We start from the raw sequence: 121,896 nt of genomic DNA on the forward strand, positions 1-121,896 counted from the left end.
AACATAAACGTAGCTGAATGTACGGTATTAAAAGTTGCATTGTTCATGGATGTTTTTTGCAATATGTTTTCTTAATTTCTACAACATCATAGTTTTTTTGGGCTGTCACATCGCAGTTCTGTCTATTTAGGGCAAGAAGTGTCCCTTTCATCTCCCGACCCAGCCAGGTAATGCAACCCCCAATAGCACGACGGGCCAACGTCTCCCCAGAAATGTGGATATCGCCTTTTGGGAAAACATGACTGAACGTACTCTCATAAGATCACGCCAAGTTCTCGTTAGCCCGCGACAAGACGCTTCCCCAGCCTGTGCACCGTGGTCAGGTGATGACTAATTATAGCTTTGTTTGTCTTCTACGGCCTTCTCTCGACGCGATATATCACTCTTTAATTGCGCTTTTAAACTTGCTAGAAAATCCTTGAAAACAGAAGCTGGGATATTTTGGAACAGGAAGAGAAAGAAAGAAATATGTTTGAATCTAAAATAGCTAAATCTACCAGGAATCATCGGAGCATTCATTGCAGGAAAAAAACAGCCAGCGTCTTTGTTGTGAGTTTTATGACAGTAAGAAATAAGGACAAAACGCATTTAGAGGGAAATAATTGCTCTCAGGGCTCATCATGCGTTGCCATGACAATGTATGTTTCAAACGGGCCAGCATTGAGGCGATAAAATTACACACGCAATAAATTTGTTCCTGGGCTGAGATGAGATTATTATCATGCTGAAAAGAGTATTTCTTAAATATTTAATTCACTTAGATAGAAATAAACATGTAAATTATAGACAGGAAACCATTATAGTAATATGCCTTGGTATTAATGACACGGGGAGGTGAAGTGGATGGGGTGGGGAGATTGGCAAAAAAACATACTCACGAGATGTTTCATATTAATGACATTATTACATGTTTATTTTCTGACGGATGAACACAACTTGTTAACACATAACGAGACACTGAGATATGACAGATACATGTCGCAAGCTCCGCCATTATTGAGAGCGACCAAACCTATCTTTTGTAACATAAAGTTGAATTGCTTCCCAATACACATATAAACAGCATGGACATCTATCAAAACTCTATTTACAATGACATCTAAAGTAATGATACGCCAAAGATAATGGCTACAGATATGTGACATTGGACTGGAGTTTGTCACGGCGGTTTATAGTAATTCTTTTCGAATATGACTCTGAAATATTACACGAAATTATAGAATAAAATCTACAAAGCCTAAAATCCTATATACAATTGTTTCGAGCGTTTTCCTGATACGCGGATTGTAAGAAGCATTTCAGTCTAAATCATACTGTATTATATAAGTATTGAAAATGTCAAATTTAAATATCGTTGAAGTTAATTTTGTTAAACAGATGCGTGCGGGTGAATTTCCGGATGTTGATAAAAACAGTTAAAAACCAACAGGAAGAATAAAAACATTCATATGATATAATCACCGAAATACGGAAGTTTGACCAAGTCAAAATTAAATACTAACAAAACAGTTTAAAACATTTTGTTTGGATTTGCAATAGTTAGCTTTCCATACTAACTCGTACAAAAGACTAAAAAACCACAAACAATAGCGTTTTTACCTTCAATGACATATATGTGCTTTCATGAGAAAATATCTTTAGAAAACTATTCCTTGAAATATATGCATGGGTTATCATGAGAAAATATCTTTAACAAAATATCATTTGAAATATACAGTCAATCATGTTTGAGACGCAAACAGGTACAGTACAGTCTGCATGAATAATACACCACAATTTGTATAAATATTTTGTTGCATGTCAGTTTATGGTTTTTACAAGAGTGACATTTAATGTCATACAAACGATTATGCATTAACGTTATAAATCAAACTTGCGTTCACTCAAACAATAAGGTTAACATGCTGAATAAAAAGTACTGACTTATTTTCGAAAGACGTTTTATAAATTCTAAAACTGAACTTTCTAACGAAATATGTTGTTAAAAAAAACAAGGAAACGAACAAAGGAAAAAAATGTGCGAGACCGTACAGACAAGATATTGCCCTTTCTAAATCGCAATTTAATTATTTTTTTTGGACAAATAAAGAAATGTAAAAATCTATATATTGCTTTCATGAAAACCCTATTCTTTTTACTATTTTGTTAAGAGTAATATTTTCTTCGAGTCATGACCCACATTAGACCTGTAACACAAAGTTTCCGATGTCGTTCTAACCCCGGGACTCTCAATGTCAACCCACGTAGCTAGCAGAGGAGACGGGATCGATAGCTGTGGATCAATCGCCATGTTAGGTTTGGTAAATAGGAGCGCCATTATGGTCCGTGCCCGTTACCACGACTATTGCATCTGTCGGGTTTCAGCAAAGGAAGTTGAACTGATCCTGGCGAAATAATGAAAAACATTCGCAGACATTCTTTCTCCCACTGCCGACTTCCTTAAATATGCACGACTTGTGCAAAATGCACGAGAATTTCCAAGAAACCAACAACAAAACTCAAAGGAATTTAATGCAATGTAGCAGAACATTTACCATTTATTACCTTCAAAATCCTGTGAATGCACGTAGTAAATCCACTAATCCATTTATCATAAGAATAGACGCCGCGCCATTAGTGAGAAGGGCCTGCATCGCTTGACCTAGTTTCAATCGTCGCTAGTTTCACATGTTCAACGAAACACCATATCCTCTTCGTAAACACCCGCGAGCGCCGCCATTTTATCTGGCGAAAACCACTCTCCAAATCAATGGATTGGTGTAGAGTTAGGCGATCCCTCTCAGGGGCCTGGGACCAACAATAATATCTTGATCCACTCTATCTCTTGTCTATCTGCCGCCATGTGCTAGCTTCTTTACATATCAATGCAAACGTGATCCTGTTACGGAGAATAAACATTCGCCATCGACCGCCATACTTCGTCATTCGGGGGCGGGGCCACATGACTGACAGCCTTGTAATTGACTACTTCACCAGAACAGACTCGACACTTTCAACATTCCTCGCTGTTCCGCTGTTCGCTCTCCCTCCCACGGAATGCAGCGCATCAACTGCAGCGTATGCAACACCGCAATGCATTATCCAGCTTGCATTTTGCAACCTTCGGCTTTTATTTACCTGTTACAAGCACCAAGGTCGCCCATTCTGAGAATTGAGTTCACGCGAGGAAGGGGTGTACGTTTTGTTTATATGGCGTCCTTGAACTTGGGATATTTAAAGAAGCAGTACTTGAGATCCTGAAGCAAACATTGCTAGCGTGTACGAACGATGTGTTGGGCGCTGTAGGATGAAACGTCTCGGGACAGGCTGTTCAGCTCTTGAATCAAACCTACAGATATGGAAATTACAGGAAGAATATGTGTAGATTTAATTGTTGATTTTAAATTCCGAGGAACCAAGTTAAAAGGAGCCATATTTCCAGTTTTAAGTATTGTCTGTGTGTATTTCAAACAATCAAAATAGCTTTAAATAACTGAGAAAAATCTTTCTACGTTTAAGATATTCATGACATTTCATTTGTTAACAAGTTCCCACGTTAGAATGACAAATTAGCCTCAACATAATTCATACCCAGGACATTATTCTTTTTTGTTTACGTTAATACCAGGCAGGAAAATGACGTCTCGTGTAATTTTAAGTCAGTTTTCAGCGGTGTAATTAATTCCTCAATGTTTGTCTACTGATTACCTCTTACTGAATGATTGATAAAATCTGACACGTGAGGCGCCAAACTTGAGGGGAGTTTATCCCCATTAATCCCAAACATGACCTCGTGGCGTCAAGGTCATCCACATACGGGCACCTGCTCTGATAACTTGACACGGGCTGTTTATCAATTTGATGACGTCACACAGCTTCCTGGCACATTTATTACAAATTATAAATTGCTGAAAATGGCCTTTATAAATTATCTCCACATCCCTCTATATGTGTTTATTTTCTCGTAGCTTGAATGATTCTGTTGCAATCAGTAAAATTCATTACACCTCTGCAGGAATTGCTTCATTTAATTTGGAGAGGCGATGTTCTTGTGACGGTTGAAATAACTTTATGATATATCATCGTGATTTAGAGGGCCCTTGCATCCGGGTACTTTGTAAATCAGCTGGTATGACACTCGCGATGGGCAAATTCATATAGCACGTGCGTATCATAAAATCGCTGCAGGTTCAACGTTTATGACTGTTGCCAAATAAATTTTGTGTAAAGTGAATCGAAAACTATCAGCTAATCAATGCCAAGCTGTCATATTTTACATATTTCATTAAAACACAGCACTTTGAACAGGAAGAACTACAGGGGTGCAGCATGTATCAGTGTATTCCTGTTTGTGTCTATTCCAGTCGAGTCTATAATGATTTACAAGGCTGGATATTGCAATCAGGATATACGAGACGGCATTGATTATATTCTCCAGTTTATGAACACCGGATGAAAGCAGCATCACAGATTGTAACTTCATTTTGAAATCTTATATCTCGTTTGACGTTTTCTCGTTGAAAAAGAATATAAATTACTTTTCCTTATTAGCATAATGCTCTTTCCGATATTGTCTACGTTCAAAAGCAATCAGTAATTTGAATGCATTGTCGAAAGTCATCGTGTTGTCATGCTGAATAGTATATTTAAGAGCTATACTATCAACGTACTAGTTAATTATATATTGGCGACAAACGCATATGATACTTGCACTGATGTTCCATGTTAGAACGAGTAGGGAGATGTGACATCTGTGGTTGGAAACTGAGTAATGCTTTCTCAGTCTCCTTTACTCACTCACCGTCAATGGTCGAACAAACCAATAATGCTTAACTTCCAAATTTGCATATTGTATTCATTGCAGTCGTACCCTGGTATCCTCTTTAGCCAACACCGGGTTTCATTATAGTAAAGTAGGTTCATTGTATCAATGATATTGTGTTCGCTTTTGTGCGGAACTAAATATTCAATTCATTGCAATAAATGTTCATTTAATTAAAGCAGAATATTAATTTTAGTAGGTATGTGTTTCGTCAATGAAAATGCATCATTTTAATGAAATGAGCTTAACGTGGGGTTAGTTTAATTCTGTGCGTGCGTGCGTGTGTACCCTTTTTTGTCCTCTTGATGTCAATCACTAGGCAAGGTACCAACCAGTACAATCATTTAACGTTCTTCAATACGACATGGCCGGAGAAGGAGTCTGACCCTCCGCTCTCCCTCTCCCTACAGATTGCATAAAAATGTGAGTGGTTTTTTTTTAGTTTTACGCCGCACTCAGCAATATTCCAGCTATATGGCGGCGGTCTGTAAATAATCGAGTACGGACCAGACAATCCAGTGATCAACAGCATGATTATCTATCTACGCAATTGGGAACCAATGGCATGTGTGAACCAAGCCAGCGAGCCTGAACCCCCGCATAAAAATGTGCTCGGTGGGATAAATATATTCTGTTAGGTATTTCTAAACATATTTTTTATGAAAATACATGATATATGAAAATATTTTGTTCAATGATATAAATACGTTCCGCGAAGTACGATACTTGTATTCTGAATATCCATTCTTCGGTTTGAGAAAAACAATATTCTGATCTTTACAAAATATATATACTCGGCATATTTAGTTTATTGTAATAACATTTGGATCCAGACCACAGTAAGCAGAATCTGTTATTCAGCACCATTTGTTAACTCAGAGAAGCAGATCCCGTTCACACAAAGCTTCCCATTAAATATTTCCATTCGCTAGAATTGAGTGTTTATATTCTTGGTGAATAAAGACTCATTCCTTTTTACGTCAACGTCATACTGACCGAAACAGCAATTCCTCGACGCCATTAAGAACAGGTTATGTATTTATGTAACTCTCTACACTCGATCCTTGGAAAAAAAATAAGACGGATTGATTAATTCACGAGCGTTATAAAGTATATATCATGGCAATAGCATTCGGGTTTTTTTTCCTTTTATCTGATTTGATCTCACTTTGCGCGGAATATAAGCCGAAAATTTACAGCCTGTTTAAAATAAGACCGGTATTTCTTTTTGTAGACGGCATCTTAAATCATAGCCGTATCATGCAGATTTTTGTTCCGAGGCTAGAAACAACCAAGTTTCTCATTTTGGAATGTGACGGTAGCCCTAGTGCCAAACAGTTTAATATTTGATATTTTTTTATCTGAGGTCTATCAAACTACAAAAGAGAGCAAGTTCGAAAATATAGATATTAGCACTCTTGGAAGGCTTGTATTGTTAGCATAATCATTAAATAGTATACATGTCCCACGTAAAGTAACTATAAAACGATTTTGACTTACAAAATAAGAAGTTGTATGATATTTATGAAACAGCAAGTTCTAATTAAATATGCCTCTATTCCGGTATATGTAAAACCAAGCTGAAATGTAAGATTGATTATGTAACATATATACACGAATCTAAACCATGATATTTTATAACTATATTTACGACTTATCTGATATCTGTAAAACACAGCTGCAATGTAACATCGATTGTCTGGACAATGACTGAACATGAACTTGAAGTGTATATTTGTTTAGTCATCTGTCGACCGTTACATCACAACTGAAGCTTTGTCCGTCACCACTGCAGCAACTCACAAGTCGTTGTATATGAACTACATCACTGGTCTCCGAAAAAACAAGTATTAAATGAAACGAACTGCTATAATGACAATGTACTGAAAATAAGTCATGGTTACAAAAAACGAATAGCGTATCATGCATAATTGATATTTCACAGTATGCATTCACCGTATGTTTCAAAGCTATTGATCATAAAGGAAAGATGTTTATCATGTTGCCACGACTATTTATCAAAATGCGATAGAAGTGAAATATAAATGCAATGTATTATATAATGCGGGTAAAATTGTCAACAGAGAAGCAAAATGATGAAAAATACATTTCACAGCTATTTTGTCCTTCTACATCAAACATATTATGTTTCTTAGGATAGCCAAGACTGGGTATTCATTTGCACTAATGTTACACTTTCTAGACGTGGTATCGTGGCAGATTGTGAAAATTTACTTCTATATGAACACCAGCGTCAAAAACGATCCGAAAGATAGCGCCCAAATCGTGGTCCATAATCATAAGAAATTTCTTTAATAAGCAGAGTTCATTGTACGATTTCATGTGTATTGTTTTCGCCAACACCTGGTGTCATCGCTGATTTTCAGTGATCCATTGATATAAGTTTCACAGATATTATTCCCTTTACACCAAACGGAATTTGTTTCTGAGAATAGTCAAGATTGGCTATTCTTTTGCACTGGCGCTCAATTTTTAATGTTGTTATGAATCGACGTAAAAGAGCACTATCAAGCACTATCAAGCACTATCAAGCTCTATCACTGTGATTTACCGTTGAGGGTTTAGTTAATTGTTCTTTTAAGAGAATGACATAAATATGTATTGAGTATTCATTATAACTAAGGGGCGAAAGAAATTATACCTCGAAGCTGATTATATCATATGTTCGAGTTTCAATCCAAAATATCTTCAGTTTGCGAAAATATGTCCAAAAAAATAAATGTACTTGTGTTTAGTCATTGCTCAAAGAACACTACCTGGTTTTATTTTTTAGATGTAATTTGAATTGAAAACTTTAATCATTTAAAACATTGTCATAATACACAACTGCTCACGGGCATTTCATCATTGAAAAACACTAGATTCACCGGGGATTATTCGGCACAAATTTACATTTCAAACGTAATAGTGATAATCTGGTATCAAATTCATTTTTTGAGCTTAGTTTTATTTTGAAACAATATACATGTACTTCTAAACAAAATTACCGCGATACAGATTACTTTTTACAAAGTGTTGGAGGAATGACTAGGAGGTAAATATACGTGATTAAACTTAACAGCATTTTTAAAAATTTTCGATTACATCGGTATTGCTTCTTATGACCTTCAGTTCAGATATTAGCCATTGCACAAACATGCTATTGGAGCCCAAATGAGACCGAATTGTATAGTGTCCTACGCAATTGTACTCCAAGTTATTAACTTTTACCCCTTTAATAAAATATTCATCTATACTTACAATCTGTGAAATGTTGTACAAATATTAATTTATGAAATCTATTGGTCGAATGATTGAATAAATCATAGGAAATATAGAAGAAATTCAATAAATTCTAAATGTTTCAATTTGATGTCCACATTTCACCTTTACTGTATACTACTGTAGAGATTTAAAACGTCATCGCTGTAGACTCACCAGTCTCGATATCCGCCAGTACCGGTTTTATACCATTAGACGATACCACTGTGTTAACAAAGTTACATGCATATGCATCCATGCATAATCAATATATATATATAGAAACACAGATTTCAAAACCTAATATTAATTTAATATTTTGGAACTGAACTGTCTTCCAAAGAAAGTATACATTTGAAAATTGAATTTGTCCTAAAAGGTGAAAACGTTATCCAAATGTAACCATGGTAAACAGTCCCCGCAAATTCAGGAACAAAACACAACTACATACCAACATCAATACACCAGCATGTAATAAACATTTATTGTGTGTTTCATGTTTAGAGACCATCAAACATTGGTGTATACTCTATTTTGTCCAACAGTTTAATCCCCTAAATATTAGTATTGTAAAATGGGAACTTCTTTTTTTGTATAATTTTCATTTATAGGCTATTATACCATTGTCGACAGCATTATAAATGTTCTTGTCATACGGAATAACCCTTTTATTATCTGTATGAGATTGTTGAACATTTCGTTTTAATCCCTAAACATACATCAATATCTAAACGTCAGTCATGTAGTGGGTCTCTATTGTTTGTGTTGAATGACACGGGGGAGGACTTGAACCTACGTACTAAGCACGCATTATAGCTACCAAATCTAAGGCCGTTGTGACAGTGGACCACCAACAATGTGAGTAACCCTAGCCCCACATTGCCACACACGCATCTACCCCTCCCCCGCCCCCTTTCTACCCAGGGTAATGTTTTAAGACATATTAATAAAGAAGAGGTAGAAAATGGACCGCGAATATAATATAATAATAGTATTATCTGTAGTCCGACTGATATTTTACGCTTTAAAGGATACACACGAATATTGTCGCCGTATTTGCTTTACCTTTACTCTTTGGGAAAAGACAGATATTGAATTTATGGGGTCGTGCATTTATGGGGTCAGCGGTTCCAGAGACTGGGTTTTTGGTATCTCGCGAAGACTTGTAGCGTAAGTGTATTCGATGCCTATGCGTTTTACGACCAGCTTTGTGTAGATATATATAATAATTTATTTTTATGCTTAACCAGGTATAAAATTATTATGTTTACACAGGTACGTGCATTGTGATTTAATTACATGTATATGAATTTATGTATGTGAAATTATTTTAGTGTTACTTGCACTTAAGTATTTTTTAATATCCACATTTTATTTTACTTCTAGCGTCTGAATTTACATAGAATTTATTTACATCATATGGAAATACAGCGACGACTATAACCAAAGGGGTTTGGATGTCTATCGGTTAGAAGCGCGAGGTCAACGGAACTTTGTACACCGTATATGAAAACATACCTAAGCAGGAATTTTGGTACATTTTATTACGCTTCAAACAGTTTAATTCAACCTTTCATCCTGATGTGAAGGACCGACCTACTGTACCTGTTTTACGATGAGACACCTGATAAGGTGTATCTTGTTAGTGTAGGCATGTATTCATTTAAAAGTCTTAAAATGTTCCTTCTTTATCATTTTAGTATATTTCCCATTTGCTTTGCACCCACTTAACATGGATAGTAACAGTTTGTTGTCATTCTGATGCCCTAAGTATTACATCGCATTCAAGTAATTAATTAGCAAAGTTTCCGTGTATCTTTAAACGTACTTTCCTCTTTGGTAACCTTTTATTGTTTTCTGTTCCCCCTAGGCACATTCGGCGTATGTTATCACACGCTGGGAGAGTTTTTGGGAAGGTTATGCCTGCATGGTGGACTGTATATGTTCCGTTCTATTCGTGGACAAACCTGTGAAAATTATATTGTCATGCTAAGACATTTTAAACGTTAGCGCACCTGGCAATTGTCAGACGCATGCAGAATTAACGCCAACACGTGGTTGTCTAGTTATTTACATTTATATATGTCAAACGTGATAAGCACACGTTTTAGAGAGAAATAGAGACTCTAAGAGGTAGAGTGTGTGTGTGTGTGTGTGTGTGTGAGAGAGAGAGAGAGAGTTAATTTCAATGCTCTAAGAGGGAGTGTGTGTGTGTGTATATGTGTGTGTGTGAGAGAGAGAGAGAGAGAGAGAGCGAGAGAGAGAGAGAGAGAGAGAGAAAGAGTTAATTTCAATGCTCTAAGAGGGAGTGTGTGTGTGTGTGTGTGAGAGAGAGAGTGAGAGAGTTAATTTCAATGCTCTAAGAGGGAGTGTGTGTGTGTGTGTATATGTGTGTGTGAGAGCGAGAGAGAGAGAGAGAGAGAGAGAGAGAGAGAGAGAGAGAGAGAGAGAGAGAGTTTTTATATAAATAATAAAGTTCATATTTGTAGTGCGCCTATATCCAAAATTTGCTCAAAGGCGCATGTCACACGCTCGTTTGGACAGGAGGGTCTTCAGTTCACTTTAAAATATGTCACATTCATTGATTTGCTGGATATTTGGCGGGAGTATACAAACACATGTAATCATTCAGATACACACGTCTCACATAAACATGAACATACACATATTTTACAACAATTTGACGTTGTATTTTTAGATATGTATACATTTCACATACATCCGCATGCCAATGTTGGAGATATTTACACATGTTTTATCGCATTTCATTTCAGAAATCGACGTGGTAATGTCACGATAGATACAGATAACTGCGTGGTTGTTTTTTCAATGTTTACACGTTTCATATAAAATCACGTCCTAAAGTCTTATGTATGGGCATTTTTACATAACGTTTCGTGGTACTTTTGCAGATGTTTACCCACGTTTTACACAAACACAATATTAAAGACATTAACACGTTTATCAGTAAGCACATGTGCTTTAATCAGAGGAAGGGAATTGGTTACTTGACTAACACTGACTATATCAGTAAGCACATGTGGTTTAATCGGAGGAAGGGAATTGGCTACTTGACTAACACTGACTATATCAGTAAGCACATGTGGTTTAATCAGAGGAAGGGAATTGGCTACTTGACTAACACTGACTATATCAGTAAGCACATGTGGTTTAATCGGAGGAAGGGAATTGGCTACTTGACTAACGCTGACTATATCAGTAAGCACATGTGGTTTAATCGGAGGAAGGGAATTGGCTACTTGACTAACACTGACTATATCAGTAAGCACATGTGGTTTAATCGGGAGGAAGACAGAGTGTATTCAGTATAGATTAGTAAATCTACATACATAAACACTACCTTTTGACAAATCCGCTGTGTAAGATAAAAAGTAATTAATCAATCAGCGTGTTATCGGTTAATCCTTTGATCCATGTTTATAATGTTGAATATTTACTCAGACACAAGAAATGCCAAATGGGAACCTTTGTCGGGTAATCTAAGTGTGTTACCACTAATTATACCTGTTATAAATTCATTAACTGACCATCAAGTGAATGATGACAAATAACATGTGTAGGTTTATACCACCTAACACGGGTTACAACGAGGGAGTATTAATTGCTGTATTGCGTGAAAACTTATGGGCCGACACTGTTTGAGAATACAAACAGATTTTTACATGACATGATTAAATATCGAGGTAAAACAACACAGAAATGGGATCAATTTGGATCAGTCATTATACAAATAGGGCCTAACGACACCAATCGATTTTGACAGAATCGTCTATGAAAACAAGTTGTAACTCGGAAACTAGGCAAAGCAGGAGACAAAATTAAATGCCAGTAGATTGTGAGAACATATAGCTTTCATTTTCCACAACAATTGTCACGATTTCAGGTTTATACAAGCCTGTAAACACGATAATTTACCCCCTAAAATGTAGATGAATTCTGCATCGGCCCTCAAAGCTATTCCTCATATGACGTCACAGAGGCGCGCCGCTCTGATTGGTTGAAATTTCGTTCGCGGGTGAGAATTGTGCACTGTTGTCAAAAGGTCGATTTAAGTCAATTAAAGGTCAGAAATGAGTAGTTTTAATGACGGGGTTTCATTTATAACGATGCCAGTTAATGATTTATGTATTTGTACCCCTAGGGTTTATGCTGACCTTTAAGTATTTTTAATATCCACATTTTATTTTACTTCTAGCGTCTGAATTTACATAGAATTTATTTACATCATATGGAAATACAGCGACGACTATAACCAAAGGGGTTTGGATGTCTATCGGTTAGAAGCGCGAGGTCAACGGAACTTTGTACACCGTATATGAAAACATACCTAAGCAGGAATTTTGGTACATTTTATTACGCTTCAAACAGTTTAATTCAACCTTTCATCCTGGTGTGAAGGAACGACCTACTGTACCTGTTTTACGATGAGACACCTGATAAGGTGTATCTTGTTAGTGTAGGCATGTATTCATTTAAAAGTCTTAAAATGTTCCTTCTTTATCATTTTAGTATATTTCCCATTTGCTTTGCACCCACTTAACATGGATAGTAACAGTTTGTTGTCATTCTGATGCCCTAAGTATTACATCGCATTCAAGTAATTAATTAGCAAAGTTTCCGTGTATCTTTAAACGTACTTTCCTCTTTGGTAACCTTTTATTGTTTTCTGTTCCCCCTAGGCACATTCGGCGTATGTTATCACACGCTGGGAGAGTTTTTGGGAAGGTTATGCCTGCATGGTGGACTGTATATGTTCCGTTCTATTCGTGGACAAACCTGTGAAAATTATATTGTCATGCTAAGACATTTTAAACGTTAGCGCACCTGGCAATTGTCAGACGCATGCAGAATTAACGCCAACACGTGGTTGTCTAGTTATTTACATTTATATATGTCAAACGTGATAAGCACACGTTTTAGAGAGAAATAGAGACTCTAAGAGGGAGTGTGTGTGTGTGTGTGTGTGTGTGTGTGTGTGTGTGTGTGTGTGAGAGAGAGAGAGTTAATTTCAATGCTCTAAGAGGGAGTGTGTGTGTGTATATGTGTGTGTGTGTGTGAGAGAGCGAGAGAGCGAGAGAGAGAGAGAGAGAGAGAGAGAGAAAGAGTTAATTTCAATGCTCTAAGAGGGTGTGTGTGTGTGTGTGTGTGTGAGAGAGAGAGAGAGTTAATTTCAATGCTCTAAGAGGGTGTGTGTGTGTGTATATGTGTGTGTGTGTGAGAGCGAGAGAGAGAGAGAGAGAGAGAGAGAGAGAGAGAGAGAGAGAGAGAGAGAGAGAAATAAATAATAAAGTTCATATTTGTAGTGCGCCTATATCCAAAATTTGCTCAAAGGCGCATGTCACAGGCTCGTTTGGACAGGAGGGTCTTCAGTTCACTTTAAAATATGTCACATTCATTGATTTGCTGGATATTTGGCTGGAGTATATACAAACACATGTAATCATTCAGATACACACGTCTCACATAAACATGAACATACTGTACACATATTTTACAACAATTTGACGTTGTATTTTTAGATATGTATACATTTCACATACATCCGCATGCCAATGTTGGAGATATTTACACATGTTTTATCGCATTTCATTTCAGAAATCGACGTGGTAATGTCACGATAGATACAGATAACTGCGTGGTTGTTTTTTCAATGTTTACACGTTTCATATAAAATCACGTCCTAAAGTCTTATGTATGGGCATTTTTACATAACGTTTCGTGGTACTTTTGCAGATGTTTACCCACGTTTTACACAAACACAATATTAAAGACATTAACACGTTTATCAGTAAGCACATGTGCTTTAATCAGAGGAAGGGAATTGGCTACTTGACTAACACTGACTATATCAGTAAGCACATGTGGTTTAATCGGAGGAAGGGAATTGGCTACTTGACTAACACTGACTATATCAGTAAGCAGATGTGGTTTAATCAGAGGAAGGGAATTGGCTACTTGACTAACACTGACTATATCAGTAAGCACATGTGGTTTAATCGGAGGAAGGGAATTGGCTACTTGACTAACGCTGACTATATCAGTAAGCACATGTGACTAACACTGACTATATTAATCGGAGGAAGGGAATTGGCTACTTGACTAACACTGACTATATCAGTAAGCACATGTGGTTTAATCAGAGGAAGGGAATTAGCTACTTGACTAACACTGAACTATATCAGTAAGCACATGTGATTTAATCGGAGGAAGGGAATTGGCTACTTGACTAACACTGACTATATCAGTAAGCACATGTGGTTTAATCAGGAGGGAATTGGCTACTTGACTAACACTGAACTACATCTTTAAGCACATGTGATTTAATCAGGGGAAGGGAATTGGCTACTTGACTAACACTGAACTATATCAGTAAGCACACGTGGTTTATTCAGAGGAAAGGAATTAGCTACTTGACTAACACTGAACTATATCTTTAAGCACATGTGATTTAATCAGAGGAAGGGAATTGGCTACTTGACTAACACTGAACTATATCTTTAAGCACATGTGATTTAATCAGGGGAAGGAAGGGAATTGACTAACTTGACTAATCACTGAACTATATCAGTAAGCACATGTGGTTTAATCAGAGGAAGGGAATTGGCTACTTGACTAACACTGAACTATATCAGTAAGCACATGTGGTTTAATCAGAGGAAGGGAATTGGCTACTTGACTAACACTGACTATATCAGTAAGCACATGTGGTTTAATCGGAAGAAGGGAATTGGCTACTTGACTAACACTGAACTATATCTTTAAGCACATTTGCAATCATTTGATTTAATCAGAGGGTTTAATCAGAGGAAGGGAATTAGCTACTTGACTAACACTGAACTATATCAGTAAGCACATGTGGTTTAATCAGAGGAAGGGAATTAGCTACTTGACTAACACTGAACTATATCAGTAAGCACATGTGGTTTAATCAGAGGAAGAGAATTGGCTACTTGACTAATATTGAACTTTATCAGTTCAGTAATAGTCAAGTAGCCAATTCCATTTCCCTCTCTCTGATTAAACCACATGTGCATAAAGTAAAAGAAACCTGTTAAACACGATCCACATCTGTGTCATATTTAGATTTATGCCTAAAGTTTCAGAATGAAAAAACAAACTCTCGAGAAGATTTTGTGGCAAGATGGATGACTTCAACGTTTCAATTGTCAACGTTACTTTGATGTAGAGAAACACCCTAGTATCTCCATCCATTCATGTCTACATATCACAACTTTTGAAGTATAATCGAGCATATTCTTTCTGCGAATATTTGAAAGAGCGTCATATCACTCCTGCTCAACGCCAAGTTAAGCTTTCAACAGGTCTCACAGTAGACATATTGAGGACTTTCCAAAGTTGTCGCATCAGTGATAAAGCTTTGTGTGGTGCAATTCCCCAGTTACTTCTCGTGTCTTTTCAAGCGAAAAAGTGACTTGCCCTTGCATGTGTTTCTGACGGAATCTATCGGTTGGCAGGGTGTCCTCAGCTTTTTGCTGACATCTTGTACCATCCCTGTTTGAAAGCAATTCATGAACACATACTTGTGATGTAAGCGGAGTCGTACAATGGACTTTGATTTAAGCATAGATTTATTACGAATATGGAACGCTAATAATTATAATCCAAAGTGGTAAGTTTCATGTATTTACACGTTTTAAAAAAATGGCGTGATAACTCTTCGCTATTACTCACGTTTTACGTAAACGTAGGCGGTAATTGCCATATATTTACACGTTTCATATAAAGTCAAATTATGCCTTTCAGATATTTACACTATGTATTTAAACAATTTATGGTAATTGCTGTGTGAGTATCAATATCACTATAGAGTCTTATCGGTGATTTGCATACGTTTTAATTTTTATTCTAGCATCAGTTACATACAAGTACATTGATTAAAAGCACCTGTTTCCACCCGGCTACAAATATATTACCGAAACACGTGGTAATTGGAATGGCTGCCCACATACATCACTTAAAAACACGTGATTATGTAAATTTACGACATGGAAGAATATATCCACATAAATTATGATTGTTCCCGTCAGATATAATAAAGATATACAAAAAAGTAACACTCGTTGTATATATTACGACAAAATTGTTTTATTGATAATAATTTTATAAATTTTCAACTATATCTTCCCGTGTCCGCCACATGACAAGGGGATTGTAAAGATTCAGCGGAGGACGGTGATTTACATAAATATGCAAATATATACCATTTATGCACGTGGGTACACATATGTAATAATACTATGTTGTGTAATTCAGCTTTATCACCATAAATGTCTGCATTTATGAACTCATTTGCACATTTGTAAAGAATGTTGATACATAAACTTACGATAAAATGTTTAGATATTCAAGGCACACCCGAGAATAGCAGAAATTGAATCATATACAGATATGATCTCTTAAATTGCTATCGTTGTGTCAAAGTCAGTGTACATTCACAGTATGACTGACGAGAAAGTCATCATATCAATTGTTTCACATATCAACATATAGAAAAATCTGTGGTACGCCGTCGTATTATTAACATGTTAGATATACTCATGCCAATAATGGTTGTCAACCGGCTCCCCCCAACCCCCTCCCCACCTCACCGCCCCCCCCTCTCCAATTAATAAAATTGAAGGGGGTGACAACCATTATTGGCATGAGTATATAAGAAAATTACTGACTAATCTGTAAATTGAATTAATTCTAACTATTAAAGTTAACCGTTAGACCCTTCTATAGATACTGTTATAATGAAACAGGAATATAGTTTATTTCCAAGACTTGACATATGATTGCATAATCTGAAGGAATTTCACTTTGATTACAAATCGAAAATTTCAAAATGTGAGTAAGGGAATTGAAATGTGTATTTAACATACGTATAAGAGCATGAGGCCACCAAGGCTACACAAACTCACTGGCCCCGAAATGTATTATTGTTTTAGGCAATGTAAGATTCTACATTACGAATATTACATTTATGTACGAGTATATCCTGACTGAGAGCTGATACCTTTAGGGCTGCGAGGCTATACTAAAAGCACTGCAGAGCACCGCAAAGACAAATGTAGTAAGCGAGTCTTACACATGTAGCCTGAAACCGGAGCGCTGCCTTTCTTTATTTTTTCCCTCAAATTGGTATTTAACATTCAGTCGAAAATAGAAATAATTTTGCAATATTTTCCTTGGATACATATATTTCTTGGTATTTGCATGGATTTAATTCATTACGTTTATAATGCAAGTGTCTATTTCGTTCCGTGAATAAAGATATTTTTTGATCTGTTTATATTGACTTATTAAAAAAAGAAATATACAGACATACATTAACAGAGAAGGCCATGCAGAAATTATTTTAATCTAAAAATGTACAAATAACTGGGACACGCCTATCAATGATTTTCTTCAGAGGAACATGATACGGGTGGATGACGTAACAAAAACTAGTGTTTTGATCACACATAACTGACCTTTCTCGTTGCCAATATCACATTGTAAGTTACGTATATTTGGTCTGATGTTTAATAATTTCGTTTGGGTTGTGCCCATTTGTTAAAGCAAAATGATTAGGTGGTCCTTTAATCAACACTAACGGTGTCTGTAAAAGAGTCATTAGTATATTTAGTATAGTTGTACCGTTATGTATAGAAATAGGTGGTAGTTAACCATATACCACATTTTATACACCCGATCCTCATTTCATTTTTCTCTGCGTTTTCAACAAACGTCGAACATGTTGTTTGAAGTATGAACAAATAATGTGTATATTGTATAATCGATTCGAAAATTATGACAATTACGTTCACCTGAATTTTGGTTTTATAAACGCTGAAAACCTTTTCCCCGAATAGACCAGTGAGATCCGAGTTAGAACTGGTGTCCATGATCCAGGTATGTGGTAAGAGTCAAATAACGGGATCGTGCGGTCAGGCTCGTTGACCTGGTGGATGCATTTTCTGAATAGATGATGTCAATATCTGGATAGTGAGTGAGTTTAGTTTTTCGCCGCACTCAGCAATATTCCAGCTATATGGTGGCGGTCTGTAAATAATCAAGTCTGGACCAGACAATCCAGTGATCAACAGCATGAGCATCGATCTACGCAAGTCGTCTCTTACGAAAAGCAAGGGTTACTGAAGGTCAAGATCCCGGATCTTCACGGGTAACATCTGGATAGCCTGATCCACAATGTATTTACAAACCGCCATCCTAGAGGAATATTACTGAGTGCGGCGCAAAACACACCACAAACACAAAATAGAAAAATGAAACCTGCGTTTCCCAGACTGAACTCTTGAACGCATCGAGAACTTTTCACAGCAGTCACGGGACCGAGAATCCCTGTTGAGTTGAATCGCTAAACATATCTTCCACAGAAACTAATGCATCGGTTTATATTTTTATTTTGAATGTGACGCTTGTTCCCTTAACGCGTCACCCAGGAAACAGCACATCAACAAACAACGCATGTAGTGTTTTTCGACACGCATGGCAACAATGCCTGCTGGCCTGTCTGGGAAATCCATACATTAAAACAGTCCCTTTTTACAGCTTGTAACTAAACCGTTAACTAGCAACATAGCGACATGAGCAACAAACAAACAAACATGGATAGATAAACGGACGTTCCTATATGGTGACAGTACCAACGAAACAGACACGATTAAAACACGTGAAAAATGGCTTCTTTAAGTGTCATTTAGAAGCTGGTATACTGAAGAGGAAGACTTTTTATGGATAGACAACTTCTTTATTGGAAAAATAAGTTATCACTGGATACATTTGTAAAAATATCTCTACTGCACACATTCCCAGCTTAATGAAGATTCCAATATGTGTAATGCCAAATGTGAATTTCTGTTTTGCGGTGTACAAGTGTTGTTGCATCATGTACCTTGTATATTTGTATCTACTGATTTTGAATGAATAAAATTTTTAAAAGCCCAAAAAAACTTCTTTATTGGAACAGATGCGACGTTTCGGTGTAGATCCTAACACCGTTATCAAGCAAAGGATCCATACCTAATCGCATCAATTGAAATAAAGACTATCCATAAAAACGTGTTCCTCTTCATTCATACCAGCTTCTAAATGACACTTTAAAAAGTCACTTTTCACGTGTATAAACGTGTCTGCTGCAATAAAAAGTTGTCTATCCATAGAAAATGTTCCTCTTCACATGAAAAATGGATTATTTATTCAGAATACAACCTAAATTTAAAATGTAAAAAGGCAGAAATTTCCAAAACAATTTTCAGATATGAACGTTTTAATACTCAGTATATGTTAATTGTAAACGAGGGTTTTATTCCCAAATGAATATATATATTTTTTTGCTCGAATTGTCATAGTGTTGAAACCCCTGTGTTAAGGGCTTCCTCGTTCAAGCTCCACTCTCCCAAGCTTGAGATCAGCTCGACAACACGAATTACAACCAATGGCTGTTGAAGTTTGTAATTTACTGTGAGATTTTAGATTTGACATTTCCGATCCTGTAATCTAATAGAATCACTTCCCATCGTCTGTGAACGTGTAAACGTCGTAATAGAGAAAGACGCCTCATCTCGCACAATGCGCAGTTGTTTACGAATTAAAGAAAGTTTGGACATTATCACGCTCTCCGTAGTGCAATATTTATTTCGAGTATTTTGAAAAAAAGTAATTTTGGACTGCTTTCAAATTTATGATTGAATTAACGTGAAATGCAAAGGTTTATGTTTCCGATTGCTTTCGTGCAGTGGGGTCGTTTTACTCGTCATCATTGGGCGATGAAATTTCGTCCGTAACGTCATAAGATCTTCAATTCGGTTTTCTAAATATAATATCAAATTTATTTATTTCATAGGTAATTGTTATCTTTGTAGATATTTGTCACGGTGTTCTTTGCAAACGAAGAGGAGAATATCTTAGTATATTTACATGGTGAAATACATTTAAAATAAATCACACGAGGATAATAATTTAATTGGACGTTCTATACGTTTATCCCTGTTACGTCTTTATCGAATATTAAATGTACAGGGAATGTAACCACTTAATTAAACAAGAGACAAATCCATGTTGACCCAAACTGGAAATATCGATTGTACACAGCGCTGAAGGACAAGACTCCCAGACAAAACAAAGTTGAAAGTGAGTGAGTGGGAGTTAGGTTTAATTCTTTATGCAACATCCTTGAAATATCACCAGACACGAGGTTCCACAGATTGTAATCATGTAGGGAATCGAACCCAGGCCTTGGAGCTAACCACTAGGCTTCTCCGCCAACAGACAGCGTCAATACCTGCAGGTAACCCCTCAGCAAGCCTTGACAAAATAACCATCATCGATAGGCAGCTTCAGGGCGTCAATATTCTATTGCAATGAATTTCTTTTATTTGCTGTTGCGAGGATAATGGTTTGCAGTATTTAAGTGTGTTTGATTTTACGCCGCTCTTGGCAATATCCCAGCTATAGCACGGCAGGGGACACCAGAAATGGGCTTCACACATTGTACCCATGTGGGGAATCGAACCCGGGTTTGCGGTGTGACGTATTAAAGAATGATACCTGTCCGGTTGAATGTAAAATATTGTTTTTAGCTTCTGTCGCACAGGGGAATGCCTTGGTGGCCTGCATTTTCATTCCGACATCAGTTATGATATTAACATGATGCCAATGGATCATGTTGTATGGAAAGGGGTAAATTGATAACGCGTGCTATTTTAATGTTATCCATCACCTTGAGGGTACATCTCCTGTCAAAAAGAGATATAATAGACAGTATAATTAATTACAGCTATTGTCCATTGAGAAGAGGCCTTTTCGACCATCCCAGACAGCTGTGCAACTGACAACATCATGGAAAAACTGCCACGCTCGTCAACTTAGGGCGCTCAATAACGCCATCTTGAAATAACCGTAAATCTACCGCTTGGCAACACTTAACGTCGCCGAATGGCACTTGCTGTAATTTATTCCCACTTTTCTATTGGAGTACTGAGGTTGTCACGAATTGTGTTCCCACCCGTTCTCCGTACTTCACGTGTAGAAGACAGTGGTACAGATTTCTTATGAGAATGCCGCTCTTTTGAAGCACCAGCCTCGTTCTGGAAACAGCCTCGATGCGACTTGAGACTGGTACTATGACCCTTTGACGATGCTTTATGATGCGAGGACGATGGCAGCTTTATGTTATTTCACTCTGAAGCCACAAATGAACGTTAATGTCAACTGTAAGTATCTTCAGAGGTCCACGGATTCACTGTTACACGAACACAGACATTAAAGATCGCTCAAGTACAAGTTATATCCCGCCGTAGGCGAAACATTGCTTTGTAAATCAGAGCAATGACCAACCAAGCTGAGGCTGAAGACAAATTAGACCTGTAATGACAAAAACTCACAGAGGGTTGAAAAAAGGAAAGACGTTATACTTTGTGTTAGCATGCACTTGAGTGAATGATTAGGGTTCAACGGCGCTTCGAACAGAATACTCATTATATATATGAGAGTGAGTTTAGTTTTACGCGGCAATTAGCAATATTCCAGCTATATGGCGGCGGTCTGTAAATAATCGAGTCTGGACCAGACAATCCAGTGATCAATAGCATGAGCATCGAACTACACAATTGGGAACCGATGACATGTGATCACTTCAAACAGACACACTGTGATATATATATATATATATATATATATATATATATCATATATATATATATATATATATATATCACAGTGTGTCTGTTTGAAGTGGGAGTAAATCCCGAAGTGATGCACCTCATAGAAGGTTAAAAACAAAAAGACACTACACATTGCTTTAGTATGCACTTGATTGAGTGATTAGGGTTCAACGCCGCTTCGAACGGAATGCCGTTTATGTTTTATATATATCAAAGTGTGTCTGTTTAAGGTGGGAGTAAATCCCGAAGTCATCCATGCACGTCTCAGGTGGTTACCATTTCAAGTTGAAACCCAGAACCACGCAATGCATCTGATAAACCTAGGAACATGATCGGGGCGAACCGGGTTTCGAGCCCACAATTATAGGTTTCTGGTGTGCCAAAGGGAGGTACATCTGTAAAAGCGATCTAGTGAATCGAGTTTAGCTACAGCGGAACATTAATAGATAGCTACAGTTTACGGCGGGACATCAATATATCATGTACAATCCAGAACAGGATGCTAATACAAAGGTAAAAAGTTGTCGAGGTTTCACTCTCTCTCTCTCTCTCTCTCTCTCTCTCTCTCTCTCTCTCTCTCTCTCTCTCTCTCTCTCTCTCTCTCTCTCTCTCTCTCTCTCTCTCTCTCTCTCTCTCTTCATGTACATCTATATCGGAAATTTTAATATGTAGGAATGGAATAACGCATCGCAATCGGAAAGCCTGATTATCTGTCTCTCGCGAATTTATGTTAACAGGCCTCTTCGTTCATTAGATCAACTAAATCGGGTCAGATGAACCTCACAACTTGAATTCTGTAGGCATATTTAACCCATTACGGTTTTACGCCGCTTTTAGCAATATTCCAGCAACATCACGGCGGGGGACACCAGAAATGGGCTTCACAAATTGTACCCATGTGGGGATTCGAACCCGGGTCTTCGGCGTGACGAGCCAACGCTTTAACCACTGGGCTTCCCCACCGCCCTACACACACATCAACGTTAAAGATAAACCGTCATCTCAAACCACGAAGATCTGTGTAAGTATGGTTTGTAGGTCTGTGTTTGTTCATTTCTACTGGGTTCCCCCCCCCCTCCTGCTTTAGGGGGCTTTATTTGTCTTTTTTTCTTGCTTGTTTTTTGTTTGTTTTTATGCATTTTTATTGATTTGTGTGCGCGCGTGTGTGTAGTTTTTAAATCTGTGTTTCTCTTAAAAGAAGGATTGTTAATGTTTAAAGTTTGATGTGAATTTTGATTGACAGCTAATACACTGATATTAAATTGAAAACTCTTGTACACAAGTATGAGTGTTTGTAGTGACGGAGTTTAATGTGTTTACTTATTTCATATTACACGAAAATACATCACACATTATTGCTCATGTCGCTCTACGGCTGTCAACGGTTTTGTCCCAAGCTGTAAAAAGGATAGTTTCAATGTATAGATTTCCCAGACAGACCCACACTCACTGGTGCCATGCGTGTGGGAAAACACTAAACATGATGTTTGTTGATGTGATGTTTCCTGGGGGACACGTTCAGGGCAAGTCGTCACATTTGAAATAAAAATTAAAACCAATATACCAGTTTCTGTTGTATAAATGTAGTGCTTCACTTCAACGGGGATTCTTTTGTTTAATAGTTTTTGGTTGTTGCACTGAATATTCCACCTAAATGACCACTATTTGTCAAAAATGATTAGTGCTGGTATTGGCATACAACCTGCGATACGATACATCACGATACTAAAATTTTAGTCACGGCGATATATTGCCAAAGTATTGTGCACAGAAGCTGCGATATAAGAGTGGCGATACGATACGTATCACGATACTAAAATAATTAATTCTAACACCAACTGTTAAACACCTTAAGATCAAAACAAAACCATTTAAAGTATTTCGTCAAATTCCGCCAGCGTGTTTTAATGGTCATTCGTAAACGAGATAATTAAGGTTATACACGGACTTTGTGAATGTTAACAACATGCGAGCGCTATGTCTGACACAGTTCTTGACGCAAGAATTTCCGAGAAAACGTCAACTTATGAAGGGAAAATAAGTATGCAAATATTTTGATCATCAAACAAAAGTAAATCTGTTTTCTTGACAGATATCGCGATTCGTCAATATTCAAACTTAACCATCGATGTATCGTCGCCCATTTGAAGTATCGTATTGGGATATACGACAATGTAAAACGTCGTATCGATTCACTGTATCGGCGGCCCATGGATCGATGCATCGATGCGTATCGATGAATCGTCACACCACTAATAATGATCTGATAATCCAGTGACTAACATCATAAGGACCGATCTAATCTACTGGGGTACGATGAGAGTCTGATCACCCGATCCCGATAGTTGCCTCTTATGACAAGAATGGGTTGCTGAAGATCAATTCAGCCGGATGTCCATGGGTCTAAACACGGATTCTACTGCCAGAGTTGCTGTGGAAAGCTCGGTGGGTTCTTCAGTCTGAATAATGCTAGTTGCAGACATGTAGTAGTTATATCATTCTGTTACCTATGGATTTTTAAATTACAGAGCTGATAGTGCAAATATCATTCCGTGCGTACCGTTTACGTCATCCAGACGTCATTAAAGACGTCATTCGGATCTTAGTGTGGCTTAAAAGTTACACGGAAAACGACATCATGGCTGAGGATTGTTGACGTTATTCGACAACTGCGATATTCTGAGACGGCGGTCGTCGTAATCAGTACACTTTTAAGGGGGATTAAAGGATTAAGAAATATTGGGCATTAAAACATTATCACAGTCTCATATTCACAAGTAACTCGTGTAAGAATGCATTTCATACCCCGACTTTCGCTTGGGAAATACAAGAATTCTGACACTCGTTTCGTAAAATCGGTAAGACCGATTTCTTCCAATAATGAAGTTAGTTTATCCAAAGCATTTGGACTCTGAAATCGTAATCTTTGTGTAGACGATGTCTATTCAAGGCAGCGTGAAAGATGGTGCCAAAAAACTCGATTATGTCAGAAGAAAATTCGTTGAATCAAGAAAAGTAAATTTGACAAAATGTTGTTTATTGCAGATTATGAAACATAGTTACATATGTATCAGTTAGATCTCAGTTTTATTAAATAAATTTATATATCATTGCTGGAAGCAAGTTTTGTTAATTCTATAAGTGGTTGTGTTAGTTGAAATTTGTAAACTATTAACAACATATATAGGTGAGCTACAACACCGTTGAATGGATTTCGTACCTTTCAGTCAGCGCTATAAATTCGAGGAGACATTAAGCTTGAATTACCTGTACCCTCGGATAATTAATCAGTAGACAACTACATGTATATTACTTTTCAATCGTATTTATTGCTTAACGCTGCACTGAGCAAAATTCCAGCTATACGATGGCAGTCAGCAAATCCCCCAAACAGGACCAAACAGTCTTCTAGATGCTAGATACTCGTTAGATGAAGGGGCAAACGAAGAAATCAAGTGTCTTCTGGAGCAGCTTATCCTAGAAAATCCCAGCTTCTCACCCCAGATTATCCAACACAATCCTAGGTAGGCAAGGCGTTTGGAAATGACGTTATCTCTCACTGTTGAAACACATCGCCTTGAGGGCTGCGTTCTCACAATACCATCTCGCATGTGTTATCAACAACACATGATTGGCATGGAGATTGATAAGCTGATTGACTTGCAATAACGCTGAAGAAATGCCCCGACAATACGCGTGCCTGTCTCCCTACGGTATTCCCCAGGGTCCTCCCCGTGTGATGGATGAAGTCGCTGTCGTTGCTGACACCGCAGGGGGGCCGAATGGCCGACTTATATACAATTAGTAATTGATTAAGCACTTGGACTGGTCGGTCATTAGAATTAAGATATTAATTAATTTCCATCACCTTTTCACGTCAAATCTCCGCCTTATCAATTCCGTTTTCCTTCATTCATTTTGTTTTCTAAGCGGTAGTGTTATATTTGCTTTAATATTTTCATGCTATTTAATGGTTACATCTCTAGGACGGGAATGGCAAAGGATTGCCAAGGCATCTTGGCGAAGTGATTTGATTTGTTGAGTTGCGTCCCTTGGGCGCACCAGGAAGCTGCATCAACACTGTTAAACTCACAGTAATTTTGTTTTTGGACAAAGGGCCTAATAATTTCATCCCCTCACGCAAATAGACGTAATGAATAAGGTTTTTAACAATTACTTAAAAGTAAATCTAAAATTTTAAATATCAGATCCAAATATGTAATTTTTTTCGTAATCTGGCAACAAGAACCTGATACACTATGCATGATCAAACACTAGTTTTCGATAAATCAACCACCCGTGGTATGTTTGACTGAAGGAATTCATTGACTGACGTCACGGTTGTTGCACACAGGATATGTTATCTGACGGTGTGAAAACTGACAACCATTAGTGCCGGCTACAAACACAACCTGTTAAAGCTGTAATATATTGATTGCACGTGTTTTACATGCCGGAATGTTCGATCGAACGTAGGGGCGGTGGGGTAGCCTAGTGGTTAAAGCGTTCGCTCGTCACGCCGAATAACCGTTTTTGATTCCCCACATGGGTACGTATACAATGTGTGAAGCCCATTTCTGGTGTCCCCCGCCGTGATATTGCTTGAATATTGCTAAACAAGCGGCGTAAAACTAAACTCACTCAATTGATCGTACGTATCACACCCTACAACAGATACTGTCCTGAAAAAGTGGGACTTGTTGTTACCCTGACTGCACACAGCATTAAGGGATAAAACAAGGACCGGTCGGATCCGACCAGTGTATCTCAGACACCATTGTATCTCTGCTGTCTGAACACAAGTGAGTGAGTATGGTTTTGCGCCGCTTTGAGCAATATTCCAGCAATATCACGGCGGGGGACACCAGAAATGGGCTTCACATATTGTACCCATGTGGGGAATCGAACCCGGGTCTTCAGCGTGACGATCGAACGCTTTAACCATTAGGTTACCCCAGCCCCTCGCTTGAACAATCACTGACTCTTGTCCGAAATAATACAAGCAGATGCACGTACGCACGCATGCACACATATACACGCACACACACACGAGCATACTTGTCGCTATATATGTTCAATAACCATGAATGCCAAACTTCATTTTCCCACGTCCTAATATGGTGTACAAAATTTCGTGTACGAATTTATCGACAAAATTTAGGTATGACGACTGTTTGGTACCAAGTGTCTGGTTGCTATAGCAACAGAATAGGTTTGTACCGAGCGCTTGTTAACACTATGTTGTAACATTTTGATGCTATAGTATATGCACTCGGTTTCTCGGTGGGGTGAGTAATGTTCATTACTCACTGACTTCTACCACCAACAGTACTTGTATTTGCTAACCATTGATTACACTGCCAAGATTGTATGGTTTTAAGTGGGGAAACCTTTTTTAACGTAATGGCCACCTTTATGTTGTTTGTCTTGATGTAAGAGTGACGTTATTTATTGATAGTTCATGCCGTGTGGCTTTAAACAGGCTCCTTAACACTGCATTCAATTTCGATAATGCATGTTTTATATTGGCGATTAGAAAAGATCGGCAAGCGAAAAACGCATTAATAAACATTCTTGATAAACAAACTTCCAAACGACACAAAACAATCACTGGCGTTAACGCGTATTTATAGCGGTGCTTTTTTCGTTCCCATGGAAACCAAGATAAACATCCAACGAAAAAACTAGACGACGCAGCGACACAGAAAAATACTTGCTTCGGGGTATATCGACATCGCCGAGTGCGCTTCATGCAGCCTGGATTCAGAGATGCTGCGTCTTCCGATTGTTTGCTGCAGCAGCAGGGGTCTTCAAAACCTGATATAGTTTGAACAATCCGAATCAGATAGCCAGTGTCTGTATTCCGATGTAATAGCCCCGCATTGTGAAAAGCTCCCGTCCCGGAAACATTTGCCCAGGGGGCAGAGCTGGGTAGGACGAGGGAGGGGGCTTGGAATGAGCGGGCTGCTACAAAGAAGATTGAAATTGTTGCCCGTTGGGCGCTTGGCATGACAATGGTATGTGATGTGGCGTGCCGCGCTCTCTGCATCACTCCAGTGACAAGCATTATCTTATCAAGAGGACTATTTTACTGTATGTTCTGTGAGTTGAAAAACGATCAGCAAAAACTGAAGAAATATTTCAAATAATAAGAAAATTATTCACGGGATAAAATCGAAACTATTTATTGCAAATCTCAATGGTTATGTAATCGTAATGCACAGAAAAACTATAGGAACACTTCTTTGAGAGGCATTTAGAATCTGGAGAAGGAAGGATAACAACATATGGATGCACAACCTGCACCGAAACATCGCTCTCCCTGTAATAGTTGTTCGTCCATACACTGTTATCCTTTGTTAATGAAGACAAATAAAAACATTAAACCCAAAATAACCTACATCTTATTACCTTCTAGAAACCGCTACTTTACGTATGGTATCTACAATTAATAGGGTTTGGGGAAACAAATGGATGTGGATTGAAATACAGAGTTAGCTTAACTGAAACAAACTTGTCCACTGTGATGCAGAACATCTCATAACTGCCCCTCCCCCATCCGGAATTCCCCACCCCCTGGGTATTCCCTGGTGTGTTTTGACAGTGTATGGATGAAAGAGGGGTGTGCACCTGCCTCCCGCCTCGGTGGATAGCGCATGGCTCGCACACAACGATGTCGTGGAAAGGTCAAGTTTAATGGAAGTGGACAAAATCATTGTTGACCACGCGTGCAGGACAATGGTCACTGACGAGAATAGATTAACGCCCCACGAGACTCGTGGAGCGGATTAGTTTGTAATTGCTGTAAATAACACGTTATTACAGGGGGCAGGCAGATTTGGCCTTAAATCCCCCAAACTTGAGTTGATGCCTTCGAGGCTTGACATGCAGACACATCAGCGTGAAACTAGGATCACATGAAGTGGAAATATAAGGGTTACTTGATCCCCTTGCTTTTAGTAGGAGACTGAGCAGGGTGGGGCGGGCACGTGTATGGTGGGGGTGGGGGATATAGGAAGCTGTGATGTGAATGAATTGTGAGTGAGTATGGTTTTACGCCGCTTTTAGCAATATCACGGAGGGGAACACCAGAAATAGGCTTCACACACTGTACCCATGTGCGAAATCGAACCCGGGCCCTCAGCGTGACGAGCGAACGCTTTAACCACTAGGCTACCACACCGCCCCCAGTGAAATGTATATAGTTTATGGGATGGAGTGCAATTGAAGGGATGGGGCGTAGATGGAGGTGGGTGTAGTTTAAGGGTTGGGGTGTAGATGGAGGTGGGTGTAGTTAAAGGGACAAGGTGTACTTGAAAAGATGGGGTGTAGTTAAAGGGATGGGGTGTAGTCGGAGGTGGGGCGTAGTTAGCTGGGGAGGTGTAGTTGAAGCAATGGGTAGTTTAGGATGGGGCGTGTTGGAGGTGGGTGTAGTTAAGGAAGGTGGGGGAATGGGGTGTAGTTTGTGGTGTTGAAAGGATGGATGGGGTTGGAGGCGGGTTAGTTAGGTATTGGAGTGTAGTTGCGGGAATGGGGTGTAGTTAAAGGTGAGGTGTAGTTAGCTGTGGGGGCAGGTGAAGTTGAAGGAATGGGGTGTAGTTTGAGGGATGGGGTGTGGTTAAAGGATGGAGGTGTAGTTGGAGGCAGGTAGTAGTTAGCTATTGGAGGGTAGTTGCAGGAATGGGGTGTAGTTAACGGGACGAGGTGTAGTTAGCTGTGGGGTGTAGTTGAAGGAATGGGGTGTAGTTGGAGGTGGAGCGTAGTTAACTGTGAGGTGTAGTTGGAGGTGCGGTGTTGTTATAGCTGTGGGGGAGTACTTTAAAGGAAGGGGTGTACACGTCGATAAACGAGAGTAACATAAAGCTGGTGAATCTTTCATGCCACAATATCGATTAAAAGACTCGAACAATGCTTGTTAACCAAATTCTCACTGTGTAGATAGACTTCAAAGCATGTGCTTGAGAAAAGTCTATTTGAAGTGCGGGCGGTCACAAATCAACATATTTATCCATGGACAAAATCGGACAAGTACAGCAAGATAAACTGACGATTATCACTCCGAACACTGACATGTCAGATAACATACACCATATGAAACCTGCGGGTTAGCTCAGCGGGTAAAAGCATTCACATACCTATATCGCGGTTCGATTTTCATACAGCACTATGTGTAATGCTAGTCCAGGGGCGGCGGGGTAGCCTAGTGGTTAAAGCGTCCGCTCGTCACGCCGAACATCCGGGTTCGATTCCCCACATGGGTACAATGTGTGAAGCCCGTTTCTGGTGTCCCCCGCCGTGATGATGCTGGAATATTGCGGCGTAAAACCATCCTCACTCACTCACTAGTCGACATACAGTTGGAATATTGCTAAGGACAGTGTGAAACAACACGCATTGAATCTCTCACGTTTCAATGAGCGTAAGAATGAACGAATATGAATATCATCCTCGTGGTAGTTCGAGATAAAGGGCGTTCCACCAAGTGGGATCTCTTGAACCTCGACTTAACAATATATCAAGTTTGAAACGTTCGAGACAAGGCGGTTTCACTGCATACTACATATAACATGGATACCGACAGTATAGTTTAGCGAAGGGGATGGAGCGTCCACTCAGACGGCGGAAGGTTGGTGATAAGATTCTGCGGTCGCATCATACCAGTTGACGTGAGAAGGTTGTAAACCTGTCCAAAGCTAACCCGTTAAAACCAGTATGTATAAAAGATAACACAACTTGTTCTTGTGGGAATGTTTGAAAAATTCTTATCATTACCTATTTGAGTGTCAATTATATACTGTACAGAGAACTGCCATGATGTTTAATTTACGCAGTGTTACCAATGTGAATATAAACTGTGAGTTACTATTACATGGCAATGCAGATCTGACGGTCCGCATAAATTAAAACATATTTAAAATTGTTCAAACATATATTTGTCAATCAAAGAGAGTCTTTTAATTACTTCAATTGTTCCACTGTTTCCCATCTTTCTATTCTTTTCTGTCCATCTTGTATAAAAATCAAAGAGAGTCTTATAGTGCCAAGTCGCCTCTGAGTTGTATACTCCCCAGGGAGTTGAGATTGATAATACGATGTGACGTTGAGATTGACATCCAATGATCGAGGGAACAACTACCAGCGCCTTGAGCATGCACTAGTTGCCTGGATATGTGCGCTATATAACTATCCAATAATAATAATAATAATAATATAAAGAATGTTAATAATATTTTTGTCAATACTGCTGATAGGGTGTTTTAAGTTGTATAACGTGTACCCAATCCTTCTCTCATGAATAAACCATGTTTAAAACAAAACGAACCAGCATTAGTTCGGACAAGTACAAAGATACACGCACGCACGCACGCACACACGCACGCACAAAATCAAATGAACGGGATTATGAATATACCAATGTTGAGCACTAATGTTGAGCGTTACCTCACCTCGTCAATCCGGACACCCCGATACTGGACAGTGCTGCTGGATACACGTACATGTTTTCTGAAATATACTGGACAAAATAAGTTAGGAATATTGATATTTTTATTATTGATATTTTATCAGAGTGTCAATGATTAAATAGATCATTATTCATAATTTCAAAATTTATTTATATCCCTAACTATTTTGTCCAGTATAATAAAAATATTCAGTGAACATGATGAGTTGATACAGACAGCTTTAATCTGGTCCGGAATAACGATTTTTCAATGTATAAATATATCCCTTTTAAATTCTAATTAGAAACAGAGGACGCCTGTGTTGCAATTAATGGTATCCCCTAAAATTAATTTTAAAAATCGGATCCATAGATATCTTCTTTCATTATATCCAGCAAGCACTAAATGCCCCTACACAAGCTATTAGGTGAGACGCTGTGGTATTTAATCGAGCTGAATATGAACCGATGGCGTTTATTAAACGGTCCTATTTCGATGTAAATCATTTCTAACGATGTTCTTAATGATTACATGATTGACAGGTGTCAGAGTACTATGTAGATATCACGTCAAATGTTCATCACATCAGAACATGCACCAGTGTGTTTGTAAAGTCGACAAACACTTTATTGAAATCAGTCAGTTTTAAAATGATATTTTCATTATGCCCTTTGAGAATTCAGTGCCCAAATAAACTTTGTAAAATGACGCGGCGTATATGAGGCTCGGCCATAGCACATTACAATCAGCCTCATTCCTTTCTATTGTAAAATCAATAAAACATCCGATCTATTTTTTTCTTAGGTGTAATTTGAACAAAAACAACAATAGACCTTAGACCATCCCAATACAATGCAATAACGATATAATTCCGTATGCATGGTTCGTCTATCTGTGCCGTTCGTGATTCTTTACATGTGCCAAGGGAAATTATCACCATTTTGGCCGCATCAATTAAGACATACTTATTAATTATACAGCAGTCTCTATTACTGTTAATTGTCTTTGTATGCTACATTATTCATGGCTTTTTGTGGCGCTGTGTTTGTTTAGGCTGAGCTCTCATTGTCCGAGAGGCGACGGAGTGTCATCGTATGCAGTGGCCACGTTTCATGCCGTCGAGCACGCCGTATCTGACAGGCAATGTAATTAGTTTCTATACATATAATGCATGGAGGCTTGGTGAAATTATACTTTAAAATTCGGTTTCAAAACAACACATACTATACCCATTAGGGCGTTTAAAGCCCTGTGGCACGGTTTGTTGTGGTTACCATGGCAACGATAGCCTGAGGTTAACATGTGAATAGGTTTTGCTATCATTGAAAAAAGATGTTCAGAAAAAACGCATCAATACTTCGAAAGGTTATTGAAAAGGAATTCAAATGATTTAACTCAAGTGAATGTCTTTAGAAACGATTATTTCTATGTTGGACACATTTCAATTTATCAGAATCAGAACTTCTGTGGTGTCATTGTTTCCTACATCACCGAGTGAGTGAGTGAGTGAGTGAGTGAGTGAATGAGTGAGTAAACGAACGTCACTTGGAACATTATGTGACGGCATTTCTGCTTAATGCTGATGAAAATCCTAAACTGACACAATTCGATGATGTTTACACACGAATAAGGAAATGGTGATGAGAGAAGAGATATCTGAGAGTGCAATCTTAAACCACTATCTCCTGGTGCAGTAAAGGGACATAACACCTTAGAAAGAAATTGAGGTACGATACGTCGCTGGACCGCCGGCTGAGAGCTACAATGACGTAGATTTAGGAGAGGCATTTGTTTTATGGATTGAGTGAGTGAGTAAGTAAGTGAGTGAGGTTTTTCCGCAGGTTTTAGCAATATTCCAGCAATATCACGACGTGGAACAACAGAAATGGACTTCCCACATTGTACCCATGTCGGGAATCGAAACCGGGGTTCAAGTGTGACGAGCGGACGCCTTAACCATTAGGCTATCCTACCGCCCCTTGTTTTTCTGGACGAAACTAGTTAAAATACATACCGTCGAAAAGAAGTCACTGGTGAACTGTTAAGAACGATACACTATTAGGGTCAGAGTTATCGAATACCATTGTTTTAAAACATAACCTACTTTCATTATTAAAATATCACCACTGGCGTCTTTGTTGATAATCAAAATGGCGATCTTCATGTCCGAAATTATTACATGAATAGCTCATCAATTACATGAGAAATGAATATTGGATTCATGAAAAATAATTTAACATTAAACAATGATTTTTATTAATGCCAATCTAAAGGGGATGGGTCTTATCTCGCGGACAAATATGTCAGTTATTTTTAATGAATTCAGGTCTTTGGCGTAGACCACAAGGTAGGTGTTGGACAGACTAAGGGTGACATTTAATCAGTTGACCACTGTTGACCTTTCGACCACTGGTCTTCCTGGTCTCATTAACGATAAGATGACACTGTCTACTTGGGAGAAAATTCATAATTTAACTCGAAGTAGAGAACACCGTCTCAAAGATGTCACCATCACGGGCACTTGTCTCAAGCATATCACGTATTTTTTATTTATATAAAATGGTCATCATCTAAAGTGTTTCAAAACAGTATATAATTAACCATCACATGTATCTCTTCTTTGTCATCATTTTCTTTCAAATATCGAAAAACTGACTGACTGACTGAGTTTAGTTTTACGCCGCTTTTAGCAATATTCCAGCAATATCACGGCGGGGGACACCGGAAATGGGCTTCACACATTGTGCCCAAATATTGAAAAAAAATCTATTAAAAACAGAACTAGTATGTATTAGTATATGTTGTATAGATGTACTGTATAACCTTTTATTTTAATACACTTTATTATTTTTTCATATGGGGCCCTTTTGACTGGGGATCTTTTGACTTTTCGATACGGCCGTTATGACTTTTTGATGCGGCCCTTTTGAATAGGGGCTTGCAGCCCTTTTCACTTTTGCGTTTTGGGGCCCTTTGTCAAGCGGCCCTTTTCACCTCTTTCCGATTAATAGATGACAACGCTTTGGTCTTACTCTTCTTCGTATTTGTATTTGTTTTCAAATAGCATCTGTATATGGGCACACAAACATATTACACAAATATTACTATGTCAAAATATCTTAACCAATACTCACAGTTCAAGCACCACCTTTACCTGGAACCGTACATCACAGAACTCACAGTTATGATCTCATACGTGCTCTCTGCAAATTTAGGATTGCCCACAACGATTTTAAAGTTAACATCTTTTGTCATAAGGATGTGCCTACTGAAGACATCTACTGTACATTCTGCAATTCTCAAAAATTGAAGATGAAAAACATATATTCTGTTTCTGTAAACAGTACCGACACTTTCATGAAAGATATCTCATCCAACTTAGAATCTCACTGCATAAAGTTTTAGGCTCCAAACATCCACGTGTTATATACATTACTTCTTTATTCATACACCAAATATTCTTTTTCAGATATAAAGCTAGTTAATATCAATGATCACTGTCCATCTATACCTTATATTATGTAACTGTATTGTGGGTCATTAAACCGACATTACAAAATAAAATCTTTCTGTCATTTTGCTCGTCACGATATGGCTGAAATATTGCCAATGTGACGTTAAATTTTAACTCACTCACTCACTCAGTCATTTCGGTTATGTTATAAAACTCACCTTGACAGTACCTGTAACTGTTCATGACGCAAACTGACTGACTCACTCATTCAACTGTTTGAGTCGGCGACTATCTTCAGAAACATACACTGCTCTTGCACTACTCTGTCAGCTGATATCATTGGTATCTTAGATATCAGTGAAAATGTATAAGTGAAATTTCGAGCTATATTTAAAATGAAGGGATGGTACCATGTGCTTTCCCAAGTGTACTTAAACTGTCAGGCGAAAGAAACTATACACCATGTTTGATGGTGGTTGAAAACCACTTGAAATTATTATTCGATGTTTATGTTTTTGATACAGACAGCATAACCTCACATCATTACGGAGACCGTTGTCACCATGGTTACGTTTTGGTAACATTTGAATTTTATTATTCAAATTTAAATTTCAAATGTATAGTTTCTATTGCCAGGCAGTTTGTGTGATATTGTAGGACAGTGCGAAAGGAATATAATTTCAGCATTACAATATCGATAGTAATTACAGATCGATAGTAAAACATTATGTAAAAATTAAACAGTTATTGGGAAAGTTCAGTTTGAACAGTTTCGATTATATCCCGGAACAGGATTCCATTTTGGTTTGTTTGTTTGTTTGTTTTTGTCTTTAACGGACACCCAACAATATTGCAGCTATATGAGTGAGTGAGTGAGTCTGGTTTTACGCCGATGGTAGCAATAGTACAGCAATAACACGGCGGGGACCACCAGAAATGGTCTTCATACATTGTACCCATGTGGGAAATAGAACTTCGGCGTTACAGGCTACGCTTTAACCACTACACAGAAAATCCAGGGATTGACATAACAAACATTTAGGGTACGATGACAGGGTCAGCGAGGTCAGCAAGCCCGACCACCCGATCCCCTTACTTGCCTTTTATGACAAACATGGGCTGAGAAATATGGAAAATAGACAATCAGACAAATGCATGCTGAAAACTCAGTGATAATACCCCAAATTCTCTGAAAGGGCACACATACCAATAATTATAGCAGCTCGTAAACTCAAAACTGATCTGGTTTACCTGGGATAAAGACCCGGAGACTTGACACACCAAGATTCAGACGATGCAACTCAAAGACGGTATTCTTTGACCATTGTCTAAGACAGCCACTGAACATCAGAGACTATACTGCTGGTCACATTACGCTCATAAACTTTAGTTATTCTCGTGTGTCAGTAATTGGCTGTCTCGTATTTTCGTCATTATATTACAGCAGAGACCGTATACCGATCGCCTCTGATTACAACGAGGATTTTAATTCACTGAACTTCATCCCGCCACACTATTTTTCTACGTTCCTTCTATGTTTATCAAGATTTTATGAGAAATTCCACCATAATTGCCCATACAGTACACAAATTAAACTTTGTTTAAGATCGTTAAGCAAATCAAGAAACAAGTTGATGAAATGAGATTATCGTTATGTGAATCCCAGCTCCATCTCGGCGATTTAATGAAAGCTATGCACAGCGTGCAACGTGAATATAGATCTATTTGAAGTCTAGGACTTCGAAATATCGTTTATATACTTCGTAATGAGCTTGTACCCTTTAGCAAATATATCGACAGTTTCGAAAAATAACTTGAAAAATGTCCATGTGATCAAAGATCGCCGCGATAGTTGAGGCAATTGAGAAAACGGTGTAGGGGAGATAACTGCGTCATGTTTCTGATCAATATTGCCAGTCGGCTCTCAACTGAGTTTCTTCTCATAGTCATGTATAGTAAAGTTACATTTGTTCAGATGGAGTAGGTATATTTTCACTTCTCAACTTTAGCATATCTTTCGTGAAGACGCTGTAACCAAGGAGGAAAATGTTTTTGAAAATTTATTGACTTGATAAAAACATGACTGCATGTACTCGTTGAACATTGTACTTCAAGTCGTATGTCAGTTATGTCATTTTCGGATTCTGAAATTAAAAAATTATCATTGTTATTTTAGATATATTGGGAATCATAACTTTAGAAGAATTTAAATGATATCTCGTTGATTGCAAAAGTCTTACGTTGTATATTTTCAATGCGCTGCGTCTTACACGATATATACATTTGGTAGATTAGATGGAGGTAGACTATGCATTCCATGTTTTCACAAATTCATTCTTCCTGCTTGTCATGAATCAGAGCTTGTTCATTTCATAACTGTTTGCTCTTAGCCTTTTGAAAATATTTCTTGTTTCTGTACAAACAGCCATTCAGCTGCCGCTCCACGTACATGTATGCATAGCCTGGACCTAAAACAGCAATGAAATCACAAAATATCCCTTGCCTCCCAAACTCCATTTCCGTGTAAAGGATGCTAAACACACCAGCAACAATTCTGCACCAACTGACATCTACTTGGAATAATATTTGGACACTTTCAACCTGGATGCCAATGTATAACAGGGATTAAATGCTGTTAGCCAGGGTGAGGCTTAATTAGCTTTTGTTTTAAACTTTTAAAAAGCACGATGATGATCCCATCATTGCTGACAGATTCTCAGCCATATTACGTCATATTGGTCTATTAATCTTACAAACTTTTTAAAGATTCGAAGTAAAAGACGTGTCTAGATAATCTGACACGAGGTTGTCATGGTTACTGTAGACTTCTGCTTACTAAACTATCAGTAATGGCAGCCAGCATCTACAAGTACGAGAGACAGATAAGTTTAAAATTCTAGAAAATTCTGTTCATGGCAAAGTTTAAAATTCTAGAAAATTCTGTTCATGGCAAATTACACCAGCTGAGGTTTAAAATATCAGAGACGGTGTCGTGTATCAGACACCAACCCCTGAAGTGAGTAAATTGGGTTTCATTATTACTTTGTACAGTTATACAACTTACACAGGAGTGTCAGCTTACTGTAAGCCGACATTTACTACTTCGGCCAAACCAACAACCATGAGAATGGTGCCAGCATGTCAAGGATCAAAAGTAGTACGAATCGGGGATTTGAAGCTATGTCTTATCCTGTCGCGAAAAGGGGAGGTAAGTCTGGATGTCGAATTGTTTTGTCCTAGATAAATGGATCTTGTCATCGATGGGCTAAAAATTGTATCGAATTCGGCTGTCTATTACTTCATTGCATCATCCTGATCTGTCATAACAACAGGGGCTCACCATTTTATATACTACTCAAAAGAATTAGAGAACATCCGATTCTTTCATATAACCATTGTTGAACACCAAACCTCACCCACTCGTTAAATCACAGAAACTGTGTATGCCTTTGACAATACATCACGTGTTAACAGTGCAGATTGTTTCTAAATACCTAACTCATGTACAACTACACACACATACACTCACAGACACATGTATATACACACACACGCACATCCGGATCTGATGATGGTTCTGTGTGACTTGTTTGTTGCTTAACACCGCACTCAGCAATATTCCAGCTATATGGCGCCGAACATCGTGTCTGGACCAGACAATCCTGTGATCAATAGCATGAGCATCGATCTACTGTAAATAATCGAGTCTGGACCAGACAGTCCAGTAATCAACAGGATGAACATCGATTTACGCAAATGGGATTCGATTACATGTGTCAGCCAAGTCAGCGAGCCTGACCACCCGATCCCGTTAGTCGCCTGTTACGACAAGCATGGGTTACTGAAGACCGATTCTAACACGGATTTTCACGGGTCCCTTCTGTTAATGGTTCTGTATAACTGATTGTCAAAGATGTGTATTTTTGATTGTACGAAGTCACTATTCGTGTTGCGTGTCCGGGTAGGCTTGCACTTCAAGGTATGTCGTGTGTCATTACAACCTTGGTAGGTCGTGAGAGTGGGTCACAGGCAGGTAGAATCTTTCTAACTGTTGTTTGTGTGGTTTTATTGGTGGATTGAGTGTGTGTGTAGATGTGTGTGCGTGCGTCAGTCACCATTAAGATGACTGTGTGTGTGCCACTCTGTGTGTGGCCAAACTTTGTGTGCGCACGTGTGTCTGTGTAAGTTTACGTACGAGAGAGAGAGCGAGTGAATGTGTGTGTCAGAGAATCTATGCGTGAGAGTGTGTGTGCTTGTGTGTATGTATGTGTGTGCCTGTTTGTGTCCGTGTGTGTATATTTGCTAGTGTACGTGTGTCTGTGTGTACGTATGTGTGTGTGCCTGTTTTTGTGCGTGCATGTGTCTATATTTGCTGGTGTACGTTGGTACTTGTGTGTCTGTGTGTATGTATGTGTCTGCCTGTTTGTGTGCGTGCATGTGTGTAGATTTGCTATTGTATTGTTTGTACGTATGTGTCTGTGTGTATGTTTGTGTGCGTGCATGTGTGTAGATTTATGTGAGTGCATGTGTGTGATATTTATGAAATAACATTCCATTCAATTCACTCTCGGTCCCCAGTGGGTTAACACCAAATAACGCCATATTCAAACAGATCTTATACTGGTCTCCTCTGTGTAGGTACCAAATCAATTCACTAACACTTCCAAAAATTAACACGTCCTGCCAGGTCAGACCTCCTACCAACACATGACAGAAATAGAATGCACGCACTCTTCAAGAAACATGCCAAGAATTATCGGAATTATTCCTCAGCAATTACCAAAATAAATGCCACTTCTACGACCAGGCAAAACTATCATCGCGTGAGGGAAACTACCCGCTTTTCGTCTCTCAACAATGGAGTCAAATACATAAATACAGGCACGCCAATTACCAACACTGTAGAGAATCAGTTTTGCTTTGCAGGGCAGGCATTAATATTTCTATTTACATTGCAACAAAGCTTAGCTGCGCATTGTACAACACTCTCTTTTGTACATGTGTCCAATGCCAAACTCTTATCGCCAATTTCAATGCTATATCGCCCGTTGCTACTTCAATGCAATATCGCCTGTCGCTAGGTTCGGGTATCCGCCGTCCTTACGACTCAAGCAGTAGCGGTATGTCTACTCTATAACAATCTTTACATGGTTGTATTGAGCTATTTGTTGTTGGGCTCTGTGTTAGGTTTGATGTGTGTGAGATTTGCAGGCGCGTAATGGCAGCGTGACACCAATGCCGACATTAGACTAAATTAGAAAGGTAACTGTGGTTGAGCTCGGTGCTTCTAAAACAACTGTCGGCGTCACGGAAAGGTAAGAAAAGATTTTCAAAATTAAGAAGAATTATTTTGAGTCACATGAATATTAATTACACCCAGACATGATTATGTGGATTGTGTTTTGACGACATAATGTCAACATGCAACGTGATTGCTATACGGTTCGTAGTTGCCACTGGGTACCAATTTGAATTCATGGCTGTAGTTGGTAAACTCGCTATAATGGTTAGGTCAGCGATGTGTTAATATCAGGCGTGTCTACAAACACAGGAAACTGTATGTTTTTGTTAAAGCTGTTCCCCCAAAATATCAGACAGCTGGAATGTAAACATCGTTTCCACACAAAACTAGGATAATATGAGACGATCAAGCACCGGGGTGGGAGATGGGACTGACGTTCAACCTTTTCATCCTTTTTGTGTATCTCCGTGTATTTCTTGGTTACATGGTCTGTTAGTGTGCTAGTTCTACAAATAACATATGCCGTATTTCTATCTTTTGGAGTTAATATTAGGTAGTCATATGCTACAATAATATATAGTAAGATTAATAATACACGCGACAACACCCTAATCATATAAATATAATTCAATAATATCACACACATGCAACGGTTAATGTTCTCTTGAAATAAAACATAGTGAGCATAGACACACGAGTATATTTATATTGTACAGACCATCTTACATGCTGTGTGTCATTAAAGCAAAGCTCAAGATTGTTTAGAAATAAGATTGTTTAGAAATAAGGCAAGGGTGGAGTATACGCCCAAGGCGCCGCAATCTACGTAGAATTACCCCCCTTAGTTGTGTAAGAATCCGTGGCTTGGAATCCAAGACAGGACTGGTTGTTATGTTTGGTTTGTCAGCACTAAGCCCAAACCTGGGTTTTCACCCAGATCCAGATGACACCTCGCTATACCATTGAAATATTGTTTAAAACAACATTAAGCCAAATTAAGTAACTAGACAGATGCAGACTACATGTATTATGTACAACTCAAAAGAAGATAAGCAAGATTTATGGTTGTCAACTTCTCTATTGTGAATAACACGACGTTTCGGAGAGTATGCTTCCTCCTTTCTCGGGTGATGGAGTAGCAAGCATACTCTCCGAAACGTCGTGTTATTCACAATAAAGAAGTTGACTTCCATAAATCTTGCTTTTCTTATGCATTCCAGTTCTAAATGCCCTTCAAAGATTTACTCAAAATAAGTTATATAATACCTGAACTTTCCATATGAATAGTTAATCTGTCTTGGTAAACATACGATGTTCTTAAAAGTATTTTCAGTATTATACCTTGATATTAATGTGATGTATCATCGACTGATCACCAGTGTGTCGAGTCTACAGCCAATTACAATACCCTGGAATATCCTCCACCATTGCGAAGGATCCGACGCTAAAAATAGCTGTCCAATCAAATAACAATAATAAGCGATAAAAAGTCTGTGCTAAATTATTGATACGAGAAAAAGAACCGGTGAAGTCACTTCCGAGAGCGGATGAGTCAAGGGCATTTAACGTAATGGAATGGAAGTATCGCAATCTGGATAAATGATGATGTCTGCAGACAGACAGCTCGGGGTCTGTGAGGTCAAATTCTCCGTTAATCATATTTACATATAGGATTCAACCTGTGACTAGAAGAATTCCTTAGCAACACCTGACAGTGTGTCGGTGTAAACCTCATAGTTGAAGAGCTCTCCTGCCACGCAAATACGCTTAGAAAAGGCCATATAACTGGCATAAATCTCCATTGCCCAATACACAGTACTCACGTGTCATTTCTCCCAATTGTCACGTCTTTACATATTATATAGCCCTCTCACGTGTAGGTCTATACACAATGCCATCCGCAGGGGTGACTCAAGCGCTGAAGCTGCTGACACGCCCAGTTCCCGATACTAATAAACCTTGATAGGAAGGTTCCCCTCAGAGTCTCCGTGGCCTTTTACTTCCCGTGTACGAAGAAAGAACAATGACTTGGACTATTTGCACTCGCTAGCTGATCCCGACCCCAGGGGAGAGTCTGGAGCTAAATAGATTCCCAGTACAAACCACTGTAGGTGGACCTACGTGGATGGTGGTTACAGTGTGCGATGTGTTCGTCATCCTTGTCTGATGGTATGGATGGTTTTCCATCTTCTGGTCTGTCTGGCTGAGAATCCATTATGTACAGGACGTTACGGTGTTACTCGAACATTGAAACCGCAGTCTAGAATCCTATTCGCTGACTTTGTTGGTATCGAGCTATCTCCACAAACATCCCCAACTTTCAATTTTCATACACTCGAAATGTGTTTACGCTTTCAGTACTAAATGGCAGACATGTATTAACACAACAGTCTCTAACCCACACACCTCCACCACCCCAAACACTTAACCCCAACCCTATCCAACCCCATACTTCAAGGCCTACAACGCCATTCCTTTATGTTAGAGTTCCATCTATTGTTGCAGAGTTTCGTCCCTTAGGCGTAACAGGAACTTATGTTCCTTGTTGCAAAACCCTGTTTGCCCTATTATGTTTGTGGGTTTGTGAACGTTTAAGACCTGCCTCGCTTTGGGTTTTCCTCCCATATCAAGCCGATATGCCGTTTTATACCAAGAATACTGTTTACAGTGGCTTTTCACCAAACTCACTCGCTCAACTATTGCTTTTGTGTGAAATAATGGTTCGTGTATGTGTAAGACAGAACCCAGTCTTTCCACTGAGCCCTGCTGTCAAAAGGACAATCGAACAATTCCCCCTTACCCCACAACTGTCCCCCCACACCCCACTGGTCACCTGGCGAATGTGTCCCCTTGTAGGACTGCCAGTTGTCGACAGGCCCTAAATCAGTCTGTCTCTCCAACTGTTGTCGACTCAACCTGCCCTATTGCCTGTAAGTCCGCGGCGAGAAATTCGTGGCTTTGTCGTGGCAAGTCATCGATTGATTGATCACTTTCTGATGAGATCAAAGTGATTGCCAATTGAACGGCTAGGGCTTGGGTGCTCAGCAGGTGATTACGGCATTTCACGGACAAAGGTGACTTTCGCCCCAACACACCAATTTAGTCCTCTTCCAGTCGATGGAATAAATGTCTTTTGGTCCTAGCATGAAGGTGTCTGATCTCACAGAGTCTTGGGATACAGGCGATATCGCCACTTCGGTAGCTTCGTGGCTGCATCTGTAACCTTGACGTCACATCTGCTACATTAGACCGTTGCTATGGTTACCGGTAGGTGCCATCGTCTGGCCAGTGGTCAGTAAACATCGTTTGATAAACTGGTTATGAATTACGGCTACGTGACTCAATAACGCGTTCATATACTGGCAGACGTATTTGCATGTCGAGGTGTTTTCGGAACGTTGAAGAACCTTTCCAAACAACCGTCGTCGTTCCGTAAAGTTCCCGTAGTTAAGAAATAATTGAAAGACTGGATTTGTGTTTTTGTATGTCGAGTTTTCTAAATTGCTGATACTTCCAGTATGAATGTATGGTTCCGATTTGTCATGTCCCATCAAGGCACATACAGATTGACACGGCCACAACTTACTATCTAAGCTTCATTTAACACTAGACACTAATATGACTTTGTTAAAAGCTAGTACTCCCATTTGTCGTCTGCTCGTAAGATTTATTTTACTTTTCATTTGCCATGAACTCTTATACTTACCGAAGCTTACACTGCAGACGTGATGTCGCGTGCTGACCACGTCTCCAATCACTACTGATGCTATATTTGACTGATCACCATGGAAACTAGACATGAAGAAGACTGGAACAAGCCGCCGGAACCGGAAGTCCGCCGGGCAAAGACTGCCATGGAAGATGAGCTGCTCATCAAACTCGGAGTAAAACGTGAAAATGTAAGTGAAGCTGAATTATCATCGGACGAACAGATATGTCTTCCTTTATTTAAAACGCTTGACCAAGACAGAAGGTCTTTGAAGAAGTTGACGAGTAGATTGAATATTTGATATTTATTCAAATAAATATATTGAATCAATATTGACAAATAGACAAGAGTACCAGTCCTTAACTCAAAGCCATAGGGACAATACAAATCATCGAATTATCCGTTATCCTAGCAATACGACGAAGGGGAAGACTATACATGAATTACATATGTTGAGCCGATGGTTAGAATCGAAATCGGGCTTGGGGCGTGATGAGTGAACCTTTAACCACTAGGCTACCCATACAGTTAATGAAATACGAAATCCTGAGATGTATATATCATGTGTTTACCACACAAGCCCTGCCAGGCACCCCTCAAGCTTTAATCTATATGGGGAAATTACGTGCTTAGTCTGAGGTAAAACCTATTTACAAATCCACTATGTTTCCTAATGCTACAGGGAAATTTTGAAGTGTCATCACTGCGTGCCACGCAAAGTAAGATCATTTACACAGGTTATATACAACCGCCAGACCAAGAGGAATATTTATTGACAATATATCATCTTTATTTGAACATATATTGCAATCAAAGGACTTCTGTTCGATTTACCTGTGTAGGACGTTGTTATTTATATCGTAAACTGTTTTGTAAATATAAAATGAAGTACGGTGTAATGCGATGGTAAAGAGGATGATATATGCTTTCGTCTTGTTTCGTGAGCATCATGCCTGGCGCAGGGCTGTGGGGTAGCCTAGTGGTTAAAGCGTTCGCTCGTCACAGCAAAGACCCGGGTTCGTTTCTCCACATGGGTACAATGTGTGAAGCACATGCGTGTCCCCGTAGTGATATTGCTGAGATATTACCAAAAGCGGCGTAAAATCATACTCGCTCACTCATGTTCTACGCAAAAGCGTACTATATATATAACCTGTGTTCACATCTATACCACCATGTCTTAATTCAATTTCATTTTTGGCAAACAGAGCATCATTTCGAAAACAGAGCATCTGTTTTGTTTGCTAAAAAATGCTTCATTAAGTAGGGAAATAATATTGTCTTCAAACCATTGGTTAAGAATTTGTTGGTTGGTAGGTTGGTTGCTTGTGTGAATGTTTGGTTGTTTGGGTTGTCATTGGAAGTTTGTTGTATAGTTCGTTTGTTTGTTGGGTGGGTTGTTCGGTTGGATGAGCATCGATCTGCGACAATTGGGAACCGATGACAAGTGATTGTATGAAAGTGAGCACTGTAACTTGAATTGTTCAGCAGGGTGATGGTTGAATACCTATGTATGCTTCTTTAATACACCATGATACACTGGAATGGGACAGTGTGGTTTTAGTAATTTGTGTTCAAACAAGCAATAGAACCAATTAACGATATCACAATCAAGTCGTGTGTAAATATGTATGCAAAATATACACGCACGTGCACACCAGCGCCCGACGTACCAAGAGAATGATACAAGTGACTGAAATATGATTGAATGCATATTAATTACTACTAATTTGGCTTTAAACTAGGCCAAAGTCAGTGTTTTGATGTTGCATTGACTGAGGCGTCTGTATGTGTGAAGGTAAAAAGTGCAAAAGGCATGGGTCCAACTTTATTGGACGGGCTACCCACAGACGCCTATTCACGGGAGCGATCCCACTACTGCGCGACACGGGGACTTTTGCCTGCTGCATTTCTGCCCTGGGCCGATGCGTCCCTCCTTAGACAACCTGGTGACATCAGACTCCTCCGATGACCCCATATTGATGCCAGGCTTAGTGCGGACACCCGATCGACATAGTACGCCTGAAGACAGAACCCCGCCCTCAAATCGTCCCCAAACCAGGCCTCCAAGTAGCTAGATTACAGGAGCGCGCCGCAACTCCCAGCCGATAGACACATCGCATTTGGCTGTATTTGACTTTCTGTCAAAGTCTTGGCGCTTTATTCAAACTACATATAGCATTCATGGAGCATTACCGAACCAAACATAGATGTTGTGTTTTCTGTTGCGCAACGTATCATCATTTAGTCAGCATTTACATCCATATTGTGTACATTTCACGTCGACGTGTTCAGGAAGTAAGCCTCCATATCAAGACCTAATTATCCAGTTCAATATTAACGTTGTATCGAGTCTGTGTAAGGTGCCATATTTGAAATGTTTATACATCTACAGTACTGAACTTAGAACTGGACATAAACTATCTGCTCTGCCACAAATACACAAACACGAGTGTACGTTGAACGCGTAACAGCGAACTCTTTATTGATAAGATGTCATTTTACGTTCGCCATCACATACAAGGGAAGCAAGTCATCTTTAGCTATTTTCTTGAGGTGTTGTGAGGCAATCAGTGCGTCGCCGGTTGCGATTGTGAGAGATCTTATCGGTTCACCTCAGTGGATGCAGACGGTAGTGATTGCATGAGTGAGTGAATGGTGAGTGCGTGAGTTTAGTTTTACGCCGTACTCAGCAATATTCCAGCTACATGGAGGCGGTCAGTAAATAATCGAGTCTGGACCAGACAATCCAGTGATCAACAGCATGAGCATCGATCTGCGACAATTGGGAACCGATGACAAGTGATTGTATGAAAGTGAGCACTGTAACTTGAATTGTTCAGCAGGGTGATGGTTGAATACCTATGTATGCTTCTTTAATACACCATGATACACTGGAATGGGACAGTGTGGTTTTTAGTAATTTGTGTTCAAACAAGCAATAGAACCAATTAACGATATCACAATCAAGTCGTGTGTAAATATGTATGCAAAATATACACGCACGTGCACACCAGCGCCCGACGTACCAAGAGAATGATACAAGTGACTGAAATATGATTGAATGCATATTAATTACTACTAATTTGGCTTAAACTAGGCAAAGTCAGTGTTTTGATGTTGCATTGACTGAGGCGTCTGTATGTGTGAAGGTAAAAAGTGCAAAAGGCATGGGTCCAACTTTATTGGACGGGCTACCCACAGACGCCTATTCACGGGAGCGATCCCACTACTGCGCGACACGGGGACTTTTGCCTGCTGCATTTCTGCCCTGGGCCGATGCGTCCTCCTTAGACAACCTGGTGACATCAGACTCCTCCGATGACCCCATATTGATGCCAGGCTTAGTGCGGACACCCGATCGACATAGTACGCCTGAAGACAGAACCCCGCCCTCAAATCGTCCCCAAACCAGGCCTCCAAGTAGCTAGATTACAGGAGCGCGCCGCAACTCCCAGCCGATAGACACATCGCATTTGGCTGTATTTGACTTTCTGTCAAAGTCTTGGCGCTTTATTCAAACTACATATAGCATTCATGGAGCATTACCGAACCAAACATAGATGTTGTGTTTTCTGTTGCGCAACGTATCATCATTTAGTCAGCATTTACATCCATATTGTGTACATTTCACGTCGACGTGTTCAGGAAGTAAGCCTCCATATCAAGACCTAATTATCCAGTTCAATATTAACGTTGTATCGAGTCTGTGTAAGGTGCCATATTTGAAATGTTTATACATCTACAGTACTGAACTTAGAACTGGACATAAACTATCTGCTCTGCCACAAATACACAAACACGAGTGTACGTTGAACGCGTAACAGCGAACTCTTTATTGATAAGATGTCATTTTACGTTCGCCATCACATACAAGGGAAGCAAGTCATCTTTAGCTATTTTCTTGAGGTGTTGTGAGGCAATCAGTGCGTCGCCGGTTGCGATTGTGAGAGATCTTATCGGTTCACCTCAGTGGATGCAGACGGTAGTGATTGCATGAGTGAGTGAATGGTGAGTGCGTGAGTTTAGTTTTACGCCGTACTCAGCAATATTCCAGCTACATGGAGGCGGTCAGTAAATAATCGAGTCTGGACCAGACAATCCAGTGATCAACAGCATGAGCATCGATCTGCGACAATTGGGAACCGATGACAAGTGATTGTATGAAAGTGAGCACTGTAACTTGAATTGTTCAGCAGGGTGATGGTTGAATACCTATGTATGCTTCTTTAATACACCATGATACACTGGAATGGGACAGTGTGGTTTTAGTAATTTGTGTTCAAACAAGCAATAGAACCAATTAACGATATCACAATCAAGTCGTGTGTAAATATGTATGCAAAATATACACGCACGTGCACACCAGCGCCCGACGTACCAAGAGAATGATACAAGTGACTGAAATATGATTGAATGCATATTAATTACTACTAATTTGGCTTAAACTAGGCAAAAGTCAGTGTTTTGATGTTGCATTGACTGAGGCGTCTGTATGTGTGAAGGTAAAAAGTGCAAAAGGCATGGGTCCAACTTTATTGGACGGGCTACCCACAGACGCCTATTCACGGGAGCGATCCCACTACTGCGCGACACGGGGACTTTTGCCTGCTGCATTTCTGCCCTGGGCCGATGCGTCCCTCCTTAGACAACCTGGTGACATCAGACTCCTCCGATGACCCCATATTGATGCCAGGCTTAGTGCGGACACCCGATCGACATAGTACGCCTGAAGACAGAACCCCGCCCTCAAATCGTCCCCAAACCAGGCCTCCAAGTAGCTAGATTACAGGAGCGCGCCGCAACTCCCAGCCGATAGACACATCGCATTTGGCTGTATTTCACTTTCTGTCAAAGTCTTGGCGCTTTATTCAAACTACATATAGCATTCATGGAGCATTACCGAACCAAACATAGATGTTGTGTTTTCTGTTGCGCAACGTATCATCATTTAGTCAGCATTTACATCCATATTGTGTACATTTCACGTCGACGTGTTCAGGAAGTAAGCCTCCATATCAAGACCTAATTATCCAGTTCAATATTAACGTTGTATCGAGTCTGTGTAAGGTGCCATATTTGAAATGTTTATACATCTACAGTACTGAACTTAGAACTGGACATAAACTATCTGCTCTGCCACAAATACACAAACACGAGTGTACGTTGAACGCGTAACAGCGAACTATTATTGATAAGATGTCATTTTACGTTCGCCATCACATACAAGGGAAGCAAGTCATCTTTAGCTATTTTCTTGAGGTGTTGTGAGGCAATCAGTGCGTCGCCGGTTGCGATTGTGAGAGATCTTATCGGTTCACCTCAGTGGATGCAGACGGTAGTGATTGCATGAGTGAGTGAATGGTGAGTGCGTGAGTTTAGTTTTACGCCGTACTCAGCAATATTCCAGCTACATGGAGGCGGTCAGTAAATAATCGAGTCTGGACCAGACAATCCAGTGATCAACAGCATGAGCATCGATCTGCGACAATTGGGAACCGATGACAAGTGATTGTATGAAAGTGAGCACTGTAACTTGAATTGTTCAGCAGGGTGATGGTTGAATACCTATGTATGCTTCTTTAATACACCATGATACACTGGAATGGGACAGTGTGGTTTTAGTAATTTGTGTTCAAACAAGCAATAGAACCAATTAACGATATCACAATCAAGTCGTGTGTAAATATGTATGCAAAAATATACACGCACGTGCACACCAGCGCCCGACGTACCAAGAGAATGATACAAGTGACTGAAATATGATTGAATGCATATTAATTACTACTAATTTGGCTTAAACTAGGCAAAAGTCAGTGTTTTGATGTTGCATTGACTGAGGCGTCTGTATGTGTGAAGGTAAAAAAGTGCAAAAGGCATGGGTCCAACTTTATTGGACGGGCTACCCACAGACGCCTATTCACGGGAGCGATCCCACTACTGCGCGACACGGGGACTTTTGCCTGCTGCATTTCTGCCCTGGGCCGATGCGTCCCTCCTTAGACAACCTGGTGACATCAGACTCCTCCGATGACCCCATATTGATGCCAGGCTTAGTGCGGACACCCGATCGACATAGTACGCCTGAAGACAGAACCCCGCCCTCAAATCGTCCCCAAACCAGGCCTCCAAGTAGCTAGATTACAGGAGCGCGCCGCAACTCCCAGCCGATAGACACATCGCATTTGGCTGTATTTCACTTTCTGTCAAAGTCTTGGCGCTTTATTCAAACTACATATAGCATTCATGGAGCATTACCGAACCAAACATAGATGTTGTGTTTTCTGTTGCGCAACGTATCATCATTTAGTCAGCATTTACATCCATATTGTGTACATTTCACGTCGACGTGTTCAGGAAGTAAGCCTCCATATCAAGACCTAATTATCCAGTTCAATATTAACGTTGTATCGAGTCTGTGTAAGGTGCCATATTTGAAATGTTTATACATCTACAGTACTGAACTTAGAACTGGACATAAACTATCTGCTCTGCCACAAATACACAAACACGAGTGTACGTTGAACGCGTAACAGCGAACTCTTTATTGATAAGATGTCATTTTACGTTCGCCATCACATACAAGGAAGCAAGTCATCTTTAGCTATTTTCTTGAGGTGTTGTGAGGCAATCAGTGCGTCGCCGGTTGCGATTGTGAGAGATCTTATCGGTTCACCTCAGTGGATGCAGACGGTAGTGATTGCATGAGTGAGTGAGTGAATGGTGAGTGCGTGAGTTTAGTTTTACGCCGTACTCAGCAATATTCCAGCTACATGGAGGCGGTCAGTAAATAATCGAGTCTGGACCAGACAATCCAGTGATCAACAGCATGAGCATCGATCTGCGACAATTGGGAACCGATGACAAGTGATTGTATGAAAGTGAGCACTGTAACTTGAATTGTTCAGCAGGGTGATGGTTGAATACCTATGTATGCTTCTTTAATACACCATGATACACTGGAATGGGACAGTGTGGTTTTTAGTAATTTGTGTTCAAACAAGCAATAGAACCAATTAACGATATCACAATCAAGTCGTGTGTAAATATGTATGCAAAAATATACACGCACGTGCACACCAGCGCCCGACGTACCAAGAGAATGATACAAGTGACTGAAATAGGATTGAATGCATATTAATTACTACTAATTTGGCTTAAACTAGGCAAAAGTCAGTGTTTTGATGTTGCATTGACTGAGGCGTCTGTATGTGTGAAGGTAAAAAAGTGCAAAAAAGGCATGGGTCCAACTTTATTGGACGGGCTACCCACAGACGCCTATTCACGGGAGCGATCCCACTACTGCGCGACACGGGGACTTTTGCCTGCTGCATTTCTGCCCTGGGCCGATGCGTCCCTCCTTAGACAACCTGGTGACATCAGACTCCTCCGATGACCCCATATTGATGCCAGGCTTAGTGCGAACACCCGATCGACATAGTACGCCTGAAGACAGAACCCCCGCCCTCAAATCGTCCCCAAACCAGGCCTCCAAGTAGCTAGATTACAGGAGCGCGCCGCAACTCCCAGCCGATAGACACATCGCATTTGGCTGTATTCGACTTTCTGTCAAAGTCTTGGCGCTTTATTCAAACTACATATAGCATTCATGGAGCATTACCGAACCAAACATAGATGTTGTGTTTTCTGTTGCGCAACGTATCATCATTTAGTCAGCATTTACATCCATATTGTGTACATTTCACGTCGACGTGTTCAGGAAGTAAGCCTCCATATCAAGACCTAATTATCCAGTTCAATATTAACGTTGTATCGAGTCTGTGTAAGGTGCCATTTTTGAAATGTTTATGCATCCACACGAACACGTATACATGTATATATGTTGCAGTCAATCTGTCAAACCAGTCATTTGACCAAAAGACTAAACGTTTCAGTCATTTGGTCAAATGACTAAAAAATTAGAGTTCCAGTTAGACTGATTGCCTGAACAGTTTTAGTCAATCCATCAAATGCAAGGTATTTGTTTTGAATGTTGTCTCAAAAAAGGGGTTCTGTCAATTTTTTCAAATACATTGGCTAAACAGCTAGTTAGTGCTCCAGGTTCGTAGTTGTTACATTCGTTTATATTACCTTTCTTATTAATTGGTATCACTGAAGCTATTTTCCAAATTATCTTCCATAATGACTGACCTGTCCGAACTTTCAAACCTTAGATTACGTTGTCGTTTAACGTCCTCATAATCTGGTGTTGACACTTCGTAACGTATACGTTTGCCTGCAGGTGTTTTCTTCATACGGACAATTTTCAGCTGATAGTTTTTCAAATATCAACTTAGACAGAATTAGGGCGATTCGGGTATGGGTGATTCAATCGCTGAGATGTTCACACAGAAGACAATGTGGCCATTCCCATTCCAGCAGTGAACTGTCGTCATGGTGATGCGGGGAACATTCTGGGTGTGATCGATTTGTGCCCAGAGAAACTCTTAACTTTATCAGAAGTCAACACTGAAACTTCAGTATCCCTTTGTTCTGCTTTTGGAACCGCGTCTTTATCAGGAGGCCAGGGTTTCGTAAAGTGTAACTGTGCTGGTAGCAAGAGATGTGGGACCAAGAAATGCAAATGCTTCAAGAACAATTGTCTGTGCAATAGAACGGTGTCATTCAAGTCTCACTTGTCAAAACAAGTAATGCAAAACTCTATGTTGAAACTGGATAAAAAAGTGTTCACTTCATGTTTTTTTTGTTTTATTTTTTAAACTTAAATGATGTAGTCATTTGGTCAAATGACTGGTCGAAAACTTTAGTCATTTAGTCAAATGACTGAGAATTTTAGTCTTTTGACCAAATGACTGATCGTTACAGTCATTTGACCAAATGACTGGTTTGACAGATTGACTGTAACATATACACAGGAAGCCTTAGGCGATGTCCGCCGCTTAAACTGGTGGTGTTCATTGCGTGATAACGTTCCCCAGCCGCGACTCGGGTAAATGCACTCACTGCAACTGAAACACAGAATGGTCCTCGTGAGTTCACTGGACACTAACACGCATCCAACTCTACAAACACTCCTTAGCCCACTAAATAACACCCAAACTTTCAAAGCCTATAAAGGAATACTTATATTTAAAACTGGCATTCTATGTTGCATATAATCCCACATAACATACTAGTAAAACCCAAACAAAAACCCACCTGAAATACAAGAAATACAACAAAAATGCCAACCCGACCACCCCCTCCTTCCTTTTCTCCTACCAGTTCAAATTCAAAATTAAATATGCAACCCTAACTCCTTCAGGTAGCCCTATCTCTCGGTTAAAATCACCCGTCTTTTGATCAAACACTATAAAAAACTTATAAATGGCCTGGCGGGCTGCTGTGCCTAAGACGCATCATGTCGGAAAGCGTACGTAAAATCTCAGAATCATCACCATCAACTAACTCGGACTGGGTTCATTGGGTAGGGTAGTTCGCGCTATGTTGGACGGCAGGGGGTGGGGTTGTAGGGAAGGCTATGGTTTTGTGTGGGTATAGCTATTTCTTCCGACTCAGAATAGTGTCTAGTGACATTATTTTAATTAATATAAGGTAAAGAGTTTCGGAAATCAGCGTCCTACACCATCAACACCTTAATACTGGCTGTCGTGAATAAGCTGTTTCTTCATTGTCGGATACTGGTGATGTTTGTGGCAATGGTGTGGTGATAATGATGGTGATGTATTAGATATACCCACACTTTCCGAGGTGTGTCGCTCAATACTCCTACTGTTTGAGTCGTGTGGCCTCCGAGGCGCTAGCCGAGGAGACCACACGACTCAAACAGTAGGGGTATTGAGCGACACACCGAGGAAGTGTGGGTATATCTGACTTATACCTCACTTCTGGTCGAGATACGAGTTTACTATAACACTTTATATTCTAAGAATGACAAAAAATGTATTTGTTTTCCATCTGTTTCATTTATTTTTAGCCCACTGGTTAAGACCCTCAAATGTCCCGCGTCTATAGTCTGTTTGCAGTGAAAACGTACCGATCAATTTCACTTTAAACAAAAAAGTAATCAAATAAAGTGAAATTAAGATTGCGAATCTCATAATTTGACCTTGCCAAATGAACATTTCAGAATTATATTCAACTAAGAATAAAATTTGTTTAACAAATGATCATAGTTTCAAATCAATATTATTGGTTTGTATTACAATTTTAAGGGGGTAAGCGCAGTAGTTGGAACAGTGAAACAAATGTCCGTGCGGTACGTAATGAGCGTTAACTTCGACCAAACCTACATGTTCTCGGTGTTTCATTTAATGCGCATACACCCTTGTAATACAAACCAATAACAGCGCTTTGAAACTATGATCGTTTGTTAAACAACTTTTATCCTAAGCTGAATATAATTCTGAGATTTAAATGTTCAATAGGCAAGGTAAAAGTATGGGGATTTGCATTCTTAGTTTCACTTTATTTGATTTACTTTTCTTAAGTGATATTCATCGGTACGTTTTCAATGCAAACAGACTATAAGCAGTCGATTGCACGTGCATGCACGGGCTTGCACGATTTCACACGATTTTAAAAACTAGTTCGGGCGCGAGAATGATTTCAAGTAGCCCCAAATATGCGCAATATTACTGATAATTGACATTTGTATGGGCAGACCAATGCGCATGCGTTCTCTGACTCGCATGTGGCATAGAAAACATTTGGAAGATCACACGTTCGTCGGCCATGGATGCTGAAGAGTGGACAGAGGATTTTCTTTCTCAAATTGACAGTTCGTTAGCGTCACATTTCGACCTGGATGATAAGGAAGATTTTGAAACAATCGAAATCTCAATGTCAGTCCATTGAAATAAAATTATATTTCGCCGTTTGTTGTGTCTTTATTGCTTCGGTATACCCTAGTGAAAAAGTGTAGGTGTATCGGTCAATACACCTACACTTTTAACAAAGGAAACCATGGCAACGAGACCGGAAGTGGGGTATAAGATTGTGATAAATGGTGATGTTTGTGGCAATGGTGTGGTGATGATGATGATTTTGGTAATGGTGTGGTGATGATGATGGTGATGAAGATGTTGATGACTGTTGTAATTGTGGTGGGAATGATCATGGGGAAAATTACATTTAACTGGATTGTTCGGTTTGAACTTGTGTTCTTAATTTTTGTTCAAGTGTTTCGCAATGTTTTGGATCTGAATGAATATTTACTCATTTGTGACCAGTGATCTCCGATAGGTCCTGACCAGGTCAAGTTGTGGTCTAAAATCTCAGGGTTTTTTATGAGAGTGGAGAAACTAGTTCAAACTAGTAACCACTGTGTTGATGTCAAATTGTTCTTTTCCTTCTTTCACTTGTGCCAAATATTCTGTACATTTATATTTTGTCATGATTAAAAGTTTTTATTAAAACTTAATCAAGGATAGTGATTTTGTTGTGTTTTTGCTTTATAAATCAAGCATTAACCTGATTATAAGTAGTTTTTTGTAAAAAAAACCTTCTTGCAATATATTGCAATACATATATGCTTTATATATTGCAATATGAAAATTCTCTGCAATACCCACCCCTAATATGTACCATACACATTTACGCTGTATCATGTACCATACACATTTCCACAGTATCATGTACCATACTTCCTCTGTATCATGTACAATACATACTTCCACTTTATCATGTACCATGCATACTCCCATTGTATCATTATCATACCCGCTCCACTGTATCATGTACAATACATACTTCCACTGTATCATGTACCATGCATACTCCCATTGTATCATTATCATACCCGCTCCACTGTATCATGTACCATACCCGCTCTACTGTATCATGTACCATACCCGCTCTACTGTATCATGTACCATACCCGCTCCACTGTATCATGTACCATACCCACTCCACTGTATCATGTACCATACCCACTCCACTGTATCATGTACCATACCCGCTCCACTGTATCATGTACCATACCCACTCCACTGTATCATGTACCATACCCGCTCCACTGTATCATGTACCATACCCGCTCCACTGTATCATGTACCATACCCGCTCCACTGTATCATGTACCATACCCGATCCACTGTATCATGTACCATACCCACTCCACTGTATCATGTACCATACATATTTCCAACTGATTGATCATTGTACCTGTCTGTGTCAGTCGTGATTCATAACAAAGTCCAGGACCTATTTACGGACCACTGTTATATCGCTTGCCGAGTGATTCGTTAAACACAGCACAATGACGGGAACAATCTTGCCATTTCCGACTTGTGTACACATGTTCCAACAATGAAGGACAACACCTATATGGATAAGAAACACACAGAGATTAGTCTTTATGCCAACAAGCTGTTTTATTGCACAAAATAAGTTGATGATTTTACAATGAATGCATTAAACTGTCTCAGTTATTATAAAACATACAAAACACAGTTGATAATTTAGTATCATTTATGTAAATGCTGATAACTTAATGCCAATTATCTCAATCAATGTTCTCCATTAGTACAAGTACAACATCCTCATCTCAGCTGCTTCAATCAATACAACAGCCTGATACAACACACACCCTGTCACACAAAGCAGGGGAGAGCACATCAAGATCCCCGTTAGCCTTCTGTAGTCCAACACTGCCGTCAGCCAATCACACAAGTCAACTCCAACAATTCTTCAAAAGAATATCCTTATCAAGTCAACTTGTATATACACTTGTGAAAAACGTCCACCACCACTTTCTGTACTAGTGTCAAAGCCTAACAATTATACCCTAAGTAGAAGGCACTTTCATCTAAGTAGATGAAGTTTACATCTACGTGGAAAATACTACAGTAGATGAAGTTTACATCCACGTGGAAGATACTTACGTAGATGAAGTTTACATCTACCAGGAAGATACTTACATCTGAGTAGATGAAGCTTACATCCACGTGGAAAATACTTACGTAGATGAAGTTTACATCTACGTGGAAGATACTTACGTAGATGAAGTTTATATCCACGTGGAAGATGCTTACGTAGATGAAGTTTACATCCACGTGGAAGATACTTACATCTGAGTAGATGAAGCTTACATCCACGTGGAAAATACTTACGTAGATGAAGTTTACATCTACGTGGAAGATACTTCGTAGATGAAGTTTATATCCACGTGGAAGATACTTACGTAGATGAAGTTTACATCCACGTGGAAGATACTTACATCGAAGTAGAGGAAGCTTACATCTACGTGGAAAATACTTACGTAGATGAAGTTTCTATCTACGTGGAAAATACTTACGTAGATGAAGTTAACATCCACGTGGAAGATACTTACATCAGAGTAGATGAAGCTTACATCTATGTGGATGATACTTACATCTCAGTAGAGGAAGCTTACATCTACGTGGAAAATACTTACGTAGATGAAGTTTACTAGTATATCTACGTGGAAGATACTTACGTAGATGAAGTTCACATCCACATGGAAGATACTTACATCTAAGTAGATGACACTTTCATGTAAGTAGATGATACTTTCTTCTACGTAGATGATAAATTTATTTTGACTGTTGTACTGAAACGCTTCCATAGTATACAATGTATAACCATATGAAATAGGCAGTTTTTTAATGAAATGTATTAATTTATTGACAAAATACAATTGCTTTCGTTTCCACTGTAGCAGACACATACTGAATACAGACACAAAATGGAAAATTATGAAAATGTATGCATGTGATATCTATGCAAATATACTGGTGGTGTGTAACATTTTTCCATCAGTATATTCGTCACATACCAAATTATACTACTCAAAACAGATAAGGACCACCCGATTTTGCCATATTACTATAGTTAATCCATCATGGCATGTGGTCCTAACTACTTTTTGAGAGGTATACCTATGTACTGTACCAGGTGTTGTCAGTTTAATACTGAATAGTCTCTACAGTTCGGGGTCAAACATAATTCGTGTAATTCTACTGTATCCAGCCTATTAACATAGGACATCTACCCATGAACTGGTAGCTTCACGCTGGTTAAAAGGGTAGAGCATGTGTAACTTCCATCCAATATTTGAAGCAAACTTAACATACATATGCAAGCTTTCTGATTGTGTATTCCATGTGTAAAACATTACAACACTGAAATTCATTGGATATGTTTTCAACAACAAAAATATGACATAACATTTGCAAGTCACTTTTTTGGATCATTTCATGGTTATTTATGATCACAAAATGCACTGATTTCCCTGCACTGTTTTGCACAGTTTACCCTGTTATTGAACATGCTATAAGGATTCGAAGATAGTAGTTGTAGCAATCTTCTACACTGTCAGGTGTTTCAGTGTGCTTACAAGCTAACATATACACACATCTAGATAGCATATGTTTAAGTATATACACACAATGATGAGTTGGTTTAATGAAAGTCCATGCACTGACATACGGTCTCTGGTTCCATGCGGTTTGCGACTGTATTTCACTCATAGTCAAATAGGGTGCCCTTGGTGGTGTGGCCTAATGCAATACACTGTTTGGTTTTATGCAGCTTTTAGCAATATTCTATCAATATCACAGCAGGGGACACCAAAAATGGACATCACACATTGTAGCCATTGGGAATTATGAGAATCAAACCCAGGTCTTCAGTGTGATGAGCAAATGCTTTAAAGACTAGGATGGATACCCCACCGCCACCACTTACTGTTGATGCTTCTGTTGCACCATCAAGCCAATAGCACTCTCCGAATATTCATATTATTATTATTATTTATTATAGGATATTTATACAACGCACATGTCCACGCACTGGTGCATGCTCAAGGCGCTGGTATTTTTTCCCTCGATCATTGGATGTCAATCTCAACGGCACATCGCATTATCAATCTGAACTCCCTGGGGAGTATACAACTCTTGCAGCCACTAGGCGCACCGAGTTGACCGAGTTATTGTGGCTTTCTCATCCTAATGAGGTATTATGGAGCAATACAGGCCCAATTCCACAAAGGCATTATAAAGACGTCACTTTTGAACTGACTGACAATACCACACTATGAACCTGAGACATCTTATCACACTTTCAGCAGAAAGAGGATATCAAACAACCAACATAGATTTGGTCTTCCTAAGAGGTCAGGGCAGTAGGGTAGCCTAATGGTTAAAGCCTTCACTTGTCACACAATAGGTCCAGGTTTGATTCCCCACATGAGTACAATGTGTGAAGCCCATTTCTAGTGTCCCCTGCAGCATCATTGCTAGAATGTTGCTAAAAGCAGAGTAAAACACAACCACGCAACTCCTGTCCTCACTACCACCAGTTGGTAACACCTAGTACCCATTTTTGTCTATTACACCACCACAGGGGCCAGATTACCTACCTAACTCACCTCAGTGAACACTTGAGACATGCATGAAGCTTATGAAGCAGAGTCCATAACAAGGTATATAAAAACTGGTACCATGTCTACAAACACATACAACATTATGTCTAACATTCATTTTGTGGCCTTGATCTGAGCATCTTGCATCTAAGGGTCTCCTTTCATCAACTTCCATTTCACAACACAAAATTAATTATGGTGGAAATTAAGTAGTAAATGACAACAGGTTTTGTTTCTAATCTGAAACACTTACAACTGGCAACACAAACATATCTAATGGGTTTGATACAGCATGTGTAACACTACATGTTGTAGAATCAATAATAAACTTGATTCTTGTGAAGAGGGAGCTGTCTCTAGAGAGTTGGTGAGGCCTGCAACAGACAAGAATCATGCTATAGTGAGTGAGTGAGTCAATCAGGGTTTAATGCTGCATTTCACAGGTTTTCAGTCATATTAATATTGATAATGGTCTGTTCAGTGAAAGTCGAGAGTGAAAGAGGTTTTACACATCTGAAGCTTTAATGAACCACAAGCTGGCTTAAAGTAAGCCTTGGACTCTGATAACCCCAGCAGGTCATGCTAACTAAAGGGGCAAAACTCACACCAACATTGTGACTGACTGACTGACTGACTGACTGAGTTTGGTTTTATGCCGCTTTAAGCAATATTCCAGCAACATCACGGCGGGGGACACCAGAAATGGGCTTCAGACATTGTGCCCGTGTGGGGAGTCGAACCCGGGTCTTCGGCGTGATGAGCCAACGCTTTAACCATTAGGCTGCCCCCAACATTGTGAAAAAGTAAGTGATTACTATAAGAGTATTCCAGATACTGCCTAAATATCTAAACTGTATTTTAAAATGAATTTGCAGGACTAAGCTTGAAATCAGAAAAAAAAAAAGTAATTAAAAATGCTTCACACACCCAACAGAAATCACTGACAGTAAACATACAGAAGGGAAATTAGGGCTATGGTTGCTTTGTATATAGAACCATGCTTCTTTTCTCAGATCACTGATATTGTGGTTGCATGTTATGCACCAAGGGTTTATATATAAATTTCAAATGTTATAGTGAACTCACCAGCTCTTTACGCACTATTGTCACATGAGTGTTGATTGTCTGGTGCAGCGTGGCAAAGTACTTGAGGCGGGTAAGCCCTTCCGAGCCCAACTCCTTGTTCAGATAGCCCACACACACCTGGTACTTGGTCTTCACAAGGTTCAGTTTCCTTAACCGCTTCTTGCCCAAAGAGCCAGTAAAGGTTGTCAATAGCTTCTTCCGGTCATCATGAAGCTTATGAATGTCATTTTTTCAAACTCTGCACTAAGTCTGTCTGATTCTTGATGGCTGCTTCTAACTTTTCCTTCACAAGCTTCTCAATGTCCAGCTTCATGGACAGGAGGCGAGCATAGGGCTTCTTGGAAATGGCAGATAACAGAATCAAGAAGCATCCTTCTTCCGAGTGGTACTTTCTCTTCTCACTCTGGAGCAGAATGTCATCTGGAACCTTTTGATGTGCTCGGCCAATGAAGCTCAACTTCTGGAATCCTTCCATCAAGTCACTGGCCACCTGCTGTAGGGCATCTTTTTGTCTACTCAGAGTCTGACTGCTGCCATGACCTTGGCCAGAGGGTACACTATCCACCTCCATAGGCATGTCACTGGAGAAATCTATACAGTTGTCAGCAGGACAACCTGATGGACCTTTGTTTCCAAACAGAGTCTTTATGTCTTTCCACTGTGTCCCTTCATACTGGTTGTTGAACCACTGACCTTGAGTTGGCTGAATGTGACTCAGATTGTTTGTTTTCACCAATCCCTGAACATCACCCGGCATCTGCTGATGGCACTGCATTACAGACAAACCGTTTGACCTTGATTCCACACTATTTGTCATGAGGTTGACAGTATTTTGGGCAATCTGTAAATTCAATTCAAGTGACATGATACCATTCTGGAGAAAATTCGGAGGATTTTTCAAGGGCGGATTCACACAATTCTGCAATCCTGACGATTGACTAGGAGCAGAGTCTTGTCTGGTCATTTGTAGTGCCTCGGAACATTTCTTGATGCACTCTTGAACCACCTGCAGCTCCATAAGGATCTGTTCCTTGGTGAAGTCTTCCAGCTTCCTCTCCAGAGATACCTCTGTGATCGAGTCATCAGGACACAGGCGGAAATTGCCACAGGCTTTCTTCTCCAACTTCTTCTCATAATGGGCTGCAACAACTTTAGCTTTCTGAACCATTCTTCTTCTTTTATGCTTCGTTTGTTCAGCTAAAACAGTGCTCAGTGGCCATGGAATTCTGTCCTTTACCTTGCTTGGATCCAAAACGCCAAGTTTAAACTTCAAGTATGTTTCAATGGTGAGGGGAACGATCCTAACAGACCCATCATCTCGGCTGTTCTCTGACACCAGCTTGTGACTGAGCTCATCCAGGTCTTCAATACTGTCTCCTGAGATGCTTGAAGAGTCATCTGGAGTGTCAGTTGTCTCAAGCTTCTCTTGATCACATCGGTACAATTCAAATGACAGTTCATCATTGTAATCAACAGTGTCCCTTGATTTCCTCACAAAATCAGAACCACGTCTGTGATCAGAATACCTGGTACTCTTGCTCAGGAGCAAAGTTGACCAATCTGTAGCACCCGTGTTGATAACCTGTCTTTGTCTTCCAGAAGATGACGTCTTTGGTTTCATGTCCTGTTTTATATCATATGTTTCCTGAACATTCAAACTGGTCTCCTTTCGGTTTTCTTTTGAATCTGCTTTTTCCTGCAATTCAACTTTTCTTACATCTTCCTTATCAATGTGAATAATGACTGGTTCCATCTTTGGACCATTTCTGCTTGTGGTGCAGACCTTTCTACTGTCTCGTTCACTAGAAGAGTTTGCCTCATGCAAAGACTTTATGTTATGTCTTACATCGCCAGAGGATCTCACATCACTTGTGGAAGTGATATCCCATGAGGATCTCCTATCACTTGAAGATCTTCCATTACTTGAGGATCTTGCATCACTTGAACATCTTGTATCACTTGAGGATCTTACATCACTGGAATATCTTGTATCACTTGAGGATCTTACATCAGAGGAATATCTACCATCACTTGAGGATCTTACATCACTGGAATATCTTGTATCACTTGAGGATCTTACATCACTGGAATATCTTCCATCACTTGAGGATCTTACATCACTTGAACATCTTGTATCACTTGAGGATCTTACATCACTGGAATATCTTCCATCACTTGAGGATCTTACATCACTTGAACATCTTGTATCACTTGAGGATCTTACATCACTGGAATATCTTCCATCACTTGAGGATCTTACATCACTTGAACATCTTGTATCACTTGAGGATCTTACATCACTGGAATATCTTCCATCACTTGAGGATCTTACATCAGAGGAATATCTACCATCACTTGAGGATCTAACATCAGATGAGGATCTCCTATCACTTGAATATCTACCATTACTTGAGAGTCTTACTTCCCGTGAGGATCTGCTATCACTTGAATACCTCCGATCACTTGAAGTTCTTCCATCATTTGAAGATCTCCGATCACTGGAGTATCTCCCATCACTTGAGGATCTGAATTCCCGTGAAGATCTTCCATCACTTGAAGTTCTTCCATCATTTGAGGATCTCCTATCACTTGAATACCTCCTATCACTTGAATATCTCACATCATTTGATGATTTTACATTGCTTGAAGATCTTATAGTACTTGATGATCTCACATCATTTGAGGATCTTACATCACTTGAGGATCTCACATTATTTGAGGATCTTATATCACTTGAGGATTTCACATCACTTGAGGACCTCGTATCACTTGAGGATTTCACATCATCTGAGGATCTGACTTCACTTGAAGATCTCACATCACTAGAGGATCTGACATCACTTGAAGATCTCACCTCACTCGAAGATCTCACTTCGCTTGAAGGTCTCAATTCGCTTGAAGATCTTACTTCGCTTGAAGATCTCACCTGGTTTGAAGATCTTACTTCGTTTGAAGATCTCACCTCGTTTGAGGATGTTACATCTTGTGATGACACTCCATCCGGTGAAGACTTCATATCAGTAGATGGTTTGACATCAGTTGAGGATAATACACCCTGGGAGGATCCTGTATCATGAGCATTCAATTCCTTTCTTCGCATTTCTTGATTCTCTTCACTGTCACTTGCACTGTAAGATAGGTCCTCGAGTGCATTGAGGATCTTTTCTCTTTCCTTGGATAAAATATCCAATGGCTGTCCCAATAATTTATCCTTTGGTTTGGGTCCTGGTGATGGGCTGAGAGAGTTTCTGTTAGAGTTCGGTTCAGGTGAGTTGTATAGAGTTTTCTCTGATTCAAGTCTTGTGATGACCGACCGAATAACAACTTTCCTGTTTGGGGAATGTGAAGTTTTTATGTCATTGCCAGCATGCACAGCCTCCCCAGCATGTGCATCCCGGCTAGATTCGCCTAAAAAAGGACCCTGTCTTATTGGTGATGATGTAGAACTTGAAGGGTTGGAAGTTGAACCGTTACTCCCTCCTTTATCGAAAGCAAGATTCCATGACTTAGAGCTGTCTGAAGGCTTACTAAACATAGACTGAGATTCTGGTGTATGTTCCTTGGTGCTTTGCTTCTCTGGGGAAGGCTGATGAGATTCTGGTGTTGACTCTCTTGGCAAAGATGATTCTCTTGGTTTCGGAGCAAACATGTCAGCAAACCAGTCCGCTGGGTCACTAGACTTCCGTGGCTCTGCTGAGGGGGGCATACCAGAAGTGGGAACATGCACCAACATTGACATTGGGCGCACTGGAAGAGGAGGAGGAGGTTGGTTTGGGTTGAAGAGAGGTCTCTGAATAGGAACACCACTGGGAACGTAGGGTCGTTGTCCATGTTGGGCAGTTGGCGGTCCAGGATGAGGCAATGGCATTCTCTCCTGATGTTGCCCAAGGACAGGAATACTAGAAGCAACTTGAGGTGGAGGGAGGGCTGTCATACCTCTAGGTCGGCACACCTGTGAGAACCCATAGTTTGGTAGTCTTAATATTGGTTGCTGTGTATTCTCATGGCGTGGAGGGGGAGGAGGATAGGCTATGTTGACACGCTGCATTCCATGTACTTGTTGTGGCTGTGTCATAGGTGGTTGAGGTCTAACAACAGACTGTGGGGGTCTCAGTGGAGGAGGACCAGCAGTTGTTTGTATTGTCTGAGGTGGCATAACACGTGGTCGCTGCTGCGGTACCATATGAGGCTGAGGTGGTCCTGCAGGTTGCAGCACATGATGTGGCATCGGCTGATGTAAACGTGGTGGCTGCTGATGAAACCTCAATGGAACAGAAGGATGAGAAAGGTTAGGATTATGAGGTGGCCGCATGATAGGTGCCTGTACAGGATGAGGAGGAAACCGCAAGTGTTGCTGCTGTGTTGGCACAGGGTGTCCTGGTGGCATTGTGCCTTGAGGAGGTATCGTATTTACTGGAGGGAGTCTGGTACTGACTGGCTGGAGAAATCCTGGAGCTGAAACTGGGGGTGGTGGTTGAGGTGGTTGGACAGGAGGAACTGAAGGCCTAACCTGTGAGGAAACAGGCAGAACCAAAGGTTGACCAGACAAAGCAGCAGAGAAGGTAGGAATCCACATTGACTGTACAGTACTTTGGCCAAGACTTGTAGTTAGAGTTTCTGTCTTTGGTGGTGCAGATTCAACTGGCACCCACGCAGACACTGGGGGTGTGCTGCATCCTCTACTCTTACCTAGAACAGGAATAGATTGACCACTGGGCTTCTTGACAACGCTGTTTTGTTCATCAGCGACACTGCTGCTTTTAGAGGTCGTCAAATCAGATTGCAATGAGTCTTTGTTGTCAAAACTGGTGGAACTGCTTCTGCTGGCAGGAATGGAGGATGCAGGCTTCTTCACACCCATCTTGTACTGAACTGTAGGAATGATTCTTGTTGTCGGTCCAGACACCATTGTCGTAGACGCCGGTGGAGATGATGGAGTCACAGCTGGTGATATAACTGAATGATGTGGTACGGGCAACAAGACTGCTGATGAAGTAGTTCTGGTATCAGCGACCTTCACCTCAGATTGGACACTGGTGGTCTTTGCTTCAGATTTCTTCTTCTTTCCCCCAACACATAAGGTAATTGACAGTTTTCGTTTCATGATATCTTTAATTGGACTAAATGTGTTGTGAGTTCCATTGATGTCGAGATCTTCCTCTGTAGATTTAGACTTGACATCTCTTTTTTCCTTCTCCTGTACTCTCTCACTCAGAGAGCTTGCTTCCTTCTTGGTGGAAATCTTCTTGAGTTTCAGATGCAGAGGTTTGTCACCTTCAATGGAGTTATATCCTCTTTTCTCATCTACTTTCTGGGTCAGCTTCTCATTTGTCTCTTCTTCCTTCTTCACTTCCTCCTTCATTTCCTCTGTCTTCACTTCCTCCTTCTTTGCTTCCATCTTTTCAGCTTTTGTTGGAAGCTCCTCAAGATGCTCTGGTTCTTCTTCTTCTTGGGCTATGAGATCAAGTCCAACCACTGTATTTGTTTTGTAATAGTGAGAACTTTTCACTGTGTCTTCCATTTTTAAAGCTGGTTTCACATCTGTCAGAAACTCGAAAGCGTACAAATCTGGTTCTGCTTTTATTTCTGCTTTCATCTTAGAGCTATCATGCTCCTCCTTGTGTGATTCACATTCCTTTGTGATGCTGTCCTGACCAAGATCCAGATGTCGTACATAGGGCTGAATAGAGCTGGCAACAACTTTACACTTCGGACACTCTCCCCGCATTGGAACTGAATACCTGAAAAGACAAAGCAAACTACTATCAGCCTGTAAAAATAATGCATCACAGAAGTGGTGAAGTAGCCATATGTTTGATCTAACATCATAACATCAGAGGAACAGATCTGAAGAGAGATTTCTTATCCAAGGTTAACATTGTACAGGGCTACAGATAAGGGGTGTACAGGCGTAATGTATGCCTCAAAATCAATTAAGTACGACACAATATAAGATTTCAAGCGTATCGTGTACGCACATAAATACCTTCGTACGTCTAACATTTAATTTCCGTGCGTATCGTGCAAATGGAAATCTATTTCGGATAAATACTTGTTGTCAAGAGTTTCTTTGCGAAACAGGATTTGATACATAAGGAAACCCCGACAGTAGGAATCCCTTGCGTTGCCATGCAACGATATGCGTCACTATTTTTCGATTGGCTAAAAACTACACTGTTCCTATTTATATCCAGTCGGACCTGACATTTCGCGCATCACACAGTCGCTTCAGTTATTTCTCACGCGTCTTCAAATACAAATACATGGTTGGAAATAGTGATCGATGAATCGTCCAGACAAACCACATCAACTCGCTCACACAAAAACATGTCAGTACTCCTTCAAAATTCTCAGTACATCTCCACTTGCAATATGATGTGTAAGTACACTCACACCCCCAAAAGTTATCTGGAGCCCTGATTGTAAGTCCTAGTTGATGTAAACATACCACAAAAGCTGCTACAGTAGAACAATGTGAGTATGATGGGCACAATCAAATGGAATGTACTCTCCTGCAGCATAGATGTACGTAGGTATGAATATCAATTCCATGTATAAAATTCCTTGTGTACTCTGTGGCACAAAACTGGGATTTGAAAATAACTGAAGCAGCTGACATATTCATACAATTAGGCTCTCACTTGCTCAGTTTATTTGTTAGCAGTTTAACCCACTCAGACCCCACTTAGCATTATTCCAGTTATATGACAGCAGCTCCCTAAGTGAAGGTTTGTACTCCAATGAACTCACACAAAGTGAAAGACAATTCAAAACATGAAAAACATAAGGCAACAACATATTTGGGGGAATTTTCACAATCAATTTTTTTTAAATCCCAGAGGACAGCCGGAATAACAGCTGGTGAGTTCATTACCCTGCACTGATGACTATTTACCTGTATATAGTCGGTCAGCTCCACTTTCGGCTGTAAACTTTGAATACTGCTGACATCTTCCGACCGACACACACCAACTTGTGCCAACTCCACATTAGGTGATGCAGCTCTAGACGCCAGCGACGTCACACTCATCGACACACTCTCTGTCCCATAACTGTAGCTGTCATCATCAGAATTTGGCAGTGTCTCAACAAAGGTATGAGGCTGATCGAAACTAAAGTCCCCATAATCAATATCATCATTGTCATATTCAATACTGAAGTTTTCAGATGGACATGGAGACCATGGTTTCTGATCATCCTCTAAATCAATCTTCTTTCTAACAGGAAGCTTCTTTTTTCCGCTTTCTTCTCTTCTTGTAACCGGCTAAATCTTTGTCCACTTTCTTCTTTTTAACCTTCTTGCCCGCATCAGGTTTACTCCCCTGAACTACTTTCTTGTTCTTGAGATCCTCTTTCTCAATCACTTCAGTCCACGACCGAGCCTGGACTACAGGTGCCGCCTCCTCAGGCTTCGGATTGGTGGCTGGAGGCTTCAGTGATGGCGGAATATTAGCAGCAGTGTTGTCCACCTCGGTGATGTCACGGAGCTTGGGTTTCTGGAAACACAATATTTTGTTGAAAACTTCATAAATGAAAGCAAAGATAAACTATACATAAACATGGGTCAGCAAGTTGGTTTATACTGTATGGAACAGCTAATCAATGACTGTATTCTCCGTAATAAGCTCCAGCTCCAATATGCACCATCTAACTGTTACACCAGTCTATGGTTAATATTAATACAGGGTACATTGAGGCTGGAAACACTTGAAGATAGGCACGATGGAGAAAGACAACAGTGACACAGGTCAAGGCAGATCCTATCAACTAAGGAACAATTCTGACTGGTGAGTTGCAGTTGCAGTGGTGTAGATATACCTTGTGAAAAGGCAAAAGTGGGGGGTGATATGATTTAACTTTCTGTTGGAGCCTGGGATATTAATATCACACACAATTCGCCATACAGCTTAGTTATTAAATGACCAGAATATAATAACACTTTTTTTTAGATAAAGAATCCTTGTTTACAGTGAAATATACTGATAAACTTAAGTGTCCTGAATAATGAAATTATCAAAAACTCAAAATACAAACTTTGATTTGCTCTCGCTCTGTTGAAGTTTGCCTTTCTTTCTCTGTGAACAGTGACCGCTTGATAGGCTTGTCATCAGCACTGTCTTTCTTTTCCTCCGTGAGGATGTTTGAAACTACTGTGTCCATCTTGTCTGGTGGGGAGGGCTTTACTGGAGTCATCTCCACATCACTGCTAACTTCACCACCTTCTATCCGTGGGGCCATCCACACCCCTTCACACAAGTCCTCACATTCATGGTTATCACCTCGTGGTTCGTACCTCCGCTTGTCACTCACATCTGTATCAGAACTCACATAATCATCTGCCACTCTCAACTGATCAACACTTGCTGTAGAGGATTTCCTTCTCGGTGCTGAATCGTCACGGTGATGATCCAGCGAGTCTCTTCTCCCGTAGTCTGATCTCGGAGATCTACGTGGGGAGTGGTATCGGGAACTCCTATAGTCAACATCACCATACCTACTGGCATCTTCATGTCTGGGGCTATCACGTCTCGGCCTGTGATCATATGATCTCCTATCATATCTGGATTCGTGTGATCTACGGTCATCATCATACCTGTACCTCGTGTCTCGTCTCCTGTCGTCCCTCCTCCTGTAGTCCACATCCTCATCATGACCCTTCCAGAAGTCATCAAACTGAGAACCCCCATACTGCCGTGAAGACTCAGTCCCACTGTATCTCGAGTCCTTCCATTTATAATCGTCGTAGTCTGAATCTCTGTAATTTCGGTCCCTTTGGCTGCTCTGCCATGACGACCATCTTGAACTGTGCTGTCTGGCATCTGTATCAGCATCCCCGAAGTCCAGATGTTCTCTAGCAGACGGCACATTATGCCTGAATCCTTGCTGTCCAGAGTCACCAGTATGGTACCCTTGAAATGGAGAGGAACTTATTTCTCTGTATCTCTCAGGAGGAGCTTGTTGAAGCTCGGTTTGAGGTTGTACTGCTGGTCCCTTCTGAACAAGTTTAGATATTAAGTCCTTGACATCGCCAAAAGACTGAAGTTTAGTCACAAGATCCTTGACATAGTCTTGACTCATATCCTTTGGTGTGGCTTGCTGTGGTTCATTCTGCAGCTCCGATTGAGTTAAAGGCTGTTTCTGAGGTGTTGCCGGACTTAATGTTGACGGGGACAATCCAGGCAGAACAGACGATAAACAAACACTAGATTTAGGACTGGACTGAATTCCTGGGTGCGCAGGGCTATCTGTAACAATAGAAGCAGGAAAAGATGGACTATCTGCCACTCTTGGACTGCTCTGTGTGCTCACTGACAGTGGATGAGCATTGGATTTCTGTGGACTATTCTGTGATTCTTGAATTACTGGACTCTTTGGCAGTTCTCTAGCAAAGGGATTACTCAAAGAAGAGGCAGACCCAGGGCTTCTCTGAGCTTGTGAACTCACAGGACTTTGCGTAAGTTTGGAAAAATCAAGTTGAATAATCTTCTTGACAGCTGCATATGGGTCTATATAGTCAGCACTCCCTTTTGGGGAATAAGGAAGAGATGTATCTTTGGTAGCTGACTCAACTTCAGATGTGGGGGACTCAGGAAAATATTCTGAATCTTTGACATCATCACTTGGTGTATTTTGATCAGTTGATAGAGCTGATGGAGGCATGTAGATTTGGTTTGAGGAAGAGACATCACCAGAGAGATCATGAGACTTTTGGAGATGGAGTGGGCTGGATATCAGAGGTACAGAGGTGGATGTAACTAGGGTTGGTGACACTGTAGGATCAGATGTTAGGGAGGGTAGTAATGATGAGGCTGACACTGAAAATGGTGATGGCATCTGAGCTGGAGCTGGTTCAGAAGCTGAGAAAACTGGTGTAGGTGGAGGGGGTACTGGGGCTGGAACAGGGGCAGGGACAGGAGTGGGGATTGGAGATGAAACTGGAGCTGAGACAGGGATTTGCTCAGGCTCTGTGAGTTGACTAGGGGTAGAGACACAAGCTGTTGCAGCTGGAATTGATAAGCCAGCCTTGGAAAAGCGACTTGGAGGATAGATTCCAGCTTGAGTGGATGAGGTCACCACTGTTGGACCTTCCATGGCACTGGTCACAGGAACAGCAGAAACTGAGGTCAGGTCGCGAACAACTTCCACTGCCGTTACTGGAACTGAAGGAACTGGGACTGGTGTGATTGTTGGTGGGGAGGAAATGGATATCGTTGACTTTGCTACATTTTGCTTGTCAGATTGTTTGAAACGTGTGGAATAATCCGCAAAGCTTATCTTTTTCTTCTTTTCTTTGGCTTCAGCTTTCTTCTGGTCCATTTGTTCCTGGACTTGTTTGACAACACTGTTTTGAGCCTGATCCTCACTCGTAATGGCCATTTCATCCTGACCAGTTGTTCCCCAGAGCTGTTCCACTGTTTTTTATCATTGACTTCATTTGAGGACTGATTGTCTTCTGCTCTGATGGGAACTGACTGAACATGGCATCACCATGCTGACCTGAGGGTATTTCAATGCTTCTGTGACGAGGATCATTTAAATTGATCCTTGGATCAGAGTGAGCAAGGCGGGGATCACTTGAAATTAAACGAGGATCCACAGGCATTATCCGTGGATCTGCTGGTGTTAACCTTGGGTCACTAGGAGGAACTCGAGGATCAGCTAGCCTTGGATCACTTGTAGCCTCAGCCACATCAGATGTGTTCCTCCTCCTGGCTATACGTGGGTCCTCTCGCACAGACTGGATCTTGTACCCTGCATTGCCTACTGGCACAGGGGGAGATGACAAAGGACCAAACCCTGAGTCTTGTCGTCCATAGGTAGCCACCGAGTCATAGCTGCTTCTTCTGGGAACCACGTTCAAGTCACCGCGGGACTTCCACTTGTGGCCAGATGCACCCTGGGAGGACTTCCAGTACTCACTTCCTGTTGATTTCGTGCCATATGAACTCCGGCCAGGCTGTCCATAGGCAGCACCTGAAGTCTCCTTCCTCTCATACTGCAGCAATGCATACGGCAGACAGTGACGAGGCCTGGTAGATGGCAGAGCTTCATCCGTGTATTCATACAGGTAAATCTGCAAATATAAACAGATTTCTCCTTTAACTAAACGTAGTGGTGGGAGGAAACATTGTTACATTGAATTATTCATTGCAGCACGTCCCAGAGTGAAATTATGTTTCATATTCCCTCAACCTATGACTGACTGACTGTTTTACACCGGTTTTAGCAATATTCCAGCAACATCATAGTGGGGGACACCAGAAATGGGCTTCACACATTGTTCCCATGTGGGGATTCGAACCCGGGTCTTCGGCGTGACGAGCCAACGCTTTAACCATTAGGCTACACCACCGCCCTCTCAACCTATGAACAGTGACCAACCTGGTTCACATATTTTCACTGTTGATAGTGGATGAATAGATTTACGCCAACGACAACAATATTCCAGCTATAACCCTGTGGACAAAGCAAAGAACAGACTTCACACATTGTGAGTGTTTGAAGAATTGAACAAAGGTCTCCAGTACAACATGCCAAGCTTCAAAACATTACCGAAAAGCAAACCTGTGTTTTACTGGGGAGTCTTTCCATTCAAAGTTTTAATCAAAGCAGGCCCATAGGAAACACAGTAACAACAAATTTTAAGATGTTTCGCAAGGAGAATTTTGCTCATCCCATCAAACCATTAGCCAACCGGGCGGTGGGGTAGCCTAGTGGTTAAAGCGTTGGCTCGTCACGCAGAAGACCCGGGTTCGAATCCCCACATGGGTACAATGTGTGAAGCCCATTTCTGGTGTCCCCCGCCATGATGTTGCTGGAATATTGCAAAAGCCGGCGTAAAACCTAACTCAGTCAGTCAGGCATTAGCCAACCTCTACATACATACTAGAACTGCTATGAATACACTATGAAGATGGTACAGTGGGGTAGATTAGTGGGTAAAGCGTGCACTCATCACTTAAAACAGTGATTGTATGCAACAAATGCTTGAAGAATCCGGGGCTACCTGTGACCTCTGTAGCTGGACTGTGTGAGTGGAGTGGGACTGAGCAGCACTGACTGACACGTGACAGTCATAGTTGGGGGTGGGTTCCACTAGAAGCTCCGATGAGGTTGTGATCTGTTGTGCCTTGCATCGACCGGGAGTCACCTGCAAGGAAGACAACTTGTGATTAAAGAAGAAATTTGGGCCTTTTCTGAAGGTTCAATGACACCATATCAGAATCAGTTGTTGAACAAGCAGCTTTTGTTGAGCCTTCAGTGCTTATTGAATCATATGACAGCTGTGATTGGATGATTTTGTATAATATTTCAGTGATTTTAAAATGTATATCCATCCAGTAATTAAATCTGATCATGTTTTTCAGTACTAAGTTCTGTCTTTTTTAACATAATGCTTCTTTTTTTTATCACTTTATTTCTTTTTAATCTGGGTACAGCATGTCATGCACATTTAACAAGTCAGCATTTTTGTTGCTTTATATAAGAGTCAAATTACAAAGTCATTATCTATGTAAATAGATTGTGGCAAGACGACCAAAATGTAACAAAAGTGTCGTAGTTGCAGTGAGAGTATGCATTAAATTTGTGTAAGTGGTAATTGTAATTCAATTTTGGTTTCAGACTAGCTGAGAGAAGGTACAATGTTTGCTAACTTTCTAGAATATATGTACTCTTTACTTAATATGAAAATAAAATTCAGTACATCATTTCTTCTCTCTTTGAATCCGAGAATAATGGTTTCTGCGTTATATTTCACATAATGCTTTATACTGAATGTCACCACAGATATTTTCCAGCAAGAGACATTTTGTGCAGAAATGGAGTTGCTATGTTTAGCTTCCTGTACTTGGAAAACCTAATGGTTAACCTAGTCATTTTTGTTTGTTTCTTGCTGCTTTTTTGCTGGCAGTTGAAGGCTCAGCTTCTTTCCCAAAGAATATAACATTACTATTGAAATTATCAGGAAAATATTTGGTTTGGGTAACCTCTGTAACACTGTTTTGAATGAATGTCTCTAAATCTTAATTCAAACCATGAGATCACAAAACTTGTCATATTTCTTTACCCAGTATACCAGTAATCAGAAGAAATACTGCAAACAGTGTATTGTGACACACCTGTAACACCGTGCAGTCCTAACAGACTATTAGTTCAGCCTTATAAACAATGGAACCATGACTTTGACAGACATTTTGAAGATGGACGAACAGGAAGAAACTTTTATGGCCAACAAATTCTTTGCCTGTGTTACTATATGTATATATGTTAATATGTTTACACAAGAAGGTTTTAAGATAACAGTAAGACAATGATGCATTGTTTTAAACAATAGTCATAACAATGACAACAAGACGTCAAAGTCATCAATATTCCCCACAATGGCAAAATACTCTTCATGAATATGTCTACTAGTTATGGCTATGTCAAATATTTTGGTGTGTATATGGCAAAGTGGAAGGAGAGTATTGACAGGTTTTTTAAGTTCTGCTCCAGAAAGGAGCACTACCACCAAATTCAGTTGAAGCCAAACTTGTTGGCATGGAAACACAAAAAAGATTTTATTCAGAAATCCAAAACTACCAAAAGGCACCATTTCACCACCAGACCTATCTATGTGAGAAGTTTGGTAACCAAATATCGAACGGTTTAAAAGTTCTGCTCCGGAAAAGAGCACCAACACCAATTTCAGTCAAAGTCAAACTTGTTGCCATGGAAACACAAAAAATATAATAATCAGAAATCCAAAACTACCAAAAGGCACCAGTTCATCACCAGACCTATCTATGTGCCAAGTTTGGTGAAGAAATATTGAACGGTTTAAAAGTTCTGCTCCAGAAAAGACAAATGTGCACACATGCACACACATGCACGCACTTACACACGCACGCACGCACGCACGGAGTGCATTTTATTACTATAATAATAAGTCCAAATAGGTAATTAGTCCAAATCAGGCAACATCCCTTTCTATCTCATTGCATTGACAGGGAATGAAGTATGTCACACGAGCTGATCCAACCAAACTATACTCAAGGGTGCACTATACACCAGAAAATACAGTACAGTGGAAGCTGTCAAATCCAGCAGCTGTCCAATCCGGCAAGTTGTCAACACCGGCATCAAATCTCAGTCCGGTCTGTGGTTAGTACATTTATCACCATTTAAAAGCTCTGCAATTAGGCATCTGTCAATTCCGTACAGTAATCAGTGCTGTCTAATCCGGCATGTGACGAGGAGTCGGCCAGATGTGTATTGTCACAAATTAACCCTGCATTGAAATAACAAGGGATTATGAGTGTGTGGCAGCCATCACACGTATATGTCTGATTTTTATTAAATGTGTTGATTTATCATGTTTATGTTATAAAGTAAAAAAAGTGAATATGAGCTCAGTTCTAGTCGTAGGTAACCATGTTAGCTCTACAATCCAGCACGCTGTCTAAACCGGATTATTTTTTCAGTCCCGACTAGTGCCGTTTTAGACAGTTTCCACTGTACGATAGTGTCCTATGAGGCCAGACCAATTTTATTTCTTGTTTTACGGATCCGTCGGTCATATTTTTAAGAATAAGAAGAAAAAAAATATATTAATTTTCCCTGCTCAAAAAATAAGATCCTCATGTTTCTATTGGCCAAAAATTTAACTTTGATTGTTTTTTGCCCCATAAAAACTTCATCAATTGCCAAAAATAAAATACCCTTAGTATTTAAAAGGAAAATTATTTTGACTAGTGATTTTTATTTTTTTCCCTCCTGCCTTTAGGTTTGCTGAGGACAAAAATCCATAAAACAAGAAATAACATTGGTCTGGCTTACCCGGGGATAGTAATGTACGTAGCGTCGTGAGCAGGCAATGTGCCTGAATATGAGCGCCATATAAGGAGACTATTCACTGTAGTTCTGTAGGAAGTGAAAAGGAGACAGGCATGTTGGACCGGTACCAAGAAGTTAGCAGTAATACTGCAGCAAGGAAGTCTATACAATTACACAAAGAAGATTTTCCCTGTCGCCAGATTATTCACACACTCTTCCTCCTTCCCTTTAAACAGCCAGTTACAACCTTTCACGAGCCTAGTCAGCTTACCACTTTATGTTAAAAATTAAATTCTTCTGCCACATGCAATTATTGATAACAGTTCATGTAGCCTTCAGCCTCTCTGCGCTTACTGTGGACAACCCTCAGATCCCAATCAGGACAGCATTATTAAATCTCCAAAATGCATGTCCCACGAAGATCCGGGTTAGAATTGATCTTCAGTAACCCATGCTTGTCGTAAGAGGCGACTAACGGGATTGGGTGGTCAGGCTCGCTGACTTGTTCATCGTATCCCAATTGTGGAGATTGATGATCATTTTGTTGATCACTGGATTGTCTGGTCCAGACTCAATTATTTACAGACTGCCGCCATATAGCTGAAATATTGCTGAGTGTGGTGAGGTGAGGTGAAATTGGGTTTAACGTCGTACTTAAGAGTATTTCGCTCATATGACAACGTGCATGCGTGTGTATGCGTATGTGCGGCTGCTTGTACTAGCCTAGACTTAAGCTGGTTTTATAGTGCTAGCTCACTGAGATACCACGCCGCAGTGAAGCATGAATACCCCACTCAGACACATTATACTGACTCCGAGCCAACCAGTCCTTGTTGTACCCATTAATGCCGGGCGCCAGGCAGGGACCAACAAGTACCATATTTTAACATATTTTGGTATGACGAGGTCTGGGATCGGACCCGCAACCTTCTGCTCTCCGTGCGGACGCTCTAATCACTACACCACGGAGGCGGTGCTGAGTGTGGCGTAAAACTAACTTCACTCACTCACTCTTAAATGCATAATAATTTCTTTCTGTATATGAGGTCTTTTTTGCATTGGTGAGAGCATGTGCAGTGAATTTCTTTTGGGATAATTAACAGTTTGAAAAGAATACAACAGTAATCAAATTCCTGACATCATGTTTCTGATTATAGCAATACAGTTTTCTTATTAGACAAGTGCCTGTGTTTTGTTTACATAAAGATATTAAATTGACCCCCACCAGGGCAAGTTTTACACAATACACAGCCCTGCAGTGTCTCAAGGTTGACAGGCCTTCCATTCCTCCCCATGGACGATTTTGTCAGTTGTTTGACCTCTCACTCAGCAATATATACCCTTGAAGGTCCGAGCTAAAATATTGATCTTCAGTAACCCATGCTTGTCGTATGAGGCGACTAATGGGATCGGGTGGTCAAGCTCGCTGACCTGGTTGACACATGTCATCGGTCCCCAATTGCGCAGATGGTGCTCATGCTGTTGATCACTAGATTGTCTGGCCCAGACTTGATATTTACAGACTGCCACTATATAGCTGGAATATTGCTGAGTGCGGCGTAAAACTAAACTCACTCACTCAGCAATAGATATTACACTCAGCAATATTCCAGCCATATGGCAGCCCATGGAAGAAATGGTGGTTAACTACATATTTGAAGCTATATGGCGGCCCATGGAAGAAATGGTGGTTAACTACATATTTGAAGCTATATGGCGGCCCATGGAAGAAATGGTGGTTAACTACATATTTGAAGCTATATGGCGGCCCATGGAAGAAATGGTGGTTAACTACATATTTGAAGCTATGGCCACGGAAAATGGTGGGCCCATGGAAGAAATGGTGGTTAACTACATATTTGAAGCTATATGGCTGCCCATGGAAGAAATGGTGGTTAACTACATATTTGAAGCTATACTATGGAAGAAATGGTGGTTAACTACATTTGAAGCTATATATGGCCCATGGAAGAAATGGTGGTTAACTACATATTTGAAGCTATATAGGCTGACCCATGGCGCCCATGGAAGAAATGGTGGTTAACTACATATTTGAAGCTATATGGTTAACTACATATTTGAAGCTATATAATGGCATATTTGAAGCTAATGGAAGAAATGGTGGTTAACTACGCCCATGGAAGAAATGGTGGTTAACTACATATTTGAAGCTATACATATTTGAAGCTATATGGCGGCCCATGGAAGAAATGGTGGTTAACTACATATTTGAAGCTATATGGAAGAAATGGTGGCCCATGGAAGAAATGGTGGTTAACTACATATTTGAAGCTATATGGTGGCCCATGGAAGAAATGGTGGTTAACTACATATTTGAAGCTATATGGCTGGCCCATGGAAGAAATGGTGGTTAACTACATATTTGAAGCTATATGGCCCATGGAAGAAATGGTGGTTAACTACATATTTGAAGCTATATATGGCCCATGGAAGAAATGGTGGTTAACTACATATTTGAAGCTATATGCCCATGGAAGAAATGGTGGTTAACTACATATTTGAAGCTATATGGCGCCCATGGAAGAAATGGTGGTTAACTACATATTTGAAGCTATATGGTGCCCATGGAAGAAATGGTGGTTAACTACATATTTGAAGCTATATATGCCCATGGAAGAAATGGTGGTTAACTACATATTTGAAGCTATATGCATGGTGGCCCATGGAAGAAATGGTGGTTAACTACATATTTGAAGCTATATACGGCCCATGGAAGAAATGGTGGTTAACTACATATTTGAAGCTATATGGCGGCCCATGGAAGAAATGGTGGTTAACTACATATTTGAAGCTATATGGCGGCCCATGGAAGAAATGGTGGTTAACTACATATTTGAAGCTATATGGCGGCCCATGGAAGAAATGGTGGTTAACTACATATTTGAAGCTATATGGCGGCCCATGGAAGAAATGGTGGTTAACTACATATTTGAAGCTATATGGCGGCCCATGGAAGAAATGGTGGTTAACTACATATTTGAAGCTATACGGCGGCCCATGGAAGAAATGGTGGTTAACTACATATTTGAAGCTATATGGCCCATGGAAGAAATGGTGGTTAACTACATATTTGAAGCTATATGGCCCATGGAAGAAATGGTGGTTAACTACATATTTGAAGCTATATGGCGGCCCATGGAAGAAATGGTGGTTAACTACATATTTGAAGCTATATGGCGGCCCATGGAAGAAATGGTGGTTAACTACATATTTGAAGCTATATGGCGGCCCATGGAAGAAATGGTGGTTAACTACATATTTGAAGCTATATGGCTGCCCATGGAAGAAATGGTGGTTAACTACATATTTTAAGCTATATGGCGGCCCATGGAAGAAATGGTGGTTAACTACATATTTGAACAAAGCTTACTTCTGATGAGTGATGACCATCACAAGTGGGGAGGAAAAGTTTGTATTTTTACATTCGGTTTCCCATTGCAAGGAGTCCAGTCATTCAAATTAAGGGCAACAAAAACACTGATTTCCTACTGTAATACCTGCACCTTCCCTGTCAACACCCAATACCTTCATGAATAGTGAGAAAGTGGCAAACTCGGTTTCAAACTTATTTTACTTCTTGACAAAAAACAGTTTACTTTTGGATTATTGAGGATGTTGGAAAATATCATGTTACCTTGAATACACAAACACATGCTAGCTTTTCCTCCCTGAGTTCTGCAAGCTTCAGCTGGACATCAGGATGTTTACATACATACACTCCACTTGTATTGTCACCTGCAAAGAGATTACAACATAGGATTACAACACAGTATCTACCTCATGTATAATTCTCCACCAATTAAATTTATCTCCCTTTTTGGTTAACAAAAAATACAAGACATTGGGGAAAGATGGGAGACTTTGTTATATGCAAGCTATAACAACAGCTAATGTACAATGTGAGCTTTCTCACGTGATTTGAAGCAAACACTGCCTCACAATTATGAATTTAAATAATTGGTGGGGGTGGGGGCATTTGTTGGTGTGACTAGCCCAGTCGACATTCCTTCTCCTGATGACTGAGGACAGAATCAGCCAAACAGAAACAAACGCCATTCACATGAAGCAGAGTTTCCACCAATCAGAATCCTCAACCTGATGTATCTGCCCAACATAAGTACCCCTGCACAACACAACTCTAATACTACCTTGTCTCACGTTAGGAACATTTGACAGATGCTCCACAGCTCATATCCTAATATCACAGCTTACTAATACCAGGAAGCGCCTGCCTGTCTGAGAAGACCCTAGAGAGATCTTGAAGAGATACAGAACAAGAGCCCACAGGTGATGGTAGTCTTCCACATTACATGTTCTTGTTCATTAAGTGAGTAAGTTTGGTTCTTATCATGTCGCTATTGGCAATAATTTCAACAATTATCTGTCCACAATATTGTCAGAAAAGGGTACCCATATTGTGAATCAAACCAAGACCTTTAACATAACAAGCAAACACTTGAACAACTTAACTACCTCATCACACCTTGTTTATCAACTTTATATTACTTTTAGACAAGATTCAATTTTTGCAATATTCCAGTAAATTCCCAACAGGAAGCACCTATGATGGGTTCCCATGTACAAGTAAATACTTTCACAATAAGGCTACCATGGCACCCATGTGAACAGTCTGGGCCCTTCAGCTAACTTTCAGGCCAGGCCCTTTTAAAGGCCTAGCCAATAATTAGACCTTTATTCTTTCGCAACAAAGGTGAGATGGTTGGGAGAAATTACTGCATGGCCCGAATGAGATGAATTGAGACTATATATTTCAAAAACGTTTTATTTAAAGGTCACATAAACCCTAGGGGTACAAATACATAAATCACTAACTGGCATCGTTATAAATGAAACCCCGTCATTAAAACTACTCATTTCGACCTTTAATTGACTTAAATCGACCTTTTTGACAACAGTGCACAATTCTTACCCGCGAACGAAATTTCAACCGCGTCTCTGTGACGTCATATGAGGAATAGCTTTGAGGGCCGATGCAGAATTCATCTACATTTTAGGGGTAAATTATCTTGTTTACAGGCTTGTATAAACCTGAAATCGTGACAATTGTTGTGGAAAATGAAAGCTATATGTTCTCACAATCTACTGTCATTTACTTTTGTCTCCTGCTTTGCCTAGTTTCCAAGTTACAACTTGTTTTCATAGACGATTCTGTCAAAATCGATCGGTGTCGTTAGGCCCTATTTGTATAATGACTGATCCAAATTGATCCCATTTCTGTGTTTTTTTACCTCGATATTTAATCATGTCATGTAAAAATCTGTTTGTATTCTCAAAACAGTGTCGGCCCATAAGTTTTCACATGCAATACAGCAATTAATACTCCTTTGTTGTAACCCGTGTTAGGTGGTATAAACCTACATATGTTATTTGTCATCATTCACTTGATGGTCAGTTAATGAATTTATAACAGGTATAATTAGTGGTAACACACTTAGATTACCCGACAAAGGTTCCCATTTGGCATTTCTTGTGTCTGGGGTAAATATTCAACATTATTAACATCGATCAAAGGATTAACCGATAACAAGCTGATTGATTAATTACTTTTATCTTATACAGCGGAATTGTCAAAAGGTAGTGTTTATGTATGTAGATTTACTAATCTATACTGAATACACTCTGTTGTGTCGGTGTCTGCGTAAAAACAACGTCCTTCTTTCAAAGGATTAATCGGCAATACATTGATTGATTGCCCATTATTGGCTAACTAATTTACTGTTTTTAAAGAAAGGCGGACATTATGCAATTGGTTGCCAGGTGTGCTATCTTGGGTGACCAATGAGACTATACACCAATACCTGAAAAGATTTATCACTTTTTGGTATATTAAACTGTTAAAAGACACATCATTTGGAACAGTTTTGTGGATATTGATGGATACATTCCTCGAACAAGGTAATGGCCTGATATTGTTCTTATAACTTTGATCTGTTTTAATTTTAATATTTGCATGTTGTTTTATTCATTTTTGTCGTAGCATTCAACAGAATCATTGTTTTCGCCGTGAAGTGTAATGAGACAGACAACTCTAGGGTGTGTGTGTTAATGCGAATTATGATTCACATTGGCAAACTATAAAATGTCTAGATATTACAGTTCTGTTATAAATTCACTATAAGTATCAGCAGATCGTCTGCTTTTATTTAGTTTCAAAATGCATACAAGTATGATAATAAACTGATTAGGATTATAAGACCAAATATAAAAGACGCACATTGACTAGTATCTACATACTGGTGAGTGGACATTAACCATGTGAATGTAGCAAGAAATGTATCGCGCAGTATTGTGACTTCGACCCCCACCTCGCTTCCGTGGAAGAAATCGTCATGTTATAAGTTGTGTCATGCAAAATCCGTTTGGTTATGATTCCAATACATATTTAACTACGAGTAGAAAGTAGTTTTGATTTTCTAACTTGATGAAAACAAACTATAATCTCATTAATTCTAAAAGACTTTACGATTTTCAAAATGGTGGGCCCTGTCTGGAACATCCGCCAGTCTGAGGATAAATGCTATTTAGGTTTGTTTTCACCGAGTTACAAAATCAAAACTACTTTCTACTGGTGGTAAAATATGTATTTGATTGATGGCCAATAGGATTTTGCATGACATAGCGATATAACATAACAATTTCTCTCGTGGCAGCAAGGTGGGTGTCAATATAATACCACTTACAATATTATTGTTACTTCGACCACAAGCTCACTTCGAGGAAGAAATCGTTATGTTACAAGTTGTGTCATGGAAAATCTTTATGGTCATCAATCATATACATATTTTACTACAACTAGTAAGTAGTTTTGATTCTTTAACTTCCGTGAAGCGATCTGAACACAAGTAAGATATCGTTTCAGGCTTCCACATCGCTTCGCCGCACTCACAAACATAACCCATTTAGCACAAACTGCGGGGTCCTGTGGAAATCTGTGCATGGTGACACCATCGCCCGACCCTAGGAGCACTTGCGGCGACAAAGCAACGATTCGGCATGTCGTCGTTGATGTCGAGAAATCATCAAAATGATGAGCGTGCTACACACTTTCTATACAACTAACTGAAAATCGTTCCTCATATGACGTCACTGCAGTGCTCTGGCGACAGAGTTACGTAACCTGTCTGTGGTTTCGTTGGCGGGCGAGAGGGAAGCAGGTGACTTTTTGGCCACTTTTAATCGCTCGGTATTAATTAACCACAAGTTTTTAAAGAATAAATTTGGTGTTCCGCATAAGACTAACTACAAATCTTTCATATGTAATGGTTAAAAGAGTAACAAAAAACAAAGTTTAGTGGTTCTTTAATAGAATCTGACTCTGAAATGTATTCTATTGCCATGTAGAATGTGTTTTTGACACAATCTGGGATATTCTCTTTTGCCACACTTCATCATTATTGGAGATTTTAGGTGAAAGACACTGAACATACGATTGTAAAATTGATTTCAAGGGTCAAGCTAGGACCTTGGTTTATCTACAGTCATATACGGTACGTCCTAGCTGCCTACAAACCATTAAATCCAGGAAGATCATTTACCAATTGATGGATTTACTGGTGAAACTATTGTACTGAATTATGCTGTAATATATGGCAACATAGATACATCACTATTGTACAATAAAGAAGTTGATCATCCATAAAGACTTGTCATTCCTAACACAGATATCTGTTTGGGGATATGTATACATGGTGTTTCACATTGACACAGATTCTATAGCTGATTCTATTTTCTACCTACCAAGACATATATTACACAGCATGCAGGGTGAAATCACAATAGCATCCACAACTGAACATTTTCTGAACATTTCCATTTTAGAGTGAGTGAGTGAGTTTGGTTTTACGCCACTCTTAGCAATAATCCAGCAATATCACGGTGGGGAACACCAGAAATGGGCTTCATATATTGTACCCATGTGGGGAATCGAACCCGGGTCTTTGGCATGACGAACGAACACTTTAACCACTAGGCTACCCTGCCGTCCCTTGTATTTTTGAATGTCATTGGGCATTATGTGTTCCACAGAGACAATAAACTCAAGGCAGGTACTCAGTCTACAGGTCAGGTCAAGGCATCATATTACTAGAGGTTTATTATGCTGTTTATGGGGCTGTAGGGTAGACTTAAGGGTAACGCGTTTGCTCATCATGCCGAGGATCCGGGGTTCAATTCCCCATGTGAGTACTACAATGTGTGAAGCCCATTTCTGGTGTTCCGTGATACTGCTGGAATATTGCTAAAAGCGATTTAAAGCTAAGGCCAGACCAATTTTATTTCTTGTTTTATGGATTTTTGTCCTCAGAAAACTTACAGCAGGAGAGAAAAAAATTAAAAATAAAAATCACTAGTCAAAATAATTTTCCTTTTAAATAGTAACAGTATTTTATTTTTGGCAATTTATGAAGTGTTTATGGGGCAAAAAACAATCAAAAATTATTTTTTTTGTAAGTTTACATTTTTGGCCAATAAAAACATGAGAATTTTAGTTTTTGAGCGGGGAAAATTAATTTATATTTTTTTTCTTAATTCTTGAAAAAGTACAACCGGTGGATCCGTAACACAATAAATAAAATTGGTCTGGCCTAAACTCACTCATGCTGTTTACTTTGCGATCCAAACTTGATATCCTCATAGTGAAAGGTTATCTTTCCTGTCCCCTTCTTATCACATGCAGCAATAAGTTACACTCAGACTATACATCTCAGGTGTTATGTTTCCAAATTTTCCCCACATGGGCACAATGTGTGAAGCCCATTTCTGGTGTCCCCCGCCGTTATGTTGCTGGAATATTGCTAAAAGCGGCGTAAAACCAAACTCAGTCAGTCAGTCAGTCGGTCCAAATTTTCATTTTTCTTTTCATAAACATCATCCCAAGTCAACAGTAATGGATAGTAAATGAATGTTTAATTCAGACAGAAACTTTTTCATGTTTACTTTATCCTTCAAGTGTGTCAACTAGTAACCACAGCAAGCACAATGAGAAAATATCTAGTCCATCACAACACTCTCATACTTAAATATTGAAACACATGCGACCAGATGTATGTCTTCAATATATTCACAAGACTGCAGTCAACTCTTCAAACGTTACAATGAGTTGCATGTTGTTGTTAAGTCTGACCAACCCATCCATTAACTTAAACCAGAAATCACGTTCATGAGATGTGCTCTGATTTTAATCATGTAAGACTATTGTTCGTTATGAAATATCAACACAGTATTTTGTGAGCGACAGGTCTACCTCTTCCATGGACCGCCTCCGTGGTGTAGTGGTTAGAGCGTCCGCCCGGAGAGCGGAAGGTCGCGGGTTCGATCCCCGACCGCGTCATACCAAAAGACGTTAAAATATGGTACTTGTTGGTCCCTGCCTGGCGTTCGGCATTAATGGGTACAACAAGGACTGGTTGGCTCGGAGTCAGTATAATGTGTCTGAGTGTTGTATTCATGTTTCACTGCGGCATGGTATCTCAGTGGGCTAGCACTATAAAACCAGCTTAAGTCTGGGCTAGTACAAGCAGCCGCACATACACACGCATGCACGTCGTCATATGAGCGAAATATTCTCCAGCATGACGTTAAACCCAATTTCACCTCACCTCACCTCACCTATTCCATACCAAGGGAGATGACTGACAGCACTGGGGGTGATAGTGAAGGATGGCTGAAAAAACTTTGCTGTTGTTCTAAGTTCATGAGATTTGCTCTGATTTTAAAATTGCAAGACTATTGTTTGTTATGAAATATCAACATAGTATTTTATGCCTGACAGATCTACCCAGTCCCTATACCAAGGAAGATGGCTGACAGCAGTGAGGGTGATAGTGAGGGGTGGCTGAAAAAACTTTGCTGTTGTTCTGTCAGTTTTGAGATTGATGTACCCATCCCAGCTTCTGATGACAAGTCCAAGAACATAAAACCTTCAGCAGAAGACAATGATGAAAGCGATGATGGGCCGAAGCTGTCAGTTAGTCTGAACTTAGGAGACTAATTACTTACTGAAACATTCCAACAATCTGGCTGGTGTCAGGAATAATTCAGGACATAATCAGTGAACACGGGACACCACAGAATCATTGATTTTGTAGATATATCAGAAATATATCATTACAATGATTGTTATACATTATTGTAAAATAAAATTAATCAAATACATGTTTGATACTTGCTCTTTGTCCAGGTCACAATTTTACAGGAGTGAGTGAGTTTAGTTTTACGTTTCTTTTAGCAATATTCCAGCAATATCATGGAGGGGGGCACCAGAAATGGGCTTAACACATTGTAACCATGTGGGGAATTGAACCCGGGTCCTCAGCATGAAGAGCAAATGCTTTAACCACTAAGCTACCCTACCCCTCAATTTTACAAGGGCAGACATTTAATGAAACATATTTCTGCATAAATTGTGTGTTTGAATCTGGTGTCCATGTGTCTCTGATGATGCAGGTATGTTTTCTATGTATGTTCAACCAAATATGAAACAGGCTTCACATATTGTGCCCATGTGGGGAATCGAACCCAGGTCTTCGTCATGACGAGCAAACACATTAACCTCTAGGCTACCCACTGCCCCTGTATTGAAGGAAAAGAATCTGAACCCTTTCTTCACTTTCAGTACAAAATATGAAACAGGCTTCACATAGTGTGCCCATGTGGGGAATCGAACCCAGGTCTTCGTCATGACGAGCAAACACATCAACCACTAGGCTACCCACTGCCCCTGCTTTGAAGGATAAGAATCAGACTGACTGACTGAGTTTAGGCTACCCCACCGCCCCGATAAGAATCAGAACCTTTTCTTCACTTACAGTATAGATTCTAAATCCCACAAACATAAATTGAAGTTTATAAATGGAATACAATTCCATGTAACACATTTAGAAAATGTACACTGCAACACTTCTGCAACATTTTGAAAACCAATATTCAAACTGACATTGAAATCAGAGTATTTAGGAATTAGGTCATCAGTCAATACAATGTCATTGTTTGGGCTCATAGTGTCGAATCTCACATGATCTGAGCAGACGGACACGTCATGTCTGACACTTGAAAACATGTTTCTGTGTTTTCCTTTAGTGCCCGTCATGTGAGAATGAATTGGCAAACAAAACATGTCTTACGTTACACAATGCCCCACATTCACTGATGTTATCAATGCAACTGGGTGTTGCGCAAGAATTTATTCACAGTGTCAGCTCACTGATCCACAGGTATTCAACACCCTCATGTTTAATAAAGGCGGGCATTGCAGAGTCTGTGGGATTTACACAGGTGAATAACATAATCCACAGATTGTGCAATACAGGAGGCTTGTTTCATAAATGAGGTCTTCGAGAGTTGCCTCCCTTCATTGCTGACTAGATGGCAGGAGTGTATAAATGTAAACAACTATAGACAACACGACTTGTTGCTGTGACTTGTGGCCGGGTCTGGTCACCATGATATCCTGACATTAGGATCACTAAATGGTAGTGTTGACACAACACAAATCTAAGCAGCAGGGTACAGCACTGGTCGAAGGCTGACCTCTACAGGTACGTGAACCCATTGTTCCAGGCCAGTGGTTTCTGTTCTTAGTGGGACACAAGGCCAGTGAACAATGCAATCTTGGGGCTTTGGAATGTGCTGGGATGTGCCTTGGGCTATGTTGTTTGGGGGCCTTTCGACGTTTAAAAGTGTGGGTGTCTGGAGGTGGGTGGGTGTGTCTGGGGGGTGTGTCTGTGTCTCTCTGAGTGAGTGAGTGAGTGAGTGTCTATGCCATTGTATGTCATTGTCTCTATGGGTAATTGTCTCTGTCCCTCCCTGTATGTGTTAATGAATGTGAGGTGAGGTGAGGTGAAATTGGGTTGTACGTCGTGCTGGAGAATATTTCGCTCATATGACGACGTGCATGCGTGTGTATGTGTATGTGCGGCTGCTTGTACTAGCCCAGACTGAAGCTATTTTTATAGTGCTAGCTCACTGAGATACCATGCCGCAGTGAAACATGAATACCCCACTCAGACACATTATACTGACTCCAAGCCAACCAGTCCTTGTTGTACCCATTAATGCCGAGCGCCAGGCAGGGACCAACAAGTACCATATTTTAACGTCTTTTGGTATGACGCGGTCGGGGATCGAACCCGCGACCTTCCGCTCTCCGGGCGGACTCTCTAACCACTACACCACGGAAGCGGTCTAATGAATGTGTGTGTGTGTGTGTGAGAGAGAGAGAGAGTGAGTGAGGTGGTGTCTGCGTTTACTTGTATTTTGGTGTGTGTGTGTGACACACACACACACAGATAGAGAGAGAGAGTCCTTGAGTAGAGATCTGTTCCCAGGGAAAGAAACAAGACCACAGGACCAGTGAGTGGACAATAATAGTGGTCCTGTCTGTACTTTACTGTTCCAAATTAACATTTGTAGATTTACTTAACTATCAATACAAACTTCAGTGGCCACCAGGACCACTGCAAACTTAATATTTAGTGGTCCTGATGAAGTTTTACTAGCCAGGGACCACAGGACCAGTGTAAATTTTGCACACTGGTCTCAGAGATCAAGCGCCAGTGAAAAAAAATTAGTTCAAATGTTGAAACTATCACATTTTTTAGATTAATCAACTCCTTCTCCGCTGCTATTTTCTCTAACATGTTTGTAATATACATGAGAAGACAAGACTGTCATGTAATGTTTAGGTTTTAGTACCATGCACTAATAATGACTGCTTACAGAGTGGTCTAGAGCTAGCTCAGGGGTACTTGGAGCAGGGCACTTAAACAGGAAATATGCTACCTTTTCCTTCATGACTAAATGTGAATGTTTTCGCTTTCACTAAATATTTCCATCAATAGTAAATTTACTATTTATAAAAACACAATATCTTCGATCAGTTGATTATTTTTAATATTTCAATATATTTATTCATTTCTAATGTATACAGAAACAGTTGTCAGGTAGTAGTATTAGCATTCCGCACATCACAGGAACTGCACAGACATTATGTTGTAATACAGAGACCACTTACATCCTGTTGACACAAACATCACAAATACACACCCTTGTTCCCCAAGTGGACTGGAATCACTAAGAAGATGGTTAGACTAACAACTAGTCTCTCAAATGAACATAATTTACAGAAAAAAGCTCATAGTAAAAAACAAGCATTGTCACTAAGGTGACATTATCCCCCGCCGCAAATTATCAAATCAAACTTATAAAGTAATGAAAGTTTAAGTTAAATGTCACCAAAAACATGACCAGTCAATCTCTCTTGATATCTTGCTCTTTAGTGTTCAAACACACACATATTTTCAAGACTGACTTTGACCTTGACATGAATGTCATAGTGTATAAAATAAGCAAAAATAGTACAAAAGAAATTGCTTTTTGAAAAACATTTAAGGGAAGTCTTGAAAGTCTTTGAAGAAAATCCAGTGAACCGTTTTTGAAATATCTTGCTGACAATTCAGGTTAACATGCTGAAATCTTCAAAGTGTCTCTGTGACCTTGAAAATTAAGTAAAGGTCACTTAATCGAAAATCGACTGGGCCCTGTGCCTTCCCTGGATGAAGCTTGGTGTCAAATATGAAGAAACTCCAGTGAATGGTTCTTGAGGTATCTTGCTGACAAGCATAACCTGCAGGTTAATATGCTGAAATCTTCAAAGTGTCTCTGTGAAAATTAAGTGAAGGTCACCAAAATTGACTGGGCCCTCCGCCTTCCATATATAAAGCTTGGTTTCAAATATGAAGAAAATCCAGCGAATGGTTCTTAAGATAGCTTAACATGCAGGTTTACATGCTGAAATCTTCAAAGTGTCGCCATGACCTTGAAAATTATGTGAAGGTCACCGAAATCAACTGGGCCCTGTGCTTTCCCTAGATAAAGCTTTGTATTGAATATGAAGAAAATCCAGAGAAAGGTCCTTGAGATAGCTTAACATGCAGGTAAAACGTTAAAGTCCCCTTGTGACCTTGAAATGAAGGGCAAGGTCACCAAACCTGACTTGGACCTTTGTTATACTGTGATGAACCTAGGTACCAATTATGAAAAGAATCTAGTGAACAGTTCTAAAGATATTCCAATTCAGACGCACGGACGGACTGAGCCTGATACTATATCCCCCGCTTCGAGCTAAATGCGCGGCGGGGGATAATAAAATATAATGAAAAGGAGCCCTGAGACTTTCTTCAAGCTGTGGAAATCTAGACTTGCCACATTTTCTAGACTTGGATATATTTGCTTCAGGGTCTGTATGACAGACTAGCAGATTGTGATCTGGAAAGAAACCCTAAAAGTTTCACCTGGTCACTGTTCTGTGTTTGTATGACCTTGTGAGCAGTCAACTTGATCGAGTTACAAGCCTGTATATGTGGGACAGCCCAGGCCACAGCAATGTTGTACACACACAGAGAGAATCCCTTCAAGTAGGACTTTAAGTCAACAACATGGTTGTAATGAATAATGCAAGTATCATGTCTTGCAATACCTTGTGACAGCTCAGTGAACATACTTAAGACAATGCTCTGTTGTTTTTATGTACAGGCAATGTTGTTATGCATAATCATCATTTATCATATTTCTCACATTGCCTCTAGCAACCTGGGTGTAAATATAGCTAAGCTCAGTGTCATGAATAATACATTTTTAAATACATGTCATAGGACGGACTATTATAGGTATGAATTACTTCCAAAGTTTACCACATTATCCCTCAAGCCATTGTTAGTTGATGACTCAAAGTTCCCCGCTGAGTTTCCTCACGTTTCCGATGGCCTGTCATTACACTGCAAGCTAGCTATGGAGATATGGGTCAAATGCGTTATTTCTAATACTGAGAGCCCACTCCCCTGCAGTGCATATAATATTGTGTATATACAATAGTAAAATAACATTGGAACTTGTCTGGTTGGCATGCAGTAAGTACATTATACTTGAATCAAAAGATTTTCACTTTCCTGATTTTGGTCGTTAGCAGTTCCACAAACCAGGACTTAATACAGAAGAAAACAACTGTATATGGCGTTATTTAGTACAATATGATGTATACACACCTATTTTGATAAACATGATCAAGTAGTCTCTGAACAGTAACACCTGATGACCAATCCCTTATCTCGGACCCCTCCTGAATCTCCCCCCACACACAGACATTTGACCAGGATATTCAGGCAAGATAAACACTTCATAGTTTCCTCACTGTGTACCGGTAGCATAGCATGCAAAGGAAGTGATCAATATCTCCCAGCACTACAATACAGTAAGGTAGGTTTATCACTTCCCATTCAAGTATAGACTGATTCTACTGGACCTGTGTGTGAAGTAATGGTTGACTAGGTAGTATCGGACACACAGTTACAGTGAGATAACAGTTTATCACTTCCCATTCAAGTATAGACTGATTCTACTGGACCTGTGTGTGAAGTAATGGTTGTCTAGGTAGTATCGGACACATAGTTACAGTGGGATAACAGTTTATCACTTTCCATTCATGTATAGACTGATTCTACTGGACCTGTAGGTGGTGTAATAGTTGTCTAGGTAGTATCGGACACACAGTTACAGTGAGATAACAGTTTATCACTTCCCATTCAAGTATAGACTGATTCTACTGGTCCTGTGTGTGAAGTAATGGTTGTCTAGGTAGTATCAGACACACAGTGAGATAACAGTTTATCACATCCCATGCAAGTACAGACCGATTCTATTGGACCTGTAGGTGGTGTAATAGTTGTCTAGGTAGTATCGGACACACAGTTACAGTGAGATAACAGTTTATCACTTCCCATTCAAGTATAGACTGATTCTATTTGACCTGTGTGTGAAGTAATGGTTGTCTAGGTAGTATCGGACACACAGTTACAGTGGGATAACAGTTTATCACTTTCCATTCATGTATAGACTGATTCTACTGGACCTGTAGGTGGTGTAATGGTTGTCTAGCTAGTATTGGACACACAGTTACAGTGGGATAACAGTTTATCACTTCCCATTCAAGTATAGACTGATTCTACTGGACCTGTAGGTGGTGTAATGGTTGTCTAGGTAGTATCAGACACACAGTTACAGTGAGATAACAGTTTATCACTTCCCATTCAAGTATAGACTGATTCTACTGGACCTGTAGGTGGTGTAATGGTTGTATAGGTAGTTTCAGACACATAGTTACGTGAGATAACAGTTTATCACTTCCCATTCAAGTATAGACTGATTCTACTGGTCCTGTGTGTGAAGTAATGGTTGTCTAGGTAGTATTGGACTGACTGACTGACTGAGTTTGGTTTTACACCGCTTTTAGCAATATTCCAGCAACATCACGGCGGGGGACACCAGAAATGGGCTTCACACATTGTGCCCATGTGGGGATTCGAACCCGGGTCTTCGGCGTGACGAGCCAACGCTTTAACCATTAGGCTACCCCACCGCCCCAGGTAGTATTGGACACATAGTTACAGTGAGATAACAGTTTATCACTTCCCATTCAACAACTGACTTATTCTACTGGACCTGTAGGTGGTGTAATGGTTGTCTAGGTAGTATCGGACACATAGTTACAGTGAGATAACAGTTTATCACTTCCCATTCAAGTACTGACTGATTCTACTGGTCCTGTGTGTGAAGTAATGGTTGTCTAGGTAGTATTGGACACATAGTTACAGTGAGATAACAGTTTATCACTTCCCATTCAACAACTGACTTATTCTACTGGACCTGTAGGTGGTGTAATGGTTGTCTAGGTAGTATCAGACACACAGTGAGATAACAGTTTATCACATCCCATTCAAGTACAGACCGATTCTATTGGACCTGTAGGTGGTGTAATGGTTGTCTAGGTAGTATCGGACACATAGTTACAGTAAGATAACAGTTTATCACTTCCCATTCAAGTATAGACTGATTCTACTGGTCCTGTTTGTGAAGTAATGGTTGTTTAGGTAGTATCAGACACATAGTTACAGTGAGATAACAGTTTATCACTTCCCATTCAAGTATAGACTGATTCTACTGGTCCTGTGTGTGAAGTAATGGTTGTCTAGGTAGTATCAGACACATAGTTACAGTGAGATAACAGTTTATCACTTCCCATTCAAGTATAGACTTATTCTACTGATCCTGTGTGTGAAGTAATGGTTGTCTAGGTAGTATCGGACACATAGTTACAGTGAGATAACAGTTTATCACTTCCCATTCAAGTATAGACTGATTCTACTGGACCTGTAGGTGGTGTAATGGTTGTATAGGTAGTATCGGACACATAGTTACAGTGAGATAACAGTTTATCACGTCCCATTCAAGTATAGACTGATTCTACTGGACCTGTAGGAGGTGTAATGGTTGTTTAGGTAGTATCGGGACACAGTTACAGTGAGATAACAGTTTATCACTTCCCATTCAAGTACTGACTGATTCTACTGGTCCTGTGTGTGAAGTAATGGTTGTCTTGGTAGTATCAGACACACAGTGAGATAACAGTTTATCACTTCCCATTCAAGTATAGACTGATTCTACTGGTCCTGTGTGTGAAGTAATGGTTGTCTAGGTAGTATCAGACACACAGTTACAGTGGGATAACAGTTTATCACTTCCCATTCAACAACTGACTGATTCTACTGGTCCTGTGTGTGAAGTAATGGCTGTCTAGGTAGTATCAGACACACAGTGACATAACTGTTTATCACATCCCATTCAAGTACAGACCGATTCTATTGGACCTGTAGGTGGTGTAATGGTTGTCTAGGTAGTATCGGACACATAGTTACAGTGAGATAACAGTGTGTCACATTTCATTCAAGTACAGACCGATTCTATTGGACCTGTAGGTGGTGTAATGGTTGTCTAGGTAGTATCGGACACATAGTTACAGTGGGATAACAGTGTATCACATTTCATTCAAGTACTGACTGATTCTACTGGTCCTGTGTGTGAAGTAATGGTTGTCTAGGTAGTATCGGACACATAGTTACAGTGAGATAACAGTGTATCACATTTCATTCAAGTACAGACCGATTCTATTGGACCTGTTTGTGAGATAATGGTTACCTAGATAGCATAAGATACACAGTTACAGTTGGTTAACAGTTTGTAACATCCCATTCAGTAACCCTCATCAATTATTTCTCCCTCCAATATTTATATTGTGTTGGTTTTACCTGATGAGAGTACCACTCAAACTCTGTGCTACAGGAATTATTGATTTAAACAGAAAACTATTCACTATCATCCTTCCATTCCTATTTTACTGCCTCAAAGTTCAAACTATTAAACTCATGAAGCCATATGTTTCCCTCTTTACCCATATGTATGGTTTGAGCCTAGCATATCGCGTACAACAACATAATTGTGTTAATGTCCTGGTACTGCTTCACATGAATAGCCCCAAATACACAGGGGTCTAGAAGAGGACAAAGAGCATGACTAGTTAATGTCGTCACCAAGCAGTTCAGGAGAAGATATGCCTCAGCAACTGTGGATGCAGGGTTTGCTATACACATCAGACAAATGAAAATATACTGATAGTAAGGAACACAAAGTCAAATAGCTGAATATTGTTTTCAGTTGTGCTCTATATACATTTTTCATGCACAAGTGAGCTAGAGATAAACATCATGTGTTTGCCAATTCCGGGTGTTATTGAGTATTTGAAGCATGGGAATTCATATTCCCATGCTTCAAATACTCAATGAAACTCAGAAATTGGCCAACACATGATGTTTATTGACATTGTAAACACAAAAGTAAACCAAAAGGTCCACACACGTTTTTGTGTCTGCACTCATTGACATCGAGTACGGGGACAGCAGTGAAATGTCATCAGCCAACTGTTTCGGCTGTCTCCCATGACAGCATTTGGAACTGCTCATTTGTGACGTCATTCGGACTTTACGTCACAATATGATTTGAATGACGTAATCACAGCTGACGACGTAACAATGCAATGGTGTCAGCGATGTTTGTATGTATTAATACGCAGCGAATTTCCAGGAATCGAATACCATTTGATCATGTTTTTCAACCAATCAGATTAAAGAACACAGCGACTTGGTTTACAATTTGGTTTAACACCACTTCTAACAGTATTCCACTCAAGTCCACGCATGTCAGCTTTTACTTAAGTGAAACATACAAGCATGTGTATAATGGTGCTAGCAAACAGGAACAGGGAGAACTGGGATTTGAACCTGCAGTCATAGCTTTGTGATGTGTCCAAGGGACGCAACTCTGCACAGAAGATTGTGACTCATTAGACTGACTGACTGACGAGCCAGCGCTTTAACCATTAGGCTACCCCACCGCCCCGTGACTCATAAGAAGACTCACACTCTCTCTCTCACACACTCTCTCTCACACACACACACACACACACACACCTACCTAGACTTGCACAAGTCTATAAGGTAATAATTAATAGCTCAAATAATAGTTTCTAAAAAAACATAACTGGTGTCCCTGTACTGCCCACTTCTCTAGACTTGCCTCTTTTAAGGATAGAATTACCATACATCCATGGGCTTAGGCTAGAGTTAGCCCTACCCAGTGTAAGTATGGTTCATCTCTAAATTGTAAACAGTCTCAACAGGAGGCATTCAGAATGTTATGTACGTTAATCAAAAGCCTCTCCTTAATACATTGTTAGTTCCTGTGCCTAACTTCATAATGTAGGAAAAGCTAAACTGCATCTTGGTAAGCAACTTTCCCTTGCATTTTTGAATGAAATGTGGGGAGAAATTTGAATGTTCTATCACTACAAGACATGGTATGACAAAGGGACCTTTTCATCCACCATAGACATAGCATAGGGAATGAAAATCTTTACAAACCATTATAAATTTTATCCGATGTGGTGTCAGGAATGTAAATTAGGCTGGGATCCTGAAATGTAAGGCCAAACTTTCTTGAAAGGGTTGCTTTTTAGATTTTCACAAGGGATTTCTTCTGATCTTCCTTTTTCAATCATTATGGGGATATTTATGTACATGTGTATTTGGTCCCAAATTTGTTTTCTCAAACTTTAAAATTTGACATTTTCACTTTTCCACAAAAGATTTACCTTCTCCTAACTTCTATTTTGTGACAAAATTTCATTGTATTGTCAATAGCTGTTTGACTATAATTTCTGGCAGAAAATATATCCAAGGACTCTGAAACGATCCCTGAACACCTGAGCTAGTGTTCCTATTTCACATCCTAATTCCCACAAGAAGAATTTCATGTTTCAACTCATGTGAAGTTACGAAAAGGTAAAACTGTCATATCTTTATTTAGAAGTAAAGAACTTGAAATTCAACTCAAGGATTCTTGAAATTGTCAAAGCAATCATTCAAATTGATAATGCACCCGATTAAATGTTTGACTTTGATGGAAACTTTTCTCTTTCCAGATAAACAGCACTGACACAGTGTAACATCATGGATGACGTAGATTGTGGTGATTGTGGAGACTGCGGAGACTGTACCTGTGGTGATTGTAACTGCGACTGCAACTGCCTTGACGGTGACTGCGGATGCAACGACTGCAAATGTGACTGCAACGAGTGTCACCCATGCGACCAGTTTGCATGTGGTCTCTGTTGCGGCGGCTGTGTGAACGACACCACCGACAACGTGGTGCAAGTTTCGTATGTGGACACCTACACTACTACGTCAACTACTTCCTCGTCTCACTCTCGGGGACATCGCAAGAACAAACAGAAGGAACAAAGAAACAAGTACATGGTTCCTAATGGGGAACTGAACAACGGACCAAGCAACGAACCAAACAACGGACTGAGCAACGGACCAAGCAACGGATTGAGCAACGGATTGAGCAACGGCCAAACTGACAGCCAGGTCGTGATGACCCAACCAGGAACAGATGCGAACGTAGTAGTGTCACAACCACAAGGAGATCCACCTTCGTATGACAGTTGTGTGGGCAAGACAACACCCTAATCCTGCTATCTCACTGACTAATTATCACCTGTGATAACAAAGCTTTGAAAAAGCAATTAACAGACGAACAATCAGTGCTGAGTGATGATATGTTTGTTTCTAAGAGAGAACAACTTCATCAGGAGTAATGATGCCTCAGGACTTACGCCTCACAACAAGAAGTCTCTGACTGTTTCATTTAGGACGCCCTCAGAAATCTGTGATAAATGTTACAAAATTTGAAATATCATGTGTCAATACAATGGCACAATGTTTCCTGACTCTTCAGCTACACAAAATGAGAAAAACTACATGAATATCATAATTACATCTTTCTGCAGACCATGGACCAACTTTCAATGACTGTTTGTATGGTTTTCTATCGACCATAGTTGTTGGAAGTAGTTTCTATTACATAAGGTTAAGAAATATGATCGTGATGAATGTCAACAATGTATAAAATCCCGGTACAAAGCTAACGACCTGATTGATGACAATCAATCAAAGTTGATTTAATTTTATCAAAGGTTGTTTCCCTGACCAAAATTGGCTAAAATGTTTGACTTATATTTTGCCAGGCCAAATGGCTATCCATCTAACAAATTTGACAAACAGTAAACACAAACATGGCAATTGATGTGCAGATTTTGGTTATCTGCAGAATTTACAAAGCATATGTACACCAAGTGATTGTCTTGATTCAGAGGTGCCATTGTATAAAAGCTAATACATGTGATAAGGAATCTGACCGGCCCATTGGAGGGCCATAGACATGACATAACTCATAATAGCCACTGATGACTTTACCAGTGAGCCACATCTTCCCAGCCTAGTTCAGCAAGGGTGGAAACTGGAGTTTTCAATCTGTTAATTCCCTTGCCTAACGAAGATGCTACATGACATATTATAACGACCCCATGTGCCAGGTGTTACAGTATAACTGCATTATATTCACCATCATCATCAGCTGAGAGTCCAAGAGAAGTTATCGAGCCACTGAATATTCACACACTTGACTATTCAGATGGGCACTGATAGTTTCTTTGGAGAATTATTATACTGTTCAAAAGAAGTAGGGGAATTTCATTTTTAATTTATGATTGAAAACATCGGGAGATATATCGGAGTCAATCAATGTTGATATGATAATAATGAATGTTTTGAGAGTGCATCACCACTTGTACTTCCTTATGACCATAGTTGTTTGTACAGTATTCGCTCTTGAAAGATGATAGGTGTATGACGTGAAATTTGCATGTGTACGATTTTCATTTTCAAACAAAAAAATGGCTAGAAACAAACAGTGTGATGCAAAATGATTGTCAAAATTAATGGTCTACAGTGATTAATTGACCTTCTTGAAACCGTCAAAATCAAGAATGGCACCCCATGCACTTGTATGGGGCTACTCCTTTGTGCACGTGCATCCCATACGTTGTGTTTAGGATAAAGAGGAATGGTGGTGCGTTCATATGATGTCTGTCTTTGAAAAGTTTGTTAACGCTTATACTTCCTATCCAGATTGAAATTTCAGGTTCCCCTACTTTTTTTTTAAGAGTATATGTTAATCCATCCTTGGGGCGACTGTTATGGGTATTTTTATGCCAGTGAGAAAACACTTTTGTGTTATTGCATAACCCTGCTTAAATATTGTTTCAAGTAAATTCTAATTTGTAGTTGTTAGTTGGCTGCCACAAGTCGAGAACACAAAAATTAACAGCATTATGTACAAGTATTACATGCAGTAGTATAGTAATGCTTGTGAGAATGCGATGCCTAACTTAAGTTGGTAAATAAAAATCTGTAAAGAAATAGAGGCACACAAATGGAGTGTTGCCGCACTCAGCAATATTCCAGCTATATGGCGCACACAAACGGAACAAAAAGCAAAGGGTTATTATAAAGATTGTTATTGCATAATTGGTGCGTTGATGCATAATATTTTGATGCAAATATTTGTATTTGTTATAAATTGTATATATTTGACAGAAATATGCAAAGTATATGGAGCTCTGTTACACATCTGGGGTACTAGCCCCACTAGCCAGCTTTAATAGTCAGATCATATACATAAATATTTGTGCCTTTAATAAGTGCCACCAATTAACATGGCTAATAAAGTTGAGTTCATTCAGTACCTGTTGAAATGATGCTATTATACCACCTCAATTATAAGCCCCTGGGTCGGCGGCTGTGATATTTACTTATTGTACAGCTGGACCCAGTCATACAGTGCAGTCTTACTGAATGAGTCAGTGACTGATTGGTTTAATGCTACAGTGAACAGTGATATTAGGTAAGATCATTGCATGTCAGCTTGGTGAAGGAGTGAGTGAGTTTAGTTTTACACCACTTTCAGCAATATTCCAGCAATATCACGACGGGGGACACCAGAAATGGGTTTCACACATTGTATGGGGAATCGAACCCGGATCTTTGGCTATACAAGCGAATGCTTTCACCACTAGGCTAATCCACTGCCCTCTTGGCGAAGGAGGTAAGACCAAAACTCTGCAGGTTTTATAATTTGACCACTTTAGTATAATCCACACATACTGATATGGTGCTGACCAACCTGGAAACATAATCAGGGCAAATCTGGGATTCAAACAAATGTTATTGTAACTGAAAGATTTAATTGTTCTGGGTTGCAATCCACATGTTTATGTCCAAGGGGCAAGGGAGGTAACTCTAAGAGTGGGACTGGCGGTTTGCCATGTGCTTCACTCCAGTGAAGATAACACGAAGAGATGTTGACAGTTTTTTATGAGTTTACAAATTTTGTAAGCATAATTTTGTAACTGCAAATTATGTAGTACGCAACATATATATATTACAATTACATAATATGCTTAAACCTGTTAAATTAAGCCTTAAATGTGCAGTTATTTCCAGGTTAGGAACACGTGGGTTGACCTTAAATGTTTTATGCAACATGTAAGAGATGCTACTCTGCCTGGCGAACTGTGAACCTCAGACACAAGGTCACCTGTGTCTCCTTTAGTGAATGCAAGTATTAAATAACGTCATTCACGTCACATCAAGTGTAAAGTAAAGCAAGAGTCAGCAATTATTTGCAGGCTGACAATTACAGGCCTTTACATATGTTTATGATGGGTGCAACATGTGGGGCAAGATAATGTCACCTTTTTCGTGAACACCTGGTATCATCACTATTTGATATACTACTCACACTTTGCTAAGGATCACAAAAATTCCCAACTTTACTTAAACATAGATTTATAATTTGAAATTGTATCCATTTAAAACTAGATAAATAATGATATGGTAAACCCTCTTTAGGCAAACAGCCACTTTAATCTAACCTTATGCACTTGATACATGAATAACCATAAAAATGTTTTTGATCAATCAACCATTTTGCAAATCATGAAGTCTTGATACATGAATAACCATAAAACGTTTGGTTTTGATGGCACCAATCAACCAGTAACTTTAACAAAGTTCATGGACTGTTCAGTTTACCTGATGATCATCCAGAACAAGCCGGTTAACAAAGTTACTGTTCAGTTTACCTGATGATGGGGCCAGAACAAGCCCTGAAACGTTGTACTCGAGAACACAAGAAGATGTCAATAGCTCTATGTTCATGGGATATCACAAGATGCAGCATCTAATGACACACCTGAAAGGTATGGGATCCACAAGATGCAGTGACATACTGAAACATAGGATCCATGCTTACAATAAGCTTAGATATTTGAACCAAATTAGACCCCACATCATAGTTTTCAGTTAAATCAATGGTTTGATCCTTAGCAAAGTGTGAATAGTATAGTTATTCACAAACATATGTTCTGTCATCATATCTCATGTTGTCAATCACTGGACTGTCTAGTCCAGACTCAATTATTTTCACATAGACATCATACAGTTGTAATATTGACGAGTACATACAAACAAACAAACAAACAAACGCACACATCATGCACGCATGCATGCACGCACGCACTCACACACACAAAATTATGAATTGTACAATCAACACTTTTAGCAGACGTTTCTTATGGACATGGAAAGGGTTTTGGTGCTTTAACATGACTGTATATTTGGTACAATATCTGTGAAGACTGGTGAAATAAAGGTGCAAGCTTTGACTGAACGATTGCCTGAGCAGCACTGCATCAGGTATTCCTTCTATGGCTAGAAGATGTGTTAACTAAATGGCTGCCAAAAGGCTACATAAAGATGACCAGCATAAATTTCACCAGGACACACATAAAATGACGCTCATTGACAGCGGTCATACATTTATCACTCAAACATGGACAAAACATCATTCCTCAATCACTTCAAACTTGCATGTCTGAAATCATGCCAGAATCTGCTTTCAACAATTTCCCACTCAAACACCAAAATGAACTTACCAAGCCAATTAAAGTTGCTGGGTTTTGCTCGCAGTCCATTTTTGGCTATGCTTGGCACAATGCCAGATGGTTCCCTGAAGTAGACGAAGGCATACTGTTCCGTCAATTCCCGGGCATGGCGCCCTGACTCCTTCAGCTCTGCACGCTTTTCTCTGGTAACATGAAACATTGTCAAACATGAAGGTTAGAGCTGACACACATTTGACAATCATTACAAGTGACATTGAATAAATATTGCTGTCATGATCAGTAACCAATCTAACTAATGTTTCAACTGTAGTTTAGTTTGTTTGTTGTTTGCAGTTTAATGTCGCACTTTGCAATATCCCAGCTATATGTCGTTAAATAATCGAGTCTGGACAAGACAATCGGGTGATCAAAAGCATGAGCATCGATCTACGCTACTGGGATACAATGACATGTGTCAACCAAGTCAGCGAGTGTGACCACCCAATCCCGTCGACTCTTACGACAAGCATGGGTTAATGAAGACCAATTCTAACCTGGATGCAATTGTAGTTTAAAATTGGGACATGAATTATCACCTCAAAAAGGATCATATAATTCCTACAATTTTGGCTTGAATGAGGACACTGTTACTTAATGATATCTTACATGTTGCACTTAATATTATTAAGAAACTATTGACATAAATGATGGTATTTGCTTTTCTGGAAAACTACCATAGACAAAGGTAGGCTAATCACTATCATCAGAGATGAAGCAAATATTTAGCTCGATGGAGACATACCTGTATTCCTTCTCTAATTCCCGATTGTCAAAGGTTTGTATGGCCTTGACCTCCCATTGACCTCGAACCTCCTGGTCAAGGTAACACCGGTCAATGGCCTGCAGCAACTCGGTTGCATCACGACTAGTGAGGGTGACATTCCTCAAGTTGTCTACAAGAAAAACAAAGCACAAATCAAAATAGACTTACATATTATACAATCAGTGTCTCAGTACTAGCACACCAGTGATGAAACAGGTACCTCACAGGTAACTCAAACAGGTACCTCACTATCTGATCAATCATTGTACTAAAATAGGGTAACTCACTATCTGATCAATCATTGTACTAAAATAGGGTAACCTCACTATCTGATCAATCATTGTACTAAAATAGGGTAACCCACTATCTGATCAATCATTGTACTAAAATAGGGTAACTCACTATCTGATCAATCATTGTACTAAAATAGGGTAACCCACTATCTGATCAATCATTGTACTAAAATAGGGTAAGTCACTATCTGATCAATCATTGTACTAAAATAGGGTAACTCACTATCTGATCAATCATTGTACTAAAATAGGGTAACTCACTATCTGATCAATCATTGTACTAAAATAGGGTAACTCACTATCTGATCAATCATTGTACTAAAATAGGGTAACCCACTATCTGATCAATCATTGTACTAAAATAGGGTAACTCACTATCTGATCAATCATTGTACTAAAATAGGGTAACTCACTATCTGATCAAATCATTGTACTAAAATAGGGTAACTCACTATCTGATCAATCATTGTACTAAAATAGGGTAAGTCACTATCTGATCAATCATTGTACTAAAATAGGAGTAACTCACTATCTGATCAATCATTGTACTAAAATAGGGTAACCCACTATCTGATCAATCATTGTACTAAAATAGGGTAACTCACTATCTGATCAATCATTGTACTTGTATCTGATCAAAATAGGGTAACCCACTATCTGATCAATCATTGTACTAAAATAGGGTAACCCACTATCTGATCAATCATTGTACTAAAATAGGGTAACTCACTATCTGATCAATCATTGTACTAAAATAGGGTAACTCACTATCTGATCAATCATTGTAGTAAAATAGGGTAACTCACTATCTGATCAATCATTGTAGTAAAATAGGGTAAGTCACTATCTGATCAATCATTGTACTAAAATAGGGTAACCCACTATCTGATCAATCATTGTACTAAAATAGGGTAACTCACTATCTGATCAATCATTGTACTAAAATAGGGTAATTCACTATCTGATCAATCATTGTAGTAAAATAGGGTAACTCACTATCTGATCAATCATTGTAGTAAAATAGGGTAACTCACTATCTGATCAATCATTGTACTAAAATAGGGTAATTCACTATCTGATCAATCACTGTACTAAAATAGGGTAACTCACTATCTGATCAATCATTGTACTAAAATAGGGTAACTCACTATCTGATCAATCATTGTAGTAAAATAGGGTAATTCACTATCTGATCAATCATTGTAGTAAAATAGGGTAATTCACTATCTGATCAATCATTGTAGTAAAATAGGGTAATCCACTATCTGATCAATCATTGTACTAAAATAGGGTAAGTCACTATCTGATCAATCACTGGACTAAAAAAGGGTAATTCACTATCTGATCAATCATTGTACTAAAATAGGGTAACCAACTATCTGATCAATCACTGGACTAAAATCCAGTGTCCATCACTGAAATTGGGTAACCCACTACCACGTCAAACATTATACGGAAATAGGGTAACTCAACATCTGGACAATAATTACATTCAACTAGCCAAACTCTTAGGTCAAAACACTTAGGTCAAGTATTAAATATACCGTATGAAACAGTACAGTAAAGTTTCACAGGTAATATGAATCCATTATTCCTTGTTCCAAAGGGTAGTATGGATGACCTTGACATTGAAATCCAATTCGCTAGCAGAATTCAACTATTCTTTTTATGAAAAGTTCTTTTCATTAAACCTCTTGGAGAATATGCTATTATTTATCTCTGAAGTGGTCACAAATTGGCCCTAAAGACATTTCCTAAACTGGTATTATTTGAAATATCAAGTCCCTGTCAACACAGCTTTCAAGCCTACAAGAGTTACATCCCTTTGAATAATATTTGATAATGTTGGTCTGTGACAATAATCACGACAAAATGCTTTGTGAAACATACTGTGGCAGAAATACAAGAAGAGAAATGGATGAAAATGGTTGCTAAAACACACAAAATTCAAATAAAACAAGAGTCATAACAAGATGACAAATCCCCCAGACCCCAAACCATCTGACACTTACTTAAAGTCCAACTTCATATTTTTAGACTAAGTTCGAATCGTTTCCATGGAAATCATGAAAAATGTAAATGCCAAAAATCTGCAAATAGCAAAAGGCACCGCGTGGGGATCTGCCTTTATGACTTATGCACCAAAAACAAAATCCTACCCTTTTTGACACTAAGTTCAAATTGTTTCCATGGAAATCAGAAAAATAAAAATGCCAAAAATCTATAAATAGCAAAAGGCACCACTTTTTGTTGAAAAATATTGAACAGTTTCCTAGTTATGCTCTGGAAACAAAATGATTACAGACAGACAGACAAACAGACGGACGAGACGTTGACTATATCGCCCCGAATAAAAACTGAAAAGTAATGAATTTGTTACACAGCCATTTGCAAGGTAGTATGGGATAGTACATCCCGTTTGAATCCATATTTCCTGAGGCTTAAAACTTTCCCAGGTAGAATGAGGTGGTATGGCCATTGGCCTCAGGAAATACGGATATAGCTGGAAATAGAAAATACAGCAAATAGCTGTGTAACTAATGATAGCTGGTGTTTGTACGTACCTTTAGACAACTGCCTCTTGATCTTGGGGATATTAAAGTTGAGCTGTGCCTGTTCAGACATCGCTGCGCAGGCTGTAATAATAACAGTAATAATATCAGTATCAGGAGCATTCAACTTACCATTAACCATGGTAACAAAGTTAACTTTAAGCAGAGGTACAGATAAGCTGCGTATCTGCGTAAATTACGCAAATATTTATGTGAAAACTCAATTCCTATTAAGTCTATTGCGTACAAGTACGCTTGAATTTTTGTATATACTCAATAAATGTGATCTTACACACGTACACACAAAAACGTCAAATATTAGCTTGTGTACCTGTGGATAGATACAATCACTGAGGTATATTTGAGAAGTTCTATTTCAGGATATGAACTTGACAACTTGCAGTCCTTCTTATTGTTTCTCATATTACAGATCAAATATAAATAACAAACACTAAAATTTAAACTTTATTATATTTTTAAAATTAATGGAAAATGGCAAAATACCCAATTGAGTTTGAGTGAGATGAGTGCAATTTATTTGGTTACTCAAAGGAAAATTAGGATACCCAAATGAGATGAACACAAGCGAGTACTTACAGACCCGTGCCAGTTGACATAATTTGCATAGACTTACATGTTAATTTAGTGTAGCATAATAGTTTTCATGAATTTCAATTTTGTAAGATCCAAGTCAAATTTTGCACAGTTGTGAGGAATCATCTTACCTATAATCACATAATTTCTTTTTAATTTTCCGTTGCTTACTTATTGAATGGCAACAATTAATCAACATATGTACAGCGCCGTGAACTCCTTTAACATGGCAGCCTATTGGATTGTGCATTGTGGAACCATACCAAAGTTGATAAATGTGATATCATTAGTTAAATATTGGTCGGAGAACTGAACTGAAATTATGTGCGCAGAGCAGAGATGATTTCAAATTTACCTGTCAAATTTTACATTGATCCATCCTAAACTCACTTCATGAAAATTATTTATGCTACACTGAAATAACATGTAAGTCTATGGACATTACGTCAAGTGTCCGAATATAACTGGCACGGGTCTGTAACTCAATGACCCAAAAAGTTATCTGTAGCTCTGTTTAAGCGATTTAGGTGAAAAAAGGTAGAGAAATCTGTACGGAAATATTGAATGACTATCAGTTAATTTGAGAGCTGAGATTTAATGGACTGCCTGCCTGTGCTCCCAGTAGTAAAATTTAAAGCTCATAATTTTATATCAAATTTTTCGTAGTGAGGAACAAGTGACAGATTACGCAAACTGCATCCATGCCAAGACAACACCTGACACACAATATGCATAACATAGTGCTCATAACGTGGGTGAAAAATAACCTCACATTCTAGGGATACTTAAGAATCTTGCAGCCTGTCAGGACTGCTAGGAGTACTTGGACCGTGATGATCATAACTGATCAGAAAGTTTGGAAAATCAACCGATTGATATATTGAGCTCAACTGATGCTACATCACTCATCCCTTCAGCTACTTTACATTTATCGTCTAACATTGTGATATTAGAAGGGAAATTTAAACCTGTGAATTTCATTAATTACTTTTTACAGAAATCCTCCCACTCACATGATTCATCTCTAAAGACCCTTCATGGACTGCTGAAAGCCAGTTGAACCCATATCAACATGGGATATGAATTCAATCATCCCCCAAACAACCAAGGCAACAGAAATATGGACCTACCTTAGTGCGTTGGGTTCTGGGAACCACATTTCTGAGTGTAAAGTCACGAACTGAAAAAAAAGAAGAAATCACCCATTAAACATTTTCATAATAATCAGCAGACATTAGTGTCCACTCAGGGGTTCAAAAATCCCATCGCCTGACGCCCGGGACAAGTCAGTTTTCATTTCGGGCAATCAAATAATGATATCTTACTTGTCCATGGGCTACTAGATAATTTCCACTTATGGTTTCAAACTGCAAATTTAATTTCATATCAAAATGTAGCTACTAAATTTTGCAATGATAATAAAGTAGAGATATCTTTCTTTGCTATTTATCACTTTTCAATAAATAGTCCAGTAAACATTAACATCAAATACCATGTTGATTTATTCTTTCATAATTACATCATCATGATTATGTCATAAAATCAGGGCAAGTGGAAAATTAGTCAGGACAAGTTACTTTCTTAAAGTCACTTGCCCTGTGGCAAGTGGCTTTTTAAACAAATTTTGAACCCCTGCCACTGAATATCAAATTTCTACACAAAAAGTTGTTCAAAAAAAGTTTACAGTCAGAGTGATAACATGAAATTTGTCACAATCCATGAAGAGGGTTTTACGCAACGTGCAGATGTGCGTCCAGAACGCACAAATGTAGATAATGGACGCAGAAAAACAATTCACTGCGTCAAGAGGGGCGCACAATATGATTCTTTGTACCCACAACACATCTATGGCTTTGCTAAGTGTTTGGTTGTTTCTTTCAGAGCAGTTACGTGTTTCATTTCATCCATCAGTCCACATGATCAATGATTCATTCTAGGTTCTAAAGAAATTATCAACACATACAGTTCTCAACACTGTTACTTCACAGCACCCTCATATTGCCGGCAAGGACCCTAAAACTAATACTTAGGGGACCCCGGGACCCCCATGTTTGTAAGTCAAGGTAAAAACCCTGCCTGAACATACCATAAATATACATAACTAGTTCTATCTTTCATAAGGTTGACAATTCTTTGATAACAAAAGGGTCATAAAATGTTTAAAACACAGAGTAATGGAAACTGACTGTCCAAAAGGTCACGACACAAGAGGTTGAAAAGAAAGAGGTCAAACGAGGTCACCCGACTGACCAAATGGGTGTGTTTTTCAACTGTGTTAACATCATGTCACACAGCAGTCATTTGTATTCATCTACATGAAACAAGGTACACTGTACAGAATGTCTGGATCAAGAACATTATCAAGAGATATACCTGTAGTGAAGACAGAGGTTATGTGTATGGTATGAAGAAAAATTCATAATCTTTAACCTTTTTCATTAAGAGTAATAAACCCAATTATGATTTTTAAGTATTTACAGCATATATACTGAAGTCCTGCACTAAAATCCTAAAGATTGAACAAAATGATTTCATCAAAAGGAGGAGTGAGGGAGTATGGTTTTACGTCACTTTTAGCAATATTCCAGTAATATCACGACTGGGGACACCAGAAATGGGCTTCACACATTGTACCCATGTGGGGAATCAAACCCGGACCTTCAGTGTGACGAGCAAACGCTTTAACCACTAGGCTACCCCACCGCCCCTCAAAAGGAAGAACATCCACACCAAAATTCAGATCCTAACAATTTCAGACATGTTTACAGAGCCAAATATGAGAGTAATTACAAAATTTGAGAGTAATTACAAAAGATAAATTGCCAGATGCGACATTAAAATATTGGGAAAATATCATCTCAAATACATCAAATCCAGCTAAACATACACCCAACTAGATTAAATTTTGAACTAAAATGCCTCAGAATGATTGCCATAGTATTTTTTTTCAAAATGGCTGCGGATACTTGCATTCAAACCTTTTGAACAAACTGGGGGGTCACCATTGATTTCAGCTGTATTCATTTCATTTCTAAAGAGATGGGTTTTAGAAATACACACAAAGGGACTAAAATTCATTTGAAATGATTATCAATACATTTTCATTGACAGTTAATAATTAATTTACTGGACAATGAAGAGTGCCTGATGATTTATGAGAGACATTATGTTTGTTTCAAACTCAAAGAATCATGAGATGAAACGAAGTGTTAATTGGTGTGTGGGTAACAGTATATAATGTTATTAATTTATGTCTTGGCATTGAACATGGGTTAGTACTTACACAATATATAAGTGGCTGTATTGCTGGAAACATTTGTGACTTCATAAATAGTTAATTGTCCAACTTCCATACCTTATATACCATGTTTCTGAGGTATTTCCATTAATAATGATACCAGGATTTATTGTGTAGGTGGTTTAAGAGAATTTCCCCAAAGACTTATCCAATTATGTACAGAGGAAATAATGTCAGAAATAGCTGGATGACTGGATGAAAGGTGCTATTTTCCTACAACAAAACATAATTCAACTTTTCCCATCCTGCTGCCCATCGCCATAGTGACACATCAACCAATTAATCTGTCGCCAGCCTGGGCAAAATGTAATTATTTTATTGCCCCATTTCAGTGTCATTATTGGATTGTATGGATGACGTTTAATCTGTCAATAATATTGCTGTATTTCTGCAGTTGTCAGCTGTACCCAAATCATCCACTCTTAAATGTATGAAATTAACTAATATTTGGCACTAGGGGTCCCAAACAGACAAATTTACCCAATTTCAATCTGAAAGTAGCTGTGCTAAGTCAAGTTAAGCTTGAAACAAGAGTGAGTCAGTTAGTATAGTTTTATGTCACTTTTAGCCATATTCCAGCAATATCAGTATCTGGGGACACTAGAAATGGACTTCACTCATGAAACACAAGCCTTCGGCCTGATGAGCTAATGTTTTTACCACCATCCCATTTGAAACAAAAACCACCAAAACAATAAACTCACTCAGACATCATTCTTTGTCATTCTCCTTCTTGGGTAAAATAACAAAGTCAATGACCTAATTGCTTTTACTAACTAACCATTGTATTTTTCACAATGGTCATTTTGGTATAATTTATAGAGCTATGTAAATCACTTGCGAATGATGAATTTTCAGAACTTGTCTGTACCTAAATAATCCATACGGTAATATTTGTTTAGCTTTGTGCTCGTCTCAGACCAGATGTAAGTGATCAGTTAGGAGTGTATGACTCACATAACAGATGCATCATAATTGTCAGCTGTTCGAGGGAAGGTTTGGTTGTTGTTTAACGCCGCACTCTGCAATATTCCAGCTATATGGCGGTGGTCTGTAAATACTCCAGTCTGGACCAGACAATCCAGTGATCAACAGCATGAGCATCAATCTATGAAACTGGGATACGATGACGTGTGTCTGACCACCCGATCTCGTTAGTCGCCTCTTATGACAAGCATGGGTTGCTGAAGACCAATTCTAACCCGGATCTTCATGGGTGTCAGCTGCTTGAGGGAAGGTAATCTGGGACGTGTCACTTGTCAGAGGGAATCAAGATGGTCACCCTAATATATGATATTCTCTAGGGGAGGTCATACAAAATGGACGTTTTTCTAATAAAATATAAAGTGCGTTTTGGCTTTTCAGGAGGGTAATGAACCAAGGACATGGGACAGGGTCACCCAAATGTATGACGTCATTAAAGTAGGGTCATTATTGTCAGTACATATGTGCATCAAGAACCTCTAAATCATACCCCTTACAATAAATGACAGCCCTAAAGTTCAACATTTTCTTTCACTGACATTTCAGCTAAGTCTGTTCCCTTCATTTCAACCCTGAACACAAGGGTACTTGTGTAGTGTTTTCATGAGGGCCTTCCTTTGTTATTTTCCTGGTGTGAATATTAGGACCAATACATTATGGCAATAGTTGATGCTCCAAGACTTCTGGAACAGTACAAATGGCCCCAGAGACCTCAAAGTAATTGGTTCTGAGGTATGGAACACTCCTTACACTTTGGTACACTGTTGGCACCAGATGGGCAACAGGGTATTCAAGGGATTAAAGCAAGGTCCTGGTTTGATTCTCCACAATGGTGACCCAAGGTTAAAAACCAACTCTTCCATATATTGGTGCCAAGACTAGACATATTGAAGAAATGTGTATTCAAATAAGCAGGTGAATGACAGCAAGACCATTAAATGACATCAGGGTACCTTGACACAATCGGCCAAGGGTTCTGTTGTAGCTATCAGATCTGGTTCTTCAAAAGAACAGGGCAGCTTGTACAAAGCTATCTTAGCACTTAGGTAATCGTAACTCCTATACTTTAACATAGGCTTACGATCATCATAGCGCTAAAATCTCTTTGTGCAAGTGGATCCAGCAATGAGCAGGTAGGTTTGGTGTAAAGCGTCTTTGAACAACAATCCTGTCATATCATGACGTATCAGTATACAGTAGGAGGAAAGTCTGAAACAGGTCACAGACATTTACAAGTTCGGTGACACCTACACATAAGGTGCTGACGAACCTGGAAACAACATCGAGGTAAACCATGATACAGCAAACAATCAGTTGTGCCCAAGGGATGTAACTCTGTAAAAAAGGGGAAACTACTCTGACTGCCATCCCACTGGGGCAACATTGACTGCACCAGCTACATCCATACCAGTGTGAGTTTCCCATACATTCCCAGTTTTCAGCAACATCATGACAAGCTGGCTAAAAGGGGATGAAAGCTTATGTGACAATAATCATGGCCATCAACTAGTCTGGTGAACCGGAAAACTCAGTTATGGTGTAATCTGACCATAATCTCACACCCTTGTAAATTCTTCTCGGGTTGGTATACATTCCCTCCTTTACACCATTCAACATACATGATCACTTTAAGGCTTAGTTGCCAGTATTAACCAACGAATCAAACCATGACCTGGTTCCTGACCGGGGGAACCAGCAGTGCTCTGACCAATGAGGGGCGGTGGGGTAGCCTAATGGTTAAAGCGTCCACTAATCACGCTGAAGACCTGGATTCGATTCCCCACATGGGTACAATGAGTTACGCCCAATTTCTGGTGTCCCCGCCATGATATTGCTGGAATATTGCTAAAAGCGGCGTAAAACCAAACTCACTCACTCTGACCAATGAGCACTCAGATTACATATACAATATTCCTCATCGAACATATACAGCAAAGTTCTCAAAGGAAACACTTATTTTAGTTTGACTTAACTGTTATTCAGCTAATAGAGCACTGTATCTGTCAGTTTGTGATAAGCGTGTTTATTAGAAATGTTGTTTACTGTATTCATGCATTCTGAGCCTTTTTAAGCAATACTCCAGCAATATCATATCCTAGAACACAAGAAATGGCTTCACACATTGTACCCACAAGGGGAATTGACCCTGGGTCTTCAGCATGAGGAACAAACCCTTTTTCATGCACAGACTCAGGATCATTGTATTTCCATGGGTTTTAAATCAGAGGTGAGGTGAGGTGAAATTGGGTTTTACGTCGTGCTTGAGAATATTTCGCTCATATGACGATGTGCATGCGTGTGTATGTGTATGTGAGGCTGTTTGTACTAGCCCAGACTGAAGCTGGTTTTATAGCGCTAGCCCACTGAGATACCATGCCGCAGTGAAGCATGAAGACCCCACTGAGATACCATCCCGCAGTGAAGCATGAAGACCCCACTCAGACACATTATACTGACTCCTGACGCAAAATCAACTAGTCACCTAGGCTGGCCACCCTGATAAATATCTCATCTGTTACTCCAGGCTGCCAAGGACCATGAAGCTAGTCCTCAATAATGGTCACTAGTCCTTCTTGAAATGTATTACTTGTGGAAGTGCAGACTTCTTAATTTGGGTCTTAGGTGGAACACTGAGTATGGTTTTACGCCTGCTTTTATCAATACTCTAGAAATATCATGGTGGGGGGGACACAGAAATGGGCTTCACACATTGTGTCCATGTGGAGAATCGCACAAAGGTTTTTGACGAGCAATTGCTTTATCCACTAGGCTAACCCACTGCCCTGTGGAATACTGAAATAGCTTTTTTAACTGTTTTAGATTTCGGTGGAGACATTTGGAGTTAATCAAAGATGTAGTAAGTAGGACAAACTTACTACAACAGGCATAAGGGCCCAGGGACGTGTGAAACTCACATGAAACACACATGAAACTCACATGAAACACCAGCATAACAGCAACGCATATGATGATGGCAACATAAATGTCTTGGCATGTTAATGGATCTCATTAAACAGTTGCTGTATAACAAGGGATTCATTTTCATGAGCCAATATTCTGATGAAATTCTTCAGTGAACACCTGTCTCTTTTAATCAACCCATCGTGAATGACCAAACAAAGCACAAAGACCAACATGAGTAATCACTTCATAACACTGCATCAATAATCTTGCAGCTGTTCAACCACGACAAAAAAAACCTTCCAATGATAGCAGAGTGTGAGTGAGTTTAGTTTAACGCTGCTTTTAGCAATATTCCAGCAATATCACCGGAGGAGGGGGGGCAGAGAGAAGAGAGAGGAGGGAAGACACCAGAAATGGGCCTTCACACATTGTACCATGAAGCTGTCTTCGGCGTGACAAGCCAAAGCTTTTCCAAAAGGCTACCCCCATGATAGTCATTCCTTTTGGCGTAGACATCAAATACTCAGAAAAATAACTGCTAAATGTTGTTCAAAAACAAACAGCTTATGTGGCGTTTAGAAATGCTCATTTACTCACCCACCCACCCACTTGCCTATTCAAACTGGACCTATTGTGTAGGACCATTCTGATGATCCCCTACTGCTCTGTAAAGCACAGATCAAACTTAATTTTGCATTATGGAGTGAGCAAGCTGTTACTCAGACACTTAGTTGTGCTGGAAGCTGACGGATTACATTATTGATACTAAAGGAGGACTGTTACAAAATAACAAGACAAAGCCTCATCTTCTGCTTCTTCACCTAGCTATACCGGTATGTAAAATGGAAAACATATGCTCTGCCATCAAGGCAGTGACAAAAACAACCTCTGTCCAATCTGCATTTCAAGCTCCTTACAGCAATGTCACTTTAAATGTACATGATCATGGAGATACCATCGGCAGTACTAACCACTATTATCTTTTGGAAATTACTATAGTCAAACGAGTACAAATACTGATTATACTACAATATATATCTGGGGACTTTGATCTTTGAAAACATCAGTTATCTCTTTTTTCAATCTAGCCAAAATTTATTATATGAAAAGTCATCACATTGATTATATTCTTTTATTGTAAACTGACGGGCAAAAGTTAGTATAACGTTTTCAATTTGGTTTGGGGAAATTGAGCATGTCTAAATTCCAATGAAACATCCAAAGCAAACATTGTCAAAGTCACGAGAATATTGCAGAATGGTAGTGATGTCAGTAGATGTAGTCACGTGACCCCTAGCACGAGAAAAAGGTATAACATGTAATCTTTGAAAATCACGAACATGCACGTGCACCAGTCGGGTAGAAATGGGATGGATACACGCTGGCATATCACAGTAACTGAAAGCACATGCAAAATGCCGAAGCTGACACAAATTCAGCGAAAGCGAGCCATGGAATCTGCAGCGATATGGGAGCTACCCAAGCTCATCTTGCCAGAACGTCGGCTGTACCCCCAGCAACAATCTCCAGGCTGTTCACACGTTACCGAATACTGGTAGCACTCAAGACAGCCCGAGAAGTGGACTCGCCACGGTCACTACACCCATAGAAGACCGCTACATCCGGACTATCCATCTCCTCGAACAGGTTAGAATGGCGGCAACGCCGACGGGCTGCTACGCTTTCGGGCATCGTGTATCAGTCGCCGCACAGTGACCAAGATTGAGATTAGCTGGTATAAGGGCTTACCCGCCTTTCCGCCGAATGGTCCTGACCCTCAGACATCGCCAAAACAGACAGCGGTGGGCAAGGTAAGTATACAGGTGGCAAGTCCGAGATTGGCGGCGTGTTCTCTTTTTCCCGATGAAAGCCGCTTCACCCCTTTACAAGTGTGATGGCAAAGAACGGGTATATCGCCGACGAGGGGAACGTTTAGCAAGGCCATGCATCAGAGAAGTTCATCCATTCGGGCGGGTGGAGTCATGGTTTGGGGCGGTATCTGTGGAGACCAGAAGACCCGCCTGGTTGTAGTGCAGGGCAATCTCAATGCACGAGGGGTACATCGGACAGATCCTACAGCCAGTTGTGGTACCCTTCCTACAGAATCAACCCCGGGTGTACTCCTACAACATGACAACGCCGAGACCTCACACTGCCAGAGAGAGACTCGCTACTTTCTGCAACAGAACAATGTTGGCGTCCTGCCCTGGCCAGCGTGCTCACCGGATATGAACCCGATCGAAAGCACCTCTGGGATCATCTGGACAGGAAGATCAGGGTCGGCAACAAGTTCCACAGAACAGGCAACAGCTAGAGCAAGCACTCAGAGAGGAATGGAACCGCAGATCCCAATGACGCCATTCGACGTTTGACGACGTCAATGAGGGCGATGTGAGGGCATGCATTGACGCAAGCAGGGGTCACACACGATACTGATGTGCACAAGATCCTGTATTCAAGGAATGCCCTGCTACTGACTCATTAACTCAGATTGTGATAATCGATTTATGCAAAATTCCACCCCTTGCGTGTTTACTTGACAGCGGCTCACAAACTCCTTGCATGAAATTGTTGATTTTTTGTGATTTACAGCTCAAGTGATTTTTTATTATGATGCATTAAATATTTTTGGGGAATTTCGGTGTATGTCTTTGTTACAGAACGTTCAAAACGTCATATACTAACTTTTGCCCGTCAGTTTATGTTCAGTTTTATATAACATCTATCACAGGGTCCATAATAATTGCTATCTTAACAATCTTATGCTTGTTTCATACTTGAAATCAATTCGAGTTTGCTGCTTACTATATATCTGAAAGAACCAAATATTATAAAAATATTTCAAAATATTTTTCGAATTTTAAAAATGAAAATATTTTGAAATATTTGGATAATATTAGGTACTTGGCAAGCTGTATCCCAATCTTATGTAGCAACCCCACTTCATGTACCTAATGATACAATGATAAGTTTATGCAAATATTCTGATATAGATATTTGTACAAATTCAGTTAAATATTGTAAAGAGATTAAAGTGAGTGAGTGGTTTCAAGGTAAATAGTATTTCAGTATTATTTTGACCTGTATGACATGTAGGAGGAACACCCAAAGTGATGCATGTCCCATCGTTTAAAGCTTTTGTCAAATCAATGAGCGCAGGTATGATGCTGAAAAACCGATGAGCAAGATTAAAGGAATCTGCACTTCCAAACCACAATGACAGGCTGGCATGACGGCGTGACACAACTACGCACAGTAACTGCTGCACCTTAGACAACTTGGCTTTCAAAGAAGATGATTTTCTAGGTGCAATTCAAAACAGTGAGCGAGTGAGTTTATTTGTACGCCGCTTTTAGCAATATTCCAGCAATATCACGACGGGGGACACCAGAAATGGGTTTCACACATTGTACCCATGTGAGGAATCAAACCCGGGTCTTCGGCATGACAAGCGCATGCTTTAACCACTAGGCTACCCCACCGCCCCTGCAATGTAAACAGAAACAACAGACATGCACATAGATCCCGTAAGTCAGTCCATAAATTGATGATATCAAAAATACCTGGACACAAAATCAGATCAGAGAACAGAAAAATGGGCATCACACATTGTACCCATGTTGGGAATCAAACCCAAGTTTGTTAATGAGTCATTTCTTCAACAAGAAAGCTAAGGAAACATCTACAAAGATGAAAACTGACTAAAATATATTCTACCATGACATTTAAGTATGTTCATTTTTGATTGGCTGTTACCAAAAAATTAGAAGTGAAACATTTTCAATAACCACTTATTCGGTTCACTGTGTGTAGGAATATTTTGCACTCATTAACCCTTACAAACACTACGCAAGGGTAATGAGTGCATATCTAAAACTGCGTTTTATTCATGGTGCATATGTCATGGTAGAATGGAGACAATCACTTCCAAAATGTAAACACAATAGGATTATCTCCTAATTTTATACTTGTTAAGATGATCAGAAGAAAGTCTGCCATGGAGGATTGGTTTCAATTTATTCACTAGGATATGAACAATATATCTCTTACATCACCCTTAACAATCTTAAATCTTTTAACCGAAAAGGTCATTGTGTTATTGCTTTACCAAGTAGGTACATCCTCCTTTGATGAAAACTTGGGTTTCCCAGCATTATGGATTTGCTTCTGCTGGAAATGCCAAAATGGCTAAGGTAGAAATTCAACATCATCATCATGAACTCATTATTAGGACCAAAGTCAACATCATTGGCAGAACCACCATCTTTACATCAACAACATGATGAAAGTTATCCGCAAATACTCAATGGTTTCTGGAGGAGATCATCTGAGTGAAATCCTTTTGGTGACTTTTACTGAGCAAATACCCTACAGCTTTCACTGTGACCTTGAGCTGACATGAGCGCTACTAAACCACATGGGTAAGCTTCTATCAATGAACAGTATACATTTCATGTGTTATGTAACCGATCCTATTCTCATGTCTTTGGACAGATTGAACTTCTGATGTAAGTACTGTAATATGTAATATGCCTGAAAAACAGAACGTCAATTTTTTTGCAAAAACGAGCCATGACCTTCACTTTTGAACAAACACTTTGAACAAAGCCTTCAGTTGATATTTACCAACTTGATGAAAACAGTTACTCCTATTGATAAGAGTTTAAATCACACTTCTTATACAACATTTCCTTGCAAACTTTCAATGCCATGACTTGTCTAAATAACTCCCCTGGTCCATCTGTTAGATGTGGCATGCTGAATGTCCTGATATGGATATACTATGCATAATTTCCAAGAACAAATTCCAAAGAAAATTCTCATGTTATATTTAATGTCTTCAGTACTTTCACAAGCTGAATCATTCTTCTGCAGTTCCAAGTGACAACTGTTGCACTTTTGTGAAACAAAACATTCTGTTTAATACTTTTACTTCAGTACATCTTGGATAACCATCAGATACTTATGAGAAAAGTCTGTAAATTGAGTTTAAAAGACACCAAAGTGTAGAATTCAGACAGTAACATTAATACTCAAATATCCTAAAATGTATCTGATAACAACCCGTTGTTTCGCTTTTATACTGCTCCATCAGGTCAGTTCCCAACACTACTGAACACTTGCTTTGGATCAGTGTCTTCAATATTCAATAAACACACATCATTATCAGAAATTCAAAGATGACACAAATTTCACTGAATACATTTAAATCAGAAAAGCATCAGAGTTGCCATCGAGCAACAAGCCAGGATGACAGCCATTCCTCCTGTAATGAGGAATTCGCATCTGTAAGAGTAATATCTTGTAAATAAAATTGTAATTAGCTTCTTGTGACTTCGGATGATTTGTTGAGCTAATTCCCAGCAGTGACCAGCACACCATTTAGAAGGGGTTTCACCAGAAACCACACTGGTACCATACAGGATTATAATATAGTAGCCTGGAGTGCAGTTGAAAGACCTGGACTGGGCAAGGCATGAGCAATTCTTGTGAACTGGACAGGATCATCTGAAGGAAGAGTACAGCTCTCATTTCTCATCCTAGAAATTATGGTCCAGCAGTCAAGATGAGGAATGTTATTTTGCAAATGTTATCCTGATGAAATCAAGGCACTGAACGTAGCACAGTTTACCAACCAAATGGACATGCCCAGTTCATTGTTACGGAGTTGTCAGTAGGACACCATCATATCCCTTCACAAAATGGTCACGGATTGTCAGCAACAACTTCACAAGACGAAGGTCCTGAAGCAGAGTGGTATACCTATTCTTCCATTTCTCTTTATCAGACTGGTATCAGTTTCAGTAAACTAATAATTTTGGTAACTCCCCTGTATTTTTCATTCAAAAAATGAAAGGTGTGCATTTCATTTCATGCCAATGTCACCATTCTCTCAGGTGACAAGTCATCCATGGGCAAGTGAAATGCATTGCGAAGTGGATACAGCTTGACACAGGTTAGTGTTCTATCCCACTGATTTACAAGTGAAAATATTGAATATTGATACCAGAGTACCTTTAGCCTTCCGAGTCAAGAATATATCACTTCCCATGTATGAAACTAGTGCAGACCTTTTCATTTCATCAAAATGAAATACAACATAAACATATTTGAAAAACTATATAAACTTTATTCTCATAATGAAAAATAAACAGAAAGCTTAACATGTTCTAAAGTTGCAATGATTAGTTGATGTACCTTTGCCAACAAATAATCTCACACCCATCTACAAATAATGCTCAAAGACATTTAGTGCACTTCTCTAAACAGATTCTCAGTGTTGAAAGCACCTTTAATAATGCGGAAAATCACTAAACCTCTAAAACAAGACTTGCAAATTTCTGAAACCCTCAGGTTTCCAGAAAGACATAAATACAAAAAAAGGTACAATACCATCATCAGAATGAAAAAAAATTCATAGATTAAACTAAATAAAAGACACACAGCAAAGATGCTGACTCACGGTTCTTACATCCTCTGCTAACTGAGCCTTTACATTCAACATTAAGTTCATATCTTCAAACTTGATGTGGTTCCAAATTTATTTACATGATAAGCGCAATGATTAACAAAGTTTTACAATTGTATCTAGAAAATACATTTTCATAAAAAAACTCATGTTATTGGTTGGGCTAAAATGTAATTTGTTCCAGACTTATTAATGTCAATCCAAAACGGAAAAGCGATGTCTGTTGCATTATATAATCAGGTAGTAAATTTCTGGTCTATTTCATATTAATCATGAGTCCTGTACAGCAGCTTGAAGGAAGAGATATTTCAGAGGATTGGGGGTTTTATGGCGAGTTGGGACCGATGATGCTTTTAACAGTACTCCACTTGTAACATGGTGTTTCAGCTTGAGTGATGCTTCTCCCACATGTTTAACACCTTGAGAGAGTGAGTCTAGTTTTATGCCGCACTCAGCAATATTCCAGCTATATGGAGGCGGTCTGTAAATAATCGAGTCTGGACCAGACAATCCAGTGATCAACAGGATGAGCATCGATCTGCGCAATTGGGAACCGATGACATGTGTCAACCAAGTCAGCGAGCCTGACCACCCGATCCCGTTAGTCGCCTCTTACGACAAGCATGGGTTACTGAAGATCTACATTCTAGCCTGGACCTTCACTGGTATTTAAGACCTTGGTGAAACTGATGAGTACAGGTACTCTGCTGACAAACATTGAAACCTAATCAGGGAGAAATGGGATTTGAACCAACAATCGTGGGTTCTTATCATACCCAAGGACAGCAACTATTTTGCTAAGCTAACTTGCATAAATTTTGTTGAAAAGTTTACCACAATTGTCAGGTTTGGGGTCAAAACCTCAGAACAGGTAGTGTCATAACAATCATATAAATCATTCAGAAAATGTCATTCATCAAATTAAACAAATGATTGTCTTTCATAAATGCAATTCCTAGCATAACAAGAAATGGCTCAATATCCAAGCCTTCCGAAAATCACTTATTTCAGATTCATTACTCTCCCAAAGAACTTCATACTGTTGATTCTTTACTCTTCCAAGGAACACTTTATTGTTGATGTTTTACTCTGCAAACAAACTTCTTATTGTAGATTTGTTATTCTTCCCAAGGTAAACTTCTCATGTTGATTAGTTACAGTAGCAGTGGCTCAGTTCTTTCCTGCAAATGCACTTCTGAGATCAGTTCTTCAGAGCTATTATGAAGGTGTCCTAGTTATCATTACATCATCTGTGTGAATCGATGTATTGAAGTTGTTGTCCAAGTTTGCTGAACGGGATGTCACAGTAGACATAACATCATGGATCATGGAGTGAGTGTAGTTTTACCCTACACTCAGCAATATTCCAGCTATATGGAGGCGGTCTGTAAATAATGGAGGCGGGACCAGACAATCCAGCGATCAACAGCATGAGCATCGATCTACGTATTTGAGATACAATGAAATGTGTCAACCAAGTCAGCAAGCCTGACCACCCGATCCCCCTAATTCGCCTCTTACGACAAAGATGGGTTACTGAAGATCAATTCTAACCTGGATCTTCACGGATCATGGAACCATGAACATCATCATAAAATATACATGAACAATATATCTGCATATATTGCATGCTCTGGTCTTTTCCTCTGCTATTACCAGTACGATGTTGTTTACATGTTGAACTGCACCTTTGATCTTGCCATCAACCATGTTAGAATCCAAAATATCAAAAATAAACATGGAAATAACAGTTCAGTTAACACCAATACACAACTATGATGCATACAACCAATAGTCAACTTTTTCTGACCCAAAATTGCAAAAAAAATACACACACACAAAATAAAACATCATGGACTGGACATATGCTCACACACTTAGCAGTTGCTTATAGTATTAGGCTGTAGACTGGACTGACGACTACAGCTAACTAGTGGTGGTCCGATTAATTGAAATAATCGAAGATTGGTCGCAATGACTAACGACCAAGCAATCGATCATGTTTTCTCATAATCAAATTCAAACAATTTTGGAACACTTGTTTGCATTAACAATTGTTTTTTCACAAGGTTGGTTTTGTCTGTTACATTTCATACGCACTACTAGCTCATTCCAAGTCATGGTTGAATTTATCTTAAAGAGTCCAGGTAATTTATGTTCCTAACATACTAGTCATCCTGTAAAGATGTGAAATTTGCAAATGTATTGTGCAATTTGCAAAAAAACCCCGAAAGAACGACATGTTTTTCTTTATTTTTTGTGCATTAAGAAACATAACCAGGAAAATTTGAGAAATGATGCTAACCAATTATTTTCGATGATTCATCAGTTGTAATGAACCAATCATCAATTATGAGATTTTAACCAATTCCCAACACTACAGCTAACACATCATGCAGTCCAAACACCTAAAATACCAGGTGTAGCAATTTAAGATATTGGGGTGATTATTTGGTACAAAGGGGGTAGGCTTGCACTTTGGACTGTATATGTTTCATATTTTTTTTCAATAACACACAGATACATATATTTTTAAATACCAACTCTAAACCCTGATCGATTTATAATAAATGACCAGTCCCTAAATATTTCTCAAATTTATCCAAAACAAATATGTTTAAATCATTCTTTGAAGAAAAAACAACAAAAAACAGGAACCATCAATTTTAGCAACCTGACACTCATCGCTTTCACTGTCATTTTTTATAACCAACCATCCCCTTCTCCCCAAACGGATAGCCCACAATACAAAATCATAAAACCAGTAGATCTATTATTTCAAAACTCATATCTAAGTTTACTTATACATGATATTGATTTTATTATTATCATTATTATTTTGGGTTCATATTTCATGGTTACATATAACTTATTTATGAATTACTCACCATGTTCATCTAAAACAGCGTTTACATTGATCATGTTCATGAATGAGTCATGTCATACTTCGGTCACATGGGTGGCAGACATTTTCTGGATAAATCTAGACTATTTGTTGTATTTATTTTGAGATGTGTTGTCCCGTATATGTTTGTTATTCTTTCCCACGGGGTAATGTGTTCCCCAATGACCAAGCCACGCCCAACGACTTCGGTTTACGAATGAGTGACCTCAAAGGTTGACTTCAGGGAGCTGCGCTGAGCTCGCTGTTGCCAACTGCAACTTGCAAGGTGTGTATTTACATAATGACATCTAGCATCTTCTCTGCATCGAAATAAACGGCCGAATTTCCGTTGCTGCTATCCTAGTTAAGGCTCATAATTTTTATGTATCACTTGCTACCAACTATTACATAGGCAATGGTGCGCTACCTGGCATAAACAAGCCCGGCATCTCTCCGAATTTTAGCCATGGCATCGCGAGAGAGCCTGTGGATTGTCAGATTCGAGACTCTACACCGTCCACACATGTGTCCAGCAATCGAGTCTACGGATCATAACACACTATATCGACAAACCTACCTGGTATATGACGCATTAATATTCACGTCTTGTGAACATTCACGCAACGATCAGAAGGAAGAACTCTCTAAATTTCTCCGATACGTAACTATTCCAGCATACACCCCATGAAAACAGCGTAGAATCTAATGGCGCGGTTGGCCGATTTGTGATTGTTATGGGAAACAACCAATCAGACATCTGTATTTCGTCACGTGTTTCATCGCGTCAGCCCGAGGCCTACCGTTCAACCAAGACAAGAGGGACTTTCCCTGTCGATAAAGGCATTGCGTGTATGGTCGAAGTCCTCGTTTTTGTCTTAAATGTTGAAACACCCATTGAGCGGACATTTAACCATGCCCGAAATAAAACGAAATAAGTTAACAAGGCCAACATTGACGGTGTCACGAGGAAGCAGC

The 121,896-nt window shown here is 39.6% G+C and overlaps 3 protein-coding genes and 1 long non-coding RNA gene across 7 annotated transcripts; 2 read left to right on the forward strand and 2 right to left on the reverse strand.

Moving 5' to 3' along the window:
• Positions 1-58,413: 58,413 nt before the first annotated feature.
• On the reverse strand, positions 58,414-70,410 carry LOC124275058. Its single transcript, XM_046710531.1, has 6 exons — positions 68,068-70,410; positions 67,252-67,529; positions 66,929-67,091; positions 66,482-66,492; positions 60,034-65,774; positions 58,414-59,321 (listed from the first exon to the last, which is right to left on the reverse strand). The coding sequence occupies exons 1-5, from the start codon at positions 70,408-70,410 to the stop codon at positions 60,257-60,259; spliced, it is 8,313 nt and encodes a 2,770-aa protein (XP_046566487.1). The 3' UTR covers positions 58,414-59,321; positions 60,034-60,256.
• A 1-nt stretch (position 70,411) lies between these two features.
• LOC124275083 (protein TASOR-like) lies at positions 70,412-121,643 on the reverse strand. The gene is made up of 8 exons (XM_046710561.1): positions 121,499-121,643; positions 105,513-105,562; positions 103,801-103,872; positions 100,923-101,073; positions 100,172-100,323; positions 78,506-78,606; positions 72,041-72,184; positions 70,412-71,107 (listed from the first exon to the last, which is right to left on the reverse strand). Exons 3-8 carry the CDS (start codon positions 103,859-103,861, stop codon positions 70,412-70,414), a joined length of 1,305 nt encoding a protein of 434 aa, XP_046566517.1. The 5' UTR covers positions 103,862-103,872; positions 105,513-105,562; positions 121,499-121,643.
• LOC124275084 lies at positions 86,227-96,237 on the forward strand. Of its 4 annotated transcripts, none has more exons than XM_046710563.1 (2): positions 86,227-86,360; positions 95,255-96,237. In XM_046710563.1, the coding sequence occupies exon 2, from the start codon at positions 95,283-95,285 to the stop codon at positions 95,802-95,804; it is 522 nt and encodes a 173-aa protein (XP_046566519.1). In that variant the 5' UTR covers positions 86,227-86,360; positions 95,255-95,282; the 3' UTR covers positions 95,805-96,237. The 4 variants fall into 4 exon arrangements, with proteins under 4 accessions (XP_046566519.1, XP_046566518.1, XP_046566522.1 ...); XM_046710562.1 differs by having other exon boundaries at positions 86,233-86,426; XM_046710566.1 differs by lacking the exon at positions 86,227-86,360 and adding an exon at positions 86,487-86,583.
• Positions 97,077-118,511, forward strand: LOC124275085. Its single transcript, XR_006898200.1, has 3 exons — positions 97,077-97,615; positions 108,623-108,626; positions 118,467-118,511. It is a non-coding gene; the product is annotated as an uncharacterized LOC124275085 (long non-coding RNA).
• Positions 121,644-121,896: the final 253 nt, after the last annotated feature.

Source organism: Haliotis rubra, unplaced genomic scaffold (genome assembly GCF_003918875.1).
Source record: "Haliotis rubra isolate DU_JTF1 unplaced genomic scaffold, ASM391887v1 Scf198, whole genome shotgun sequence".
In the NCBI taxonomy this organism is placed as follows: domain Eukaryota; kingdom Metazoa; phylum Mollusca; class Gastropoda; order Lepetellida; family Haliotidae; genus Haliotis; species Haliotis rubra.

Excerpts from the sequence above, each read along its gene's own strand:
- LOC124275058 (XM_046710531.1), bottom strand. The coding sequence starts at position 70,410 with ATGGCCATTACGAGTGAGGATCAGGCTCAAAACAGTGTTGTCAAACAA. Across the intron at positions 67,530-68,067 it reads CAGAGCGAGAGCAAATCAAA|AAACCCAAGCTCCGTGACAT; the intron begins GTTTGTATTTTG and ends TTGTGTTTCCAG. Across the intron at positions 67,092-67,251 it reads AAAAAAGAAGCTTCCTGTTA|CTACAGTTATGGGACAGAGA; the intron begins GAAAGAAGATTG and ends TGATGATGACAG.
- LOC124275084 (XM_046710563.1), top strand. The coding sequence starts at position 95,283 with ATGGATGACGTAGATTGTGGTGATTGTGGAGACTGCGGAGACTGTACC.
- LOC124275083 (XM_046710561.1), bottom strand. The coding sequence starts at position 103,861 with ATGTCTGAACAGGCACAGCTCAACTTTAATATCCCCAAGATCAAGAGG. Across the intron at positions 78,607-100,171 it reads CAGCAACTTTAATTGGCTTG|GTGACAATACAAGTGGAGTG; the intron begins GTAAGTTCATTT and ends ATCTCTTTGCAG. Across the intron at positions 71,108-72,040 it reads TCCAGCTACAGAGGTCACAG|ATTTACCTGTATGAATACAC; the intron begins GTAGCCCCGGAT and ends TTATATTTGCAG.